This window comes from Adiantum capillus-veneris, chromosome 14 (genome assembly GCF_014529385.1).
Source record: "Adiantum capillus-veneris isolate H3 chromosome 14, ASM1452938v2, whole genome shotgun sequence".
In the NCBI taxonomy this organism is placed as follows: domain Eukaryota; kingdom Viridiplantae; phylum Streptophyta; class Polypodiopsida; order Polypodiales; family Pteridaceae; genus Adiantum; species Adiantum capillus-veneris.
The window spans coordinates 69897322-70041500 of NC_140944.1; the positions used below are offsets into that span (position 1 = coordinate 69897322).

General features: G+C 44.4%; 2 protein-coding genes and 1 pseudogene across 3 annotated transcripts; 2 read left to right on the forward strand and 1 right to left on the reverse strand.

Annotated features, from left to right (window-relative positions):
* Positions 1–3050: 3050 nt before the first annotated feature.
* Positions 3051–82362, reverse strand: LOC147442581 (Tetratricopeptide repeat (TPR)-like superfamily protein). 2 transcript variants are annotated; one of them, XM_086528721.1, is made up of 8 exons: positions 81960–82362; positions 81774–81840; positions 81646–81685; positions 81446–81578; positions 29351–29422; positions 29182–29262; positions 29046–29107; positions 3051–3469 (listed from the first exon to the last, which is right to left on the reverse strand). In XM_086528721.1, the coding sequence occupies exons 1-8, from the start codon at positions 82284–82286 to the stop codon at positions 3406–3408; spliced, it is 846 nt and encodes a 281-aa protein (XP_086384847.1). In that variant the 5' UTR covers positions 82287–82362; the 3' UTR covers positions 3051–3405. The 2 variants fall into 2 exon arrangements, with proteins under 2 accessions (XP_086384847.1, XP_086384848.1); XM_086528722.1 differs by lacking the exon at positions 29046–29107 and having other exon boundaries at positions 81960–82286.
* On the forward strand, positions 82351–101100 carry LOC147442582 (uncharacterized). Its single transcript, XM_086528723.1, has 2 exons — positions 82351–82697; positions 100523–101100. The coding sequence occupies exons 1-2, from the start codon at positions 82401–82403 to the stop codon at positions 100880–100882; spliced, it is 657 nt and encodes a 218-aa protein (XP_086384849.1). The 5' UTR covers positions 82351–82400; the 3' UTR covers positions 100883–101100.
* Positions 101101–138516: 37416 nt separating this feature from the next.
* On the forward strand, positions 138517–139638 carry LOC147442583 (uncharacterized; annotated as a pseudogene).
* The last annotated feature ends 4541 nt before the right edge of the window (positions 139639–144179 follow it).

Below are 144179 nucleotides of genomic sequence, written 5' to 3' on the forward strand. Positions count from 1 at the left end.
CCTGCACCTCCTCTGACAAACCTGTGAACTCTAGCCAGTCAGCTAGAGAGCGCGCTGGACCTGCTGCCATGGGACCCCATGAAACATGAGGCCTACTCCCAACCAAGTGGCCTCTCTGAGTGCTAACCATGGGGTTCCAGACGAGGGGCTGTCGTAGGCGCTCCTCCGTGCATGTCGGTTGTCTCTGCTCTAGGCCACGCCGTAAGAGCTCCCAAGAGCGAAGCAAACTCACAGCGAATCGGTCCTCCAGTCTCCCGCTCAAACCAACTCGGCGTAACTCTGTAAAGATCCATATGGTCGAAGGTTGCCAAGGGCCTCCTAACTGAGGCACCCTGGCACGAAGCCTCTGCAGCAAGAACTCTTTCCAAGGCTCCTCGCCTGGAAGAAGTCCTCTGACGACGAACTTCCCAAGAAGGGCTCTGCTCTGCTGTGCTGGATCAATGATCCCAAGCCCTCCCTGAGAACAAGGAAGTGTGATGACCGACCAAGCCACCTTGGCTCGGGCAACCTGAGTGTCGCGACCTGACCAAAGGAAGTTCCTGATCAGCCTCTCTACCTGGCTGATACAAGAACTCGAGAAGATCCAGCAAGAAGTGATGTACCACATAGTTGCCAACAACACCTGGTTGGCAACTACTACTCTACCAGCCAGCGAAAGTCGTGCTGAACTCCAGTGTAACAGCTTTCTCCTGATGGACAGGAGAAGAGGAGCAATCTGCTACTCGGGGGACAAATCCAAACCAACCTGACAACCCAAGTATCGAACTGCAGTCCCTGGGGGGATCCACCTGAACCCTCTCCTGGCATCCACTCTGGCACAGGAGCACTGCCAACCGAGAAAGCCACTGTCTTTCTCCAGTTGATCAATGCGCTCGATGCACAGCAGAAGGTCTCAAGAGCCTGCCCACACCTGTGTAAATTGGCCTCCTGGCCCTCTAGGTACAAGGCTGAGTCGTCGGCAAACTCAGCGTCCAGAAGCTCATCTCCCCGTATCGGGAGTGCTAAGCCCCTCAAACCAACCTGCTGTGACACCAAAAATCTGCTCATCGCCTCCGCATAGAACAAAAAGAGAAAGGGGGCAAGAGGACAACCCTGTCTGACCGATCGTGTGGGCATGAAGCGCTCACCTCTACCTCTTGCCAAAAGCATCTGACTGTGAGCCTGTCTGTACAAAGCTGACACCCCTCTGATCCAAGCATCTGAAAAGCCCATCCTGCAAAGCGTGCCCTCTAGAAAGTCCCAGTCAACTCTGTCGTATGCCTTCTCAAAATCGAGAAGAAGAATCACAAGGTCCTCCCCACGGAGACGTGCCAGGGCAGAAGCCTCCCAGAAAGTGAAGATGTTGTCAAGGATACTACGTTCCTTGACAAACCTTGTCTGAGTCCCATGTATAAGGCTCTCCAAAAGTGGCTGAATCCTCAAACTCAGAGCCTTGGCAAGAATTTTGTAGGCTGAGTTGAGGATGGTGATGGGGCGCCACTGTCGAATCTCATCCAAGGAGCCACCCTCCTTTGGAATGAGGTAAATCAGGCCCTCACTCATGCTATCCGGCATCACTCCTGTGTGCAGAATGTACTGAAAGGCACTACAAAGATCTGGGCCAAGCAAGTCCCAATACTCCAAGAAGAAGCTGGGTTGTTCTTTAGTCTTTTTCACCATGCCAAAAGAAATGACAGCAGCTTTGGGGAATAGCATTTGTAAGGAAAAGCTTTCTTTCTTTTCAATTTTTAGAGAGACACATGTCAAGCAAACAAATTTGAACGACTTTCACCCATATGGCCTTTAGCAGGCAAAAAATGGAACATCAAGCTACCATTAAAAGAAAGGGTCTTCCTATGGAGAGGTCTTTTCCTTTGGGCTTAGTATTCTCTAAACCAAGTATAGCTTTAGCTTCTTCTCATCGTTGTCGAGCAACAGATGAGACCTCTTCGCATATCCTCTCGTTTTGTCCATCTGCAAAGCGATTGATTCATCGGGTGCCATCTTCTGTTTGACTCAAATTTCTGTCTTCTAGCTTTCGGAAAAAGTTATGGATGTTTGGCTGACCGATTCATCGCATGCCATCTTCTCTTTGGCTCAAAGTTTTGCCTTCTCCATTTGAGGTCTTCCTCAGCTGGACCAGATTTTGGGTTAAGTGGACATATGGAACCAAATGCAACTCTCGGATGTTTCATGCCCTGGAAATTGACCCTTTTCCTTGCTTCAAATTTTCACTTGGACAAGCACTACACTTTGCTCATGTGGGGACCATCCCTCTTGAAGCCTACAAGATTTTCTTTGATTGTTTCTAGTTGTCGGAGCCTTACGGAGCTTCATCTACCTCCTATTTATTGTGAGTTTTCCTCGGTTTAAGGTTTCCCCCTTGTGAATTCAATCAAGATTTACAAAAAAAGAGTGTGGGGACCTAGAGGAATCCAAGATAAGCCTAGATTCATGTTTATAAGGAAGGTGCTAGGTGTATACACTCATGGTAGTCATCCACATGTTTTGACAATGGAAAGTGCGGAATACCTTCATCTTTCAATCTAGAGACATTTCTGTTAAGAACTACACACATGTTAGCTTTTCAGACCTTTTAGACCGACAAAGCTAGTGAAAGAGAACTGGACAGGTGCAGGGCAAACCAAAAGGCGTGCTAAAACATGCAAATAGAAAGGAAAATATCTCTCCTGAAGCTCTTTGACATTATTTGGATCTAATATCTCACATGCCTAACTCAAACCTTCTCTTGTCATTCAAAATATAGTGAAACTAAAAGAGATTTTAATGCTTTTTCATAGTTTTCAATCAAAGATAATAACATCATGCTGTAGAAAGCCCATCTTTGTGCCTTGAAAGACTGTGTGATAGTTACAACAAAAAAAAATCTTAAAAAGTCAAAAAGGAAAAAAAAAACACATCCTCAGCAAAAGCTGCCAAGAAGAGTTCTGAAGGCTGTGATCATACACATACAAGCTCAAAGTTCATAAATCTAACCTTATTGCAATGAGTGAACAAAAACACATCCTCAGCAAAAGCTGCCAAGAAGAGTTCTGAAGGCAGTGATCATAAGACATAAAAGCTCAAAGTTCATAAATCTAAGCTTATTGCAATGAGTGCTAAATTATCATCATTTTATGGAAAGTATGAGATGAGATAGAACCACTTTGTTTCACGTGGTTAACTCGCCCTACATGTCAATCTGCAGGATTTGATGACTTGCCCTTTAGTTTTTCAAGGAATCTTAAGCACAATCATTCTCTGCTGTGAACTGCTGCATGGAATGAGATGATTGAAGTTGTTTTGTCTTTCTAGATTGTAATACCTTTCAGCCATGCTTGTGAGAATCTGAATGAAGTATATATACCAAGAGAAGCTTGCCCAATTGTCAGTGAACCTCAGCCCATGTCCCAAATCCTGAGTCTCTCATAGGTCCCAGTCCCGACACTTGCAGTGGACCTTTGCTAGTGATGCCATGTAGTCTCCAGATCTGTCAAAGAATCATACATCACAAACTGCAAAACACAATGCTACTCTCGTATAATACCTAATGGCTCCACTTGAAAACAAATCATAAATTAACTAGATGCCCATAATAGTGGATGGAAGGAAGAGATTAAAGCAAAGAAAATTTGCAACGCAAGAAGACACCTAGGGACTCTAAACTTTTCATTGCCCATACACTTGTTAGGGCTTTCACCTTTGAGATGCTTTCACTCCTACTTACCACTTTTCTCACATGCACTCAAGCCTTGGCCACCCTTTCACCCTCCAGTAGGGATTCTAAGCACATATAGGGTTTGCACCAAGCATTTTACCCATTTTCTAAATTTTCCCTAGTTTTGTGGATTTTTTGAGTTGGGTATTTTTAGTTTTGTGGATTTTTTGAGTTGGGTATTTTTAGAGGTTTTGCTTGACCCAGAGTTGGCTCACTATAACAATGCAACCCTTGTCCACTCTCTGGTCTGCCATCTTGTATCATTCTACCTTTGGGACTTGTTGAGTTGCCGAATTCACCTCTCTCTCTCTCTCTCTCTCTCTCTCTCTCTCTCTCTCTCTCTCTCTCTGTGCTCGACCGAGGCTCCATCAGAGGATCAAGACTATTCTAGCACGACATGGGAGACGCCCAGTACAACTATTACAGAGGCGGACATTGACAAAGCTCTTCAGCGACCGAAGCAGTACTTTCTTAGACAATGCCCGATGCCGGGCATTCTCGGACACTGATGATGATGATGATTTTATTCTTTCAATTTACTTCACATCGTTTTTATTTTTGTACCTAGATATTGGATTAGATCCACCAAGATTGTATCAGTTTGGTGTCACAAGTCATTTTGGCCTTTTGAAGATGTTTAATATAACATTTCGCTTCAGCCATCCATGATGAAAGAATTGAATACCATGAGAGAAGAAATACGGGTTATCAAGGAAGATGAGGAGAAGTAGTCATGGGCCGCGCTCATCTCCGCAACACAAAAGAAAGTAGCAGAGGCCGAAAAAATGGATTGAGGTCACCAAGAAAGGGAAGCTCCTTGTACACCCACTCTTATTAACATGACCCTCGAAGAGGAACAAAGGAGGAGGATGTTGGGTTAAAGGCCTAAATAACCTCTTTTTGTACATTTTTATACTTTGTCTGGACACATTTTTTAAAGGTCACTTATAATAAAAGTGGGAAAACCCAAAACTCGCTTATTGAATTTTCCCCAAAAACGTAAGCCCTCTCTTCTGCTAGCGCTTCCTCTCCTGCTGGCCTTCGCCTCCCCTCTCTGCATACACACTGCACTTCCTCGCGTGCTCTTTCACTTGCACACACCGCCGCGCGCTCATCAACTGGTATCAGAGCCTCGATTAGGGTTTGCCCCAAACCTGCAAACGCTGAATTTCAGCCAAGAAGGTAAACTTTCACGCGAGATTTTGCAATTTCGTCACCAAAGGACTCATCCCCGAACACTAGAGAGCTCCCGGCAACCCAAAACAGGTTGAAATTAGGTCAAAAACAGGAAATTACAGGTTATGAAAGCAAAATACAGGTTTTGCAAATGATGTATTACGGTGTGGGAATACTTTTGCTAAGTCCCCGCTACACGAAAACATTGAAATTGCCGAAAAACAAGCCCTAAAACAGGTATTTTAAGCAAATTTCAGATTTGCGCAGGTTTTTGCAAGTGTTTTTTATGGTGCGATTACATTGGGGAAAGTGCAAATTGATGCAATCTACGCACATTTGACAAATTTTGTCGATGTATGATTATTTGTGGCTCAATTTCATGCAATTTTGATGCTATAAATTGGGGCTTTTGCGCTTACATGCTTCTAAAGGCTGTATATTAGCTTTATATATGTCTTCTGACGCTAAAAACAACTAAATTTGTTGTTTTCGAGCACAAATTCGCTCGCTGAAATTTCCTGCGCATAAATTTCAGAACTTGAATTTTGTGCCCAATCGACCTATTTTGCCCCAAATTGCTCCTGTGACCATTTGGAGCTGTAGTGCACATCTCTGTGAGGCTATACTCCGATTTTTGCGCATTTTGCCCAAAAAATTCAGCGTATTATCCCTCTTATTTCGTGAAACTATGACCTCATCTTCTTCGGATGTGAAGAACCTCTTAGAGATTAGGAGGTTCGATGGAACAGGTTTTGAAAGACAGGATTCAAGGAATCCTATTTCTTAAAGATTACGAAGGGGCACTTGAATAGGTGAAGCCGCAGAATATGACGCATGAAGCATGGGTTAGCATGAACACAAAGGCCGTTACATACATTAAAATGGCCATGACCGATGAGACCGTCATTGATGTGAAAGGTCTCACGACTGCTTTAGATGTGTGGGAGAAGTTAAAGGGAATGTATGAAAATACAACGCCTGTCAACCAAGTGCACTTGATGCGAAAACTTGTTGGCATGCAACTAGATGAGTCCAAGAGCGCGGCAGAGCAGTTGTCATTATTTGCAGGTACTTTGTCGCAGTTACAGGATTCTGGCTTGCTTCCTTTTGATGATAAGCTGAAAGCTATCTTCTTGCTTATGACCTTACCTGAGTCATGGGAAACTTTGGTGGTTTCGTTGTCCAATAACCCCAATTTGACCTTTGATGATGTTAGGGGTTCTATCTTGAATGAAGAAATCAGGAGGAGAAAGCAAGTGGAGTGGGAGGCAGCTCTGTCAACATGGTTAGTGGCAGGACAGAAAAGAAGAATGCTTATGCACAAAGGAGTAAGAGTAAGAGTAAAGAAAGGGGAAATGCAAGCAAAGGCAAGGGTGATGTGACTTGCTATCAATGTGGCATGAATGGTCACAAGAAACCCGATTGCAGGTACTATAAAGCTGAGTTAGAAAGGAAAAAGAATGGCGGAGACAAAAAGAAAGAGAAGAAGGTAGTCAAGGCAGATACACAGGATAGCTCAAAGGACAAAGAGAAGGCCAATGTGGCTTCTAGTGTCGTGATTGAGGAGCTGTCAGATGTAGACATCTTGTGTGCCACTTTGTCAGATGATGATGCTTATGACTATGATGCCTCTCTTAATGTTCATTCACAGGACATGCAGATCACCAAGAGTGATCTTATTGATGCTTTGTTGACTGTCAATGATGCATTGTCCCAAACTTGGATGTTGATTCCGGTGCTTCATTTCATGTGACTCCTATCAAGGAGTGTTTCTCTACTTTTGATGCAGGCAACGTGGCCATGTATACCTTGGAAACAATCATGCATTGGCACTGTGCATCTCTCCATAGATGGAACAAATGAGCTTGGCTTGCATGATGTTAGATATGTGCCGGGAATCAAGAAGAGTCTGCTTTCTCTTGGTCAGATGGATATGCATGGTTACAACATCTTGTTTGAGAGAGGATCATGGAAAATGACCAAAGGCTCCAGGCTGATTGTAAAGGGCACAAAGAAAGGGACACTTTACTGCATGCATGGAAAGGCCATGTTGGGCAAGTTTATTGCATTGGCTGAAATTAACTCTCACATGGAGTTGTGGCACAAGAGGCTTGGCCATATGAGCTGAAAGGGCCTTTCTAAGCTTTGTACTTTGAACAAGCTTGATGCTAAAGGCACAAAGCTTGACTTTTGTAATGAATGTCAATATGGCAAGCAAGTAAAGCGTTCTTATTACTTTGGTGTCTCTCGTAAATCTTGTGTGCTTGATCTTGTACATTCCGATGTATGTAGCATGCCTACTAAGTCTATGGGTGGTGCATGTTATTTTGTCTCCTTTGTTGATGATCATTCTAGGAAAATTTGGGTTTAGTTGCTTAAGTCTAAGGATAAAGCCTTTGCTGCGTTTAAGAGATTTCATGCATTTGTGACTACCCAAACAGGTAGAAAGCTAAAATGCTTGCGTACAGACAATGGGGGGGAGTACACAAGTACTGAATTTAACAAGTTTTGTGAAAATTTGGGCATTAAGAGGGAGCTTACTATACCATACAGCCCCTCTTCTAATGGTGTGGCTAAAAGATTCAATAGGACACTTTGTGAGAGGGTGAGATGCATGCTGTCCACAGCTAATCTCTCTCATGGATTTTGGGGAGAAGCTTTGAAAACTGCAGTGCAATCAATCCCCTCACATGTCTTTGAAAGGTGACATCCCTGAAGAGGTTTGGTCTGGCAAGCCTGCTTTATATTGTTACCATATACATGTGGTAGTGATGTGTGTGAACACACTAGGACCGCCGGGGCATTTTTTCCCTCTTTAGGAGGTTTTTTCCCCCGTGCATTGTATATATGCCCATCACTCTAGGGCTATCTATCTTTCCATTGCACACTAAGTAACACACTCTCTATTGTGTGCCTTGAGCTTCCTTCGTCTTCTCCAAGCTGTGTGCGTTTCTCTGCAACCCTAATTCCAACAATTGGTATCAGAGCAGGTCACGTCCTCCCGGGCTTAGTCGCCAGATGCTCCAGCACACGCCTGCTCACTTTCTTCGATCACACGCAGCTGTTAGAGTTGTTTTGCCTACAGCAGAACAAGCTCGTTGGGATGTTAAGGATGCGCAGGCTCATGCATTGATTGCGTTGTCTGTGAAGCGCACCATTGTTCCTCACATCCGTTCAACAAAATCTGCAAAACAGGCTTGGGATATTCTAGCAGGTCTTTATGCAAGCCGCAATGAGGCTGCATGAGGAAGATGATATGGACACTTTCCTTGCTAGTGTCAAGGATATCAATGAGCAACTTATTTCTGCAGGTGAAGTCATTTCAGACAGTTCCCTTGTGCAGACTGTTCTTGATGCCTTACCAGATTCCTACCAGACTTTTGCTAGTACTTGGAGACTAATGACCCAAGGAAATCCTGAAGTTGTCAAGTTTCATACATTATGCACATTGCTGTTGCAGGTCACTTTCTAGAAAAAACAGGACTAGGCAGTGTGCAGTTGAACAGGCTTTTATTGCTTCTCAAAGAAAGGGTGGTAACAGTAATGCAGCCACTTCTTATGGTTCTGCTGCGAGTAGCAAAAATTATATTCCTAATGCTTCTGCTGGCAGCAATTCGTCTGGAAATTCTGGTGATAAGGGCAAAAAGAAGGTGCGTTGCCATTATTGTAAAGCCAATGATCACTTGATCAAGTCGTGTCCTAAGTTGAAGGCCAAAGAGGCTAAGAAGAAAGAGGGTGGTTCCACTGCAAATGTTGGTTCCACTACAAATGCAGCCATTGTTGAGTCTTCTGTGAAAGGAGATTGTGTTGCTGATGTTGATGCAGAATGGGCTTTTAGCGCAGAGTGCACTTACAATCCTGTTGTCCATGATGCATGCTTGTCAGTTGCTGCAGATTCACATGTGTGGTATTTCGACAGTGGTGCTACAAAGCACATTACCTCACATCGTGAATTGTTTACCTCTCTCGAGTCTGTCCCTCATGGGAATTCAATCACTTGTGCCAACCACGCCTCTTATCCAGTTCAGGGAGTTGGAAAGATTGTGTTTACTGCTGCTAATGGCAGTTCTTTCACACTTGTTGATGCACTTTATGTACCTGGGATCAAGAAGAATCTCTTGTCTGTATCCGCACTTGCTCGTATCCTCATTTGCTTGGTATGAGAAAGCTGACACTCATTTGGTCAAACAAGGCTTTCGTAACAGTCCAACAGAAAGCACATTGTATGTAAAGCGTGAGGGTGATGTACTTCTCATTGTGGTTCTTTATGTTGATGATTTGCTGATCACTGGACCAAATGAGAGACATATTGCTGAATTTAAGGCTGATTTGAATGCTACTTTCAAGATGAAAGATTTGGGGCTGTTGCATCATTACTTGGGTATACAGTTTAAGCAGTGTGATGGTGGTATTGCCTTGTGTCAGAAAAGTTACATAGAGACATTGCTATGTAAGTTTGGACTTGAGGATTGCAAACCTATTGCCACTCCCATGGAAACAGGTTTGAAGTTGAGTCTACATGATGCGGGTGATCCTGCTGATGTCACTCTTTACCAAACTGCTGTTGGCTGCCTCATTTATGTATGCAACACGAGGCCAGATATTCAGTTCGCAGTCTCACAGGTCAGCAATTTATGCATAGCCCAGGGTCTAAGCATTGGCAGGCTGTCAAGAGGATTTTCCGCTACCTTAGTGGCACTTTACATCTTGGCTTGTTTTATCCCAAGGGGGGATCATTGCCGCCAGACTTACATGCTTTTTCGGACTCAGATTGGGCTCGTTGTTTTGACACGCGAGTGTCCACAAGTGGTTTTTGTTTCATGCTTGGCAGTTCATGTATATCATGGTTGAGCAAGAAGCAACCTACTGTGGCCACTTCGAGTTGTGAGGCTGAGTACAGGGCAGTCTTCACAGCTACGGTTGAGTGTGTATGGCTCAGACTCCTGATGGCTGATTTGGGTGTTGGACAAGACACTGCCAACACTATCTACACTGACAGTCAGAGCGCATTGGCAGTTGCGAGGAACCCAGTTTTTTATGCTCGCACAAAGCACATTGAGGTGCATTACCACTATTTCAGGGAGAGGCTCTCAGCAGGAGAGATCAACTTGGCTTATGTGCCAACACAGGACAACCTTGCAGATCTTTTCACAAAGGCATTGTCTCGTGAGAAGCTTGAAGCTTTCTGCAAAGCTTTGGGCTTACTCCCCTTTGTGGACCGATCCTGTCCTTAGGGCATGGCACTTTCCTTTACTCACGTGCCAGCTCTCGTTCACTGCATCACTCCAGGGGGGATTTGTTACCATATACATGTGGTAGTGATGTGTGAACACACTAGGACCGCCGGGGCATTTTTTCCCTCTTTAGGAGGTTTTTTCCCCCGTGCATTGTATATACGCCCATCACTCTAGGGCTATCTATCTTTCCATTGCACACTAAGTAACACACTCTCTATTGTGTGCCTTGAGCTTCCTTCGTCTTCTCCAAGCTGTGTGCGTTTCTCTGCAACCCTAATTCCAACACATATGATCACTTACGCATTTTTGGTTGCGAAGCTTTTGTGCATGTTAGACCTGAGTTGAGGAGTAAACTAGATGCGAAGTCCATTCAAGGCCTCTTCATGGGATATGGTGAAGAAGGCGAAATGGGTTACAAGATTTGGTTACCTCAGCTCAAAAGGGTTGTACGCAGTCGGGATGTTGTTTTTAACGAGGCAAGGCTGGTTCAAAACAATTGTGCCTCAAAGCATGACCATAAAAGGGTGAAATTTCAGCATGACCAGCCACCTGTTAGGCCTGTTTTTGACCCTCAGGATGCACCACAAATGGCTGAAAATGTAGATGATCCAGTGGTGTTTGAGCCAGATGATGTTGGACAGCAAATTGAGGCTCCTGAAGGGCATTTTCAGCCAAGAAACAATGCTGAAAATGATATACAGCAGCCCATTGTTGATGATTTTGTAGTGCCACCTAATGTAAACCCATTGCCGGATAATGTGGATCATTGGGTGAGGCAGTCTACTCGTCAAAGACGGCCTGTGAGTAGATATGACCCCTCTTTGCATTACATTATGTTGACAGATGAGGGAGAGCCTCTTACGTATAAAGAGGCAAAGACATGTGAGCACGGCGACAAGTGGGAGCTTGCTATGCAAGAAGAGATTAAAGCTTTGCATGCTAATCATTCTTGGGATTTGGTTGAATTGCCCAAAGGAAGGAAGGGTATTCCTAACAAATGGGTGTATAAAATCAAAACTGTTGATGCCAAACCCAAGTATAAGGCAAGGCTTGTGGCAAAGAGTAGGGTTCAAACCAAGGGCATAGACTTTTAGGAAGTGTTCTCTCCTGTTGTGAAGATGACCACTTTGCGTGTATTGTTTGCCATTGTGGCTGCTCTTGATTTGGAAATGGACCAAATGGATGTACATACCGCTGTCTTGCATGGTGATGTGGAAGAAGAGCTTTACATGAAGCAACCCGAGGGTTTTGTCATCCCTGGCAAGGAACATTTGGTATGTATGCTCAATAGAAGCTTATATGGGCTGAAACAATCATGTAGACAGTGGTACAAGAAGTTTGATCGCTTCATGCTTAAACATGGTCACAAAAGAAGCCATGCAGACCATTGTTTGTATACCAAACGTGATGAGGATGGCAGCCTGATCATTCTTGTGCTCTATGTAGACGATATGTTGATAGCTACAAAGAAAAGAAGCACTGTAGATGCTCTTAAATCGCAGCTGAAATCTACGTTTTCAATGAAAGACCTTGGGACAGTTGAACATATACTTGGAGTGCATGTTACACGGCAAAGAGACAAGCGCCTATTGTATTTGTCGCAAGAAAAGTACATTGAAAAAGTGTTGGACAGATTTAACATGGCTGAAGCAAAGCCTCTTGGCGTGCCATTACAGCCATATGTTAAAATCTCCAAGGATGATTGTCCCAAGTCAAAGGAAGAAGCCAATGACATGCAAAGTGTGCCTTATGCTTCAGCTTGTGGTTCACTTATGTATGCTATGGTTGCTACTAGGCCTGACATAGCCCATGCAGTGGGAGTTGTGAGCCGGTTTATGGCTAATCCAGGCAGGTTGCATTGGGATGCAGTGAAGTCCATTATGAGGTACTTGAAAGGGACTAAAAACAAATGCCTCTGCTATGGTAAAGGACCAATGGAGTTGAAGGGATTTTGTGACTCTGACATGGCTGGTGATGTGGATACACGGAAATCCACAAGTGGCTATGTATTTAGTCTTGCGGGAGGTGCTATTTCATGGTTTTCTAGATTGCAAAAGATTGTTGCATTGTCTACTACAGAGGCTGAATATATTTCAGCCACTGAGGCTTCCAAAGAAGCTATTTGGTTAGCACGCCTATGCAGTGAGTTTGGCTTGCCTGCCAAGGCACCTATGCTTGGTTGTGATAGCCAGAGTGCTATATGTCTGGCAAAGAACGCCATGTTTCATGCACGCACAAAACATATTGATGTGCGGTATCACTTCATACAAGAAGTGCTTGAGGATGGCCTTACTACATTGGTTAAGGTCCATACATCACAAAATCTAGCCGATGCTCTCACTAAGTGCTTACCCAAAGCACAACATCATCTATGCATAGAGATGGTGGGAGTCACGTAGCTTAAAGGCGCCATTTATGCCTTTAAGTGGGAGATTGTTGGGTTAAAGGCCTAAATAACCCCTTTTTGTACATTTTTATACTTTGTCCAGGTTCATATTGAATCTGGACACATTTTTTAAAGGTCACTTATAATAAAAGTGGGAAATCCCAAAACTCACTTATTGAGTTTTCCCCAAAAACGTGTCTACTAGCGCTTCCTCTCCTGCTGGCCTTCGCCTCCCCTCTCTGCACACACGCTGCACTTCCTCGCGTGCTCTTTCACTTGCACACACCGCCGCGCGCTCATCAGAGGATGCGGGCTCTACATGTGAGGGTAACCGGCCTCAAGGACATAAACAATGTGGAAAAAGAGGTCACAATCCTTACATCCATGATGGGGGTGGACAAGCCTTCACACACAAAGGCATGGAGAGTGGACAAGAAGAGCAGTGGCCCGGGAGAATCTTCAAAAGAGAGAGCTCTCATACTACGCTTCCCCTCCTTGGAAGAGAAGAAGAAATTCCTGAAAAAGAGACCTACTCTCAAGAAGAGAGGTAATTTCCTCAGTGATGATCTCACTCTCTCACAGCTTGCGCAAATGAGAGAGGTAATGCATTACGGCAACAAGGGAGAAGGGAAGGACGGCCTTTTACAGAGATGGTCGGGTGTGATTGTAGAGCGGCACTCTACATGACGGTGTGAGACCTGTCACAAACGGAAGCGCATAGCAATATAGAATATACTTGGATAATAGAATTCCCCGGAAGAGATCTCTACATCCAATCCTACACACAAAAGAGGCATGTTCTTGAGACTCAAGAGAGGCATGGCGATTCTTTCATGAGCACTCCCCTCCCCTAGCGATTGCTTCTCTTCATGTGTGGCACCAGTATGCGACATCATTATATACAGTTCCTGGATAGGACCCCCTTCCAGATCCTACAAAGCCATGCCCACCTATCAGCACCTTCTTTACCACTGAGATGGTAAAGAGAGCCATTGACTTATGAGGACCAGTAGGGCATATGATCATGATGATTTAGTATCAGAGCACTCTAAACATGCTAGAGATATACTGGTAGAGGTTCTTGCAATGTTGTTCAATCGTGCCATGTGTGAGGGGTTACCTGAGACTTGGAGGTTGTCTACTATTGTGCCTATCTTCAAGGCAGGCGATCCTACAGAGCCGCACTATTATGGTTGGGCACACATTGGCACGGTTGTATGCATCCATTCTTGAGCAGCAGTTGAGTAATTGGGCAGATGGTGAGGGTGTACGAGCAAACGGCTAGGCCGGTTTTAGGAGGGGTTTCTTCACTCTTGATCATATTCTGACACTTAGAGCCATCATTGAGCCATCATTGAGGAGGGCGGGTCACATGGGAGACGGATTTATTGTAGCTTTGTGGATTTCCGCAAAGCATTTGACATGGTATCGAGAGCTCGATTGATGCGCAGACTGTAGGAGATGGGGGTGCCCATAGAGTTGATTTGGGGCATTATGGCTCTATACAGATCAGTGATGGGACATGTACGCACCTCGAAGGGGATATCTGATTTAGTTCACTCCACCATTGGGGTGAAACAGGGTTGCCCATTGTCTCCTACTCTATTTGGTATGTATGTTGATGAGGTGTCTGATAACATTGACAGAGAGGGTGATAGAAGTGCAGCTGGCAGGGACGTGGATCCCATTGTTGTTATATGCTGATGATATTGTGTTGATCTCTGACTCACCGGAGGGTATGCAGCGACAGTTGGATGCATTACACAGTTTTACAGAGGATAGTGGATTGTCTGTAAACCTTGGTAAAACCAAGGCTATGGTGTTTAATACCACACCACACTGGATCAGGAGATCAGCACCGACTTTCACATATGATCAGGAGATTGTAGAGTATACAGATGCATACACTTACCTTGGGGTTGTCTTCACTGGGCTGAGGTTTTCTTTGGGGAGAGCAACAGAGACTAAGACTAACTAGAGCTTATGCAGCCTTAGGAGGCTTGGAGAGGATGTGTTCGCAGGTTCGGTTCTAGGAACCTCGGACAAAGTTATTTCTCTTTGATACTTTAGTAGCCTTAGCTATGTTGTATGCGGTGCAGATATGGGGACCTTCTATAGGCCAAGATGGTTGGAGACGTATGGAGAGGCCCTTGGTATCTATGATCTCTCGACTGTTCAGGGCCAAGGCCTCCGTACCCCACGCTATCATTCGAGCAGAGGTAGCTGCCCCTCCTATGGAGATTGAGACGCTTACCAGATCAATCTCCTTTGTGCACAGCTTGTGGGATACTACTAGAGACAGATATGCTAGACTCGCCCTTGAGTCTTCCAGACAGTTAGCTCTTCACGGGGACACTTCATGCTAGTATGCACATATGACATCATGGTTTTAGATGCATGGCTTCACCATGGATAGGCTGCCCCCTTTCCAGTACTCTCTTCAGACACCCTCGATGTCTCTTACATGGGTGGAGATTACTAGACTCATTCGTCAGGACCTGATCCAGTTGGATACCAGGAGGACATGGATAGAGCCGCCACAGGAGTTGGGCACGAAGATGGCTTTCTATAGAGAGCATCTTCTCCACCTCGCAGGAGATGGGTTTGTGATTCGACCCAGCTACATGGATACACATATGTCTCATGGTTTGCGGTGTGCCATTGGTCATATACGCACATCCTCACATCAGTTGGAGATTGAGACTGGCAGATTCAAAGGGATACCAGCAGGATATGCCGCTTATGCCAGCTAGAGCCAGAGATAGAGCTACATTACATATGTCATTGCACAATGTACTATAAGATTCGGGGCCGTTTCCACTGCTTATTCAGAGAGGGTTTCAGTCCTTTCTCTGGAGTCATGAGTTATGAGGATCAAAGATGTCTTGGGCTATATCTACTTGAGTTACACAGATAAAGAGACACTTTACTGGGGAGAGCTAGAGAGAGACCGTCCCAGAGATGGATTACAGATTTCTTTTCAATAGATATGGGACAACCAGAGGAGAAGCCATCACTGCAGAGCTTGACCCACACTCATTCGACCACTATCAGCACTCTCATCGACCGAGCACTAGAGCTACGGAAATCCAGACGGCCACGATTGAGGAGAGGGGCTACACAGCATCGACGGAGACAACAGCAAAGGATTCGAGCCATACTCTCTCGACATCCAGAGTGCAGATGAGGATGGATTCTAGTAGTAGTAGTATTTTTGTTCTAGTCTTTTTGTACCCAGAAATGGTATCAGATTCACAATTTTGTAACAGTTTGGTCTCATAGGTCATTTTGGCCTTTTGAAGACGTTAATATAACATTTCATTTCATTTCTCTCTCTCTCTCTCTCTCTCTCTCTCTCTCTCTCTCTCTCTATATATATATATATATATATATATATATATATACTTGGAGCCTATCTACTATTGTACCTATCTTCAAGTCGAGAGACCCTATGGAGCCTGGGAATTATCGCACTATCATGATTGGACACACATTGGCACGCTTGTACGCATCTATTCTTGAGAAGTAGCTGAGTAGATGGGCAAAGAGGGAGGGGATACCTAGGGCTGATTCTGTCGCGATAGATCTGCAAAACGCTGAGGTTGCTGACAGATGCAAAAACGCTAGGGCTGAAAATGGAGTTTTTGTCGCCGGGATTCTGCAGATGCAAAAACGCTAGGCTGATCTGCTGTGGTCTTGTCGCCATGGCTCTGCAAATGCAAAACGCTGGCTGATCGTTGGTGTCTTGTCCAAAAATGCTAGCCAAGCTGCTGTGGAGCAAAAACGCTAGAAGCCTTTGGGGTCCTGCTGAGAAGGTGCCTGTTGAGCGATGCTCTTGCTGCCTCTTCTGCCAGAAAGTGCTAACTTGGGTTTGCTTATATATTAACTTAACAAAATTGCCCTACCTACTTTTGTTGGAAAGTCACTTAAAAATAATAAGTGAAAAATACCAAAAATAGGAAAAATAGGCTAAATGCACTGGAAAATTCCGTTGACTGAATCTGATGGATTCTGAAGGGAATATTGATGATCATGTTGTGTGCAACCAAAGGATATGCATTTATGCTAAGTGACTGGGCATGCACAGTCTACGAATAGACTCACAAAAAGTGCCAGATCACTTCTAATCTAGACTGACTGGACTGACTAAACCCTGGTCATGCTGTAGCTTGTCCACGGACACATAGGGTTGGATGTGTCACGTGACAACTAGTGGTTGAAGCGCTCACCAGATCTGTCTCCTTCATACACCGCATGTGGGAACTTCCCAGAGACAGATATGCACACCTTGCACTTGAGTCCTCTTGACAGTTAGCCATGCAGGGAGATACAGCATGCTGGTATGGGGAGATGACATCATGGTTTCAGGCGCATGGGTTCAACATAGACAGATTGCCTCCCTTCCAGTACTCACTGGATGCGTCCTCTCTGACTCTTACACAGTCCGAGATCACCAGCTCATTCGCCAGGACTTGACTCAGCTAGACACCAAGAGGACATGGATACAGCCAACACAGGAGCTGGACACGAGGATGGCTTTCTACAGAGAGCATCTCCTCCAGCTTACGGAGGATGGTTTTGTGACGAGGCCCAAATACATGGACACCCACTTGTCAATGGGATACGATGTGCTATTGGCCAGATAATCCTCACACAAACTGCGGATCGAGACTGGGAGATACAGCGAAGTACCAGCAGAGGCCAAGACATGCCCCCTGTGTGACATCGAGCCTGAGACAGAGTTGCACTACACATGCTACTACCCATCTACTACGAGATACGAGGCCGCTTCCATTGCTTGTTCTGAGAGGACTTTGGACCATTCTCTAGAGTGATGCGGTACGAGGATCAGAGATACCTGGGTTTGTTTTTGCTCGAGCTACACAGACACAGAGAGAGCCTGATGAGAGGAGAGGTAGATCACAGACTTCTTTAGAGCTGCCATTGGACATCCGGAGGAGTTACTACCACAGCAGAGCTCGTCACCTCACACCAGAGGCACCCACAACTGCAAAGGACTACACAGCATCGACGGAGGCTGCATCAGAGGATTCGGGTCACTTTGGGTCGACATGCACGATGCCCGGTCAGACTACTGACGATGGAGGAGAATGATGAGATCCGCCAACGACCAATGCTGGATCTCCTGTGATCTAGCTATCCCAGCTAGCTGTTTAGCTGCTTAGTTCACACCTAGCAGTTTAAAATTCCATAGTATTTTATTTTGTCATTTTGTCATCTTGTTACTCTGACTTTGTATCAGATCCACCACATTGTAACTTTTTGGTCTCATAGGTCACTTTGGCCTTCTGAAGACGTTAATATAACATTTCATTTCATTTCATCATCTCTCTCTCTCTCTCTCTCTCTCTCTCTCTCTCTCTCTCTCTCTCTCAGGTGAGCAGCCGGCGAGCAGGCAAGCAGGTGGTTACAGCAAGCAGCACGAGCACGTTACGAGCTGGTGAGCAGCCCCATCGCCATCTCTGAACAGCGCGCGCAGGTCATGGAGCAGCACGCACTGGGAGTGAGTAGTAGCATAGCGAGTGAACTGGAGGTCTATGCGCCACTAACGGTAGTTTGTGATGGATGCTTTTCCAACCAGGGGTGCATGTTCTGCTCATCTAAGGTACCCCCCCCCCCCCCCCCCCTCTCTCTATATCTCGCACTGCGTGCAGGTGGTTACAGCAAGCAGACAGGCAGTGCGCGCAGGTCAGCCCCGCCCCGTCCCGCCAGTCCCACATCAGCCCTTCAGCCCTGCCAGTAGCTCTCTCTCCCTCCCGCGCTGCGCGCAGGTGGTTACAGCAGGCAGCCAAGCAGCGCGCGCAGGTCTGGGGAGTGAGCTTCAGAGTTTACGGCAGGCAAAGCGAGTGGACAAAGAAGCCCACAGACTTCGCACCTTGTAGTAGCACACAGCGCGTGCGCAGTCTGCTGCGAGCTTGTACTACAGCGAGCAGCATGATTGTGTAATTGCAGAGGTGGTAGCTCGTGTTCGATGCGCTAAAGCCCCTGCTGCTCGTGCGTGTTGCTGCCCCTTTGCCCGCCAGTGAACACAAAGGGCAGGTTCGCAAGTTGCTTGTGCGTTGCAACAGCAAAGAAACTCTCACCACCAGGTTCAAATAGAGTGCATCGACTAGCAGCAGACCAGCGACTGTGCAGCACACGCTCACAGTAGAAGCAAAGGAAGGAGGACTCGCGTAGATTTAGGGCTTGCAGGAATAGAAAACAGGGGCCGTTATGATGGAGGTCATGAGCGCTTCACCCGTTTGCAAGTCCCGTACGAAGGCAACCTTCATGCTTACATACAAGCGGATAACACAAGTGGAAAGGGAGATGGAGTGGAAAGCAAAGATGGAAGGATGGTGGAAGGAGAAGGCAAACCTTCTTCAAATGTTCCTCAACGAAGGCACGCAATGGAAAAAGGAGAAAGAGGACCTACACGTAGAGATACCAGCACTTAAGGCGGATTCACAAGCACTCAAAGAAGAGGTCTCAGCCCTCAAGCAAGAGCTTGCTGATAGAGCAAGCAACAGACTAGAGGAAGTTGAGTTCTAGCCCTCGGTGATCGAGGAAATCAAGGTCATCAAGGAGCAGGTACAGATGATCAAAGAGGAAGAGAAACAGAATGGGGCAAAGACGTGTTCGTGGGTGGATGTAATCACGAAGACAGAAAAAGGCGGATGAGGTAGAGAAATTGATAGAAGTCGCTAAGAAAGGGAAAGGGAAAGAAACCACATCTATCCCCACTCCTACAATCATCAACGTGACTTTAGAAGAAGAGCAACGAAGGAAGACTAGGGCTCTGCACATACGAATAACCGGTCTAAAAGACCGAGATGATGTGGAAGAGGAAGTCAAAGAACTTCTCCGCATGATGGGTAGTGAGGCTACTCATATAAAGGCATGGAGGGTAGGGAAGAAGACACAAGGAAATGGGGAGACTTCAAAGGAAAGAGCTCTAATCATGCGCTTCCCATCTATGGAGGCAAATAAGGAATTCTTGAAGAAGCGTCCTACACTAAAGAAAAGGGGCATATTTCTTGGAGATGACCTCACACTCACATAGCTTGCTCATATGAAAGAAGTTATGCCCGAGATATTGACAGCTCGAAAGAAGGGGAAAGTGGCCTTCTACAGGGATGGACGAGTGGTTATTATGGAGAAGCGTCCCGCATGAGGGTGCGAGACCTGTGGAACCACACTTAGAGTGGCTACATGGAATTGTAATGGATCTCTGTGCCTTGATGTAGGGGCAGTCCATGCCCCATGTGAGCGGATACAGATGGGAGACAACTTGCAGACAGGAGACTCAACCGGAGCGCAGAGGACGAGGTTCAGGAGGAGTGGCAGTCTTATTCAGGGAGGAGCTACAGTCTCTGATACATATAGCTCGGAGGGATGAGCATGCTAGGTACATGTGGGTGAGACTGAAGGCAGAGACATGCAGATATCTCTACATCGCTATTTGCTATTTCCCTCCTAGTACGTCATTATATGCATCACCTAGAGGACAGTCCCCCTTCTCTATTTTAGATGATGATATATGGGAGTTTTCCAGAGATGGCGACATTATTATCTGGGGGGATTTCAATGCTAGGACTGCCCATCACCAGACAGTATTCTATGATACCTCAGAGGAGTTGATGTTACAGAAATGGGCCTGTCTAGATTATCACAGGATGAGGAGCACACTGAGTATGGCAGATACTTGATTGATATGGGGATTGCACATGGATTGGCCATTTTGAATGGCCTACAGAGATTCCCTGTAGCTGGTGGTTTTACATGCTTTCCACATCGGCAGGGCGCTAGTACAGTGGATTATGTTATGGCTCCGCCAAGACTCATTCCTTCCTTTCAGGATTTCGTAGTGGGAACTAGGCCGGTTGGGGTAGCAGTTGATCATGCTATCTTGTCTTTCATTCTATCGTTCCAGTTCAACACAGCTCCATTGGGAGACGCCTCCACACATACTCGGTATACCTTCACGAGGGAGACGGATCACGTGTACACTGATGAGATATACAGGTAGCTATGCACTCAGGAGCCAGGACGACTACTAGATGAGCTCACCCAGATTCTGACAGAGATGCTACATGATGCAGCATCAGAGGCATATCCCCATAGCCAGCCTACACGCAGACGATCTGGAAGCATGTCTCATAACAGTTGGTATGATGAGGAGTGTAGAGAGACGAGGATCAGATTACAAAGAGAGGTGCTCATGGGTACTACTACACATAGACAGTCACGGATTATCTTTCGCCGCCTAGTGCGACGAAAGAAGAGGGCTTACCTATCTCAATTAGAGCGTGATCTGTATCAGCTATTTATGAGTTGGGACTCTAGTGAGACATGGAGACTTTTCAATGAGCACTCTCCACCGCCAGCCATCACTTCCACAGAGACATGGGGGGAATATGCTACATCTCTCTATAAATTATAGGGGCAGCCACCTTTACCTGACCCTCCAGAGGCATGCCCAGAAACATGTACTTTCTTTACTGCTGAGAGGGTAAGGAAAGCCATTGACAAGATGAAGACAGGAAGAGCACAGGATCATGATGGTCTGGTAGCAGAGCACTTTATCCATGCCCGAGATATGCTTGCAGAGCCTCTTGCTATGATGTTTAATAGAGCCATGTACGAGGGTTTCCCTGAGACTTGGAGTATGTCCACTATTGTGCCTATCTTCAAGTCGGGAGATCCTATGCTTCCGGGGAATTACCGAACCATCATGGTTGGTCACACTCTGGCTAGGCTATATACATCAATTCTTGATCATGAGCTGAGTGGATGGGCAGAGAGAGAGAGGGCATACGGGCAGCAGGACAGGCAAGTTTCAGGAGAGGTTTCTCCACTCTTGACCAGATTTTGACACTCAGAGCCATTATTGAGGAGGGTAGACACCATGGCAGGAGGATATATTGTAGCTTTGTGGATTTCCGCAAAGCCTTTGATACAATGCCACGAGCCAGACATGGGGGTGCCCACAGAGCTGATCTGGGGGATCTTAGCTTTATACTAGACAGTGGTAGGACAGGTACGCACTACTCACGGCATGTCCGACATGGTCCACTCCACCATTGGGGTGAAGCAGGGTTATCCCCTATCTCGGACTCTCTTTGGGGTATATGTAGATGAGTTTTTAGATTATGTACAGGCAAAGGGTGACAGAGGTGCTCAGCTTGCAGGGACATGGATTCCAATGCTATTATATGCTGATGATATTGTGTTGATCTCAGATTCTCCAGAGGGGGTGCAGCGTCATTTGGATGCATTGCATGTATTTGCACGGGACAGTGGATTGTTTGTGAACCTTGGTAAGACCAAGGTAATGGTGTTTAACACCATGGCGCAATGGGTAAGGAGGTCCGCCCCCACTTTTACATATGGTCGAGAGAATGTGGAGTATGCAGATACATACACTTATCTTGGGGCGGTTTTCAGTGGTCCAGTATTTTCCTTGAGGCGTGCAGCAGATACACGATTGACCAGAGTCTATGCAACATTGGGGAGACTTGAGAGGATATGTTCGCAGGTTCAGTTCAAGGAACCTCGAACAAAGCTTTGGCTCTTTGACACTTTGGTAACTTCGGCCATGTTGTACGGAGTGGAGATATGGGGCCCCTCAGTTGATCATCATAGCAGAGCTGGCAATACTGATGGATGGAGATGTATGGAGAAGCCCTTGGTATCTATGATTTCTCAGATGATTAGGGCCAAGGCCTCAGTACCACATGACATTATTAGGGTGGAGCTCGCTGCTCCTCCATTGGTAGTGGAGGCACTCACTCAATCAATTTCATTTATGCATAGCACTTGGGCTCTCCGTAGAGACAAATATGCTCGATTAGCACTAGAGTCTTCGCGACAGCTGGCATTGCAGGGAGATAGATCATGTTGGTATGCAGAGATGGCATCTTGGTTCCGGTTACATGGCTTTAGTATGGATCGGCTACCCCCATTTCAGTACTCTTTGGATGCACCCTCCATCTCCCTCACTAGGGCAGAGATTACCAGGCTCATCAGACAGGACTTGATTCAACTGGATACGAAGAGGATGTGAATACAACCTACACATGAGCTAGGTACGAAGATGACTTTCTATAGAGAGCATCTTCTCCAACTCACGGAGGATGGTTTTGTGATCAGACCCGAATACATGGGCACTCATCTATCCCACGGGATACGATGTGCTATTTGTCAGATACGCACATCCTCACATGAGCTAGAGATCGAGACAGGTAGATTTAGAGAAGTACCCGCTGAGTCCAAGATTTGTCAGGTGTGCCAAATAGAACCAGAGACAGAGCTACATTACATATGTCACTGCCAGCATACTATGAAATACGAGGTCGCTTTCACTATCTATTCAGGAGGGTTTTGGGCCACTTTCTAGAGTCATGAGATACCACGATCAAAGATGCCTCGGATTATACTTACTAGAGATTCACAAACACAGAGAGGACCTCTTGAAGAGGGGCACAACGAGAGAGATCCAGCAACAGCGGAAAATTACAGATTTCTTTCAGTCACAGACAGAGGAGTCCGAGCAGCCCCAACAGCATAACAACACCAAAGGCACCAGAGGCATACTGCTTGATCAGGCGATAGACTTGGGGCAGTCCCGTCGCCCACGGATGAGGGGGCCCTCTCGACATCGACGCAAATTGCGATAGAGGATCCATACCATACTTGCGCGACATAGGAGCCGTCTCAACCGAGTGCCTACCTTGGAGGACATTGAATCTCTATAGCCTTCTGGATACTGATGTATATGTATATGATGCCTCAACTGTCAGAGAGCTCCATTGTATCAACTCAACCTTTGTATTCCCTTTGTATCAGCTTTCACCCCACCCCTACCCACTATTTTCTTTTCAGTTCTTTGTACTTTTTGTACCCAGACTTGGTATTAGATTCACCACATGTAACCTTTTGGTCTCATAGGTCATTTTGGCCTTTTGAAGACGTTAATATTACATTTCATTTCATCTCTCTCTCTCTCTCTCTCTCTCTCTCTCTCTCTCTCTCTCTCTCTCTCCCCCCCCCCCCCCCCCCCCCCCCATTGTATCAGCTCACCCTTCGTATTCCCTTTGTATCAGCTTTCACCCCACCCCTACCCACTATTTTCTTTTCAGTTCTTTGTACTTTTTGTACCCAAACCTGGTATTAGATTCACCACATGTAACGTTTTGGTCTCATAGGTCATTTTGGCCTTTTGTAGACATTAATATCACATTTCATTTCATTTCATATCTCTCTCTCTCTCTCTCTCTCTCTCTCTCTCTCTCTCTCTCTCTCTCTCTCTCTCTCTCTCTCTCTCTCATGTCATCCCCAACCTCACCTATGGCAACAAGCAAACTCAAATATATGCTTCACTCCAAACGAATTTCCATGATTGAATTGGAAATAAAAGCATGGAGAAAAGAGATGGAAGATTGGAGGAACGCGAAGACCATTTTCCTCCGAGAAAATGAAGAAAAGGAGAAGAGGTGGAAGGACGAGAAGGATCATCTTCTCAACAAGATCGCCACGTTGGAGAATAGCATTTTGGACCTCCACAAAGAAGTGTTGGAAACACGGTCAAAAAATGGGCTTGAAGAGGGGGAATTTCAGCCCTCTTTGAGGGAAGAAATTGACAACATCAATGAGGAGAAGAAGTCATGGGCCGCGGTCATATCCGAAACGCAAAAGAAAGTAGAGGAGGCCGAAAAATGGATTGAGGTTGCCAAGAAAGGGAAAGGTAAGGAAGCTCCTTGTACACCCACTCTTATCAACATGACCCTCGAAGAGGAACAAAGAAGGAGGGTGCGGGCTCTACATGTGAGGGTAACCGGCCTCAAGGACATAAACAATGTGGAAAAAGAGGTCACAAGCCTCACATCAATGATGGGGGTGGAGAAGCCTTCACACACAAAGGCATGGAGAGTGGGCAAGAAGAGTGAGGGCCCCGGAGAATCTTCAAAGGAAAGAGCTCTCATACTACGCTTCCCTTCATTGGAAGAGAAGAAGGAATTCTTGAGGAAGAGACCTACTCTCAAGAAGACAGGTATTTTCTTAGGCGATGACCTCACTCTCTCACAACTTGCGCATATGAGAGAAGTAATGCCCGAGATTCAAGCGGCAAGGGAGAAGGGGAAGATGGCCTTTTACAGAGATGGTCGGGTGGTGATTGTAGAGCGGCGCTCTACATGACGGTGCGAGACCTATGGGACCACATTGAGGATGGCGACTTGGAATTGTAATGGGTCTATGAGGTTGGATGTTGGTGCCTTTGAGGACAGTTTCAGAGACAAGGACATTGTTTTCTTTTCAGAGACTCACCAGGCCCCTGGCCAACTGATGCCACATGTGGTGGGATACAAATGGGAGACAGCCCACAGAACAGTCACGAGATCTGAGCATGGGAGTAGAGGTTCAGGAGGAGTAGCGGTGTTGTTTAGGGAGGAGCTACAGCCACTACTACATATTGTACGGAGAGATGATCAGGCTAGATACATGTGGGTGAGGCTGAGAGCTGACACAGGTCGATTTCTATATATTGCTATATGTTACTTCCCCCCCAGTACGTCAGTATATGCTGTATCCAGAGGGCAGTCGCCTTTCTCAATTCTAGATGATGATATATGGGAGTTTTCTAGGGATGGTGATATCATCCTCCTAGGAGACTTCAATGCTCGAACGGGCAACTGTCAGACAGTCTTCTACGACACCTCAGATGAGATGCTTAGAGAGTTGGATGTGGGTGAGCTGGGGTTTGACAGATGCTCACATGACAGAGAGCAGACTGAGTATGGGAGATACCTCACGGAGATGACGACTACACATGGGCTAGCCATACTTAATGGCTTACAGCGGTTTCCTGGAGCAGCAGGCTTCACATGCTTTCCACACAGACATGGGGCCAGTACAGTGGACTATGTTATGACACAGCCGAGCTTTATTCCTTGTATTCAGGATTTCATGGTGGGAGCCAGACCAGTGGGCGTAGCAGTGGATCATGCTCTCTTGACACTGTCCGTATCTTTTCAATTTAGTACAGCCCAGAAATCAGGAGGCAGGTCACACACCCGTTATACATTTACACCAGAGACTGACTCGGTTTATACAGAGGCGATCTGGGATCGTCTATGCACAGTTGCTCCAGGCCTCTCAGTAGAGGAGTGCACTACTTTATTGACTGAGACACTACATGATGCAGCATCAGAGGCATACCCACACACTCAACCGGATCGGAGGCGACATTCTGGGAGCATGCCCCAGAATAGTTGGTATGATGAGGAGTGCAGAGAGATGAGAGCCCAGCTTCAGAGGGATCTTCATTTAGGAGTCATCACCTACAGACAGTCGCGGATTGCTTTCCGGCGCCTTGTGCGAAAGAAGAAACGAGCTTACCTGGCCCAGATGGAGCGAGACTTGTATCAGTTGTTCTTGAGTAGAGACTCAGGCGAGGCATGGCGACTCTTCCATGAGCACTCCCCTCCCCCAGTGATTACTTCTCCTGATGTGTGGGGCCAGTATGCGGCATCGTTATATACGGTTCCTGGGCAGGATCCCCTTCCAGATCCTACAGAGCCATGTCCACCTACGAGCACCTTCTTTACCACTGAGATGGTAAAGAGAGCCATTGACAGGATGAGGACCCGGAGGGCTTACGATCATGACGGTCTAGTAGCGGAGCACTTTATACATGCTAGGGATATGCTGATGGAGGTTCTTGCAGTGTTGTTCAATCGTGCCATGTGTGAGGGATTACCTGAGACTTGGAGGTTGTCTACTATTGTGCCTATATTCAAGGCAGGTGATCCTACAGAGCCTGGAAATTACCGCACTATTATGGTTGGACACACACTGGCACGATTGTATGCATCCATTATTGAGCAGCAGTTGAGTAACTGGGCAGAGGGTGAGGGTGTACGGGCAAAGGGACAGGCAGGTTTCAGGAGGGGTTTCTCCACTCTTGACCATATTCTGACACTCAGAGCTATCATTGAGGAGGGCAGGTCACATGGGAGACGGATTTATTGTAGCTTTGTGGATTTCCGCAAAGCATTTGACATGGTACCGAGAGCTCGACTGATGCGCAGACTGCAGGAGATGGGGGTGCCCACAGTGTTGATTTGGGGGATTATGGCTTTATACAGATCAGTGATGGGACATGTACGCACCCCAGAGGGGATATCTGACTTAGTTCACTCCACTATCGGGGTGAAACAGGGTTGCCCATTGTCTCCTACTCTATTTGGTATGTATGTTGATGAGGTGTCTGATTACATTGACAGAGAGGGTGATAGAGGTGCCCAGCTGGCAGGGACGTGGATCCCATTGTTGTTATATGCTGATGATATTGTCTTGATCTCTGACTCACCGGAGGGTATGCAGCGACAGTTGGATGCATTACACAGTTTTGCAGAGGATAGTGGATTGTCTGTAAACCTTGGTAAAACCAAGGTCATGGTGTTTAACACCACACCGCAGTGGATCAGGAGATCGGCACCGACCTTCACGTATGGTCAAGAGATTGTGGAGTATACAGATGCATACACTTACCTTGGGATAGTCTTCACTGGGCCGAGGTTTTCTTTGGGGAGAGCAGCAAAGACTAGACTGACCAGAGCTTATGCGGCCTTGGGAGGCTTGGAGAGGATGTGTTCGCAGGTTCAGTTCCAGGAACCTCGGACAAAGTTATGGCTCTTTGATACTTTAGTAGCCTCAGCTATGATGTATGGGGTACAGGTATGGGGACCTTCTGTAGGCCAGGATGGTTGGAGACGTATGGAGAGGCCCTTGGTATCTATGATCTCCCGATTGATTAGAGCCAAGGCCTCCGTACCTCACGCGATCATTCGAGCAGAGCTAGCTGCCCCCCCCATGGAGATTGAGGCGCTTACCAGATCAGTGTCCTTTGTGCACAGCCTATGGGATACTACTAGAGACAGATATGCTAGATTGGCCCTTGAGTCTTCCAGACAGTTAGCTCTACAGGGGGACACTTCATGCTGGTATGCACAGATGACTTCATGGTTTCAGACGCATGGCTTCACCATGGACAGGTTGCCCCCTTTCCAGTATTCTCTTCAGGCACCCTCGCTGTCTCTTACACGGGTGGAGATCACTAGACTCATTCGTCAGGACCTGATCCAGCTCGACACCAGGAGGACATGGATAGAGCCGCCTCAGGAGTTGAGCACGAAGATGGCTTTCTATAGAGAGCATCTTCTCCACCTCACAGGAGATGGGTTTGTGATTCGACCCAGCTACATGGACACACATATGTCTCATGGTTTGCGTTGTGCCATTGGTCAGATACGCACATCCTCACATCAGCTCGAGATTGAGACCGGTAGATTCAGAGGGATACCAGCAGACAGCAGGATATGCCGATTATGCCAGAGAGAGCCAGAGACAGAGTTGCACTACATATGTCATTGCACAGTGTTCTATGAGATACGGGGGCGTTTCCACTGCTTATTCAGAGAGGGTTTTGGTCCTCTATCTAGGGTCATGAGTTATGAGGATCAGAGATGTCTTGGACTATATCTACTTGAGTTACACAGGTATAGAGACACTTTACTGGGGAGAGCTAGAGAGAGGCAGTCCCAGAGACACATTACAGATTTCTTTTCACTAGATATGGGACAGCCAGAGGAGCAGCCACCACTGCAGAGCTCGTCCCACACTCATTCGACCACTACTGGCACTCTCATCGACCGAGCATTGGAGCTACAGAGATACAGACGACCGCGACTGAGGAGAGGAGCTACACAGCATCGACGGAGACTACAACAGAAGATTCGAGCCATACTCTCTCGACATCCAGAGTGCAGATGAGGATGGATCCTCACCATTTCTTCCATCTTTGTTTCACACACTGTTACATCCAGCTTACCGGGTACCTATTGTATCAGCTGCTACACCCACGTAGTTTTAGATTGTAGTAGTAGTAGTAGTATTTTGTTCCACTTCTAGTTCTTTTGTACCCAGACATGGTATTAGATTCACTATTTTGTAACTGATTGGTCTCATAGGTCATTTTGGCCTTTTGAAGACGTTAATATAACATTTCATTTCATTTCATTTCTCTCTCTCTCTCTCTCTCTCTCTCTCTCTCTCTCTCTCTCTCTCTCTCTCTCTCTCTCTCTCTCTCTCTCTCTCTCTCTCTCTCTCTCATGTTCTTGCATGTTCCCATGTTCGTGTTTCTCTTCCGCTACACACTCTTAGCATAGACGAGCAAAGTGGCCGTCGGATTTCCAAATCCTTTGCACCTTTCATTTCCCACACTAGCTCCATTCACCCTTCAATTTTCATCTTAAAAGTTTGGGTTCTTGTGATAGCAAGGACATGGTTAAGAAGCAGTGCTTGAGAAAATCAAAACTTGGTAAACCTACATATGAGAAATTTTAGAGGTAAATTGACTATATTTGAAGGTTTTTACACAAGAAATTTAGAGGTAAATTGCAAAATTTGTAGGTGAAATTACATTTTGTCGAGCACTGGTAAAAGCACACTACACAAAATTGCCAAAATTATATAAAACATGTCGTACCGAATACCATAAGGTGTTCTGCAAGCAGCTACCATAGCCGATTTGGCAGCCTCAGAATCTCCCTGTGTCACTTTTTGTTTCACATTGCTGAAGATTGAATTAATAAGATAAATATGTAAGGACAAGAGTAAATTACCTCAGATTCATGGTACAGGCCTGCATATAGATGTGCATAAAAGACCTCATACGGTTGACCATCTTTAAATTCATGTATGAGCTGGAAACCAAATAATAAAATTAAAAAACAAAAATTGTACACTAAATAAAATATTCTGAGTGCTACAATCAACATTACAGCTACTTACATCACCTGGATTACCACCCTTCGTGAAAACTTCATATGCCCTTTGCATCAAAGGCCTCCTATCTTGTCCAACCTTCACAATTTTAAAAAAAAAACTTAGGTTATTCATTGAATGATGTTGGAGGTAAATATATTACACTCATGGACAGGATATCTAACCATAAAATCAAAGACCCAAAATTTGATATTATACTGCAGCAAAAGACATCTAAGCTGCACAAGACCATAAATCGACATATACCAAGGCTTCCAACTTAATGATGGGGAACCATGAGGCTCACGAACGTTCTCACACTTCCACAATTTTGCCTGAACCACAGTAAGTGAAGGGGCTCTGCATAATTGTGATACATACAAATACCTACAATATGTAAACTCTTTGACAAATATTATTAAAGCTTTCAAGCTGCACAAGCGGCTGCACACACTGCCCAGGGTTTTTCTTGCATAGGGCACAGACTCAAATGAATATCAATGCCACATAGGCTACTTGGAACACATTGTTAAAATGCCTTGCATTTTCTCCTTCAGCCAGCCCTTTTGATGGTGTAATTCTTTGAAACCAGAGTGTTGGGCATATAGATAAAAACCAATTTTGAAGGGGACAATTTCCCAAAATATTTACTTCCAAATTATCTTATGCCGCCGCTGCTTTCACGTTACACTTAGTACAATGCAGACACATGGGTATATGGAAAATGTTTCTTCTTACAATTCCTTTGCTTGGGTAGTGAGCATTATTTTGATGAGCCTTGTTGAACTTTGGTTGAAGTGAACCTACTCATTGCCAGTGATGACATGAGTATGGATGTCATCCCTATTGTCAGTACAGTCAGTTCAACTTTCTTGTGGAGTTGGCTCGCAAGCTGCAGGATAACCGGGTTGATCTTCTACTCTTCAAGCTTTCTGAGCGGTTTGATCCATACTTCCAGAATATGCTCACCTCCATATGTATGACTTTTCCTACCGGGGAGGAGATAATCCCCCAGCTCAAGAAGATGGAGGGCCACTCCAAGTATCGAGTTGGAGATTTTGTTGGAGTGGGTGATGCCCTTGTTGCGAAGGCAATGGCAGCAAAGACAAGATGAAGGGAGACTTGGGGGAGTCATCGGAGAAGAAGAACAAGGAGCCACTATTGCAAGAAGAAGGGGCATGTAACAGACTTGGACACTCCAAGTCAAGATTCAATCGCGACAGCACCAAATAACCACCTCAAAACAATTCACAGATCACAATAGATTTGCACTAGCCCGGCGGAGTTCCGTGCCTAGAGATATTGGCCCCAAAGACTAGCGCCCCTTTCGGTATTTCTTTATGTATTAAATCAATGTCAAAGTACAAAGAGCGATTAGGGTTTCACTCTCAGACTCTACGTCCAAATGCTCTGAGAAGTGAGGCCCTCACCGCGTATAAAAAAATTACAAGGGATGCCCAAAAGCTTTCAAAAATCAAAAGCAGTTTCTCTCTCTCTCATGAGAGCAAACTAAATAAAGCAAATCAACCCTTTCTCTCTCTCTCCAATTCTTGCGTAGCAAAAAGCAAGCTGAAATTGCGTCACCAGTGCTTTTTTTCTCAGATTCCGTGATTTCCGGAATCCGTACACTGCTGCCACGTGCCAATAGTGCCAGCTTATGGGGTTTTTCAGTCACTTAGGGTTTCAGCCAGCAGTTGGGATTAGGGTTTCCAGAAATTAGGGTTTGCAGTATTTTTAGGGTTTCTGGCAAAAATTAGGGTTTTTGTTGTCGGTAGCCACGTCATCACTTTGTGACATACCCCCCTCTTGAAAGCATTGTAATCGACCGCAAGAACTCGAGAAGATCCAGCAAGAAATGATGTACCACATAGTCGCCAACAACACCTGGTTGGCAACCACTACTCTACCAGCCAGCGAAAGTCGTGCTGAGCTCCAATGTAACAGCTTTCTCCTGATGGACAGGAGAAGAGGAGCAATCTGCTGCTCGTGGGACAAGTCCAGACCAACCTGACAACCCAAGTACCGAACTGCAGTCCCTGGAGGAATCCACCTGAAACCCTCTCCTGGCATCCAATCTGGCACAGGAGCACTACCAACCGAGAAAGCCACTATCTTTCTCCAGTTGATCAATGCGCCCGATGCACAGCAGAAGGTCTCCAAATCCTGCTCACATCTGTGTAGATTGGCCTGCTGGCCCTCTAAGTACAAGGCTGAGTCGTCGGCAAACTCAGCGTCCAGAAGCTCATCTCCCCGTATAGGGAGTGCTAAGCCTCTCAAACCAACCTGCTGTGACACCAAAAATCTGCTCATCGCCTCCGCATAGAACAGAAAGAGAAAAGGGGCAAGAGGACAACCCTGTCTGACCGATCGTGTGAGCATGAAGCGCTCACCTCTACCTCCTGCCAACAGCACCTGACTATGAGTCTGTCTGTACAAAGCTGACACCCCTCTGATCCAAGCATCTGAGAAGCCCATCCTGCGTAGCGTGCCCTCTAGAAAGTCCCAATCAACTCTGTCGTATGCCTTCTCAAAATCGAGAAGAAGAATCACAAGGTCCTCCCCACAGAGCCGTGCAAGGGCAGAAGCCTCCCAAAAAGTGAAGATGTTGTCAAGGATACTGCGTTCCTTGACAAAAGTGGCTGAATCCTCAAACTCAGAGCCTTGGCAAGAATTTTGTAGGCTGAGTTGAGAATGGTGATGGGGCGCCAAGGAGCCACCCTCCTTTGGAATGAGGTAAATCAGGCCCTCACTCATGCTATCCGGCATCACTCCTGTGTGCAGAATGTACTGAAAGGCACTACAAAGATCTGGGCCAAGCAGGTCCTAGTACTCCAAGAAGAAGCTAGGAGTCAGCCCATCCTCACCTGGACAGCTACCACGAGGGAGGGCCCTAAGAGCCGTGTGCAGCTCCTCAAGCTGAAGAGGTATCTCTAGCCTCTGGCGCATCTCCTCAGTCACAAGACAAGGCATCTGTGCCCAAACCTGCTCCCTGCATGCATCCTGTCTCTCTGACTCGGGCTCAGCCGACAGTAACTCACGGTAAAAGTCAGTAGCAACTGCACGCATATCCTCTGGCTCACAAACAACTGACCCATCGGGTCTCCTCAACTAATTGACCTTGGCATGCGAGTGCCGAGGTCCCACTGTCTCAAAAAAAGCACCTCTCACTCTGTCACCCACCTGAGTCCACTGAGATGACTGTCGGTGAAAGGCAAACTTATGGCGCCTCTCCTCTGTGCAAGCAAGCTCCTGTCGAGCCTACTGTAACTGCTCCTCCAACCATGGACTGTCTGGATGCTGCTCCTGCATCCTCTGTAGTGAAGCACTTCATGGACATTCTTCAAATTGGGCCAATCACGGACGGTCTCTATCTTGGCCGGATCCATTTGCACTCCTGCTGCTGAGACAATGTGTCCCAAAAAGTGTATCTCTGGTAGGAAAAATTCACTTTTCTTTGCATTAATCACTAACTTGTGATCTCGTAATGTTTGAAAGACCTGAAGCAGATGATCTCTGTGTTCTGCCTCATTCTTGGAGAAAACAGAAGCAAACGGACACTGGGCAAAAGCCAGTGTACAAGCGCGCTAAACCACGATCTTATCCAGAGTAGGAGGCTCTCTGCAGTTTTGTAACATTATGAGGGAAATTTGTAAATTGCCTTTCCAATGTTTGTAACTATTCTGACATTCACTTCAGATAGTAATGATCAGATCCTGTACTATTCTTGTTTTGAAGACAATACTATGTGTACTATTGGCGTCTTGAAAACATTGAATTTGTATACATTCTCGTTGGAAATCAGCAAAGGTATGCTAATTAGCATAACGTTTATGCTAGTTAGTAGACCGTTTATGCTAACACAGCCAAAATAGTATGCTAATTAGCCTACTCACAATAGCTAATTAGAATATATTCTAATTAGCATACTGAGCATTTTTGTTTGTGCTAACTTCCACTCAAGCATACCATAGTATGCTAATTAGCATACACGGTATATAGAAACTACCATTTTTCTTCTTGAAACCAGCAATGGTATGCTAATCAGCATACTGTCTATGCCAACTGGCATAAACAATATGCTGATTAGCATGCTTGGTATGCTAATAGCATTCCTCCAATTAGCATACTGTGGATTTTTGTTTTTGCTAACTTCCACTCACAGCATAGTATGCTAATTAGCATACACAGTATATAGAAATCTGTCATCCCTTCTTGAAACCAGCATACAGTATGCTAATTAGCACACATGATATGCTTATTGGTATACACAGTACAAAGAGCTGTTATCTCTTCTCCTTGAAACCAGTGAACATATGCTAATTAGCATATTGTTAATGGTGTAAGCTATGCTAATTAGCATACCCACAGAATGCGAATTCCACTCACAACATAGTATACTAATCAGCATACACAGTATACAGAAAGCTGTCATCTCTTCTCCTTGAAACCAGCAAAGTTATGCTAATTAGCATATTGTTTATGCTAACTAGCATATATAAGTTTATGCTAATCAGCATAAACAGTATGCTAATTAGCATTAGCATACACAATATACAGGAAACTGCCATCTCTTCTCCTTGAAAACCAACAAAAGGTATGCTAATTAGAACATTTTGTATGCTAACTAGGATTAACAATATGCTAATTAGGATACCATTTATGCTAATTAGCATACCCACAGAACACAATGAGACAAGTTGTACAAATGATCTCTCTTAAACTGAGACCCCTCTGTAATAGACACCAAAGCCATGCATACACAAAGCACACAAGAGACAGAAGATACCCAAGTTTTTGATAAAACTGCATTATATCCGAGCAAGAAGTATATTGAAGATGAAGTGATTACAACTTAAAAGCTGAAGGGCATGCTATTATAGATTGCTTCATAGCTTTCTGGGTTGATTGTGTACACCTACCGTCTCCTTGGGATGTGCTCCATGGATATTTTGATACATCGTACCAGATGTGAAAGTACGTGGACGATGGGCTGCTTGTGGTCTAGCTTGAAGGTATATGCATCCAATTGCTCGTAATACAGACCTTGCACAACATATGAGCCTCTATCAATTGCATTGCCCCACTCATCGAGGTGCCCCTTCTCCACCTTCTCCTTTGCCGCAACACACTTGACCAGGTAGAAATCCACATCCTCCACGTTGGTCAAAGCATCTCGATTTACAGCAAATGTGTCGCCAGCACATAGAGCGCTACTCAACACATCAGGATGACCTTCGTATGTGAAGTCATCGTAGGCGGCTGCTTCATCTTCCGAATCTGACACAGCCTCATCAGGTAATGGCAGTAGAGTATGATAATCCCAAGGCTGCACGTGAGCTTTATTGACGCAGAGATTCCATCTTTCGTGCATGCATGCATCACAGAAGCAAGCCAAGGCTCTTGTTGCAAGGGCAGTTGGATCCCCAGGGTTGTGGCCATGAAAAGCATCCAGAGAGCAAGTTTTTGCCACAGTGGCACAATTCCACTTCACCTCCCTGTTCACTTCCCCCTCTTTAACCTCCCAGAACACACGAACACATTCCCTTTCTTTTGAAGGATAGTGTGAAGGTGCTCCCTGCGACGACAGGTTGGCTTGGCAATAAGCAACCACATCAGCTACACACCGCAAAATAGCTCCATTAGGTTTTAGCTGTTCATGGGTCAAGGTTCTTTTCACAATTGCTCCTGCACCATAATGCTCTCCCTTGCCGTCCCTGATCCAAAGAAGAACTAGCTCATCCCCATCTCTGTGAGTCCACCATATCTTGCAACGAAGTAAAAAGGCCTGGCTCCCTTGAACTGTGAGGCCGCACCATCAGGCCACACCCAATGTTGCTTAGGAGTGACACCCTCTTGTTGTAACTAGTCACGGTGTAGCATGAAGTAGTGTTGCACGAACAACGTGTCATGCACCTTGTCATCTGATATAAAGAAGTGGATGGTTTTGACTACCCTCCCTGCCCTACGGTAGTATGTTATGTGTACAAAAATGGTTACTTGACTACAGTGCCAATGCATTGACTGAATCTCATTTTGTTCCTTGAAGGCATAATTCTCTGCAAAATCAACAACTGACACGACGACATTGTCCGAAAACCGAAGAAGGCAATCCTTGAATTGTTGTCCTTGCCATCGAGCCACATAGTTATGAGTGATAAAGAGCTCCAACTTGGTCTTCAAGAGTTGAAGAAACTCCCAGCACTGCATTTCTTTGTACAAAAGATCTTTTCTTTTGTTACTATTTCCATGCTTATCTTGAGCTTGTACATATGCAAATACTTTCACATTAATACTATTACCTGGCTTTGCTGTCTCCAAGCAGCATGATTCCAACATATTCACTCCACATGTCAAACACTCTCCCATCAGGCATTCCCTTCTATGGAAAACTGCATCTGCGGACTTTGGACAGAGAACAGACTCCCACATATGTGTGACACCTTTGAAAGTGTGATGTGAAGCCAAGCAACCCTGGCTAATATTCTCACTTAGATACTACATATACAGTCACAACCTGCTCTATGCAGCCCAAAAGCACGAGAGCGAATGTGGTTCAGTGTGTCCTTCAAAAAAGACATTTGCACATGGTATTCGAAACAGCATGTGTATCTATCCTTCAGCCACCTACAAAAGAATGGCTTCAACATCTCAAACATTCTCATGCCAATCTTGCAATCTGGATGTTTTTCCTTGAATCTACGAAAGAACTCAACCTGCGACATCCAAATGATGATCAGTATTCAGATTGCTAACTAGGACATCCAACAATTTCATGTAAACAAATCATAGTGACAATCAACATCCTAATGTGCATGCAACAGCGTATGTTAACTAGCATAAAGAGTGTTAGCTAGCATATATCTTGTGTTTACCAGGTAACTCTGTATGCTAGGTAGAGCACAAGGCATGCTAACTAGCACAGACCATATGCAAACTAGCATACTCATTAGGACACCCATCATGCTGTTGAGCATAGTAGGTGTTAACTAGCAGAAATTATGTTAATTAGCATACATCTTGTGCTGACTAGCTAGCTCTGTATACTAGGTAGAACACAAGGCATCCTAGCTAGCATACTCTATATGCTAACTAGCATACCCAACCCAGCTACTAGTTCTAACTAGCATACCCCATATTCTAACTAGCATACTAGGTATGTTAACTAGCATACCAGGTATGTTAATTAGCATACATATTGTGTTAACCAACTAGCTCTGTATGTTATTTAGGACCCAAGGCATGCTAGCTAGGAGAGTCCATATGCTAACTAGCAAAGTCCATATGCTAACTAGTATACGCATTAGGACACCCATCATGCTATTGAGCATACTAGGTGCTACTAGCATAAATGATGTTAATTAGCATACATCTTGTGCTCACTAGCTAACTTTATATGCTAGGTAGAACACAAGGCATGCTAACTACCATACTCCTTACGCCAACTAGCATACTCCATATGCTTACTAGCATACCCAGCCCCAGCCCAACTGCTAGTTATACCTAACTAGCATAACCCTTGTCTTAAATAGCATACCTATCATGCTAGTGAGCATACTAGGTGTTAACTAGCATAAGTGGTGTTAACTTGCATACCTTTTGTGTTGACCAACTGACTCTATATGCTATTTAGAACTGATGGCCTGCTAACTAGCATACTCCGTATGCTAACTAGCATAATCACTTTCTATTAGACAACGTACTTATCATGCAATTGAGCATACTAGGTATGTAACTAGCATACTAGGTTTGTTACCTAGCATACCAGGTATGTTAACTAGTATACATATTGTGTTAGCCAACTAGCTCTGTATGCTATTTAGAACCCCAAGACATGCTAACTATCATACTCCATATGCTAACTAGCATAGTCAATATGCTAACCAACACAGTCCATATGCTAACTAGCAAAAGTCTACAGATCAGTATGCTATTGATCAGCATATACAAATTACTAAGCACTAGAGATGCAATGCATAAAATGCATAAGTTATGGTACAAGTATTTGATTGATCACCTGAGGGCTGAGGCTCGTCTAGGAGGTGCACTGGGTGTTCTATGTACCTGTTCCTCCCCATCCTCTTTCCACAAGCATCCTTCTTGTTCGGTGAAACGCGAGTCTCCAGTTTCCAAAATGTGTAGACCAATTCCTTAATTTCATATGGGATAGGGCCATGACAGTGTTGCTTGTGACATGCAACCAATGAAAACAATCGACCATCCACATCGGGCTTCGCCTTGTGCAAGGTGCGACGATTGACATTTAGGACCCTGGCAATTTTTGCAATAGGCATGTTTTCCTTTGAATTCAACATCATCTGCAATGTTGCATTCTTCAAAAAAAACTCCTCATTGGAACCTGGCTGCTTGACGGTAGCCAGTGTGCTGCGGACATTGGAGACATTTGCGGTCTGTACAGCAGCCTCCTCCTAGAAAGACTCATCATGGATCGCCTGAACATGCGGATGCTGAGCAACAAGATTCCAGATTTCCCACTTTGATTCTATACTAAAACCTTCAGTCCTACTCTTGAAAGCTGTCACAATCTCGAAGGAGATTTTCTTTTTCTCCTCATCGTTGAGGGCATGATGTTGTCGCTCAGATTTCATTTGTTTCCTCTTTCTTACTCTCTCATATTCCCTGATTACATAAAGAGCTGGATCTTGGGAGTTGTAATTCATTGCCTGTAGTGGCTCTCTTCTGCTTTTTCCTGAGAACTGTAGACGTGCATAATATGTTACTTACTTACAATCACTTACAATCATTTGTTTCTGCTCCCGTTGTTTCCTCTTTCTTACTCTCTCATATTCCCTGATTACAGAAAGAGCTGGATCTTGGGAGTTGTAATTCATTGCCTGTAGTGGCTCTCTTCTGCTTTTTCCTGAGAACTGTAGACGTGCATAATATGTTACTTACTTACAATCACTTAAATGTATAGTTCTCAACAGTTGATGTTATAATACACACATACTATGAACAAATGCCCTCACAAAACTATAGATGTGACCAACAAAACCAATGACTTCATTTGGAGTGGGTGGACTACACATAAGATTTGCTTACCATCAGATTACAGTACGACTCCATTTCCAGCATTGGAGCTAGTGGCAATAATGTTGACTGTTGGTTCTCCATTTTTGTAGGTCTGTGTCAAAACGAGAGAAATAGCTCAGCTTTGACAACTAATCTCTTAGGCAGGATTCCCGACGCAAGGAACGAAAGAGAGAGAGAGAGAGAGAGAGAGAGAGAGAGAGAGAGAGAGAGAGAGAGAGAGAGAGAGAGAGAGAAATGAAATGAAATGAAATGATATATTAACGTCTACAAGAGGCCAAAATGACCTATGAGACCAACTGATTACAATGATGAGTCTAGTACCAAGTCTGGGTACAAACAAAGAACTGATAGGAGTGCTACCGACTCCTATGGGTGGCTGGTAGGCTGAGCAATGGTATCATGCCATAAAGGTACAAAGTGGGGATAAGTGTCACCATGATACAATATAGCAGTAGCATGAAGCCTATCCCGATCGACATTCTGGGTGTCGTGCTCGAATCCTGTGGATCCTCTGCCGCAATCTCCGCCAGTGCTGCGTGGCTCCCCTCCTCAGTCGCGGTCGTCTCGATCTCCCTAACTCTATAGCTCGATCAATGAGAGTACCGCTGATGTGTGTATGGGTGGGAACCGAGCTCTCTGGTGGTGGTGTCCCCTCTGACTCTGTGGTACTCAGACTGAAGAAATCTGAGATGCGTCTCTGGGACTGTCTCTGTCTTTGCCCATTCAATAGAGCGTCTCTATGTCTCTGAATCTCAAGTAGGAATAATCCGAGACATCTTTGATCCTGATATCTCATGACTCTGTATAACGAGTCAAAACCATCTCTGAATAGACAATGAAAGCGTCCCCGTATCTCATAGTAGACTGTGCAGCGACATATGTAGTGAAACTCTGTCTCTGGCTCTGCATGACATAACTGACATATCCTACTGTCTGTTGGTATGCCTCTGAATCTACCTGTCTCAATCCCAAGCTGATGTGAAGATGTGCGAATCTGGCCAATAGCACATCGTAACCTATGAGATAGATGTGTGTCCATGTAACTGGGCCGTGTGACAAATCCGTCTGTCGTGAGTTGAAGAAGATGTTCTCTATAGAAAACCCTCTTCGTACCCAACTCCCGTGATGGTTCTATCCATGTCCTCTTGCTATCAAGCTGGATAAGATCCTGCCGAATGAGTCTAGTAGTCTCCATCCGTGTAAGAGCCAAGGATGGTGCATCAAGAGAATACTGGAAAGGGGGCAGCCTGTCCATGCTGAAACCATGCCTCTGAAACCATGAGTTCATCTGTGCATACCAACATGATGTATCTCCCTGTAATGTCAGCTGTCTGGATGACTCAAGAGCAAGCCTGGCATACCTGTCCCTGGTGGTGTCCCATAAGCTGTGTACAAATGATACTGATCTGGTGAGTGCCTCAACCTCCATAGGTGGGGCAGCCAGCTCCGCTCGTATGATGTCATGTGGGACTGAGGCCTTGGCTCTAATCAGCCTAGAAATCATAGATATCAGGGGTCTCTCCATATTAGTCCATCCAGCACTGTCAATAGACGGTCCCCAAACCTGAACCGCGTAGTGCATAACTGAAGCGACCAAAGTATTGAAAAGCCAGAGCTTTGTTCGAGGTTCCTGGAACTGAACTTGCGAGCAAATCCTCTCTAAACCACCTAGGGCTGCATAGGCACGAGTCAATCTAGTGTCTGCTGCTACTTTCAGTGTGAACCTCGGTCCACTAAAGACCACCCCAAGATATGTGTATGCATCAGTGTACTCCATATTGTCCTGTCCATATGTGAAAGTAGGTGCTGATCTCCTAACCCACTGTGGCGTGGTATTAAATACCATGACCTTGGTTTTACCAAGGTTGACAGACAATCCACTATCCTCTGCAAAACTATGCAATGCGTCCAAATGTCTCTGCATACCCTCTGGCGATTCTGATATCAACACGATATCGTCAGCATACAATAAAAGAGGGATCCATGTCCCTGCAAGCTGAGCACCTCTATCACCTCCTCTGTCAATATAATCAGAGACCCCATCAACATACATACCAAATAAAGTAGAGGACAGTGGGCATCCCTGTTTCACTCCGATGGTGGAGTGAACTATGTCGGACATCCCCTCTGATGTGCGTACATGACCCATCACTGAACTGTACAATGCCATGATCCCCCACATCAGCTCTGTGGGTACCCCCAATTCCATAAGCCGGTGCATCAATCTGGCCCTCGGCACTGTGTCAAAGGCTTTGCGAAAATCCACAAAGCTGCAGTATATCCGTCTACCATGTGCTCGACCCTCCTCAATGATAGCTCTCAGTGTAAAGACATGATCTAGTGTGGAGAAACCCCTTCTGAAACCAGCCTGCCCAGGTGCTCGTATGCCCATAATCTCTGCCCAAATGCTCAGCCTATGCTCGAGGATGGATGCATATAACCGTGCCAATGTGTGTCCTACCATGATAGTACGGTAATTCCCCGGCACTGTGGGGTCACCTGTCTTGAAGATAGGTACAATAGTAGATAATCTCCAAGACTCAGGGAGACCCTCACACATGACACGGTTGAATATCCGTGCAAGCATCTCTGCCAACAAATCCCCAGCATGTATAATGTGCTCTGCTACCAAACCCTCATGATCCTGTGCCCGTCTGGTCTTCATCCTGTCAATGGCCTCCTTTACCATCTCAGTGGTAAAGAAGGTGCTCGTAGCCGGACATGGTTGTGGTGGGTCTGGTAATGGTGGTTGTCCAGGTACAGTGTATAAAGATGTTGCATACTGCCCCCATATCTCTGTAGAAGTAATCACTGGTGGGGGAGACTTCTCATGGAATAGACGCCAAGCCTCTCCTGAATCTCTACTAAGGAAGAGCTGATATAAATCTTGCTCCATCTGGACCAAGAAAGCTCGCTTCTTCCGCCGCACTAGTCGTCGTGTAGCAATGCGAGACTGTCTATAGGTGATCACTCCCAATGTAAGGTCCCGCTGTATCTGAGCTCTCCTCTGTCGACACTCCTCATCATACCAGTTGTTCTGAGGCATGTGCCCAGAACGACGTCTCTGCCCAGGCTGAGTGTGTGGATATGCCTCTGTCGCTGCCCCATGTAATGTCACTGTCAACATAGATGTGATCTCCTCCACTGTGTATACTGGCTCTGATGTGCATAAAAGCCTACGTATCTCCTCTACATAGACTGAGTCAGTCTCTGGTGTAAAAGTATAGCGTGCATGTCCACCATCCCGTGAGGCCTGAGATGTATTGTACTCAAAGGAGACTGATAATGTTAAAAGTGCATGATCTACTGCTATCCCAACTAGCCTGGGCCCCACTGTGAAATCCTGAATGTGAGAGATAAAGCTCGGATGTGTCAGAACATAGTCTACAGTGCTGGACCCATGTCTATGTGGAAAACAAGTAAAACCTGTAGACAATGGGAAAGTCGTTAAGCCATTCAGTATGGCTAAACTGTGAGTAGTCGTCATCTCTCTCAGGTATCTCCCATACTCTGTATGCTCTCTGTCGTGTGAGCATCTCTCAAGTCCCAACTCCTCTGGCTCTAGCTCTCTAAGCATCTCCTCTGATGTGTCATAGAAGACTGTCTGTGAGCTGCCTGTACGGGCATTGAAATCCCCCAGGAGTATGATGTCTCCATCTCTGGAGAACTCCCAGATATCATCATCAAGTACAGAGTAAGGAGACTGTCCTCTGGGTGAAGCATATACTGAAGTGCTGGGAGGAAAATAGCATATGGCGATGTACAAGAAACGTCCAGTCTCTGCCCTCAGCCTCACCCACAAGTATCTGGCCTGATCATCTCTCTGAACTATGTGCAATAGTGGTTGGAGCTCCTCTCTGAAAAGAACTCCTACACCTCCTGATCCTCTAGTCCCATGTGCAGTTCTGGTGCATGTCCTACAAGCTGTCTCCCATCTGTATCCTGATATGTGCGGCATCAACTGTCCTGGAGCCTGATGAGTCTCTGAGTAGAAAACAATGTCTCTGTCTCTGAAGCTATCCTCAAAGGCCCCCACATCAAGTCTATACGAACCATTACAGTTCCAAACTGCCATCCTGAGAGTGGTCCCGTAGGTCTCGCACCGTCATGTAGAGCGGTGCTCTGTAATCACTACTCGTCCATTTCTGTAGAAAGCTAACTTCCCCTTCTCCCTTGCTGCTATAATCTCTGGCATGACCTCTCTCATATGTGCAAGCTGTGAGAGCGTAAGATCATCTCCTAAAAAGATACCTGTTTTCTTGAGGGTTGGCCTCTTCTTTAAAAAGTCTTTCTTTTCTTCCATGGAGGGAAAGCGCAAAATGAGAGCCCGTCCTTTTGAACTCTCCCCATTACCTTCACTCTTCTTGCCCACTCTCCAAGCTTGTGTGTGCGAGGGCTTCTCCACCCCCATCATGGACATGAGGCTCTTCACCTCTTGGTCCACCTTATCTGAATCTTTTAGGCCGGTCACTCTCACGTGTAGAGCGTGTACCCTTCTTCGTTGTTCCTCTTCTAGTGTTTTGTTGAAGATGTCGGGTGTAGTCGGAATTTCCTTGCCCTTTCCCTTCTTGACAACTTCAATCCATTTTTCAGCCTCGTCCATTTTCTTTTGTGTTTTGGAGAGAACCTCCACCCATGAGGTCTTCATTTCTCCTTCCTCCTTTATTTCTTTGACTTGTGCTCGTATACTATTCAGCTCGTCAATCATTGATGGCTGAATTTCCCCATCTTCAAGGCGTCTTCCCTCTTTGGTTTCGTCGAGTTCCTCCCGAAGGGCTGAGATGCTACTTTTTAAAGCTTGAATTTCATCCCGGAACTCCTTGCGTTCTAGTTCCCTCGCCTGTTCCTCCCTCTTTTTCCATTCGAGAATTAAATTCTTCTCTTTCTTCCACTCATCCATGTGGGCTTTGCATTCTTTCAACTCCTTTTCAATGGCTGTCATCCTCTTGCTTGTGACCATGTAGTGCGCCGCCATTTGTCTTGCCTTATTTGTTTCACTTTCTGAGAGAGAGGAGAGAGCAACCTATACGCACCGCATTATGCATACATATGTTTCCCCATTCAGCCTACATGGCATATGTTTGCTTTCTGTATGTGTCAATTTGCAATTTCTGTGAGCTCTGCACTTTCCAAATTCCTTGCAAATAAATCCCTGCACGTAAGATACTCGCTGAAAGCTATACTGGGCTCAATACGCACTGAATGAATGCTGATGCTGATGGCAGATGCTACTGAACTGGTGTTGAAGCTACTGGGTGGCTGAGTACTGAATGGGTACTGCAGGATGCTGACTCCAGGAGATGGCGATGAGGGACGGGAGACCTCTGCGATGTCTGGTCTGTTGACACGCCGAAGCCCCTGCTGAAAACGCTAACTCTGGAGCAGCAAACGCTGGTACAAGTTGAGCCTAACGCTGGTACAAGCTGGACCTTACACTCTCAGGCCAAAAGTCTATGTTTGGGGTCAAGGAAGTTTTGATTGTGGGACACTTATGTGGACCATCTGGTAGAAGAGAGAGAGAGAGAGAGAGAGAGAGAGAGAGAGAGACTCCCCACATCGTCTTCAGTAACTGAAAACAGAAGCACATGAGGAGGGAAAATAATTCTTTTATGGAACATTTGAAATTCAAAGGACTTGCCCATCCGTTTTCAGTATATGCTAACAAGCACAAGTAACTAGCACTGTCCGGAATATATTCAGTGACGCGTTAACATGCTTCTACCCTCATACTCTTGCGTCAACCAAGAAGAAATAAAAAGCTTCTTAAAGTTCAGCCATTTAACTCGCACTGTCTTGTTTAAAAGAAGCGTGGACCACCAAGTACGAGCATTCCCCTTTAAGTAAGAGGCAGCTATCCGAATCTTGGAGTTCTCTTAATAGCGTCCTCCCGCAAAAGCGATGTCAAACTGTTGTATAAAAGACAAAGCCTTCGAAGCATCTGAGTATCCTGAAAAAGTATCAAACTTGATCGAGAGGCCACCTTCCTTAAACTCTCGGACTTTCTTGCTTTTATCTTCGAGAAAGTCATACTGGTTGGCTTTGTAAAAATTCTTCTTGTTCGCATAAAAGTTTCCGTCATCGGAAACTGAGCTGTCTGTAGACGAGTCCTCAGTAGGACTGTCAGTCTCTGGGCGAGATTTAGCCTTCTTTGCCTTTTTCTTACCCTTTCCGAAGCTTTGTTTCTTGCTTCGCTTTTTACCTTTTCCGTCTTCTTCGCTCAAATCTGAAGAGCTAGAAGAACTGTCAGAAGAAGAAGAAGAAGAAGAACTGGGTACTCCTTCAAATCGAACACGCTTCCTCTGTTTCTTTGCCTTGTCAAATGTCGACGGACGACCCAAATATCCGGGAAGCCAGTGCCTTTCTTCTGCTTTTTGCCGTGCTTTTTGGATTTCTTTTGCGCGTCAAAAAGCTGAGCAATCCGTGCATCAACCACCTCTTGTAATTTCTTCTCTGAATACTGTTTTTTATCAAAGGTTTCTTGAGAGCAGGTTTCAGGGGTGATGTAGTGGTTTTCTGCCACTGCGCATGCACTTCCTAAAAAGAAGTCTCACTCATATATTTTGCCAATTTCGGATCCTTCGCAAAACTGAGCATCATCTTTGTTGCATCGCCGATCAATTGACGACGCTTCATCTCTCTTTGCTCCGCCTGAGTAGGCCGAGGAGGGCCATACTCTCTGTCGGAATCTTCGTTGTGATCCTTGCCCGCATCTCTGGATGTAGAGGGAGTAGACTGATTCTTGCCTGAAGCCATAGGTGCCGCCGAAAAAAAATTTGGGATCGGATTTCCCATAGAAGAGAAATCGATCGTGCGCAAACTTGGACACTCCAAGTCAAGAATCAATCGCGACAGCACCAAATAACCACTTCAAAACAATTCACAGATCACAATAGATTTGCATTGGCCCGGTGGAGTTCCGTGCCTAGAGATATTGGCCCCAAAGACTGGCGCCCCTTTCGGTATTTCTTTATGTATTAAATCAATGTCAAAGTACAAAGAGCGGTTAGGGTTTCACTCTCAGACTCTGCGTCCAGATGCTCTGAGAAGTGAGGCCCTCACCGCGTATAAAAAGATTACAAGGGATGCCCAAAAGCAGAGCCCCAAAAGCTTTCAAAAATCAAAAGCAGTTTCTCTCTCTCTCAATGAGAGCAAAATAAATAAAGCAAATCAACCCTTTTTGTCTCTCTCCAATTTCTTGCGTAACAAAAAGCAAGCTGAAATTGCGTCGCCAGTGCTTTTTTTCTCAGCTTCCGTGATTTCCGGAATCCGTACACTACTGCCACGTGGCAATAGCGCCAGCTTTTAGGGCTTTTCAGCCACTTAGGGTTTCAGCCAGCAGTTAGGGTTAGGGTTTCCAGAAATTAGGGTTTCTGCAAAATTAGGGTATCTGGCAGAAATTAGGGTTTGCAGGATTTTTAGGGTTTCTGGCAGAAATTAGGGTTTCTGCTGTCGGTAGCCACGTCATCACTTTGTGACAGGGCACAATGTATCCAGGAGGGCACAACGTGCTAACAGAAGGAAAAAACAGCTCGAGCTAACTTCACCACAAACGGAGAAAATCTGCAAACATTTTAAGCAGTTAAACTAAAAGAGCACTGCACACTTGAGGCAAGACACAAAGTGGTGCAGTTCCTCTCCTGGATGCACTGGCCCCTAACTAGGGGCCCCTTGCAGTATCTCTTTATTATTAATCTTCTCAGATACAAATACAAGGAAGCACTCGTACCATAACTGCTAGGGCCTCTTGCAGTATCTCTTTATTATTGATCTTCTCAGATACAAATACAAGGAAGCACTCGTCTCAAAACTGCATGAATAAGGCTCCCTTTCATAGGCCCTTGACTTTGCTTTTACAATGGGCTGAAATCCCCAAAAGGTTATCTGCTTTGAACTTGGTCACCCAAAAGCTCACAAATTCAACTACTTTCATAACTAATGTCCAAAAGACAGCGTCCCATCAGCCACATCATCTCATTATCTGCTTTGAACTTGGCCACCCAAAAGCTCACAGATTCAACTACTTTCATGGTGCCATCAGCCACATCATCTCATCCATACATGCCAGAAAATTATGCTTCACAGCTGCAACACAATGTCAATGACCATGCCACAGATGCATTCACGTAAAACATAAATACATAAACACCGTCCACACAAGGCATATCTACTGACAGAGCCTAGACTCTTGTCCGGCTGTAGGGGACAACACTGGTCAAACTACCAACCGGAGGTCCATGTCAACACTGGTCAAACTGCCAACCGGAGGTTCACGTCCACGTGCTGACTCCTTGTTTCTCTCTTCCAAACCAGTTCTACTTGCAGTTGAAGGATGGAGCTGCAAGAAGATAGGGCGACAGAAGGGGATGAAGAAGAAAAAGGCTTTTGTGCGATTGAAAAGAGGAAAAAGCAACGAAATCAAGAGATTTTTGCAAAAGAATATATTTATTTGATATTTATACGATATCACAGGCTTGGCTAGAAAAGCAAACAGCTGTCACTCTATTACCACTGAAACCGGAAGGGCATTGCGTATCAACGCAAAGAAATAACAAATGGAACTAATGTGATCACAAATGGAGCAAATCTACAAAAACTTTATGCACTAAAATTGAGAGAGCACTCACACTTCAAACGAGACATGGAGTTTCAAAGTTCCACTCTCAGATGCACTGGCCTCTACCTAAGTGCCTATTTCTTTATATTGATCTTCTCAAATATATCTACCGAGAGGAGCACTGGTCTCAAAATGGCATGAATGAGGCTCCGCCAAGGCTCTCTTTTATAGGCCCTTGGCCTTTCTTTTGCAATGATTTGAAAAAACCCCAAAGATTATCTGCCTTAAATTGATCGCCGGAAAGCTCACAAAAGTCAAGCCCTTTCATAACTAATGCCCAATAGCTTCTAGCATCCAATCAGCCACATCAACAGACGGCCGCACAGTCCAGTGAACCAAGTCACAAATTGCGTCGTGATTCCCATCACAAAACAAGGGCATTGCAACTAGAAATGGGTCCACTAATCTAATGTCTATTAGCTAGTGTAGCCAGGCAGGCAACTACATATAGCTGGACAATGAGATGCACTCTCATCCCATGACCATCAGACTACGGATGATAGTGTCCAACTTTTGAAAGACTTCCCTGCAAAAGTGATTGTTGAATCTTCTATCTCTATCTGATACTGTATCTATGGGCATGCCACATAGCTTGTATAGACGTTCAGCAAATGACCTAGCTAGCTTAGGTGTTTTCATGTCCTTTATAGTCAATGAACTTCGGCATTTCAGTCAACATATCCACCACTACCCAAACCAAACCATTTCCCTCCAGCCTTAAGGTTTTCATGTTTATTGTGTCAGATGTGCAAAGTCTACTATCGACACATTGCATACCTGGTGGTTGGGCTTTTGAAGAAATCTGGCTCGATCCCCTCTCCCTTGCTCACAAAATCGGTGTCAACCACAAGGTCAAGTGCAAGGAAAGTGCTTATACTAATTCTGCAAATGCACACCAGACAATAGCTACACACTGCCTGCGACAGAAAAGGAGAAAGGCACTTCACTCTAGCCAGCGTATGACTCCTCAAGTGAACACAGGCCTGGAGGAGACACGAGGGAAGGGGAATGTTGAATGAGAGGAGGGCAGTTAGAGAGAGGCAACTCTCTTGTGTGTATATCATATATGTATGTGTATGTGACTCGTAAGAAGTAAGGTGGATGGTACACAAAAAATTAGGGCTTCGCTCCTTTTGAAGGTCGTGCATCACACTTGTATCAGAGCAGCTGCATTTCAGTAGCCTGATTGTGCATAGCAGGTGCCGTCTGTCTACAACAGCTGAAGTCATCATCAACATTGGAGCTGGTAATTATCATCGGCAAGCAACCATTGCAGTGTGTGCTATTAGAAGCCCAAAACTGCCCGGCTGGCCACTCACTAAGCACAATACAACAGGCAGTTTGCCACCGGAAAGCAGCCATATATAAGGCCATCAGTGGCAGCCTGTGTGACAAATCACGGAAGTAAACTCTAAGCTTTCATGCTTATTAATTGATCCATTTTTCATCAAGGCCAATGTCAGCAAATAGCTTCCACTGATTGCAGCTGCCTAGTTTCATGCCTAGTTCCAATTGTACTTCAACAAGCACTCTTTCCATCAACTAAACAAGCTCAAATGATGACTCTTGTAGTTAGATTATTGGAGTGCTCCAGCTCACCAGCAGCATACCTACAAGTGTGTGCGCGCGCGTGGGCGGGCGCCACGCGAAGTGCTCCCTCTGCTTCCGCGGCTGAGCCAACAGCTGCAGGTCCCTTGCATCTCCTCCCTGCTGCAGCCCCGTCACCTAATCCTCTCTGTAGCTGCTCTGCGCGCGTAGGTATGGTCTGCATTTGTGTGTGTCTACGCGTGTGTTTCCTTGAGTGTGTGTGTAAGTGTGTATGAGGGATCTCTGTCCGTGCGCGGCCTGGAATCCCTGCGCGCCCGGCTCCTGCGTAGCAGATAGCCCACAACCCAGCCAGCCCTCAGTGGCTCTTGTACAGCCTTCGCCACCTTCCTATGTGTGTGAGTGTCACGAGGACGTGGCAGTTATTAACCATGTCACAGAGATGTGGCAACTGCTAACCTTGGTTGTTGGTTTCTTTCCAATGGGGTTTATTTTATTTGTTTAAGACCCTCTTTTTGAAGTAGCAAACGGTCGGACATTGTATGGCCAATGTGAACGGTAGATTCACCCGCAGATGGGAAGTGGTCGGCACTGGAATTCGTATGGTAAGAGGATGTCTAGGCTCAGAGCAAGATCATATAGGTCCCCCCGTCGCACTTAGCAAGTTGGTGGATACTAGGATGTGAGCTCAATTAAGGCGTAAAGTCAAGGTGGGACTACCAACAAAAAGTATCCGACAGTTGGGCCACATTGCACTTTTGGATGCGGTCCCAATGAGGATAGATGGTCAGAAGACTAGTGGGAGCCCAACGGAAGCATCTCCTAAAATTTAGGGAACTGCTATTTTGGGCCGTGAAATGTGTTCGCGTCATTACCTCCGGTATGACTAGGGGAACATTTTATAACTCTGCTGCGAAGTCAACTGGGCAACCGGTCAGGATATTTTTAAGCGGCGAACCCGAAACGGGAAAATGCTTGAAAATGCGCCAACTGTCACATTTTCGTGAACTTTCCTCTTGCAGAAAAATGGGCGCTGATTTTTATGCTGGGAGAGGCCTCATCTCAGCTTTTGTCACAGGTTAAGAGCTATGGAGTGCTTCCTTTCCCTCTCATGTACAGTGTGGTGCTAGGAGTGATACCCTGCACACTACACACTGCTCTCTCTCTCTCCCCTACGTGCAGTTATGTGATGCCCCACAAGAGGGCTACTCATTTGACTGATGTACAGTTGTGTGGGTTCATGCTTTTGTGCTGAGGCAAGAGCCTCCTTGAGTAAGAACAGGGGTAGCTAGCTGCTGCTCCAAAGTAGGCACTGGTGAGGGTCATAACCTCACCGTACAGGTGCAAAATCAGCGCTGTGTATGCGCTGTAAATTCACTGTTTTTCAGTCGTACGGACACCAAGACCATTGGGAATCGTGCCCCACTGGCAAAGGACAGTTAGGGGACTGTTTGGGGCTGAAAACAGGGCAAAAACCAGTAAATACAGCGCGGTGAATTTACTGTTTTTGGACGGGAATCAGAGGGTATATGACAGTGCAAGCGAGTTCCAGCAGGGGAATTGGTTTCGCGCAAGTTTTGTGGCTGTTATGCTGCCGAAATTTGGCCAAATCAAATGGTATCTAGGTGGATACACGTGAAGGATTCCCAGGACCTTACCTTGTAATTTACCCTCCTAAAGAATAAAGAAATACCGAAAGGGGCGCCAATTTTGGGGCCTACAGGTTGTCGGCGTCTGCTCGGAGCATTCTAACTCCGAGCCGTGTGTGTATTCAAGTGTTAACTCCCGTCGCAGGTTCTCTTTGCAAAGTGCTCTGTGTGTGTGTATAAAGTAAAGAATTTCGGGTGAAAGCCAACGCCTACCGCCCTACGGGCCGGTTTCATGGTTCCATTGCCGGGACATCAATCACTTTTTCCTCAACGAGTGAGCCTGGATTGTTCAGGGTAAAGACACACAGTGCAAGAACGCGGGGATTACACTATGGCCGACAAGGGGAAGGGAATTATGGAAGAGGGTTCCTCTCCCAAGGACAGGCAGGAGATTCCTATGGTTTTTGAGATTGGCGAGAGCTCACGGCCACGTCAGTCTATACCTCCTACCAACGTGAATGTCCCTCGAGTAGTACAGGGCTTTATGACAGGGCAACTTGAGGATGATGCGTTTAAGACTCAGTTAGTTACCGCGGTGAATGTCTTTTCGCAGCTGGTGCAGAATCCGAGGTTTATGGAATTCTTGCAAGCGCCACCAGTGCAACAACAAAATAGGCAACCTACGGAGCTTGTTGAAGCTCAAGCCCAGGTACTTCATGGGGCGCTGGAGGAAAGGGAACACTCGCATGTTGCGGAGTCGGGGGCTCCAAAGCAGGTTCCTCCCGTGCTTGAAGAGGTGGCTAGAACGCCTATTCCACAGGTTATGCCAGTTCAGCCCGCCACCTTTCAGAGCCAGCATGCTGTCTTGAATGGGCAGGGAGCTGGATACCAGGCTATGCACTCAGTTTTTCCACCACCCACGGTACATCCTGGGTATTTCGGGGGTGGATCAGTGTTCCAAAGTATGGCTGGTTATGCGTCTGGAAGTCAGCCGTACATGCCAGGAACAGTGTTCGGGGGTATGCAAGGCATCATGCCAAACCCCATGTATGGTACTATCGGCATGCAGCAAGGTTTCCACTGCAACCAGGGTCAGTTTGGGGTGCCACAGGGTCATTTTGGCATGGCTGGTTTTTCTGGACAGCAGCCAGATGTCGCACCTCTGACGCAAAATGTGAATGGCCAACACGTACCGATCATGCCTAGTACAGTGCCCATGTTGCAGACCAGTATGACAACTTGGGGGCACTAGAGAAGCCGAAGGCTTACAAAAAAGGTGGTGCAGCGGTAAAGTTCAGTACCTTCAGTGGTTTCAAGGACAAGACAAAGGCACTCACTTTTCTCCAGCAATTAGATACAGCTTATGCGGGAGGGAATTTAACAGAGGCCTCGAAGGTTAGGAAAGCTGCCACTTTCTTAAAGGACAATGCGCTTACATGGTGGACGACTTTGTTAATGCAAGGACAAGCACCCGCCACTTGGGTTTACTTCAAGCAAATGTTTGCATCTGCTTGGCTATCAAATGAATTTGAAGCCGATGTCTTGACAGATTGGCACCAGCTTACGGCAGCTTCGTGCAAGAGCTTGCTGGAGTACGATAGGAGGTTTTGTAAAGCATTACTCTCAGTGACCTCCTACAGATTTGTGCCATTGACAGAGCAGATAGAGAAGTATTGTTGTGGGCTGCCTAAAGGGCTTCGCGATTACTGTACAAAGAACAGAGTGGCTACCCTTACTCAGCTTATGGAAGTTGCGAACACTGGTCTTGCCTTGTTGAAAGGAGAGGACAGTGGATTTCCGAGCAGTGACAAAGGAGGGCAGCAAAAAAAAAAATCAGCGAAGAAGCCCTTTGTGAAAACGGCTCCTGATGCGTCACAGGGGTCAGAACAGGCCACCAAGGACAAGGATTCAGCTGGGACTTCTGGAGCGCAGGCAAAGAAACAGAAAAGGAAGCCTTTTGTGCGCAAGTCGCTCGAGGAAAAGAAGGTCCTAATGGCTGAGAACAAATGCTTTATATGTGAGCAACCTGGTCATATTACTATCAATTGTCCACAAAGGAAAAGGCCAGCTGACTCAGAGGATAAAGAAGATCAGAAAGGCAAGAAGCCAAAACCCATGGCAGGTTTAGTGCCAGACATGGTGGGTGACAGGCCCAGCACAGATGCCAGTGAGTTATGCAGGGCATGGGGTAAAGTTAGGGATCAGACCGCACTCATCTTCTTCGATCCAGGTGCCAAAGCCAACTTTATCTCACCAGAGTTAGCTATGAAGCTGGGCATCAGAGCTGAAGAGATGGGGTACACCGCAGAGGCAGGGTTGGCATGTCCTGGCCACTCAGAGTGTGTTACTCCCATAATTGGAAAACTGCGTCTACATATTCAGTCGTATGTGGACACTGAAGAGTTTTAGATCATGCCGCTGGCAGGTTGTGACGCCTTGTTGGGGATCCCGTGGATGTTCCGAGTGCATGGAGTCTTGGACGCCTACAACAAAAACATCACTGTACAGCATAGGGGCAAAACTCACATCTTGGATGTAAAGCTTAAAGGAGAGTCAGTCCCTATTGTATCTGCTTCTTCTATCACTTCTGTAATAAAGAATCATCTTTCTGTGTACTTGATTTTTGCACGCGATGTCTTAGATAGTAATCAGTCAAATTTATCTGTGTTAGATAAAGAAAGGTCAGCATTTTTGCAAAAGTTTAGTGACTGTTTTTCTGATTCATTACCGTCGCAATTGCCGCCAGAGAGACCTGAGGACCATCGGATAGATTTGGTGCCAGGGTGTAGCCCACCAAATAGACCTCCCTACAGGGTTAGTGCGGCGCAGCAGAAAGAGATTATGGGCCAGGTTGACGAGTTATTAGAGAAGGGGCTGATTCAGCCTAGTTCTTCACCCTTTTGCTCCCCAGTGCTCCTAGTGCAGAAGAAGGATGGCTCATGGCGCATGTGTATTGATTAGCGTGCGTTGAATAAGAATACCATCAAGAATAGGTTCCCTATTCCTCGAATTGATGATATTCTCGATCGTTTAGAGGGTGCTGCAATTTTCAGCAGGATAGACCTGAAGAGTGGGTACTATCAGATTCGTATAAGCCCAAAGGATGTGCACAAGACTGCGTTTAGAACGACATTTGGTCTTTATGAGTTTCTAGTGATGTCGTTTGGGCTAACAAATGCTCCTGCCACGTTCAACAGAATGATGGACCGGATTTTCCGCTCGCATCAACAGTTTGTTGGAACATTCTTCGATAACATGATTGTGTATTCGAAGAATGAAGAGGAGCATAGGCGTCACTTGACCATTGTGTTCGAAGAGCTGTGCAGTCACAGGTTACTTGTCAATCCCAAGAAAAGTGAATTCTTCCTCGAAGAGTTCCACTTTCTGGGCCACATAGTCTCAAAGGATGGTTTTAGAATGGATCCCGCAAAGGTCGAAGCTATCAAGACATGGCCAAACTTGAAGACTGTGCACGATGTCAGAAGCTTCTTGGGATTGTGTTCCTACTATAGAAGGTTTATTATAAATTTTGCAGAGATAGCATCGCCTCTTCACGCATTGCAAAAGAAAGAGGTCACTTTCAGATGGACCCTAAAAGAGATTTCAGCTTTTAGTCTCTTAAAGGAAAAGTTGACTTCAGATCAAGTTATTGTTTTGCCAGATCTTAGGAAGTCATTTGTGGTCCAGTGTGACGCGTGTGGCAGTAGCATCGGAGCAGTGCTAATGCAAGATGGACGGGTAGTAGCCTATGAAAGCCGAATTTTGCAAGGGCCAGAGAGAACTATGCAAGTCTATGAGAAAGAGCTCTTGGCCGTTATTCATGCGCTTTCTAGCTGGAAGCACTACCTCTTAGGTGCTGATTTTGTTGTCCAAACAGATCATCAGACCTTGCGATACTTCTTGACACAGTCAAAGTTATCCGAAAAGCATATGCGATGGGCAAACATTCTTTCCATGTTCCACTTCCAGATTATGCATGTGGAAGGCAAGAAGAATGTTGTGGCTGATGCGTTATCAAGAAAGCCACAAATTTCAGCTGTGTCAATTCCTTATCATCATGAGTTAGATGACATGAAGGAACAGTATACTGCTGATGAAGATTTTGCAAGGATCTTTGAACAGTTACAAGCGGGGAACCATCACAAGCACTACCTCCTCAGAGATGGTTTTATGATGATGCATGGCAGACTTTGTGTCACTAGGCCACTGCGACATAAGGTCATGGAAGAGAGTCATGTCCCACCGTATGCAGGGCATCGTGGCATTGATGCGACAGTTAAAGCGGTAGAGACGTTCTTCTATTGGCCTACCTTGAGGAGAGATGTGGATGCCTTTGTGCGAGCATGCATAGTTTGCCAAAAGGTCAAGTTTGACAAGCAAAAGGCACCAGGGTTGTTACAACCACTGCCGATTCCGGATAAGCCATGGGAAAGCATTGCTATGGACTTTATCTTTGATCTTCCAAGAACGCCAACAGGGAATGATGGTATATGGACCATTATCTGCAGGTTCAGCAAGTAGGCCCATTTTATCCCCTGTCAGGAAGAAGATAAAATCTGATCAGATGGCACGCTTGTTCATGTACAATGTGTTTAAGTACCATGGTATGCCACAATCGATTATCAGTGATCGTGATCCTCGCATGACCAGTTTGTTCTGGAGAGGATTGTTTGAGAACATGGGTACTACGCTCAAGTTCTCGTCTTCGTTTCATCCACAGACTGATGGACAGTCAGAAGAGGCCAATTCTACTGTCTTAGATCTGCTGAAATGCTATGTGTCAGATAATAAGGGCAAGTGGGAACAGTATTTGCCTATGCTTGAGTATGCGTATAATAATACGGTGCATTCGTCTACTGGCAAAGCACCTTTTGAAATTGTTGAAGGCGGCAAAAAGGTTCCTCCCATTTTGCACACAAAGGACAGGATCTTTGAGACAGATCGATATGTTGAGAACATGGATGAGATGTATAAGAAGATTAAAGTTGCCTTGGAGAAGACTCAGGCAAAACAGAAAAAGACTGCTGATCGTCACCGTCGTGAATTGCTACTATCACCTGGTGATTGGGTTCTCTTAAGGTTCGAAAAGGCAAGGTTAAAGAAGATGAAGGGCAAGGAACGGCTGTTTCCTAAGCTCAGCATGCGTTACTATGGGCCTTTTCAAGTGCTTGACAAGATCAGCGATGTGGCTTACAGGCTGAAATTGCCTGATGCATGGAAGATTCATAATGCGTTTCACGTGAGTCTTCTAAGACCCTTCGTGGGTGATGTGCCAGAAGATATGCCAGTTGAGGATCAGCCAGAAGTTGAGGAACTTGATGAGATCCTGGTACCTGAGCAAGTTTTGGCACATAAGGACAGAAAAGTTAAAGGACAAGTTGCAAGACGTTATTTGGTGAAGTTCAAGAACTATCCACCTATGGATGCAAAGTGGATGGAAGAGCATGAACTGTCAGAGTCACCAAATGTATTGCAGCTCTACCTTGAAGCCTTTGGGTTACAGCCTACTTATGCCCCAACCCAACGTGTGCAAAGGAGGGGTAATGATAGAGCTAGTACATCAAATGTACATATGAATTCAGTGCCATAAATGGAAATGGCAAAAGTATGAAGGCCTCATTAAGTCATTTGTATCTATGTATGTTACGACCTTTCTTGCGGATACATGCGATGATAAAAGAGAGTTAATAGCACAAGATCATCAGTGGCGTGTATTTATGGTATGCAATCGAGGACGTTTGCGATTTCAAGAGGGGGGTATGTCACGAGGACGTGGCAGTTATTAACCATGTCACAGAGATGTGGCAACTGCTAACCTTGGTTGTTGGTTTCTTTCCAATGGGGTTTATTTTATTTGTTTAAGACCCTCTTTTTGAAGTAGCAAACGGTCGGACATTGTATGGCCAATGTGAACGGTAGATTCACCCGCAGATGGGAAGTGGTCGGCACTGGAATTCGTATGGTAAGAGGATGTCTAGGCTCAGAGCAAGATCATATAGGTCCCCCCGTCGCACTTAGCAAGTTGGAGGATACTAGGAAGTGAACGCAATTAAGGCGTAAAGTCAAGGTGGGACTACCAACAAAAAGTATCCAACAGTTGGGCCACATTGCACTTTTGGATGCGGTCCCAATGAGGATAGATGGTCAGAAGACTAGTGGGAGCCCAACGGAAGCATCTCCTAAAATTTAGGGAACTGCTATTTTGGGCCGTGAAATGTGTTCGTGTCATTACCTCCGGTATGACTAGGGGAACATTTTATAACTCTACTGCGAAGTCAACTGGGCAACCGGTCAGGATATTTTTAAGCGGTGAACCCGAAACGGGAAAATGCTTGAAAATGCGCCAAGTGTCACATTTTCGTGAACTTTCCTCTTGCAGAAAAATGGGCGCTGATTTTTATGCTGGGAGAGGCCTCATTTCAACTTTTGTCACAGGTTAAGAGCTATGGAGTGCTTCCTTTCCCTCTCATGTACAGTGTGGTGCTAGGAGTGATGCCCTGCACACTACACACTGCTCTCTCTCTCCCCTACGTGCAGTTATGTGATGCCCCACAAGAGGGCTACTCATTTGACTGATGTACAGTTGTGTGGGTTCATGCTTTTGTGCTGAGGCAAGAGCCTCCTTGAGCAGGAACAGGGGTAGCTAGCTGCTGCTCCAAAGCAGGCACTGGTGAGGGTGCAAAATCAGCGCTGTGTATGCGCTGTAAATTCACTGTTTTTCAGTCGTACGGACACCAGGACCATTGGGAATCGTGCCCCACTGGCAAAGGACAGTTAGGGGACTGTTTGGGGCTGAAAACAGGGCAAAAACCAGTAAATACAGCGTGCTGAATTTACTATTTTTGGACAGGAATCAGAGGGTATACGACAGTGCAAGCGAGTTCCAGCAGGGGAATTGGTTTCGGGCAAGTTTTGGGGCTGTTATGCTGCCGAAATTTGGCCAAATCAAATGGTATCTAGGTGGATACACGTGAAGGATTCCCAGGACCTTACCTTGTAATTTACCCTCCTAAAGAATAAAGAAATGCCGAAAGGGGCGCCAATTTTGGGGCCTACAGGTTGTCGGCGTCTGCTCGGAGCATTCTAACTCCGAGCCGTGTGTGTATTCAAGTGTTAACTCCCGTCGCAGGTTATCTTTGCAAAGTGCTCTATGTGTGTGTATAAAGTAAAGAATTTCGGGTGAAAGCCAACGCCTACCGCCCTACGGGCCGGTTACAGTGAGAGGTGTGTGTGTGTGTGTGTGTATGTGTGTGGAGCGAAAAAACTCCTGCGCGTGAAACCTTCTGCGCTGTTGCGAAGTACTCCTGCGTGATGATGCGCTCTCTGAGCTTGCATCAGCGGGGGTGTGTGGGTGTGTGTGTGCTCTGGAGCAGATTGCTGCGAGCTCCCTCCCTTTGCTGCCGTGAAGGTTGCTGCCTCCCTCTGCCAGCTCGTGTGCCCTCTCCTTCGGTAGTTGTCTTCTGTTCCTACAATCGCCCTCATCAGTATCGACAACGCACGGTAGCCTTTGTCAGCCCAGCCCTCAGGTGTGTGTCTGTGTATGTGTTGTACTGCCCCCCCTGCTGCGAGAGCGGTGGTCTGCCCTGCGCCAGACAGTTTTCAGCGCCTCTGACCTTTTTCGATTTCTGTGCAAGCTGAGGTTCAGGCCTGCCTCGACAGTCAGCCTCCTGCGCAAACTCGGTAAATTTGTCGGGTGATGCTATCAGGGTGAAGGATAGTGTTCAGTTGATGTACTGCTGTTGTGGCTTGGGATGTATTTTGTTGTGAATTCTGTACAGAGCTTGGTTTTTTAGACAGTCGGTTTTGTTTAGCGAGGAATTTTGATTTATGTTCGACTCTTTGTGCGTCTTCAAACGTCAAAAGCAATGGAACCCACATCGGAGGCCGCTTCCAAGATCAAAGCATGCCTATATGAGGACTTTGAGGAGGCTCAATAGGCATGGAATGGTCAGGCACCCGCTCTTGAGGTGCGCATTCCGGTGCAAGACCTCATGGACCCAGTTGCTCAGTACGCTATGAATGCAGTTATTCTCTTTTTTCCAAGTGAAAATGCCTACTGCGCAAGAGGTCAGGCAATGGGTTGATTTTCTCCTTAAAAGACAAGCAGTTCGTGGTGTCTATTTCGGAACGCGTGGATTTTATGAAGTTTTTCTCGCAGATATGGAATCTAGGAATCTTTTGCTTGAGATGACTCCCCTCTCCTTTAATATGCAAATGACACACGTTCTCCCGTGGGCACTCACTAAAGACTATCAGAGTCCTATTCGTCACAAATGCCCGGTGTGGGCGGAAATTGTTGATTACCCTCGCACGTGGAGACATTTTCTGCCTTTGTTGGCCGCGCAGCTTGGTAAAGTCATTTGTCCCCCAAAATTGGATGCGAATACAAACACGTTTTGCATTCTCTGGGACATTGACAAGAGTACCCCTGAAGGAATTATGGTTGATTCAGGAGATCCATGGGTAGGCAAGCGCCCATTTAAACTTAAATGGGGTAAATTTGCGAATTCATGCGTTCGATGCGGCAAATTTGGTCATATGCAATCTGAATGCCCGGAGCCGGTCTTGCAACCCCCTCCTTCTGCTGTTCCTTCGTCCACCTCTATCCCTGCAGGAAATCCCACAGGCGAAGTCAAGCACAGTGGAGCCTAAACTGTTAAGGTTGCTTTGAATGTGGACAAAGGAAAAGGCAAGGCACAGCAATTCACTGATCCTGGGAATGGAGCCACTGCAAAAGGAAAAAATGTTGGACCTGTTGAGGTCAATTCATGGGTGGTGCCAAAAAAATCAGTGAAGATTCGTACACCACTTTCTTCTCGTAATTACGTTCCTTCCGTTAATGCCAACAAGAATGCATCGTTTAAGCAACTTCCATGTAATGACAATCGCACATTGATTGATGCATGGGACAAAGCGATCCACTCTTACAAAGATGTACTTCTCGGTGAGACTTCCTCCTCACCTATGAACCCTGTGGACACGTTTCCTGCTTTGTCTCCGAGGCCGGGTCCTCGTATGGATGTAGTGGATGGAGATGTGCCAATGGGCACCTCCACTTGATCGCCATGTTTCTTGCCTCTTGTACATAGGTTTTTGAATGCAAAGTCAAATTAAATGCATCTCATACAGTGTGCGGGGTTTATGTAACCTGGACAAATGGCGTCTAACTTGGCACTATGTACATACATCTAGAGCAGACTTAGTTGTATTGCAAGAGCATAATCAATACGAGTTCTCTGGTCAATGTTCCTATTTTGCTGGTTATTGGATTGCCTATGCAGGTTTGCACGATTTCTCGGGTTTATTGATGTTGGTTTTCCATGAGCTTCAGCCTGTTCTGCTATACAATGATCCGCATGGCAGGTGGATGGTTGTACAATGGTCGAGTTCATGAATTTGCAAGTACTTATGCATACACAGCCTCTGGGCAAAGAGCTACTTTATGGCGAGACATTTCATCTCACCCTTGGACTTCTAATGCATTTCTTTGTGGAGATTTCAATAATACCCCGGATTTAAATAACAGCACCACATGAAATTCGCATATGTTGCTTGTGGAGAAGGGTGAATGGGATCTTCTTTTTGCCTCTGCACAAATGATTGATATATGGCGTTGTTTGCATCCTGATGCTTCTGGTTTCACCTTCCAGCATGCCGCTCATTCATCTTATAGAGCACGATTGGATCGTTGGTAATTGCTTAATGAACAACAATATGAAGAATGTGTATGTGCTATGAGGATAGATTATGCCCTGCCGCTATCAGACCATTATCCTCTTTTGCTGTCTTTGTCTTTTGGACAGTGTCTTTGTGATCGGCCTCTTTATAGGAAACGCTTGTTGCATGTTAACAATGCCTACCTTACTCATGAAGCTTTTCGACACATGATTGCCACTATAATTCCCCCGCTGTTGGCCCATATGCATATTGACTTCGATGCTGCCTGGTATCGTTTTATCATGAGAGTACAAAGTGCATTTGTGACTATGGTACGCAGTATATACAGCTCGTTTGGGGGAATGTCCTTGATGCAAAACGGGTTAGTCAACACCTACAACAGTTAGCTAATTCGCGGCCCTTGTCTGACTCAGAAATGATGGAGCTATGTGAAGCTAATCTATGTAATCAGCAAAATGATAAGCAGAAGATTGCTAAATGGTAGACGCGTGCACGTCAACAGACTTTTATGGACAAAGGCTGTGCTTCGAAGAAATTTTTTAAGCATCTGCATCATTCAAGGGTCTCGCAATGAATTAAGCGGGTTATGCTTCTCTCAAGGGCTTGGACCTCTTCGAAGCGGGAACTTGCAAAGGTTATGGTTTCACACTATCGTCAGGTGTTTGCAGCCCCACCTCAGCCATCTTCGGTAGCTTGTCGAGCGCGTCAATTGTTGCTTTCTTATGTTCGTCCAATCAGGTCTTCGCGGGAGGCACAATGCCTTGAGGATCCTTTCTCTGCTTCTAAATTGCATTGTGCCTTGCTTGCATTGGGCCGTTGGAGATCTCCCGGTTGGGATGGACTTACTGTGGAATTTTTCCTCTCCTTTTGGGATGCTCTTAAACAGCCCCTACTTTTCATGGTAAATGCGGCATGGGAAAAACAGGATTTGACAGTATCATAGAAAGAGGGTTTACTTAAATTATTGCCCAAGCAAGCACTCTGCGAGAAATTCTCTCATTGGCGGCCCATAACTTTGATGCCGGTGGTTTACAAGTTATTGGCTAAAATGTTGGTCCATCACATTAAGGACTGCTTGATTACAGGACTTCATCAGGCTCAGTATGGTTTTATTCCTCGTCGTCAAATAGTTGACAATTTGGCAAATGTTTTGATTGGCAAGGAGTATGCTAAGTGTTGGAATTAGGGTTGCAGAGAAATGCACACATCTTGGAGAAGACGAAGGAAGCTCAAGGCACACAATAGAGAGTGTGTTACCTAAACCACAATGACAAGTACATCACCCTCACGCTTTACATACAATGTGCTTTCTGTTGGACTGTTACGAAAGCCTCGTTTGACCAAATGAGTGTCAGCTTTCTCATACCAAGCCCGAGGAGATTGCTTCAACCCATACAAAGCCTTCTTACATCTACACACTTTGTCCTCTTGTCCTTTTATGACAAAACCGCGAGGCTACGTTACATAAACTTCCTCAAATATATCACCATTCAAGAAAGCAGTAACAATGTCTGATTGATGTACATCCCGACCAAAATGAGCTGCCAATGCACATAGAAAACGCACAGTAGTCATACAACAAGTGGGAAAAGTCTCTTCATAATCTATGCTTTTTTGTTGTGCATAACCCTTTGCAACAAGTCGAGCCTTATGGCGATCGATCTCACCATCCGGCTTGCGTTTCAACTTGTAAACCCACTTCGTACCAATGGCCTTTTTGCCAGGAGGCAAATCACATAAAGTCCATGTGTCATTTTCTATAAGTGCATCATACTCTGATTGCATGGCAACCATCCAATTTTCTAAATTCTGTGCTTCATCAAAAGACAGAGGCTCCTCAACACCATGTAAGCTAGACATAGCCAAAGCATAACAATTTGATGCATAAGATGCATGGCGAGAGCCTGAACGAGTACGACTAGACAAAGGTGCATCCAATTTACTGTCACGCAAAGTGTGCACCAGCCATTTTGGCATACCTCTAGACTGCTCATTTTCAGCCCTTTCCTCATCAAGTACATCATGTACATCTGCATCAGTAACAGGCTGATCTGTAACATTTTCACAAACCCCCATAGACTATACATTTGCCTCATTGGAACTTACATTCGTATTTCCACCACCGAAAAGAGGCAACAAAGTGTCGTAAATGTCCTGTGAGCTTACATTACTGTCTCTAGTACATGACAGCAAGGGCTGAACAGAATCTTCCACAAACACTACATCTCGTGAAACCAAAATACGTTTTGTTTGCGGATGATACAACCTGTAACCTTTGCTTTCAGCACTATAATCAACAAAAATACATTTGACAGCCTTCTCATCCAATTTTCTGCGTTGTGTTTGTGGCACCAAAGCATATGCCAAACAACCAGAAACACGCATGTGCTGAATAGAAGGCTTTCTATCATGCCACGCTTCATATGGAGTAATAGAGAGCAAACCTTTCGTAGGACACCTGTTTAGTACATAAGTGGCACACATGATGGCCTCAAGCCAAAAAGAATGCGGCAAAGCTTGACTTTTGACCATACATCGTGCCATTTCCGTCAGTGACCTGTTTTTCCTCTCAGCAACACCATTTTGCTGAGGTGTGTAAGGCATTGTACATTGGTGTTTTATCCCACGACTAGCCAGCAATGCATTGAATTCATGAGAGATATACTCCCCCCCTCGATCGGAACGAAGGGTGCCCATAGTACATTTTGAGACATTTTCAGTCATAGCCAGAAATTGTTTGAAGCACATAAAAACTTCGGACTTCGCTTTCAGCAGAAATACCCATGCATGCCTGGAGTAATCATCAATGAAAGTCACGAAGTAAAGGCAATTGCCCAAGGACGGAGTTTGCATGGGCCACAAACATCACTATGCACAAGCTGCAACCTACATGTGGCCCGAACTGAACCATCCTTTGGAAACTTAGAACACTGCATCTTACCCAAAATACAGCCTTCACAAATATGTTTGACAGGTGCTTCAAGAGGCGGCAAAGAAGCAACCATATCAGATTTCTGTAAACGCAGTACACTGGCAAAATTCAGATGACCAAAACATGCATGTCAAAGTTTTGTATCTGAAATAGCCCTTGAAAGTTTTGTAATGTGCTTTGTAGCACCACTGTCAAAATACACCACATGTGAATCTGCAACAACTGACAAGCATGCATCATGGACAGCATGATTGTAACTGCACTCTGCGCTAAAAGCCCATTCTACATCAACATTAACATTACAGTCTGCTTTTACAGAAGACTCAACAATGGCTTCATTTGTAGTGGAACCAGCATTTGCAGTGGAACCACCCTCTTTCTTCTTAGCCTCTTTTGCCTTCAACTTAGGACACTGCTTGATCAAGTGATCATTAGCTTTACAATAATGGCAACGCATCTTCTTTTTGCCCTTATCACTAGAATTTCCAAACGAAGTGCTGCCAGCAGAAGCATTAGGAACAGAGTTTTTGCTACTCGCAGCAGAACCATAAGAAGTGGTTGCATTGCTGTTACCACCCTTTCTTTGAGAAGCAATAAAAGCCTGTTCAACTACACACTATCTAGTCCTGTTTTTTTCTAGAAAGTGACTCTTGCAACAGCAATGTGCATAATGCATCAAACTTGACAACTTCAGGATTTCCTTGGGTCATAAGTCTCCAAGTACTAGCAAAAGTCTGGTAAGAATCTGGTAAGGCATCAAGAACAGTCTGCACAAGAGAACTGTCTGAAATGACTTCACCTGCAAAAATAAGTTGCTCATTGATATCCTTGACACCAGCAAGGAAAGTGTCCATATCATCTTCCTCATGCATAATCTTCAACTCCAGCTCTTTACGCAGCAAAGCAATTTTAGCCTCATTGCGGCTTGCATAAAGACCTGCTAGAATATCCCAAGCTTGTTTTGCAGATTTTGCTCAACGAATGTGAGGAACAATGGTGCGCTTCACAGACAACACAATCAATGCATGAGCCTGTGCATCTTTTACATCCCAACGAGCTTGTTCTGCCGTAGGCAAAACAACTCTAATAGCAGCAATCCTTACAGCAAGACCTGCAATATCCTCAACATCGCCTACATCCTCAGAACCAGGACGTACATCAATGCCCTGCACAATGTTCCAGACGCCCTTTGACACAAGAACATGTTGCATCATATAAGCCCACATAGGGTAGTTGTCCCCATCCAACCTGTCCTCGGCAACAAACATCTTGAACACATCTGTGTTGTTGTCATCCATGGTAAATGTTGCACCTGATGTGAAAACTTCCCGAAAATAGGAGAAACGGAGCGGGAACAAATCTTGCTATATAGCACAAACCGTAGAAGACTATGAGGCACCTGTTATGCAGAAAACGGCACTGACAAAAATTTTGCACAAAATGACGAAATAGCATGTGCAGTACTGCCTGTAGTGGAAACGGAGGCCGAAATGAGGCCGAATCAAAAATCTGAGCACACTAGGCTCTACGAGCACCCCCGAAATTTTTGTCGACCTACGAACACTTGCCAAAGCTCACTGAAATCAGAGAAAGTGAGCAGGCGTGTGCTGGAGCAGTTGGTGACTAAGCCCGGGAGGACGCAACCTGCTATGATACCAATTGTTGGAATTAGGGTTGGAGAGAAACGCACACAGATTGGAGAAGACGAAGGAAGCTCAAGGCACACAATAGAGTGTGTTACTTAGTATGCAATGGAAAGATAGATAGTCCTAGAGTGATGGGTGTATATACAATGCTCGGGGGAAAAAACCTCCTAAAGAGGGAAAAAATGCCCCGGCGGTCCTAGTGTGTACACACATCACTACCACATGTATATGGTAACACTAAGTACATGCAACAGGATGTGCTGGTCATGCAAGTTGACATTGAAAAGGCCTTTGACACTGTGCAATGGGATTTTATTGCTGCCACAATGAGGTGTCTCGGGTTTGGTCCTAAATTGGCCAATGTGGTTTATTTCTTGTATGCTTGCAGCACGTCTTCGGGGATCCTGGAAGGGCAATCGACCGAATCGTGGCCGCTTGGTTGTTCGATTAGGCAAGGTTGCCCCCTTAGCGCTTTGTTGTATGCTATTGCCACTCATCCTATGTTGATGTATCTTGATCACTTGACATCTGCGCAGCGTCTTCATGGTTTGTAGTTGCCATCGGGTCATTCATTTATTGGACAGGCTTATGCGGATGACTCGTTGTTTATGCCCTTCAATCAACAGCGCGATGTTCAAGTGATTATGGAAGCTTTGGAATTGTTTGCGATTGCAGCTGGTCTTAAAGTCAACTTCCGTAAATCCAAGCTTTTACCACTCCGTTCTTGTGATTGGCATGCTCTGCTGTGGCCAGGAGAGATTGTTCCTCCAAATGTGATCACTAGGCATTTGGGTTATCCAATTAGATGGAACGTCACTCACACGCAGAAAGTAGACTGGGTTATGCAACGCTTGAATGTTAAATACATTACTAGAAGCTTTCTACTTGGCCACTGCATGTTCGCCTGAGAATCGTTCAGTGTATCCTCATGGCATATGTTCAGTTCTTTTTGCCACTGTTGTACTGGCCTTGTCACTGTCTTGACTCTCTCATGTCGGCCATATTGTCTCATTTGTGGCGAACTCATGCACACAAAAAAGACCTGCGTCTGATGTCAATGACAAAACTTTGTACACCAAAGCGCTTTGGTGGTCTGAATATTTTGGACCTGCGTAGGCATGTCCTGGCTAGGAAGGCTATGCTATTGCCTACACTTACGCAAGAATTTCAGCCTTGGACTCTTATGTTTGCGCACTTGAGCCAGCATGTGGTTACGTCCTCGTTTGGTCATTGGCAACCATCTATTTGGGAGGTGGTATTTGGTAAGATAGATGACCATATTCCTGGATGCCCGCTTGCTTCCACCTTGCTCTCTGCCTGGAAACAGGTTAAGAATCATCTATCGTGGAATGCTCGAACGCAAGAAAACTCCCTTCGCTTGGAGAAACTTCATTGTAGCCGGGCCTTTTCTCTTACCTTGGTTGACCGCTCGCCTCGTGAAGCGTATTTCCTCTCCTGCCGTGGCATTCGAGTGGTTGAGGATGTGGTGGATGCAGCTAGTTTCACTTTGGAGTTTCCATTTGCCGCTCGCCGTTTTGGATTGGGCATGCATTATTGCCAATTCTGGAGAGAATTGCAGCGAATGTTGGTTGGTTTTTTGCCCGTTTCACCATTGGCTGATGGTGATCGCATGTCTGACTAGAATCTTCGGGAAATGCCATTTCAAGGTATTTCTGTTGGTCGGGCATATGCTCTTCTTTTGCCTCAACCATGGCTTGTTGAACATTGCAACGCTCTTTGGCACATGCATAAATCAGATATTTGGTGGAGAAGGCTTCTATCTGCATTATGGGAAAGCCGTTTGCCGCTGAAGGAGCGTTTGTTTCTTTGGAGTTGTTTACTTGGTGTGCTCCTTGTGGGTACCTTTCTTAGGATGCGCCATATCCGCCCTTCATCGTGTGTCCATTGCTCATCTGCCGAGGAGTATGTTTGTCACCTCTTGTGGGATTGTTGCATTACTCGAGACTTTCTTCGTCGGGTATTTGCGTGTATGCGGCTCCGTTTACCCTCGACGGTCTTCCATAAACGATTTTAGGCTTTTGGTATCTTCTCACCGGCGTTACAGCGCTTTGCAGTCTTCTTCATGTGGGTCAGGTTTTGGGCTTACTGGAGCCTGTGGTGGCAGTGTAATGGCCATATGTTTCATTGAATTCATGCAGATCCCCTTCCTTTCTTCAAACTTTCCCTTAGGCAGTCTTTACCGTTCGCCTTGGAAGTTGGAGATATCACTACAGAGATACATCAGCTTTCTTATGAATGCTTTTAGTTGTTTTGTACAGTCGAACACTTTTGTGTTCCTTCGCTTGTACTTCATCTTTTTGGTGGGTTTTCCTCTCTTTGAGGTTTCCCACAGATAGATAAATCAAATTGATTTACAAAAAAAAGTGTGTGTGTGCTCTACCATTGTCGCGAAAGCCTCCCTGTTCCGCCTGTGGTGTTCTGTGCAAGCGTTAGTGACTCAGCAGCGCCCGCAAGGTCTCCCACTAGCCCTGCATAACTGCTCCGGGCCTTGCCTTTGTTGCCCTCAGCCTGCTCGTCAACTGTCAACCCTGTGCAACTTGCTACAGTAATTGCGCCACATACTCTGCAGCTCGTGACAGTGACAGCTTGTAAATTTCCAGGCAGAGACAGTACACTGTTTCCCAGTCAGTTTTTTAGCCTTGATCCTAAATCCTTAACAATCCTTATCAGTATTCAGTTTTCCAGGGTTTTTTGCGAGATGTATGTCCTCTATGGGAGAGGTACATATTTCTGAGGGCTTTGTAAATAGATACTGCAACTCAAAATACAAAAAAAAAACTCTTTTGTTTTGGTCATCAATCCTGATTAGCTTGTTGTATGTCAGAAATTCAGTGTGTTTTCAAGCGTCGTAAAGCCATGGACAATGTTTAGACACTGCTTCTGAAATCAAAAGCTGCCTGTACGAAAACTTCGAAGAGGCCAGGAAAGCATGGAATGGACAAGCACCTGCCCTTGAGGTGCGAATTCTTGTACAGGACCTGATGGATCCGGTCGCACAATATGCCATGAATGCAATCATTTTGTTTTTCCCGATCAAAATGCCTATTGCGCAGGATGCCGGACAATTAACACAAAGTCTGCCATGAATCATCATAAAACCATCTATGAGGAGGTAGTGCTCGTGATGTTGCCCCTCTTGTAACCGTTCAAAGATCCTTGCAAAATCTTCATCAGCAGTATATTGTTCCTTCATGTCATCTAACTCATGATGATAAGGAATTGACACAGCTGAAATTTGTGGCTTTCTTGATAACGCATCAGCCACAACATTCTTCTTGCCTTCCACATGCATAATCTGGAAGTGGAACATGGAAAGAATGTTTGCCCATCGCATATGCTTTTCGGATAACTTTGACTGTGTCAAGAAGTATCGCAAGGTCTGATGATCTGTTCGGACAACAAAATCAGCACCTAAGAGGTAGTGCTTCCAACTAGAAAGCGCATGAATCACGGCCAAGAGCTCTTTCTCATAGATTTGCATAGTCCTCTCTGGCCCTTGCAAAATTCGGCTTTCATAAGCTACTACCCGTCCATCTTGCATTAGCACTGCTCCGATGCTACTGCCACATGCATCACATTGGACCACAAATGACTTCCTGAGATCTGGCAAAACAATAACTGGATCTGAAGTCAACTTTTCCTTTAAGAGACTAAAAGCTGAAATCTCTTTTTGGGTCCATCTGAAAGTGACCTCTTTCTTTTGCAAAGCGTGAAGAGGCAATGCTATCTCTACAAAATTTCTGATAAACCTTCTATAGTAGGAACACCATCCCAAGAAGCTTCTGACATCGTGTACAGTCTTGAAGTCTGGCCATGTCTTGATAGCTTCGACCTTTGCGGAATCCATTCTAACACCATCCTTTGAGACTATGTAGCCCAGAAAGTGGATCTCTTCGAGGAAGAATTCACTTTTCTTAGGATTGACAAGTAACCTGTGACTGCGCAGCTCTTCGAACACAATGGTCAAGTGACGCCTATGCTCCTCTTCATTCTTCGAATACACTATCATGTCATCGAAGAACGTCCCAACAAACTGTTGATGCGAGCGGAAAATCCGGTCCATCATTCTGTTGAACGTGGCAGGAGCATTTGTTAGCCCAAACGGCATCACTAGAAACTCATAAAGACCAAATGTCGTTCTAAACGCAGTCTTGTGCACATCCTTTGGCCTTATACGAATCTAATGGTACCCACTCTTAAGGTCTGTCCTGCTGAAAATTGCAGCACCCTCTAAACGATCGAGAATATCATCAATTCTAGGAATAGGGAACCTATTCTTGATGGTATTCTTATTCAACGCACGCTAATCAATACACATGCGCCATGAACCATCCTTCTTCTGCACTAGGAGCACTGGAGAGCAAAAGGGTGAAGAACTAGGTTGAATCAGCCCCTTCTCTAATAACTCCTCAACCTGGCCCATAATCTCTTTCTGCTGCACCGCACTAACCCTGTAGGGAGGTCTATTTGGTGGGCTACACCCTGGCACCAAATCTATCCGATGGTCCTCAGGTCTCTCTGGCGGCAATTGCGACGGTAATGAATCAGAAAAATAGTCACTAAACTTTTGCAAAAATGATGACCTTTCTTTATCTAACACAGATAAATTTGACTGATAGTATACTATCTGAGACATCGCGTGCAAAAATCCAGTACACAGAAAGATGATTCTTTATTACAGAAGTGATAGAAGAAGCAAACACAATAGGGACTGACTCTCCTTTAAGCTTTACATCCAAGATGTGAGTTTTGCCCCTATGCTGTACAGTGATCTTTTTGTTGTAGGCATCCAAGACTCCATGCACTCGGAACATCCACGGGATCCCCAACAAGGCGTCACAACCTTCCAACGGCATGATGTAGAACTCTTCTATGTCCACATACAACTGAATATGCAGACGCAGTTTTCCAATGATGGGAGTAAGACACTCTGAGTACCAGGGCATGCCAACCCTGCCTCTGCTGTGTACCCCATCTCTTCAGCTCTAATGCCCAGCTTCATAGCTAACTCTGGTGAGATAAAGTTGGCTTTGGCACCTAGATCAAAGATGAGTGCCGTCTGATCCCTAACTTTATCCCATGCTCTGCATAACTCACTGGCATTTGTGTTGGGCCTGTCACCCACCATGTCTGGCACTAAACATGCCGTGGGTTTAGGCTTCTTGCCTTTCTGGTCTTCTTTATCCTCTGAGTCAGCTGGTCTTTTCCTTTGTGGAAAATTGATAGAAAAATGACCAGGATGCTCGTATATAAAGCATTTGTTCTCAGCCATTAGGACCTTCTATTCCTCGAGCGACTTGCGCACAAAAGGCTTCCTTTTCTGTTTCTTTGCTTGCGCTCCAGAAGTCCCAGCTGAATCCTTGTCTTTGCTGACCTTTTCTGACCCCTGTGACGCATCAGGAGCCGTTTTCACAAAGGGCTTCTTCGCTGAATTTTTCTTTTGCTGCCCTCCTTTGTCGCTGCTTGGAAATCCACTATCCTCTCCATTCAACAAGGCAAGACCAGTGTTTGCAACTTCCATAAGCTGAGTAAGGGTAGCCACTCTGTTCTTTGTACAGTAATCGCAAAGCCCTTTAGGCAACCCACAATAGTACTTCTCTATCTGCTCTGTCAATGGCACAAATCTGTAGGAGGTCACTGAGAGTAACGCTTTACAAAACCTCCTATTGTACTCTAGCAAGCTCTTGCACGAAGCTGAAGTAAGCTGGTGCCAATTTGTCATGACGTTGGCTTCAAATTCATTTGATAGCCAAGGAGATGCAAACATTTGCTTGAAGTAAACCCAAGTAGCGGGTGCCTGTCCTTGCATTAACAATGTCGTCCACCATGTAAGCGCATTGTCCTTTAAGAAAGTGGCAGCTTCCCGACTTTCGAGGCCTCTGTAAAATTCCCTCCTGCATATGCTGTATCTAACTGCTGGAGGAAGGTAAGAGCCTTCATCTTATCCTCGAAACCACTGAAGGTACTCAACTTTACAGCTGCACCACCTTCTTTGTAAGCCTTCGTCTTCTCTAGTGCCCCCAAGTTGTCATAAGGGATGGTCTACAACATGGGCATTGTAGTAGGCATGATCGGCACATCTTGGCCATTCACATTTTGCGTCAGAGGTGAGATATCTTGCTGCTGTCCAGAAAAACCAGCCATGCCAAAATGACCCTGTGGCACCCCAAACTGGCCCTGGTTCCAGTGGAAACCTTGTTGCATGCCGATACTACCATACATGGGGTTTGGCATGATGCCTTGCATACCCCCGAACACTGTTCCTGGCATGTACGGCTGACTTCCAGGCGCATAACCAGCCATACTTTGGAACACTGGTCCACCCTCGAAATACCCAGGATGTAGCGTGGGTGGTGGAAAAACTAAGTGCATAGCCTGGTATCCAGTTCCCTGTCCATTCATGACAGCATGCTGGCTCTGGAAGGTGGCGGGCTGAACTGGCATAACCTATAGAATAGGCGTTCTAGCCAGCTGTTCAAGCACAGGAGGAACCTGTTTTGGAGCCCGTGACTCTGCAACATGCGAGAGTTCCCTATCCTCCTGAGCCGCATGAAGTACCTCGGCTTGAGCATCAACAAGCTTCGTACGCGGCGTAGGTTGCCTATTTTGCTGTTGCACAGGTGGCGCTTGCAAGCACTCCATAAACCTTGGATTCTACACCAGCTGCGAAAAGACATTCACTGCGGCAACTAACTGAGTCTTGAACGCATCATCCTCAAGTTGCCCAGTCATAAAGCCATGTACTACTGGAGAGACATTCACGTTGACAAGAGGTACAGACTGACGTGGCCGTGAGCTCTCGCCAATCTCGAAAACCATAGGGATCTCCTGCCTATCCTTTGAGGAGGAACCCTCTTCCATAATGTCCTTCCCCTTGTCGGCCATAGTGTAATCCCGCGTTCATGCACTCTGTGTCTTTACCCAAAACAATCCAGGCTCACTCTTTAAGGAAAAAGTGATTGATGTCCCAGCAACGGAACCATGAAACCGGCCCGTGGGGCGGTAGGCGTTGGCTTTCACCCGAATTCTTTACTTTAGACACACACAGAGTACTTTGCAAAGGTAACCTGTAACGGGGATTAACACCTAAGTACACACACGGCTCGGAAGCTAGAATGCTCCGAGCAGACGCCGACAACCTGTAGGCCCCAAAATTGGCACCCCTTTCGTTATTTCTTTATTCTTTAACACAAGGAATAAAACCTGTGATCTCCTACAAGCTGCCCCGCACAATCTAGGCTAAGAAACACCTCTTCTGGCCCGATTTCGGCAGCATAACTGTACTAGGACGCTTCACAGTCAATATCCCCATGCAATAGGTGACTTTCCCGACGCATACGGACAGTTTGCAAAACTTGGCGAGAATCTGCAGCACGCTAAATTCTCTATTTTCTGCCCCGAAATGCGCCAGTTCGCCTATACAGCGGTCCCTTCGCATCCCCAAACCTCCTGGGGGTATTAGGGTCTGTTTAGGGCCGTAACCCTAAACCTGCAAAAATACACAGCAAGCTGTAATTCCCTGTTTTGGTCTCAGTTTCGCGTGCCGGTCGCATCTGTAGCAAGACCTCGAGATCCCGCACCTGTCGGGCTACTTTCCCTTTGAATCGGACAAGATTTCTCATGTGAAACCTCTCCGAATTCACCTGTACCTGCGGGGGATTAGCCGGTAGCTAATCCAGTACCTGTGCAAGAGGCTTTTGCCTCGGCAATCGCGCATGAACCCACATAACTGTACATTGGTCAAATGAAAAGCCCACTAGTGGGGCATAACATACTGCTCGTAGGGGAGAGAGAGAGCAGTGCGTAGCGTGCAGGGCATCACTTCTCGCACCGCACTGTACATAAGAGGGAAAGGAAGCACTCCATAGCTCTTAACCTGTGGACAGAGACTAAATGAGGCCTCTCCCAGCATCAAAAATCGGCACCCTTTTTTCTATAGGAGAAAAGTGCATGAAAATTTGACACTTGGCGCATTTACAAGCATTTTCCCGTTTCGGGTTCGCCGCTTAAAAATCTCCTAACCGATTGCTCAGTTGACGTCGCGGCAGAGTTCTCAAGTGTTCCCCTAGTCATACCGGAGGTAATGACGCAAACACATTTCGTGGCCCAAAATAGCAGTTCTCTAAATTTTAGGAGATGCTTCCGTTGGGCTGCCATTGGTCATCTGACCATCTATCCTCATTGGGACCGCATCCAAAAGTGCAATGTGGCCCAACTGTCGGATACTTTTTGTTGGTAGTCCCACCTTGACTTTATGCCTTTATTGAGTTCACTTCCTAGTATCCACCAACTTGCTAAGTGCGACGGGGGGACCTACATGATCTTGCTCTGAGCCTAGACATCCTCTTACTATACGAATTCCAGTGCCGACCACTATCCATCTGCGGGTGAAACTACCGTTCACATTGGCCATACAATGTCCGACCGTTTGCTACCTCAAGAAGAGGGTCTCAAAAATAAAACAAAACCCATTGGAAAGAAACCAGCAACTAAAGTTAGCAGTTGCCACGTCCTCGTGACATAGTTAACAGTTGCCACGTCCCCGTGACACATGGACTACATAATCTTAACCGCACTCGTGGAAAGAAGGCTTGGTGAAACTGTTGCCTATGCAAGCACTCTGTGAATCCTTTTCTCATTGGCGTCCCATTACACTTATGCCAATCATTTACAAATTAATGTCGAGAATAATTGCTACACGCATTAAAGATCATTTGTTTTCCGGCATACATGCCACTCAATATGGGTTCATTCTCCGCAGGCAAATCATGGATAATCTTGCTAAAGCTTTCATCGGCACTGAGTATGCAAAAGTATACTAGACAAGATGTGTTTATCATGCAAGTTGATATAGAGAAAGCATTTGACATTGTTCATTGGGACTTCATTGAAATGATCACGGCGGGCTTGGGTTTTGCTTTGAGAATGGTCTACTTTCTTTATGAACATAGTCAATCTTCGGGTATAATTGATGGTGAGCTTACGCAATTGTGGGATCTTGGTCGTTCTGTCAGGCAAGGATGTCCTTTAAGTGCCATGCATATTGCCACTCATCTTCTATTGATTTATTTGGACTCCTTGACGGCATCTAGTCAATTACATGGATTGAAATTACCATCTCGTAATTATTTTGTGGCACAAGCGTATGTTGACGATTCCATGTTCTCGCCCGGAAATCATCCAAATGTTGTTCGTTGTATCATGGATGCCTGGCACATTTATGTGTTGCTTGCTGGTCTTCATGTTAACTTTCGAAAATCTAAGCTTTTGCCATTGCATTAAATGGATTGGCATTCTATATTATGGTCAGGTGAGATAGTAAAGCCAGATCATATGGATTGGTATTCTATATTATGGCCAGGTGAGATAGTAAAGCCAAATCAGCTTGTGCGGCATCTTGGATACCCTTCGGCTTGGTTGGTGAACATTGCAAAACGTTTGGATTGGTTTGAGCATAAAATTAGATTCAAATTACAATAGTGGAAGTTGTCTACCTGGCCGCTATATGTATGACTCAGAATAGTGCAATCCATCTTGATGGCATATATGCCGTTTTTCCTACCATTGTTGCATTGGCCATCTCGTCATCTTCGTGCTTTCATGTCTCCGATTTTGAACCATTTTTGGTCTACTTGCTCTCACAAAAAAGGGCTATGACTGCTTGCTGTGGATAAACTATGTACTCCAGAACATTGTGGTGGTCTGAATATCTTGCATTTGTGTTCTCATGGTATTGCAAGGAAGGCCACATTGTTATTGGTACTCGTGAAACAAAAACAACCTTGGACACTGATGTTTTCTTTTTTGTGTTCTCATGCGGTTTCTACACCTGCTTTTGGTCATTGGCAGCCTTGAAAACTTGAAGCTACAGTGCCGGGTTGCACCCTCGCTTCCAGTCTGGTAGCTGATTGGAAACAAGTCATGAAGCAGTTGTCGTAGCATGGTCAAGATGACATGAGTGGCAATTCACTCAGACTTGAGAGTTTACATTGGAGTCTAATTTTTTATCACTTCAGCGGTCTTCAAGACAGGCATATTTTCTATGTACTCCAGACCATTGTGGTGGTCTGAATATTTTGCATTTGTGTTCTCATGATGGTATTGCAAGAAAGGCCACATTGTTATTGGTACTGGTGAAACAAAAACAACCTTGGACACTGATGTTTTCTTTTTTGTGTTCTCATGCGGTTTCTACACCTGCTTTTGGTCATTGGCAGCCTTGAAAATTTGAAGCTACAGTTCCGGGTTGCACCCTCACTTCCAGTCTGGTAGCTGATTGGAAACAAGTCATGAAGCAGTTGTCGTGGCATGGTCGAGATGACATGAGTGGCAATTCGCTCAGACTTGAGAGTTTGCATTGGAGTCTAGTTTTTTATCACTTCAGCGGTCTCCAAGACAGGCATATTTTCTATGTACTCCAGACCATTGTCGTGGTCTGAATATCTTGCATTTGTGTTCTCATGGTATTGCAAGGAAGGCCACGTTGTTATTGGTACTGGTGAAACAAAAACAACCTTGGACAATGATGTTTTCTTTTTTGTGTTCTCATGCGGTTTCTACACCTGCTTTTGGTCATTGGCAGCCTTGAAAATTTGAAGCTACAGTTCCGGATTGCACCCTCGCTTCCAGTCTAGTAGCTGATTGGAAACAAGTCATGAAGCGATTGTCGTGGCATGGTCGAGATGATATGAGTAGCAATTCGCTCAGATTTGAGAGTTTGCATTGGAGTCTAGTTTTTTATCACTTCAGCGGTCTCCAAGACAGGCATATTTTCTCTCCCAGAAAGGCATTGATCGAGACTTCACTTAGGCAATCCTTACATTTTGCACTTGATCTTGGGAACATATCCCTAGATATCCTTCAACTCTTCTATGTATGCTTTTAGAGCCTTCACATCACGAAACACTTTTGTGTTCTCCCTTTGCATTTGATCTTTCTAATGGGTTTTCCTTGCTTTGAGGTTTCCCATTTGTAGATTAATCCAAAGATTTACAAAACAAAAAAGTGTGTGTGTAGGTGTAGGTTTTAGCGTGTGTGTGTTTGGGGGAAAATCTGACGCGAGCAAACTAATGTGACCTGCTCTCTGCGCCTGCGCGTCCTTCTGCAAAGTACTCAGACCCTCAACGTGCGCGTGTGTGTGCATGTCAGCACAAATCGCCTGCTTCCTTGCTCGCCCCCTGACTTGCACGGAATTCAGCTCTGCACAGTTCAGTTCCTGCGCACCTCTCAGTCTTGCATGAGCTGCCTAGTCGGAGTGCTCTTCGTGTGAAATTTGCAGAATCCGGCAACCAATGCTGCAGACAACGTGTTGTATCCAACCTTCACGGAGTGTGTTTGGTCGGTCCTTCATAATTGACTCCGCAATGATTTGGATTACCGTGCTGTTAGCCCTCCTAGTGCGCTTGTGATCAGATTTATGTAGCACAGAAACATTTTCATGTACAGTCTTGTGGTTTTGTACAGAGATAATCTAAAAAAACAAAAAAAAGTGAGTAACAGTCTAGGGTGTTTTAAGAACTGCTCTCTAATTAAAGCAGACATTTGTCAGTAGAAAGTGAGGTTTCGCTTGGTCATGGCAGAAGAAGCTGTATATAAGCGTAGGAAACAGCTAGATCTTTCCGCGATGGATGCTGCAAACATCATTAAAGAGCGCTTGTCGGAGGATTTTGCAGATGCTAGATAGGAAATAGGTAGATCTTTCCGCGATGGATGCTGCAAACATCATTAAAGAGCGCTTGTCGGAGGATTTTGCAGATGCTAGAAATGCTTGGGAAGGCCAGCATCCTGAAACTGAAGTGGTTATTCCAGTTCAGCAGTTGATGGATCCGGTTGCATAGTATGCATTGAATGCAATTATTTTGTTTTTCCCAGGCAAGATGCCCCCGGCACAAGATGAAGGTCAATGGATTGATTTTCTGTTGAAAAGACAAGCAGTACGAGGGGTGTATTTTGGAGCCCATGGGTTTTATGAGGTGCTACTGGCAAACATGGATGCTCATTTGCGGTTGTTGGAAATGTCGCCTTTGTTTTTCAACATGCAAATGACACATGTACTGCCATGGGCGCTTACTAAAGATTATCAGAGTGATACGACACAGGTGCCCGGTTTGGGTAAAAATAGTCAGATTTCCGCGGACTTGGAAGCATTTTTTACTCTGCTGGCTGCGCAGTTAGGCAAAGTGATTTGCCCCCCAAACCTGGATACTAATTCCAATAGATTTTGCGCGTTGTGGGATACAGACCAGCCGACGCCATCACGAATTACGATTGACTTTGGTGATCCAATGGTAGGCAAAAGGCCGTTTAAACTCAAATGGGGGAAGTTTGCAGGTGCATGTTTTAGCTGTGGCAAATTTGGCCATATGCAGTCTGAATGCCAAGAGTCTTTGTTTAAATTGCCACCACCTACTATTCCTACGGCTGGAATTCGTCTTGCCTCTCCCTCCTCTTCGTCCATGAGGCCGAAGATAGGGGATTCTAATGAAAGTATGTAGGACAAACAAGGTAAAGACTCGGTTAAGAGCTTGGCTAATGCGCAGCCTGCTGCAAAGGCTGATACCAAAGGAAAAGCCAAATAGGCAGATTCCACTAATGGTTGGCAAACTCCCAAGAAGACTGTAAAACCTCGTGTTTTGCCTGTCTCAAGGAATTATGTACCTACTTTGGATGGGAGAGGTGGTGGAGCTTCTACATCCGCATCTCATGATCATAAGTCGTTAGTTAAAGCGTGGGATAGAGTGGTTCATTCATACAAAGATGCTCCGCATGGGTCGACATCTGCGTCATTGCCGATGTATCAAAATCCCCAGCAAGGAACGCATGTGGAATCCGCGTTATTAAATGTTAGTATGGAGGCGGATATGCCTATGGGCAATCCTACTTGATGATTGTGCCTTGTGATTCTGTTGTAAATATTGTACAGATACATTCTCCTCTTAGATATTTTACGTATAATGTGCGCGGATTGTGCAACCATGACAAGTGGAAGCTAATCTGGTACTATGTGCATACAAGTAAAGCAGATATAGTGGTGTTAGAGGAGCATAATCAACACGACTTCGTTGGTCAGTCATCGTATTATGCGGGATTCTTGATTTCTTATGGTGGTACTGGCTCTTTTTCGGGAGTTCTAATGATGGTGCGTCATGAATTGAAGCCAGTTTTGGCCCATAATGACCCGTCACGGCGTTGGATGGTTGTTCAATGTCTCGTGCAAGGCAATATTTTGGAATTTATGCTTATACTGCCTCAGCACAAAGATCTCAACTCTGGCAAGATTTGGTCAAATATCCCTGGCGTTCACATGCTTTTTGGTGCGGGGATTTTAATAATGTGCCGGCAAACACAGACAACACAACTGGCCATTCACATATGTTGAACTCAGAACTTTTTTCCTGGGATGCTATGGTCAGTGACACGGGTATTTTGGATCTGTGGCCAGTACTCTGTCTTCGGAGTGGGGCTACACTTTTGCTCATAATGCTCGCTCCGAATATAGAGCACGATTGGATCGGTGGTATGTATTGGGCTCTCCGCAATATGATATGTTTGCATGTGATATCAGGATTGATTGCTTCTTTACTCTATGTGATCACTTTCCTCTTTGGCTCTTGATCCATAATGAGGCTTTGGATGCAGATTCCCCGCTTCCCAATAAGCGATTGTTGCATATTAATAATGCATATCTCTCGCATAAGTCATTCCAAAACTTGATTGAAGCGGTGATCCTCCACTTATCTCTCATATGTTTATCGATGTGGATATGGCTTGGTATCGTTTTTTGTCATGCGGATCCAAGCAGTCATAAAGGATTATGGTTTGTGGTACATGCACTGGTTGAGAGATAAAGTACAGAAAGATAAGGTGACTAGTCAAGCTTTAGAAAGTCTTGCAGACACTAGACAGCTTACTCAATCGGAATAAGATGATTTATGTGCAGCTAAAGCAGCTTTGATGCTTAATAATAGGAGAAAACTTGAAAAATGGAAAGTTAGATCAAGACAGAACGCTTTAATGGATAAAGGTTGTTCATCGAAGGAGGTTTTTAAGCATTTGCATCATTCAAGGCAGTCCATATCTATCAAAAGGGTTAAGGTCGATAGTGGGCAATGGACAGCCAGTAAAAGTCAGTTGGCGGATTTCATGGTGGATTATTTTCAACAGGTTTTCGCCAAGCCTGAATAGCCTTCAAGTGAGGTTTTGCAGGCCAGACAGCTATTGTTGTCATGTGTGCATCCTATATTGACAATGAATGATGCAGCTACCCTTGAGGCTAGTTTTACTGAGGCCGTGTTGCATGGCAGCTTGCTTCATCTTTGCCGTTGAAAATCTCCTGGATGGGACGGTCTTATGGTTGAATTTTTCCTTCGCTTTTGGGAGTCCCTTAAACAGCCTCTACTTTTCATGATCAATTATGCATGGACTACACAATCATTGCCGCAATCGTGGAAAGGATTGGTGAAATTGTTGCCCAAGCAAACGTTATGTGATGTGAATACTTCTCGCATTGGCGTCCAATCACGCTTATGCCGGTGGTTTACAAATTGTTGTCAAAAATGATAGCTTCCCGTATTAACGATTATTTGTTCTCGGCCATACATCCTGCTCAATATGGATTCATCCCTCGCCGGCAAATTATGGATAATATTGCTAATGCTTTCGTTGGGATTGAGTATGCAAAATATACTGGACAGGATGTACTCATCATGCAGGTCGATATAGAAAAAGCTTTTGACACTATTCAGTGGGACTTCATTGCTCAGATCATGACGGCTTTGGGCTTCGGTTACAGAATGTGTATATGAGAATAGCCAATCTGCTGGAATTCTTGATGGTGAACTGACTCGGTTATGGGACCTTGGTAGATCGGTTAGGCAAGGTTGTCCTTTGAGTGCTATGTTGTATGCTATTGCTATGCATCCTCTATTGTTGTATCTGGACTCCTTAACCACGTTTGGGCATTTGCATGGATTAGAACTGTCGTCTTGTGATCATTTTGTGGCGCAGGCGTATGCAGATGATTCCATGTTTTTGCCTAAAAATAGACCTGAGGATGTTCAATGCATCATGGACGCTTTACATCTCTATGGGCTGGCTGCAAGTCTGCAAGTGAATTTTCGAAAATATAAATTGTTATCGTTGCGTCAAATGGATTGGCACTCGATATTATGGCCAGGTGAGATAGTGAAGCTTGATCAAATTGTTAGACATCTTAGATATCCGCTGGCTTGGTCAATTAACAATGCGAAATTATTGGATTGGGTTGAGAACAAATTGAGATCTAAATTGCACTATTGGAAATTATCCACTTGGCCGCTACATGTAAGACTCAGAATAGTACAGTCCATATTGGTGGCTTACGTGCAATTCTTCCTGCCTATGCTGCATTGGCCACCCCGTCGTTGTTGGACCTTGATGTCTCGGATACTGGAGCACTTCTGGTCTACTTCCTCTCAGAAAAAGGATATGCGTTTACTTGCGATGGATAAGTTATGTACTCCAAAGCGTTATGGTGGTCTGAATATTCTGCATTTGGGCTCTCATGTTATAGCAAGGAAGGCCACTTTGTTGTTGGTGTTGGTTGAACAAAAGCAGCCTTGGTCTATGCTCTCATCCGGTTTCTACACCAGCTTTTGGCCATTGGCAGCCGTCGTATCGAGATGTGGTTTTTGGTAAGTTTGAGGCCACAATACCTGGATGCCCCTTTGCTTCTAGTCTTGTAGCGGATTGGAAATTGGTCACGGGAATTGTTGTGGCATGGTAGAGATTATGCCTGTGGAAACTCACTTCGATTGGAAAGTTTGCATTGGAGTCGGGTTTTTGATCAAACTCTTGTTCAATGCTCTCCTAGATAGGCTTAATTTCTCTCCCAGAAAGGCATTAATAGCATAATTGATGTGACGGACGCTAATGGACAGGTGCTCTCATTTAGATAGGCTGCTATTACCTTTGGGCTTGGGACGCACTATAGGCGCATGTGGGACAACATTAAAAGTCTCGTTGACTCCATATCTCCTGTTCCACCGCTGGTGATGAAAAACAAAATTCGTGATTGGCGCTACGTTGGTTCTTCGATCTCTTTGATTTCTGCAAAGAAAGTGTACTATCATCTGCAGTCGTCCTCCTGGATCCATGGACACTGTGATAAGGTATGGAATATGAATAAGAGTGGTACATGGTGGTGGAGTAAAGTCATGAAAGTGTGGCATGAGAAATTGCCTTTGAAGGAGCGCCTATTTATCCCGATTGGCAAATTTCTGCAATCCAGAAGATTGGCCTCTTCGAGATGTGTCCGATGTGGTGCAGCGGTTGAGAACATTCCACATTTACTATGGTCTTGTTCTCATACGCTACAGTTTGTGGATTGCATCTCTACAGCTCTTCGCACGCGTTTTCTTGCCATGCATTTCGGTAGATCTTTCTAGATCCTTGGAGTACTTCCGCCATTGCTTCAGCCGTATGCATACTTTTTTGGCAAGGTCAGATTTTGGGCACTTTGGACTGTGTGGAGAGCACGTAATTCCCTCATGTTTCAGCAGGTTCAAGTGGACTATGTTTCCTTCTTCAAGACATCTCTTTTACAATCTCTCCGAGTTGCCTATGACTTGGATGAGCTTCCTATCTGCCATTATGAGCTCTATTTTGATTGTTTCTGATTTCCTGTTTGTAGTATTTCTCATGGGTTTTCCTCGTCTTGAGGTTTCCCATTGGTAATTCAATATGCTATACAAAAAAAAAAAAGTGTAGGTTTTAGCCACTGAATGCTTGCCTGCTAGTCGGTGTCACCAGTGCTTAAATTTTTCGACAAGCTATGATTGGCCTACCAATTACTTCTCTGATTGCTGGCTGTGTAGACGACCCACTAATCTGTGAGCGCATGCAGAGCAGCCGATCACTCAATGTCCTCGAGGTAAAGCCTTCCCCCATTTAGCGAAGCCGGTTAGTAAAAAATGTGCGAACATACATGACCAAACATGAGCATCTAGCGCTAGAGAGGGGAAGAAAAATGGTGGGAGTAAGGAAAATCGAGTCCATCCTTTCACTCACCTCAAGAAACTGCTTTCGAGCTTCTTCCACTCCTTTGGTTTGTGCCTCACATAGAAAACACCAGATTGACTCTTCAGTATCATTTGGGTTCACAGCCACATCTTCCCTAAACTGGTCTGCACCCTCCTCAAACCTGCTAAAAATAGATTGGATTGGTGCTTTGAAGAGCATCAATCTCTGATATTTTCTACACAAATTACCTGTTCAGATAGTATAATGATAGCCCTCTTTGCCAAAGATCTGCATTAACAACGAAGCGTATGAAAATTTGTGAGCACAGTTGACGAGTAATTCAATCTCTGTTGGGCAAACTATTATTGCTACGCACATGGTTTTTGGCGTGGATCAAGCTCTAAAGCGTCATCAAACTTTGCCAGAGACCCTGCAACATCTCCCTACAAGTATAACTGCTAATGTTTCAATTCAAGGGGCACAGAAATATGGAGTTTGGGGGGGGGGGGGGGGGGGGGGGGGGGGGGGGGGGGATGGAGAGAGAGAGAGAGAGAGAGAGGACCTGTACAAATAGCTCCATGCCTCGCTTAACAGAAAGAGAGGCTTGCTGTCCTTTATATTTCCCTGCAACCATGGAAGTGGACATGGCAGTTGCAGCAACAAGCACACCAGTGCCAATGCTAGCCCAGAGAATGCTAACCCCTGCAATAACAACACTACGTCGCTCCAAGGGCAGGCTCTGGGAAGAGGTCGACGATGAAACTCGCGTGTGAGCAGTGGAGAAGTTAAGAGAGCGGGCAGGGGCTGTGCTACAAGCACGAGCCAATGATGGAGATGAGTTGGACAGCAGCAGCGAAGAAGTCGAAATGGGCAGGATCAATCTCGCCATAGCAAGTGTGTCTCGTATTTCATCTGCATGTCGAAAGTGGGCGCCTATTTATTTTGTAGATAATGTTTTGTGTCGTCTTGTGACTCAAAAACATACGCGCACACGCAGCCATCCATGGCTTCCTTAGCAAAACTTTCGAACACGGTCGCCTCTGCTTCTGCTTCGACGTCTTCGTCATTTTCCTACGTTTCTCTCCTTCTCAAAAGACCATGTTTCTCTGCTTCTTTCGCGAGTCAGCCTTTCCTGCAGCAGACCATCCATGGTCGAGCCAGTCGCAGGCGCCCAGCATTGCACAGAGAATTGGGGTTTCAGATTCTGGCGACCGCAGCTGAAGCACCTGCTGCAACAGAGCAAGCTTCCGACACTCAGCGGGTCAAGGATTTCCTGGAAGAGCTCAAGAGTGTTGGGCGGGTCCTCTCTCTCTCTCTCTCTCTTTTGGGCTCTCTCTCTCTCTCTCTCTTCTTAATACTGTTTTCCAACTTTGCATGTTTGAAGTGTTATCTTGGTGGCATGCCTTGCCTGTGAGGATGGGGCCATTCGTTCTAGATATGCCTAGTGTGTTTTGAACGATAAATCTTTGTTGGTTTGAGATTATTAGCTATTCCTGCATGACCATGTAAAATTTGGAAGAGCACTCTTGATTGGGAGAGTGAATTGGGCAGTTAAGACCATAATAGAGATGTGCACAAGTCTACAGAAGGGGCCGTGGTTTAAATATGGGACAGTGAAGAACGGCTGAGCTAGTAGCATACCAACCACAGCTTGACCGCTCAAACTTCTGCATAAACACTCAGGGAGTTTTTAAGAATTTGGGCCAGTTGTCAGTCACGGACTCTCCACCACGTAAGCAGAGAGTTTGATAATTATCTCAAGCCACAGAAGGGTGGTGCATTGGGAAGCCTCTTGGCAGCAATGTAATGTGCATATTTGTGTTAGTCTATCTAACATTTATATAGAGCTGAACAGCCTACAGGTGGGTGGTTTCTGTTTATCTTGAAGTACGTCTCAATTCATAGAAGGTTCTAGGGATTGCTATGCAGTAAATCTGATCGAAGGACAGTGCTTCCTTAGTGTTTCCCAGTAAGACATTCCAAGTCCACATTACGGCATATCGCCCCCACCTCCTAGCAATAGCTTACAGAGGAACAACAGCAGCAGTAATGTAAGTCTCTTAGTGGCCGTGTTCTATAGAAGTCTCTATTTGGAAACACCTTGATAGATTTTCAGAGACCTTTAAACTTTGAGCGTTTTTAAGATAGTGTTAGTACTGCCAACTTTTTCTCTTTCACCAACTTCCACATGCGGCTGTGTGAGTGAAAGGCCTCTAGAGGTCATTTTAAACCCTATGGGTAAGATCACACTTGGCATACCTATGTGTCGTGGGCTGTTTGTACCATAAACCATTGGATGAGCAAGCAAAGGAGAAAGAAAACTGAATTCTCTCCTTCTTGAACAGCCATATAGCACCACTTCCTTGGAGCAGCATCCAAAAGTACATCTCAATGCTCATAGACCATGTACATGTTCCTTTGATATGGATAGAAACAATGTGCAACTCCACTCCACCCCACCCAACCATATATGGCTTCTCAAGCTAGTGTTGCTTATTATATAGAACACTTTTTAGCCGTTGCCAATTGTCCACGGCCATCTTGGAGGGCAAGGGTTGTGCTGGTGCCATCCATGTCCTCTTTTTGTGTCTGTCTGAGCTCGGCTCTTGCTACCTTAATCATCTCACCAGGGGAGAGGGAGATGTGTGAGGCAATCTACCTATGGTGAATTCATAATTTTATACCTGTACGCTATCATGTCACTAAAGCATACCATACCCTCTTGTCTCGTGACTCTGCGAGCAGTCATCAGAGCAATTAGGGAGGCCTCATAAGCAAGCCTTGAAAGCCTGTCTGGTCTCCTCTCCTTGAACTGACGAAGGAAGCATGAGCCCTCGCTATTATAGGTGGCTCATCAAACGCTGCTCTCAATATTTCATGGTGCACTGAGGGTCATTTTGAATCATGCAGCACAGTCTAGGTTCTCTAGCATGCTTCACGAGATTGTTGATAGGCCTAGTGTTCAAACCAGGGCTGCATCTACTAGTGCTGATGCATCAGGGTGTCAAAGCGCAAGCACGTCGTGTGCGGCTCTTGCAACTCTCAAGCAGGGCCAAGGAAGTAAGGTCCTCAGAGGCTTGTAGCATAGATAACCACCCTGCTTTGCTTGAAAGTGATCCCCAAATATACCTACAATTCAAAGCATAGTTTCCCAGGACGGGAACAGGGAACAGGGAACGGGCATGAAATGTCATTCCTTCTTACGGATACTCACGTTTGAAACATAGAACGGCGATTCGGAACGGGAAGTTGGAGTCGGAACAGGGAACGGAGGCCTGAAAATGGCCATTCCCTGTAACTATGATTCAAAGACCTCTCCCTATTGGCCCTTGAGGGGGCAGCCTTTGCCTTTGCCTCTTGGCAATGGTGCTAGCAATGCTATCCCTGATAGTCCTCTAGGCCAGTGCATTCTTCTTATGTCTTTCATACAACGCATATATCCTCAAATGGCTAGCAAGAGATGGACCCCTCCCGGAAGCTTGGAGAGACGGCAAGGATACAACGATAAAGAGGGTTCTCTTTCTATACTTCATAAGTGAGTTGGAGAGGACCACTTTCATGCAAAGGAGTGTCCCTATGCACTCTAAATGGGGAGCCTCTTTTCCTTGATGATGACCTCACACAAATGTAGATAGGGCATAGACGGTCATGTTAAAATAGGCAGTGGAAGATGCAATGAAGACAAGAACTGGCCTCAAATCCGGTGGACACCTCGACTCCGAGTTGTTTGGCTCGACGCGGATAAGATCCTCTGACACTAGAGAACACTTGCAATGCCACATACATGAACAAGGCAACTGTGGAGAAGAGAGACAACTAAGGTAGACAGAGACGGACCATTTGAGAGAGAGAGAGAGAAATGAAATGAAATGAAATGTTATATTAACGTCTTCAAAAGGCCAAAATGACCTATGAGACCAATCAGTTACAAAATAGTGAATCTAATACCATGTCTGGGTACAAAAGAACTAGAACAGAACTAGAAGTGGAACAAAATACTACTACTACTACTACAATCTAAAACTACGTGGGTGTAGCAGCTGATACAATAGGTACCCGGTAAACTGGATGTAACAGTGTGTGAAACAAAGATGGAAGAAATGGTGAGGATCCATCCTCATCTGCACTCTGAATGTCGAGAGAGTATGGCTCGAATCTTCTGTTGTAGTCTCCGAGAGAGAAATGAAATGAAATGTTATATTAACGTCTTCAAAAGGCCAAAATGACCTATGAGACCAATCAGTTACAAAATAGTGAATCTAATACCATGTCTGGGTACAAAAGAACTAGAAAAGAACTAGAAGTGGAACAAAATACTACTACTACTACTACAATCTAAAACTACGTGGGTGTAGCAGCTGATACAATAGGTACCCGGTAAACTGGATGTAACAGTGTGTGAAACAAAGATGGAAGAAATGGTGAGGATCCATCCTCATCTGCACTCTGGATGTCGAGAGAGTATGGCTCGAATCTTCTGTTGTAGTCTCCGTCGATGCTGTGTAGCTCCTCTCCTCAGTCGCGGTCGTCTGTATCTCTGTAGCTCCAATGCTCGGTCGATGAGAGTGCCAGTAGTGGTCGAATGAGTGTGGGACGAGCTCTGCAGTGGTGGCTGCTCCTCTGGCTGTCCCATATCTAGTGAAAAGAAATCTGTAATGTGTCTCTGGGACTGCCTCTGAGAGAGAGAGAGAGAGAGAGAGAGAGAGAGAGAGAGAGAGAGAAATGAAATGAAATGAAATGTTATATTAACAGCTTCAAAAGGCCAGAATGACCTATGAGACCAAACTGATACAAAAGTGGTGAATCTGTTACAATGTCTGGGTACCTTAGTACTAAAGTACTAAGTGTGAAAGTGTGAAAATAAATGTGAAAAACTAAATACAAAGTATTAAATAAACTTCTTAGGAGCATTGTGGGTGTCTAGCTAGAATGCTTCTAATCCTTTGTTGTAGTCTCCTCCGGTGAAGTGTGCTTCTGCATCTCAGTCTTGGTCATCTCGATTTTCTAAGCTCAATTGCCCTGTCAATGAGGGTGCCTTTGGTATGGATGTGGGTACTCCTTTGTGCTGGCTGCTGGCCTCTTGCTTCTCCTTCCACTCCTGCTTCTCTCGATCCGAAGAAATCTGTGATCTGCCTCTGAAGCTGTAGTGCTCTTTGTCTTCTCATTAGATTATCACTGTGCCGAGAGAGAGAGAGAGAGAGAGAGAGAGAGAGAGAGAGAGAGAGAGAGAGAGAGGCTCTCCATGCAGATAACAAATTGCTCAAACAAGTGATCAAGGATGGTCGGGCATCGAACTGACATACCTCAATTGATAGTCTAGACCCAAGGTACACACAATTGGTACTGCCATCTGCTCCTGCATAGAGACCAAATGTCTTGACCTCAACACAGGTAACATCCTCATGGTGAACTGGAATCACACCAGCTGTGTCTCCTCCCTGTAGCAAGATGAATTTGGAGAGAGAGGATAACGACTCAAGGTTGCCATCGTATGGCTGCCCTCCTTGGACAAGGGAATCCTCTGCTCTCCCAGGCCTCCATCAGAGATAGCATGCCTCTACATGTGATTGCCCATGTGTGCGCTGCCTTGAGGAGAGGATGTCGCCATGGTGCTACTTCGTGGCCGTATCTGGGAGAAAACACCAGAGTGCCCAAAACCGTTGGGATGGGCTGCTCCCCTTAAAACGATGGGGGGACTGCCCTCCCAATGGGCTGCCCAGAGACTGGATCTAGAGCTGCCCCAAGAGGGGGCACCCTACAGGCTGAGCACAACACACCTAAAGAGGTTCCCCTGCCCCTTCTATGTACTACCTCTAGGAAGCTGCCTGACCCACACTTTCCTCCCAGCCCCACGACTTGGAAAATAGGGGGAAAAGACGAGAAAGTGGGAAAATAGGGCAGTAGAGGTTACCAAGGCCGGGGGGAAAGATAGGCGAGGCAAGGATAAATTATCTGAGGCCTACAGAAGCCCAGGGTTGTCACAATACAGTCGTACGGTAAAGTATGGTACAGTTTTGCACGGAAAAATATGGTGTGTTTAAATTATATTTTACGGTTTGGATAAATACGGTGTGGTTTATAAAAAGACTCTTTAAAACCATAAAAAACATTTGCAAATTACCTCATGACTTAGGACTATACCCAGGTTTAAGGTTAAAGGGCCTAACAAAGTTATAGAAAATGACCTAGGGAGCGGGCACAAAGACCAAAGACTGAAGGTATAGGCTAATTTTATTTTATTTTTAAGGCTGGATAGTGTTTTTATAAGTATGTCCATACAAATGTGTAACGGTTTTGAGTGTGTATGTGGGTGTTGGCTTTGCTGTATGAACTTGGCCCCATCGGACAGGGTCCCATAAGCTGGTGGGAGTTAGGATTTTTATCAATAGAGACATCAGTGACTTTAGTATCAAAAACTGGGGCAATTTGTTGACAAAGGAGCGGAGTGACTCCCCTCTTGTGCATACCCGTTGCGCCAAATTCCGCCCAAGCTGAGATCGGGGTTCTATCGGAATAGACTATGCTAAACCGAATGCTTCAAGGTAAAGATTCACAATCTGAAGAGTATCTGCTAGGTCCTCCTCCTCCATCCACTTCGCATCCAATGCGGGATAGTTCTTGAATTTAACCAAGAACCGTCTTATCGCTTTACCTTTTATCTTTCTATCTTTGTGTGCCAATATCTTTTCCTCGAACGAGTTTTCCTCCACTTTGGGTTGCTCATCAAGCTCCCCATCATCGGGCACATCGCCTAAGCCTTGTAAAGGCTTCAAGAGACTCGCATGAAAAGCATTGTGAATTATCCAAGTATCGGTCGGCTTCAGTCTAAAGGAGACATCATTTATTTTTTCGGAAATCTGGAAAGGTCCATAGTATCTCATGCTAAGCTTTGGAAAAAGCCGCTCCTTTCCCTTTTTCTTTCACAGGCGTGCCTTCTCAAAACGTAAGAGCACCCAATGGTTCTCCTTTAATTTCAAATCGCGACGATGTCAATCCGCTACCTTCTTATGTCTTTCTTGAATTTCTCTAAAGCCTCCTGGACCAAGTCCAAGTCCCTCGTGAACTGGTCGGCTTCAAAAATCTTATCTTTCGTGCTAAGAAAGGGTAGCAAATTCAATAATCTCAAATGGCGCCTTCCCAATCAAAGAGTGAATCGTATTATTGTAGCAAATTCTACCAAGGGCAAAATACTTTTCCCATGTAGTCTTCTGATCCAAAGAAGAACACTTCAACAAATCCAGTACGACTGAATTTGCAATCTCAAATTGCCTGTCTGTCTGCGGGTGGAAAGATGATGAGAACCGCAAACGTGTGCCAACGTTCTCCCAAATAGCCTTCCAAAACAAACTCGTGAATCTGGGGTCTCTGTCAGAGACAATTGTCTCAGGCATGCCATGTAATCTAAATATCTGGGCAATAAATAGTCTCGCTAAGTAATCTGGCTTGACTATCTTCTTCACTGGAATGAAATGAGCTTGCTTGCTAAATCTGTCAATAATAGTCCAGATACCATCGTGCCCACTCTATGTTTTCGGGAGATCAAAAATGAAATCCATTGCAATACTTTCCTAGGGGCGGGTGGGTATAAGTAAAGGCTATAACAATCCCTTTGCTTTATGGCTGTCAAACTTGACCTTCTGGCATACCAAGCAACTACGTACAAAATCGTTCACGTCCTTCTTGAGTCTCGGCCAAAAGAAGTATCTCTCCACACCTTTCAAGGTGGTAGCAATGCCGCAGTGACCCGTAAATGGTGGACAGTGGCATTAGGTTAGAACCTTTCCCTCAACAGCTGTATAATGCACTACATCGTTTTCTTCATCAAGTAGCCATCCCGAATGGAATATCCCGCTACTACCTCCCCATCCTGTATCCGAGTGAAAATATCTGCAAAATCTGTATCTGTGGCATACTGATTGACCATATCCTCGAAGCTTCTATGGTGTATCGCAGAAATAGCCAAAATCAATGGCTTCCGGGACAAAGCATTTACCACCAAATTCTTATGTCCTTGCACATGGACAATCTGGAAGTGAAACTGTGACAAGATGTTTGCCCACCTTTTCCAATAGCTACTTCTGTGACGAGAAGTAGCGTAAACTCTGATGATCTGTGAAGACCGTAAAATCGGCTCCGAGTAGGTAATGTCACCACTGAGTAACAGCATGTATAACCGCCAAAAGCACTTTCTCATATATCTGTACTGCTAATTCCGGCCTTGAAAACAATCGGCTCTCATTGGCAATGACATGGCCTTCTTGCATTAAGACGGCTCGAGACTACGACCACAAGCATCACAATATACTTCAAACGACTTCTGCAAATCCGGCATGAGGACATCTACGTAATGCCCTTGGGAGGTTGTGACGTCCTCCTTGAAATCCCTTTGTACCAAAAGAACAATGCCGTGGTTGACTATCGGGCTGAGAAAGCGACTTTGACAAATGAAGGGCACAAAGATTGTATTTGATGAAATTCAACTTTTTTCCTTGATTTTCTGGAGAGAACTGAATGATGATTGAAGGACGAATATGTTTGGACAATGTTACCTTTTGAGGAACTTTGCGGAGATGTGCCCATGTTCTTAAAATAAAGCAACTATTCCAAAAGCTGCCAATTTCCCTTGCGTAAAGCAAATCTCCGTTCAGCTGCCTGTAAATCACAAAATTCGGTACGCTCAGTCATGTCAGCCTGTCAGCGGAAATGGCGCCGCAAAATACGGGTCTGCCGTACACTGCCGCGTCAACACTTGCAGCGTGAATTCCGGGTGCTGCCAGTCAGGGAGGGTGTGTGTGTATGCTCTACTGCCCCACTCTAGGGCCATCCATGTCACCATTTGGTAATAGTAACTTCATTTTTTGTGAAAAACACAAGCGAAGAGGTTCCACCCAAAAACGCAACCGCGAGGTGCTGAAAACGCTGTTGTCCAGCGGTTTTCAGCTTGCTCGTACGCTCCCGGCAGGGCCCGGAGCGGTGCAGAGGGTCTGAAGATGGTGGTGAATCAAAGTCACTGCGCGTGATGGGCTGTAAAAAACGAAAGCAGCATGTGAACTTGGCTCTGTAAACAGTGTACTGCAAGGCACCGGATGCCCAGCCTGTGGGGCAAAAGCAGATTTGTAGAGGGTGTGGCCAAGCGCTCCCCTCCTCTGCTGAAAACGCAGCAGCCTGCCAAATACGCAGCTGCTCCCAAGGGAAACGCATGGGCAACAGAAAACGCTGATGGAGGAAGGGGTTTTCCGTTGAGGAAAGAGCCTGAGAAGGCGAGCGCTAGGTGAGAAACCAGCAGATCTGCAAGTTCTTGAAAAAAACGCAGGTTGAGAAGATTTCTCCGCAATAAAAAGCTCCATTTTTCTTCGCTTGCCTGGTTGATACAAAAACGCTGGCAGATTTTTGCAGAAACGTTGGCTGATCCAGCCCTTGGGAGAAAAACCTGATGCGGATGATGCGCCTTGGACTCAACGGGCGACTGATACAATGTGAGTGCACGTGTGCGGAAGCGTGTGTGTGTGTGTGTGTGTGTGTGTGTGTGTGTGTGTGTGTGTGTGAGAGAGAGAGAGAGAGAGAGAGAGAGAGAGAGAGAGAGAGAGAGAGAAATGAAATGAAATGAAATGATATATTAACGTCTACAAAAGGCCAAAATGACCTATGAGACCAACTGATTACAATGATGAGTCTAGTACCAAGTCTGGGTACAAACAAAGAAAACTACAAACAAAGAATTGATCTAGGTGTAGACCGCAAAACGCTAGGTGTAGGGAAGGGAGGGCGATCAGCCCCCCATGACTACCAAAACAAGAAGACCCGTACAATTATCAAATGATAATGAAATGTGTACCCCCTTGGCCCCATATATATGAGTGCCCAAAGAAGTCCATACTAGGCGAACGGCCCCAAACTCAGCCGGCTTGACAAGGTACAACCTAAATTATCGGTGGCTAGCCCGGAGACACTAGCCGTACAAGGAAGTGCCCTAGACCTTTGTGAAGCAGCAGAGTGAAATCTAACAATGACCAGCTTTGACATTTCAGACGATGGGACTTCTTCAATTACAGCTTCACACGCTTCCTAGGTGACTCTTCTCCCGACATGGAGGATGCTTGCTTTCGAGTCCACGTCCTCTTTCTAGTAGCCTGAGGCACTCAGGCTCTAGATCCAGCGGTAGGTTTCTCCTTTCCGTTGTGCAGCAAGGATCCTACAGAGTGGGCCCTGCACATAGTTCTTGACTGGCTCCAGGTCCAGGCCATTAGTTCTCACATCGCACAGGGGACCTCGGGGTGACAAATCTGGTACAGACACTTTGGCCTTTAGCCAAGTTTAGTGTGACGCTGCCAGATGCAACAGGTTGCAGGCACATTGTGGTGCATTTGTTTGTTGACACTCAGAGGCCCCTTGTTATGTATTTGTACATGAGGATTCTTGGTTAGAGGATGTAGCCCTACAGGCTACACGCTCGGCTTGGGCTTGGGTGAGACAGTCACTTCAGACGCGTTTGTCTAGAGGTCGCTCGGATGCGGATTACTCTCTGTCCAAACCAGCCTCAAAGATATCGAGGTTGGCTGCTGCTGCAGCATCTATTTTTTCTCACCAACTCCATGAGGATTGTCTCATATAATGTGCAGGGATTAGGAGGGCCCCTGTTCTAGCGTCAGAGGGGTCGGTTGCGTCAGGAGAATTAGCGATGCCTTGTGGGTGGTGAGATTGATATTTTTATGCTACAGGAGCATTATCTTTGTGAGAGCTGCATTAGACGATGTGATCAGATTCTGCGTGGTCGTTATTAGACATTTTGGTCAGTTGCATTTGGACTTGGAGGTCTCCAGGGAGAGGTATGCATGACTATTGCGGATTCTTGGCAACAGGCTATTGTAGGCAGAGGTATTATTGTGCCAAGCAGAGCTCAATGGATTACTATGCAGGTTCAGGGTTGCATCATGGGTTTCCTGAACATATATGCGCCCAATGTGGCAAGTGCACCAGCAGAGTTTTGGTCTCATGTTGTTGAGGCTTTGCCGCAAGCAGAGCAATGGTGTGTTGGAGGGGACTTCAACATGTTGGAGGACCCCACTAACAAGATTGGAGGTGGCCATGCTACGGTGCAAGGGGCTGAGTTGGCAGCTTGGGAGCGGCTTTGTATCAGTGAATCTATCTCAAATAGATCGCTTCTACGCCAATGACCACATTTGTGACATGGGGACATCTGTTTGCATCTTGGCAGGGACTGCCTTTTCCGACCATGCGCCAATGATTCTCACTGTGACAGAGAGATAGAGCAGGGGGGATGCGATGCTACACATCCCCGAGAGGATCTTGCTAGATTAAGAGCTTAGAGAGTGGGTGCATGCACTTTGAACAGAGAGCCTAGACACGTAGGACACCCCTGCTGGTAGACGCCACCCCCCTGCTGGTAGAGTGGCATCTGGACTGGCAGAGCTTAGTCGTTTCTTCTTTCAAGAGTTTGCAGCTCTCGCTTGGCTGCAGCCCAGGAGGAGGAGAAGCATCTTCCACGGGGCATTGTTTCCTTGCAGAGGATGCAAGAGCAGCATCCAAACAATCCTTGGTTGGAGGAGCAGATGCAGCATGCTAGACAGGAGTTGCCTAGCTTTGAGGAGCGGCGTCATGAGTTTGCCTGCCATCGGCAGTCATCTTAGTGGACCCATGTGGGTGATAGAGTTATTGGGGTGTTTTTTGAGACAGTGGGGCCACGCCATGCGCACACCAGTGTTAGTCAGTTGAGGAGACCCAACGGATCAGTTGCTTCAGAGCCTAAGGATATGCGTGGAGTTTCTATTGACTTTTACCGTGATCTGTTGTCAGCTGAGCCTCAGTCAAAGCACCAAGATGCATGTAGAGAGCAGGTTTGGGCACAGCTGCCTTGCCTTGTTACTGAGGAGATATGATAGAGACTTGAGCTTCCCCTCCAGCTAGAGGAGCTCCATGAGGCCCTTAGAGCACTCCCCCGAGATAGTTGTCCAGGGAAGGATGGGTTGACTCCCAGCTTTTCTTGGAGTACTAGGACTTGCTTGGTTCAAATCTTTGCAACGCATTCCAATACGTTTTGCACACTGACGAGATACCTGACAGCATGAGTGAGGGCTTGATCTACTTGATTCCCAAGGAGGGAGGCTCCTTGGATGAAATTCGACGATGGCGACCCATTACCATCCTCAACTCATCCTACAAAATTCTAGCAAAGGCTCTGAGCTTGAGGATCCAGCCACTCCTAGAGAGCATTATACATGGGACCCAGACATGTTTGGTCAAAGAGCGTAGTATCCCTGACAACATCTTCACTTTTTGGGAGGCGTGTGCCCTCGCGCGTCTCTGAGGAGAGGATCTGGTGATACTCCTCAAGTTTGAGAAGGCCTACGACAGAGTTGACTGGGATTTCCTGGAGGGCACTCTACGCAGAATGGGTTTCTCAAATGCTTGGATCAGAGGTGTGTCAACTCTCTACAGGCGTGCAGACAATCAGGTGCTCTTGGCACGGGGAAGAGGAGAACGCTTCTTGCTCACGCGTTGATCAGACAAGGTTGCCCTCTTGCTCCCTTTCTCTTTCTGTTCTATGTTGAGGCAATGAGCAGATTTTTGACTTCTCAGCAGGTTGGCTTGTGTGGTCTTGAGCTTCCTATTAGGGCAGATGAGCTTCTTGACGCTGAGTTTGCCGACAACTCAGTCTTGTATTTGGAGGGCCAGGAGGCCAATGTGCACAAGTGTGAGCAGGCTCTTGAGGTGTTCTGTTGTGCATCAGGCACACTGATCAACTGGAGGGAGACTGTAGCTTTCTAGGTTGGCAGTGCTCCTACGCCTGATTGGTCACCAGGTGAGGGTTTTAGATGGAATCCCCCCGGGACTGTAGTTCGTTACTTATCAGGTTGGCTTGGACTTGCTCCCCTCCTCCTGTTCATTAGGAGGAAGTTGTTGCATTGGAGTTCGGTACAGCTCTCTCTGGGAGGCAGAGTTGTAGTGGCCAACCATGCGTTGTTGGCTACTATGTGGTACATCACGTCTTGCTGGATCTTCTCGAGCTCCTGTATCAGCCAGCTAGAGAGGCTGATCATGAACTTTCTTTGGTCAAGGCGCGACACCCGTTTAGCCCGGGCCAATGTAACTTGGCAGGTCATCACCCTATTGTGTTCTCAGGGTGGGACTAGGAATCATCGACCCAGCACAGCAGAGCAGAGCAGAGCCCTTCTTGGTAAGTGTGTTGTCTGAGGATTGCTTCCAGGGGAGGAGCCCTGGAAGGAGTTGTTGCTTCAGCAGCTTTGAGCTCGGGCTCCTCATGCAAGAGGCCCTTGGAGCCCTTCCATCAGGTGGATCTTTAGAGAGATGCATAGAGTTGGTCTGAGCAGGAGGCTGGAGGATCAATTTGTTGCGATCCTACTTCGCTCTTGGGAGCAGCTACGGAGTGGTCTAGAGCAACACCAGCCCACTTGCACGAAGGAGCGCTTGAGACAACCCCTTGTTTAGAACCCCATGGTTTGCACTGCAAGAGCATAGAGAGGCTTTCTTGCGACTTTGGCGCCCAAGGCCCTTCTTAGGGTGTGCCCAGATGGCACTACCGGCCACCTGTGTGGCTCTGTCCTTATCCCATTCTGTGATTTAGCCTCATTGTACATATTTTGTTTACTCACTGGTAGAGTCTCCCCATGCTTTTGATGTAGCACTCTCTAGTAGAGGGGTTTGTAGCCCTATGGGCAACTTTTCTTAACTAATGGCAAGCATAGAAGAAATTTGGACTTAACAGTCGGTCAATTGTTCCTACTCAAGTTTGAGAAGGCAAGACTCAAGAAACAAGCGTCTCATAAAGGGAAGGTGGTAAAACTTTCCAATCGTTATTATGGGCCGTTTAAGATAAGTGACCAAATGAACGATCTGACATTCCAATTATAGCTAGCACATAATTGGAGAATCCATAATGCTTTCCATATTAGTTTACTCCGGCCCTATGTGGAACCGCTTCCAAGTCAACCTATAGTTGAGGAACCTCCCGAGGTTGAGGAAACAGAAGAAATACTCCAACTGGAGGAGATCATTCATCATCAGGAGCGACCACTAAGTCCGGAAAGATTACTTGGAAGTGTTTGTTAAAGTTCAAGAATTATTCTACTTTAGACGCTCAGTGGATGATCGACCAAGAATCTTATCCCGAGAGGAAGGATATGTACAAGCACTACAATTGAGGACAACGGTTTAGAAGCCAGAGAGATGTTGCTAAATGAACTATTTTCTTTTTTTTTTTAGTAATTTCTATTCATTAAAATTAGGATATTTAAATGTGTGCACTTCAGCCGTAAAGGTTAGGAACTATGGATCTACTGGAATTGATAAAAGCCATCAGGAACGAACAACTCTGATGTGTCATATGATGGGTGACATTAAACATCGCGAAGGGGTTGTACCGTTAGTTCAGTGGGAAGCTTTTTTCCAAAAGGTGGAATATTTTTAACTGATTTCCGGGAAAAGCAAATGCTTTTCCGCGAGGAATGTGTGTTTGCATTGCATTTGTGTCTGATAATTGTATCCGAGGAGGCCTAGGAAGTGTTGTGTGGCATCAGTTTTCAGCTCACTAAGTTTTTAAACAGGTTCACACATTTTTAAAAATTGACCGGCCGCTCACTTAATAAGTGGGCAGCCAATGCTTAATATAGAAATATCAGCACGCCCTTTGGGTTGAAAATAAAGATAGCAATCTCTCTCTCCTTTGCACATCCAATTTTTTCGCCAGGCTACTCTCTTCTTTAGCGCTCCCCCAATAGCTATTCTCGCCGGTTTCACACCCCCTATTCCCGACGGTCCCAGCGCCTATAAAATCAAACAGCACCTTCTCTCCTGCTCCCAGTTTTTGCCAGCGCTAGCTCTTGGAGACTCTCCCAGCAGAAAGTTGCAGATGATCATGCAAAGCCAGCATGCAAAGGTCGCTTTTCCATACTCGGAGCGATAGGTACAGATTGTAAATACGCTATACGAGTTGTTGTTTTGTGTTTGTGCTTTTGCAGGTACTCCGTCACGGAGAAGGCACGAGAAGGCCTTCAGGGATTTTGGGAACCAAATTAGGAACAGTCTGCGGAGTTCGGTACTCCGTGTGCAGACAGACTTGAGAGCTCATCTCTCGGAATTTCTCGCTTGGGAAAGAATATCTCGCACGAGATTTAGAACGGAGGGGTTACTCCGGTTCTTGTGCTTGTAAAAAGATTCTCCCTAATAAAGATTCTCTCTAGGGGGTGGACCAGCCCATCTTCTAGTCCCCAATACTGTGTTGGTCTTCTCCCTCGTCTCTTTTGGTTGAAAAGTTTTATTTTTAGCTTGTTGATTATTCATTTGCTCTCCCATTTGTGACAGTAAGGATCCTACATTGCTTCAATATTACCTACTGGATGTCTACACCCATCATGTGTATGAAGGCATCTGCAAGCTAGACCGTATGTAAATCATAGGAGAGCCTATTGCAGCATCTACGGGCCTTGAATGCGTTTTGTAATCAGAGGGACATCAGAATGAACCTTAGGAAAACCACTGTCGTAATCTTTCACACCTTTCCACAGTTCACAGTTGTCTTGTCTTCATGCTGGTAGGAGGCTGAGTTGAGGTAGTGCATTCCTATGTATACTTGGGAGTCACTTTCAGTTGTACTACAGGCCGCTTCTCCTTGTCGAGTGCGTCTAGAGATTGACTGACTAGAGGGTATGTAGCATTGTCGATGCTAGAGCACCATTGCCACTGGGGGAAGGGTGGCTGTTTGGCACTTAGGCATGCTGCAGCCAGTTGGGGTCCTGGAGTCATGTCCTGTTGGTGGACATAGATTGAAAGGACCTGGATTATGGGTCATGATGGTATCATGTATCATTTGCAGCGAACCCTCAGCCCCGCATGATATTTCCATAGTAGAGATTGTTGCACCATCCATGTTAGTGGAGGCCCAATTCCAGACAATATGTTGCATTCAACTTATGAGAGAGCTATCACAAATGCAAGCTAGACTCTCATATATTGTGTCCATGCTGGTAGCAAAGGCTCGAGAGAGCAGGTCTTGGTATGCACAAGTAGCACAGTTCCGTGTACATGGCCCTAATATAGAGTAGCTACCGCTCTTCCGATATGATCGCAACTCACCTCATTCAGCAAGAGGAATCAAGTCCTTGGACAAGATCTCGGGCAGCTCTACATTATAGGGACATGGAGTGCACTTAGACAGCATCCATATTAGTGGAGGCCCAATTCCAGACAATATGTTGCATTCAACTGATGAGAGAGCTATCACAAATGCAAGCTAGACTCTCATATATTGTGTCCATGCTGGTAGCAAAGGCTCGAGAGAGCAGATCTTGGTATGCACAAGTAGCACAGTTCCGTGTACATGGCCCTAATATAGAGTAGCTACCGCTCTTCCGATATGATCGCAACTCACCTCATTCAGCAAGAGGAATCAAGTCCTTGGACAAGATCTCGGGCAGCTCTACATTATAGGGACATGGAGTGCACTTAGACAGCATCTCCCACTAAAGATGATGTATTATAGAGATTAGGTCTTGACTATCTTGGAGGACAGCTTTATCTAGAGAGCATGGTACATGGGTACACACATGCTACAAAGTGCCCAAATGGGCGATAGGACACCTCAAAGTGTCATCAGCAGATTAGACATTGAGGCCGGCCAAACTACTGGCACCCCTAGAGTTGAGAGGATTTGCAGATTATGTGCAACAAAGGTGGAGAGTGAGGAGTATTATGTATGCAAACTCACAGCTTATGAGAGCTTATGGAACAGATTCACTACTCTTTTTACAAGATAGCCCACACTTCGAGAGCTGTTGGAGTCCAGAGATGAGATAGCTGGGCTGCTTCTTACTTGAGATACAAAGACACTCCTTTAGTCACTCACTACCCCTAGAGGAGGACGACAGTACCAGCTCACTGACTTTTTCCAGAGAGCAATTCTTGCACCCCCTCACGGCAGAGATCATCCAGTCCAGCAAATGACCACAAGCATCCTAGCATCAAACCGCGAGAGTACAAGAGGGAGATCCGAAAGATCTAGACATGACATCAGCAGGTGAGACAAGACAGTGGAACGGGCTTTGTGAGATTGGGTCATTATCCTATGTGGACTCTTCATTTTATACCCATATGCCCAGTTTGGTACCAGATGGAGCTAGCTAGATACATGCATATTATGATTGTACACTGCAAGCATATAGTTTCATACCCTTAGACTCAGTCTTCAGAGCTCCACCCCTCATCACCCACACACATGCTTGTACCACCCCTAATTTCGATCGGAGTTTTGGAGGTCATTCCTGGGTTTCCTGTCTAGATCTAGTGAGTTGTGTGGCTGTGCCTGACCGTGTGAGGGTTTGCTCAAAGTGGCCACCATTGGGCTATTTTCTGCAACTGACTTTTCTTGTTCCTTCTTTTGTGGGTCATAGTGTTTTAGTGGAGAGTCGGATAATGAGATTCCACCCCTATATAGGGGAAGGGGGCTGGTAGTACTCCCCAAGGATCCATCCTATACGCTTGACATAACACAAGCCAAGCGTGTGCATAAAACAACATAAGGGATAGACATTTGACTCATTTCCCAGCCATCGAACCTAACTTGCTCGTTCTCAAGTCTGGGAGCTTGTTTCTCTGGCCTAGTGCCTCACCTCAAGGACTGGCATTCCATATCACAAACCCATGTCCTAGCTTGGTTGTCCAGGCAAGCAATGTCTAGGGTCCTATTTGTAGGATATCTTAACCTCCCTTCAACTAAGGTGTCTTCACACAGACCAGTTCACACTAATTGGACGTCCCTAGAGGGCGCCTGAGCAAAGAAAGCATACTCCACAGAAACACTCCACAGAAACTGTGGGGTGTTCAAGGTCCATGACCACGCCCAAATAATGAGTAGAGCCGTTGACAAACAAACTGTTACCATTTGAAACCATGGAAACCAAACACAGGCTTGTATCCTGGCAAAATAGAACTCTACATGCATATACATAAGATACATGTCTAAATAAAGAATCACATACCTGGAGGTATACCTGAGGTACTCTTCTTCAAGCTATAATGTCAACTCATGATGTTGCTAAGATGTGAAGCCAAAGGCTAGTTGAAGCAGCAGAAAAGTGCTGGTCTTTCTTATATTTTGTACTCACCTGGAGCGGATTTTCGACTGACATTGAGCTGCAAAAGTAAGGGGTATATGTGGGTTGACACTGAAATTGCCATAGCGAGGTCCCCATTATCTGGCTTTTTCTGCCAAAGGTGCAAACAAAACATGTCTTCAGTCAATGCCATAGTATGTGAGAAACGTACTTTGGCAATAATTAAAAGGGGTTATAATTGATAGGTATTCAAGGTTGTGTGTCCTAGGAAAAGGGCTTTGAATGATTGCGAGTAAGCGTCTAGGTTCTTCGAGCCCATGTTCACCTTGCAAAGCTCCTAAAGCTTGTGAATGTTGACTGGCACAAAATGAAAATGTGCTCAGAAGATAGTATGAAAGATGTCCAAGAGCAGGGCATGGGATGTAACTACTAACGCAGGCCATCACGCAAGTGCATACATCCTAACATTCTGTAAATACGTAGAAGAGGCGAGCGTAAAATGTGTGTCAAGTCCGGCATGTGCATCCACATCTCCTGCAACAATGCTTGAAGTACAGCTAGGAGAGCAAGAGCATGTCCCGGAGGCAAGAGTGAAGAACCCACAAACGAAGCCTATGCATATGTGTGGAGTTAGGCAAAGCAATGCCCTGCCAAGGGGTTGATATCTGCTATCTTCATGCAGAAGAGTAACGTGTGATGTCATGTTGTTGGAGTAAATAATATGAGGGTACATGGAAAAAGAGTTTAGTGTTTTTTTGAAAAAATGGAAAGTTTGTAGAGACTTAGCATGGTAACCTTGGGGTCCTTTTAGTTGGTTTCCTTGAGCAGCCATTGAGATCACTTGTTCCTTTGGAACAGATAAAGCTAAAGTATCACTCAATGAATACCGTTCGATAATTTTTTTGGGGGGGTAACTATTTCTAGCAATCACTAACATCGAATTTGATGTGTTTCTGGAACATTATCAATGCAAGTTGATGTAGTTGCTCTCTTTGCTGGTATTTTTGAAGTTAATGGTATTTTCTCATTCGTCTTGTAGATTCGCATTATTGTGAACACTGGAGTGGGAGTTCTGGAGTCTGTGACCAGCCTGGAGAGGCTGTTCTATCACACCATAGCCGGGAGAGGCGAGTATGCGAATCTCATGAACAAGGAGGAAAATGTTGATTTCCATTTACTTTTAAATAAGGTGAAATCAGCCAAATTTGCAAAGGGCAAATCTATGACTGGTGATATACCAACATATTCCATTCGCTTCCTGGATGACGAAGACAAGGCAGCCGCTCTGTTTCTTGTCATGTGGAAACCTGACACAAAAGGCGAGTACGACGAGGGACAAGTGGAGGCTTTTGAGAGCTTACTGTCACAGCATGGGGACACCTATTACTTCAAACAATGAATGTGCTTTCCGAGAAGCCCAATACACAGCTTCAGGGCGTGCTCACATAATGAAGTTGATTTTTCTGTGTAGAGAAGTCTGATTATGTTGATGTATGTCTTGTAGTCTTGCACGTTTTTCCATATTTCTTGTAGATACGTACCAAAGCCAGCCATTATGTACTTCAATGTGTCAGTGATACCGAGGCTTCAAAAAAAGTTTTATTGTTTTCTTCGTTAGTAGTTCTTCAATTACTCTCTTTTGATGATTGGGTTAATCATTGCTTCCTTGGACAGAAGCTCTACAGACGGTTCTACGGTTATAAGGTGCTTACAGACTTAGGGTGGGTTCAGATTAGGCGGCGGCAGAAAAAAGCAAAGGGGCGTTCTTCCTCCATGGCAAAATTTAATTGGTTGGAGTTGAGGCACTCTTCGCCGGTCCCTCCATTTTTTTCCGACCCCCCCCCTCCCCTCTCGGAAGAGTTGATGGCCTCTCTCATCCCCCTTCACTTTTTCACTTTTCCTCTCCACACTGTTCACACTAGGCGGCAGCACATTTAGGAAACCTTGTTTCTTCCGCCGGTTCAGTTTGAACCCACCCTCAGATACCTCTAATGTTAAAAAGGCATAATGATCCTCAAAGGTGTACAATTCTTGAAAGAAGTGAGCTTATTAAAGCTCCCTTTAACATGCCTTGTCTTGACCACCTAGTGCTCCTTAGATATAGGGAAGAACATTGGGAGTAATGGCCTCCTCCAAGGCTCAATAGAATACTATTCAATGATATCTTAGATGTGCATGCGAATTCCTAGATAGCATGGCACAATGCAAGTCTAGTGTAACATATGGTTCAACCACGCAATATGGTTTGCCTTAAACCACCTAGAGAAATCGTTTCTAGATAGACCACGTGATATTCCCCTCTATTTCTTCTGCACTTGGGTGGACAACCAAACCTAGACTTCCGTGGTAGCACAAATTGCCTTCATGCATTTTAGGAGCATCATGCATTTGATGAAAAATCAGGAACCTTTCTTACTAAGGTTCCTACTACATATGCTAACTTCAAAGGTGTTAAGGTTGGAACCCGTTCTCTAAAAAGACCCAAGACCCAACCCATTCACTACACCTATGAGTTCTTTTATTTCTTTTCTGTCTCATGTTGCTAGTTCTAGCATGGAAAAATCAAAAAAAAATTAAAAGAGAGACACAGGGAGAGGAACCCCAATGACACCTCCTTGACATGTGAAATCTTGTCATGCAAACTTTGTGGACTCCATCTAGAAGAAAAGCCCTCATCAAACACAAGAACCTTGGTAATACTTGTTTCACACATTGCCTACATGTAAACAAAATCCTCAACCTTGGGTCTTTTTTTATGCTTTTGAACAATGTTTTGGTACTCAAAATGTGCTCATTGACCCAATTAAGTACCTCTTTTCTAGGAATGAATTTCTTAGGAATTCTCATCTACCCTCGTGTGAATGTTTGTTGCATAGTAGATCTTTGAAAAATTTTGACACTTTGGGGTTTCATGTATGTGCGCCAATTTTGAATTTGTACAAGCCGTTGATATACATGGCCTAATCATTGTCAGTCTCAACCATATCCCCATAGAACCACTTAATCCTCACTTCGCAATGGCTGCCATAATAGTCTGGCCGACTTGGCCTTAAAACTCTCCAACTGGGGTCAATAGACAAGCAACTCATTGAACATAGTGTATGCAAGATCTTCTCAAGGAAAATCTAGAACTCACCATAGTTCTGTTGGTTGAGTCTTAGCTTTATGTTAAAATTCAAAAATGGACTAATGCTTGGTTTATTATAAGGACAGAAAAAGGCTCTTAAAAAGCAACAAATATCTGTAAGAAACTTGCTTGGTACAATGATCGGTCCACAAAGGGAAGTAAGCCCAAAGCTTTGTGGACATCTCAAGAGACAATGCCTTTGCTTTGCAAGGTTGTCCTCTGTTGGCACACAAGCCAAGTTGATCTCTCCTGCTGAGAGCCTCTCCCTGACATAGTGATAATGCACCTCAATGTGCTTTGTGCGAGCATGAAAAAATGGGTTCCTCGCAACTACAAATGCGCTTTGACTATTAATGTAGATAGTGTTGGCAGTGTCTTGTCCAATACCCAAATCAACAATAAGGCGTCTGAGCCATACACACTCAATCGTAGCTGTGAAGACTGCCCTGTACTCAGTCTCACAACTAGAAGTGGCCACAGTAGGTTGCATCTTGCTCAACCATGATCTACATGAACTACCAAGCATGAAACAAAAACCACTCGTGGATACTCGTATGTCAAAACAACCAGCCCAATCTGAGTCCGAAAAAGTATGTAAGTCTTGCGGCAATGATCCTCTCTTGGGATAAAACAAGCCAAAATCTAAAGTGCCACTCAAGTAGCAAAAATCCTCTTGACAGCCTGCCAATGCTTAGACCCTGGGTTATGCATAAATCTGCTGACCTGTGAGACTGCAAACTAAATATCCGGCCTCATGTTGCATACATAAATGAGACGACCAACAACAGCTTGGTAAAGAGTGACATCAGCAGGATCACCAACATCATGAAGACTCAATTTCAAACCTGTTTCCATGGGAGTGGCAATAGGTTCGCAATCCTCAAGTCCAAACTTACATAGCAATGTCTCTATGTAACTTTTCTGACACAAGGCAATACCACCATCACACTGCTTAAACTGTTTACACAAATAATGATGCAATAGCCCCAAATCTTTCATCTTGAAAGTAGCATTCAAATCAACCTTGAATTTAGCAATATGTCTCTCATTTGGTCCAGTGGTCAGCAAATCATCCACCTAAAGAACCACAATGAGAAGTACATCACCCTCACGCTTTACACACAATGTGCTTTCTGTTGGACTGTTACGAAAGCCTCGTTTGACCAAATGAGTGTCAGCCTTCTCATACCAAGCACGAGGAGATTCCTTCAACCCATACAAAGCTTTCTTACATTTGCATACTTTGTCCTCTTGTCCTTTCTTAACAAAACCGTGAGGCTGCATTATGTCACCATTCGAGAAAGTAGTAACAATATCTGATTGATGTACATCCCAACCAAAATGAGTTGCCAATGCACATCATACAAAAAGTGGGCGCAAAAGTCTCTTCATAATCTATGCCTTTTTTATGTGCATAACCTTTTGCAACAAGTCGAGCTTTATAGCGATCAATCTCACCATCCGGCTTGCGTTTTAACTTGTAAACCCACTTTGTACCAATGGCCATTTTGCCTGGAGACAAATCACATAAAGTCCATGTGTCATTTCTATAAGTGCATTATATTCTGATTGCATGGCCGCCATCCAATTTTTGAATTCTCTGTTTCATCAAAAGACAGAGATTCCTCAACATCATGTAAGGTAGACATAGCCAAAGCATAACAATCTAATGCATAAGATGTATGGTGAGAACCTGAAGGAGTACGACTAGACAAAGGTACATCCAATTTATTGTCAAACAAAGTATGCACCAGCCATTTAGACATACCTCTAGCCTGCTCATTCTTAGCCCTTTCCTCATCAAGTACATCATGTACATCTGCATCAGTATCCACCACTGAAAGAGGCAACAAAGTGTCATAAATGTCCTGAGAGCTTACATTATTGTCTCTAGTACATGACAACAAGGGTTGAACAGAATCTTTTACAACAACATCCCCTGAGACCAAGATACGCTTTGTTTGCGGATGATACAAATTGTAACCTTTGCTTTCAACACTATAACCAAGAAAAATACATTTGACAGCCTTATCATCCAATTTTTTGCGTTGTGTTTGTGGCACCAAAGAATATGTCAAACAGCTCCATACACGCATGTGCTCAATAGAAGGCTTTCTATCATGCCATGCTTCATATGGAGTCATAGACTGCAAAGCTTTCATAGGACACCTGTTTAGTACATAAGTGACACACATGATGGTCTCAAGCCAAAACAAATGTGGCAAAGGTTCACTTTTGACCATACATCGTGCCATTTCCGTAAGTGACTTGTTTTTCCTCTCAGTAACATCATTTTGTTGAGACATATAAGGCACTGTACATTGGTGTTTTATCCCATGACTAGCCATAAATGCATTGAATTCATTAGACATATACTCCCCCCCTCAATCGAAAACAAAAGATAGCCAGAAATGTTTTGAAGTACATAAATACTTCGGACTTCGCTTTAAGCGGAAATACCCATGCATGCTTGGAGTAAACATCAATGAAAGTCACGAAGTAAAGGTAATTACAAAAGATTCTTCTTAATCCCAGGTACATAAAGTGCATCAACAAGTGTGAGACAACTGTCATTTGCAGTAGTACGCACAATCTTTCCAACTCCCTAAACCGGATAAGAGGCATTGTTGGCACAAGTAATTGAATTCCCATCAGGGACAAACTCAAGAGAGGTGAAAAAATCACGATGTGAGGTAATGTGCTTTGTAGCACCGCTGTCAAAATATCACACATGTGAATCTACAGCAACTGACATGCATGCATCATGGACAACAGGATTATAGGTATATTCTACATTTAAAGCACATTCTGCATCAACATCAGCATCACAGTCTCCTTTCACAGAAGACTCAACTATAGTTGCATTTGTAGTGGAACCAGCATTTGCAGTGGAACCACCCTCTTTCTTCTTAGCCTCTTTGGCCTTCAACTTAGGATATTGCTTGATCAAGTGATCATTAGCTTTACAGTAATGGCAATGCATCTTCTTCTTTTTCTTATCACCAGAATTTATAGACGAATTGTTGCCAACAGAAGCATTAGAAACATGTGATTTTCCACTCGCAGAAGAACCATAAGAAGTGGTTGCATTGCTGTTACCACCTTTTCTTTGAGTAGCAATAAAGACATGTTCAACTACACGATGTCTAGTCTTGTTTTTTTTGGAAAGTGACGCTTGCAACAGCAATGTGTATAATGCATCAAACTTGACAAATTCAAGATTTCCTTGGTTCATAAGTTTCCAAATACTAGCAAAAGTCTAGTAAGAATCTGGCAAGGCATCAAGAATAGTCTGCACAAAGGAATTTTCTGAAATGACTTTACCTGCAGAAATAAGTTGCTCATTGATATATTTGACACCAGCAAGGAAAGTGTCCATATCATCTTCCTCATGCATAATCTTTGACTCTAGCTCTTTGCGCAGCAATGCAATTTTTGCCTCATTGCAACTTGCATAAAGACCAGTGAGAATATTGAGCCTATTTTGCAGATTTCATTGAACGAATGTGAGAAGTAATGGTGCGCTTCATAGACAACGTAATCAATGCATGAGCATGCGCATATTTTACATCCAAACGAGCTTGTTCTACCATAGGCAAAACAACTCTAACAGCAACAATCCTTGTAGCAAGAGCTGCAATATCCTCAACATCGCCTACATCCTCAGAACCAGGACGTATAGCAATGCCTTGCACAATATTCCAGACACCCTTTGACACAAGAACATGTTGCATCATACAAACCCACATAGGGTAATTGTCCCCATCCAATCTATCCTCAGCAGCAAACATCTTGAACACATTTGTGTTGTTGTCAGCCATGGAAAATGCCTGCACCTGATGTGAAAACTGCCTGAAAAGAGAAAAAACCGTAGAAGACTGTAAGAGACTTGTTATACAAAAATGGCACTGACAAAAATTTTGCACAAAATGACAAAATAGCATGTGCAGTACTGCTTGTAGTGGAAACGAAGGCCGAAATGAGCCCGAATCGAAAATCTGAGCAGTAGGCGACTAAGTCCAAGAGGACACAAACCTGCTCTGATACCAATTGTTGGAATTAGGGTTACAAAAAAACACACAGAGCTTGGAGAAGATGAAGGAAGCTCAAGGCACGCAACAGAGAGTGTTTTACTTAGTGTGCAATGGAAAGATAGATAGCCCTAGAATGATGGGCATATATACAATGCACGGGGGAAAAGACCTCCTAGAGAGAGGAAAAATGCCTTGACGGTCCTAAGTGTGTCCACACACATCACTACCACATGTATATGGTAACAGGCACTTCCCTATACTCTATGTGTCATTTCTCGTTCACCGCATCACTCCCAAGGGGGATTTGTTACCATATACATGTGGTAGTGATGTGTGTGAACACACTTAGGACCGTCAGGAAATTGTTTTCCCTCACCAGGAGGTTTTTTCCCCGTGCATTGTATATACGCCCATCACTCTAGGGCCAACTTATCTTTCCATTGCACACTAAGTAATATACTCTCTGTTGTGTGCCTTGAGCTTGCTTCATCCTCTTTAAGCTGTGTGTGTTTTCCTACAACCCTAAATCCAACAATAGCTTCTCATCCTTTGTACACATATTTAGAGTGTGTAGCTTCTAAGGGACACATTCAAGGTCTGCAATCAAAACAGAAACAAATGCTTGGGAAAGGGTTTGCAGTTGACACTATCCTATTTTGAAAGGTTAAAAATATCGGCCTAGCTAGGGTAATGAACGATCTGGATCTGTACTCTTTGGTTGTCGGTCTACACGTTAATGTGCTTAAATCTCAATTAATTTGTGTAAGTGCTAGAGACTTTCATGCATTGATTTGGCAAGGTAAGAGGTTACTAGTTAGTCACATCTTCATACATTTGGGTTATCTGTTAGAGGTTATGGTATCCCAGGAACAACTGCAAGATTAGGTTCTGGCTATGATCTATTAAATAGTAGCTACATGGCACTGTGCTGAATGGCCATTTCATGTTAGAGTAAGAACTTTGCAATCCATATTGAATTCCTTTTATTCAATTATTTTTGCTTCTCTTGGACTGGTCAAAGAAGAATCTAACTGCATTTAGGTCTGTTTTGATTAAATTTATATGGGGTAGCAACAAAAGATATGCAGCTATGATGAGTTGGGACTACATTCTACCCCTCTGGATATGAGGGGCTTGGAAATTTTGAACTTGGATATGCATGCTCATGCCAGGAGAGCAACCTTTCTTAAACATATGCTACATATTGATACAATGTGAGCAGACTACATGTGGTTATTGGTGGATGAATTTGTGGTGTACTTTCATGGTCTCTGGAAAATGTCTTCTTGGGATAAACTCTTTTTTGTTGCCCCTATTAAAACTGCATTTTCTACTTCTCAGATGCTTGTTAGTCTTGGAAATTTACATGTTCTAAACTGGTATGGAATGGATGGGTCAAGTACACAGGGAACTCTTTTTCTATTGACAATCTTTTTTGGTCTTTTACTTTTTTTTTTTAACCCGCTTATGTACTAGGAAAAAGGGAACTCTCTCTACACAAGAAGGGTGCCTCCTACATTGGACAAGTTTTGCACTCTCAGAGCCATTTTAAATTTTTCTCTATAGCTAGAAGACAGTTTGGACTTGCATACACATTCCGAGGCACATTCTGCTATAAGAGCCTGTATAAGCAGAATTCGGATCCCGTTGATCACAAATGAGGAGGACAGACATAGAGATTGGGCCATACTAGATTATGAGGTTTGTTGGTGGACCTCTCACAAAAATAAGTTCTATAGGCTCTTGCTTTTGGATTCATTTCAAATTTGTCATTTTCAAAGTTTTGCTAAATGTAATAAAAGTTGCAGTATGCACAAACCAAAGACTGTTGGGATGCATTTATTACATCAAATAGTTCAAGGATAAGGTTCTCCAGTGGGCTCATGTGTAGGGGGTTGCCAACTATTGGAGAAAATGGCCAAAGAAAACATAGGAAAAGGAAAATGTGGGAGATGTGGAAGACTAGAAACACATAAGCATCTTTTTTGGTATTATCTTCTCATTGTAACAGGGTGGTGGAAGTGGGTGCAATGCTGGTGGATGCATACTTGGGGTATCAAGATTACTAGATTTCAAATTACTAAGTTGTTTCTTTTCATGCTCAGCCTGATGGTTCCTTGTCTTTTTGTTTGATGTCATTTGCATATTGGTTTTAATGGTTCATCTGGAATATGAGGAATCATGTTATATTTGAGGGGGGAATCCAATATACATCATAGCTACTAGTACATTCTTTGAAATCTAAGATGATGGAAGATGTTATGATAGGCCCTGATAAAGACATTCAAACTAGAGCCATAATCATTCTTGCTAAGCTATAAATCTTGTGAGATAATGTAACATAGAAAATACTCCTAGAAAAAAAAGAGATAAGGGAGGGAGTAAAGATGCATGGAATGAGCAGACACTCTTAGCATTTCCAGGTTGGTAGGCAGAGTTATTTGAGAGCAGACTAGATCAGACACAAACAAGACTGGAACTAGAAAAGACAGTGAAACTAGAATTGAAACGTGAACTTGGAGACTAGAACTGGGATTGTATATTAAGAACAGTAAAGAATCATTCTTGCTAATCTATAAATCTTGTGAGATAATGTAATATAGAAAATACTTTTAAAAGAGAGAGAGAGAGAGAGAGAGAGAGAGAGACAAGGGAGGGAGTAAAGATGCATGGAATGAGCTGGACACTCTTAGCTATTCCAGGTTGGTAGTCATCCTACATCGCTGAAAGGTTGCTAGAGCATTGCATAGCCCAAATGGCATTACTAGATACATAAAGGCTCCCCATTCAGTGATGAATGTGGTCTTGGATCTATCTTCAAGTGCAATTCTGAGCTAATTGTAGCCAATTTATCCATCTATGAAACTATACATTTTGTGGTGGGTAGTCTCACTAACATCATATCTATAAAGGGCAATGGAAAAGGATCTTTAATTGCATGTGCATTCAGTTTCATATGGTCCATGCATATCCTTTATTTCCCATTCTTCTTAGGTACTACTATGGGAAAGAGCCAGTTGCAACTTATGTGATGAACCCAGCTTTGAGAAGATTATCTATCTCCTCTTTCATTTTCTTAACATAATTGGGATTCATCTTGTACCTCCGTAATCTAGTTGGTCTGGCATTTGGATTTAGTGGTATCCTACGTTGGCACACCTCTAGATCAACTCCTTTCAAATCCGTATGTTCCCAGGAAAATACATCTTTGTACTTCTAAAACAATGCCTTGGCTTTCTCCTTAATGCCTCGCTTCAGATGTTTGTTGATTTTGATCATTCTGAGATTTTCTTTTGAGCCAATATTAAACTCTTCCACTTCTTGATCGCTTGGGAGTAACTAGTTCGGGCCTCCTCCCTTCCGTTGAGCCATGGATTCAACTTCTTTCTCAATTCTGATACATACAGCATAATCATTGAATGGATTGCTTAATTCTAAAAGGCCATTCTAAATCTTTGGTTCTTCAAGTGTTGGCTTTCCTTCATCAAACTTTTATGAACTGGTTTCCCCCTCTTTTTGGTACTGGTTGTTCTGGTGGTCATCCGCCAACTAAATTTTCCTCTCCCTTAGGGTTCATCTCAGTGAACTTGTCTAGGTATTTTTTCTTTTTTCTTTTGGCTTGATTCTTATCCATGAGCATAACACTAAGGTCTATTTCTGTGAGTGAGAAGATATTCATTGAGGTCAACATCTTTTCTATTTTCTTTGTCCCATATTTCTTGCATAATTCCTTAGGCGTGAATGCCTTCTTCCAGCTCCTAGTATTGTCCATTTTTATATGAATCCTTTTGCTTGCCCCTTGGATAGTTAATGTCTGATTTACATAATCATGTATAGCACCAGCAGTTCTGATCCAAGGTCTGCCTAACAGCATCCCATATGCTCCTTGCACATCCAACACTAGAAAGTTGGTCTTAAATTTCTCCTTGCCCTCTAATTCGCATATTTTTCCACAAGTCTAGTAGCTTGAACCACCCTTTGATCAATGATCCTCACTCTGGATGGTGTTGGTTTTAGATCTATGATTCCCAGCTTCTGTTTGAGATGTTCCCATAGGAAATTTACATCAACGCCACAATCCAGCATAACTCCTGACAATGGTTTCTAGTGCTTCCTTAGTTTGTAGTCCACCTAGATAATTGAAACCTTGTCATCTTGGATAGCTACCAGGTCCATTGCTCTGACTTCTGCCTCAGATTTTCTATTCTGTCTAATGAACTTTGCAAGTACTGGTAATATCCACCTGATGTCATCAAGTTTGACCATTAACTTCTGTATCCTTTCACAAACCTTCACATATATCTCATCCTATTCATTACCATAGCTATTGTCTAAACCGGAAGATTTTTCCTCCTGACTATCCTCACATTTCCATTCAATTGGAAAGCTCTGAGATGGATTCTCTGATGGATCCTTTATCAGACTAGTGGCTCTAGCTTCAACCAAGTCTAATTTGACTTGCCTCACCTCATTTGTCACACTTTGTATTGCAGCAATCATGGACTCACTCGGTCCAGATGTTGCCTTCTCATTCTGATCTTTTTGTTCTTGTGAAGATTGGGGCGGTAGCTTCTAAATTGTGCGATCCTCAAAATATTTTGGTTTTTCTGGCAGTTTCTTAGCCAAATTCTCATTGATTTTTGTTGCAAGCTCTCTCTACTCCTACCATTCGTCCATTACGTTTTCCTTGCCCTTAGCATTACAGACTGCATATTGTTGCTTCCACTTTTTGGTTTTTGCAGTTTGCTTTCCCTCATTCTCGTCTGGGATCTCTTCTATGATGGCCCCCTTACTTTTGGTTACCACCCTGACCGACACTGATTCTATTGCTTTCTGGTCAGTAGTCTCTGGCTTCGAACCTTCCAGGCATTGAGTTGCAAAATGTCCATATTTTCCGCATGTATAGCAATTGAGGCTTTGCTCATCCTCTTCCCCTACTAGTGCCTCCTTGGTACGTACTCTGCTAGTACCAGCATCCCTAGTACGTGTATTGGCTTCATTTTCTTTGGCCCCATCTGCCTTGACTGCTTCTGGATTTGTCATTGCTATCATTGACAGCAATGACAGCATTGATAGATCCTTCCCTTTCTTGAAATGATGCATTTTGATTCCACATTTTTTCCACACATGACCATAGGATTTACAATAAGTACATTGTGAATATTCATTGGACCTATGATCTTTGGATCTACACTTGAAGCACCAAATTTCCAGTTTCTTGATTGAAGGTCTTGTTTTTTTGGCATCTCCTCCAGTTTTTTGGTTCATGATCCTTTCTTCTCCCTTTGCCCTTGTTGTCTGATTCACTTTCAGAAAAACTGGAGTTGGTATTGGAAGTGGACTTCTCTTTAGTAGAAGAATCACTATCATTGGATTGTCTCTTTTTGTGACCCTTTTCTTTTTTTTCTTGTTGTTCTAGTTTTAGAGTTCTTTGTACTAAGTCATTGAACTTCTTCACTAGCATTGGAACCCCTTGTTCCCTTAGCTTTTTACTTATAAATCTGTTCAAAATCCAAGCTCTCATTGTCTTCTTAGAAGGGGGTTCTTGTGATTGTCTGGTTTACTCTTTGATCTTCTCAACCTAACTCTTGGCCAACAACTTACTCTACTTGATCTTGTCAATCTCACACTAAATGTCTTCATCTCCCCTATTGTCTGTATACTCCAGTCTAAAAGCTTTAATGTATGATCTGAGTTGACAAGTTGGGTAATGGTAGTACCATTTCTGAGATGCCTCCTTTAAGGTCTATGGAAAGTACTCATTAGGATAAAATATGAACCCTCTAGGGGCCCTTTGGGATTAAGGTTAATTTGAGACCAGCCAATAGGAAGAGGGTGGTGGACACACGTTATGCCCTCAAAATAGTTTGGAAACAAAGTAGTTTAGGACTTATTAATGGCCTCTTACCTAGTGACAAGGGGGGGGGGGGGGGGGGGGGGGGGGGGGGGGGGGGCAGGGGGACACTTGGAACCTCCAAGTTTCCCTCCTTTTTTACCCAGTTTTAAAAAAACCCCAAAATTTTGAAATTTTTAATTTTTTTCAAAAATCAAATCTTATCTTTTTTAAAGTCCCCCTAAACCTATTTTATGGTCATAAAAACATTTTTTGACCTCCAAAAGTCAAAATGTGCACCAAAAACCCTAAATTTCAAAAAAATCAAAAGCTTTTTAAACATCATTTTCTACTCTCCACAGATCCCCCAAAAAAATTTCCATCTATAAAAAGTGATTTTTCCTCTCTAGAACCCCTTTTCCAAGTCCTCCTTGGTTGCAACCATCAGACTCACTCTCTACTCCAACACTATCTCTCTATTGCCATCTCCATTGTAGCAAGAAGGAATCTCCTCTCTCCTCCCCTCCCACCTCCCATGGCCACACAAAGCAAGGGTCATCCGCCTTCTTCTATCTCCATTGCAGCATCAACCACTCTCCTCACCTTCTTTGTCACTCCTACCTCCCATTGGCACACCAAGAAAACTTATTCTCTTTCTCCCACCTCCATTGTAGCAACAAGCAAGTTCCTCCTCCTCCTCCTAATTTCCTTTACTCACACATGGCAAGCTCCACTCTGCAAAGGCGACCAAATAATGAGGTCAAAGCACTTGCCTAGTACTTGCATGCCACAACACAGGAGGTATAGATGGTTAGTGGGTTTCACAAGAGTTCACTTAATAAACTTGGGTATACATGCAGACATCTGTTATTGGCCCTCACCGTGTTTGAAACAGTGCAAACTTGGATCATTATTGGAAAGGAAAGCTCCTTATCTTCAAAAATCGCAAGGACAAGGGGACTCTAGCCATTGTGCAATTTCGATCGAAAACAATGCAGTCTCCAGCAGTTTTAGATTCATAGCGACCACCACCAAGAGGAGCAGTACTTAGGTATAATATTTCGCTTCAGTTTGATGAGTACTAACATGCTTCTATGTGTAGTGCAGTAGTTTCTCTCTCACCACAGAGTTGTCTTGCAGACCATAGGCCACTTTGTGGTGTGCAGCCATATGGATCACTCCAGAAGTGAGTAGAATTTGGTACCTCATCCCGTGGTGTGCAGCCATATGGCCCACTCCAAGGGGAGGCTTCTATTGGGTTTCAGGCCCGTGGCCGCCGGGTTGTGGCCGATCGCCCGCCCATTACCTATTATTTGTTCATAATAGCAAATAAGAAGGAGAGAGATATTACTCTCTCATGCTCCACTAAACCGTGTGTCTACTGTTCTTCTTATTCTCCCCTTCTCTCCTTCCCTCTCTTGCACACTCCGCCTCCTTTCCATCAATTGGTATCAGAGACCAGGAGGCAAACCTGTCGATCCTGTTAAGTATGGAGCCTGATTTACCCTTGTAATTTTCTGTGGTAAAAGCGCACATTTGTAAGGCCCCCATTATGAGGAGAAGCCATCATGCGTGAAGAAAAATCACTCACCGGAAACCAAAATTTTCACGGACAAGAATCAGGGGCAACTTTAAAGGCCTCGGGGGCGGAGGTCCCCGAGACTTTTTTTTCGCCGGAATATTATGGCCGGACGGCGGCCAGAAAGTGGTCGGAAAACAACCGGTCGGTTGGCTGGTGCCGGTAGTCAATGGCCGATGGCCGGTGGTCGGAAGTCAATGGCCAGTGGCCGGTGGCCGAATTCAAAAGCGGACTTGTCTTCTCAAGGGCGGCCACACATGGGCGGATTGGAGGGTCCGATTTGGACTTATTCGCACAAGGGAGGCTACACATGGCTGTCTCTCATAAGAGAGGGCAGCCCTTTTGGCCTATAAAAGGAGGCCATTTCTACACACATTTCATAGTGTGAAGTTGATGCAACAAGGTGAGTGTGAGGTGGTGAGAGTGAAGCAAGGCGGGAGATCCATTAAGGGTATAATCCCTTTGTAAACTACTTCTTGTTTTGAAGTACTAAAGCCATTGAGTGGCTGCTTTCCCGTGGACGTAGCCCACATTGGGTGAACCACGTATATCGTGTGTACTCTCTCTCTCTCTCTCTCTACTCTATAATCTCATGTATATAAATCTGTCTCTCTCCATTAAGTAATCTACTCAATTATCTATTTAGCTACGTCTTATTTCCTAACAGATCTCTGCTCCCATCCCACGCTCACGTGCAGAGATTCCAAATCAGGATTTGTAGGTCGGCACTCGACACAGGAGAACCGAGCTTGGGCATGAGGAGAGCAGAAGCCTTGCACTTTGGAGTAAATCGGTACTTAGCAAGAGGTGGAATCAATGTGCACACACACAGAGTGTGTGTGCACACCCGGCATCGTCCTCAACATCATCTCGGCTTCAGCAAGCCCGACATTGAGGACTCGCCGCTCCGTACCGGCACCAACATCGGCCGGAGGCGGCTTTAACATCAGCGATTTGCCGTTTTTGGACACCGACCTCAGAGTCTTGCATCGATTTGACACCGATTTCGCCAACACTCATTACGTGGAGGATTTTCGACATCCGACCCTAACACCGAGTGTTCCCACGATCAAGCATTTTCCTACGGACGGTTGTGCTTGCTACACGCACGGGTGTGGTTCCTCTACCATAGAGGAGCGACACCCCGCATCCGCACCGAGTGCACCGATCACGCTGTACAACACAGTTTCGACTCGGAGCACCTTTGGTGGTTATTTGACTATCACATTTTCGCCGCCCAACGGCGAAATCGGCACATACCAACACCAACATGTAGGTTACAGGTTATAGGGGCTTTTGAGCCCATTGACACACATATTCTCTAGGTTTTGAGACACAGCGCTTTTTCAGGCAATTTTAGCAGCCATTTCGACAACAGTTTCTCTGCGAACATATGCATTAACATACGCATTTTTTTGTGAGCACACCGAGTGCTACTGAGCTCTTTTGAGAGAAGATATCCCCGCACGGATCACTTTTACTTCATGCAGCATTTCTTGGTGCATGTTTGAGCGTGGTCACTTATGTATGTTGAGTTGCGGACACTGCCTATTGTACTACGTGTGGAGCCATTTTTTGCTATTTTTGTGATTTTTTCACGGTCGTTTCTGGGACTCGGACCAAAAGAGCCCTTTCTAAGACTGTGGCTAGTCCTTTTGTGTCTGCATTAGCCTTTGGAGGGTCAATAGCGTGAGGTTTTCTTTGAGCTGGGGTACTCTTCAATATTGAGATACCTTCAATGAAACAAGTAGCTGGAGTTCCCCTTTACGGTACCCTTACCATAGGACATGTATTTGGACGGTTTTTTGTGCTTTTGACACCAATTTGGCGGTCACACAGCAGTGGTCACACAGCAGTGGTTTTACGCAGTATATGCCCAGTCGTTCTTTTGAGCAGTTTATGCGTTTTTTGAGTTGCGTTTTGACTCCTCATACAAACAAAACTCTGCCGGATTTTTTCCACGAGTCTATTTTATGGGTTCTTGGCACTTCTAGCTTTCCTTACATAGTGATTGTACTACATTTTGGCTTAAGTTTGCGCTCCTATTCTAGAGGAAACTCTACTAAAATTGTCACAGGCAATTCGCCATAAAGTTTTTGGCTACATTCTCTTAATCATGGCTATGAGTAGTGCTTCCGAAAGAGAAGAGTACTACATCAAAAAGTTTGATGGCTCAAACTTTGTCATTTGGCAGCATCATATGCAAGATGTTTTGATCAACAAAGGCTTGATAGCACCCTTGCATGCAAGAAGAGAGAATGCGTACACTGATTATGAGTGGGATGACTTGAATGAGCGTGCTATGGCGACCATTCGCCTACACCACGGTGAATCCATTTACTTTACCATAATGGATAAGACCAATGCCAAAGATTTGTGGTATGCTCTATGTCGGGCTTGGGATGACAACAATGCATCGAACAAGGTTTTCTTGATGAAGAAATTGATGCGCATGCACATGAAAGAAGGAAGTAATGTTAGTTCTCATTTGAACGAGTTCAATAACGTGTTTTCACAACTTATTTCAAAAGGTCTGAATTTTGATGATGAAATGAAGGCCATTTTCTTGCTATGTTCACTACTATCTTCATGGGATACTTTCAACACAGCCATAAGCAATTCTGCACCCAATGGAAACCTAAATTTCAATAGTGATGCTGGTGCGTTTCTCACTGAGGAGATTCGACGTCAATCTCTTCATGTGAGTGGGCATGGTGATGCATATGTGGCTAGTGGCAATCGTGACAAGCAAAAGCAATGTGGTCGTAGACGCGATCGTTCAACAGGATCGCTGGCAAGGTCGTAGCAAGAGTCGTGGCAAAGACTTGCAAAATGTACAGTGTTACTACTGTTATAAACAGGGACACTTGAAGAAAGATTGTCGCACAATGCAGCGTGATAAAGGAAAAGAGAAAGCAAAGTCTGACAAACCTAAAAGCAGCATGAAAATTGAAGAGCTTAATGTAATTGAGTCTCCAACCATTGAAAAATTTTCTCACATGTCAAATGATGTGTTGATTTTCACATTGGATTTGAGTCCTGATGCATTGTTAGCTCATGATGAGTGTTATGTGCAGAATTGGATTGTGGACTCAGGTGCTAGCTTTCACGTGACTCCTCACAAGGAGTGGTTTTCTACGTACACTGCCACACATGGCACAGTGAAGCAAGGAAATTCTTATGAGCTTGATATATGTGGTGTGGGCAGCATCAAGTTTTTTATGCGTAATGGCATTGAGTTTATGCTACATAATGTTTGACATTTACCAAAATTGACAAAGAGTTTGATGTTAGCTGGATGATTTTGGTTACACTACCATATTTGCTCGTGGTTCTTGGATTATCGAGAAGGGAAATATGGTCATGCTTAAAGGCCAGAAGTATGGCTCATTACTACTTCCTTTATGTCTTGAAAGAGAATTCTATTTGTGTATCCGAGTTGTCGTCTTCAGAGTTGTGGCATAGCCGGCTAGGCCATATGAGTCAAAAGGGAATGAAATTCTTGTAGCGTTCTGGTTATATCCCTATGTTAGATTACTCTAACTTCTCTTTATGTGAGCATTGTATCTATGGCAAATAGACTAGGTTGGCATCAGCGCCTTAGGACAAGTAGTTAGGGAGTCCTATAGATCTTGTTCATAGCGACTTGTGTGGACCTATGCCAGTCAAGTCTCTAGGGGGAGCATTATACTTCTCCTAACATTCATAGACGACTCTACTAGAAAGGTGGGTTTATCTCTTGAAGTAGAAAAGTGACGTCTTTAGTGTCTTTCAAAAGTTCTTAGCATTTGTCGAGAAACAATCGGGTAGAAAGCTTAAAGCTTTGCGCAGTGACAATGGAGGTGAGTACATCTCCTCCGAGTTCAAGGACTTTTGTGTAAAAGAGGAATTAGAAGATAGTTTACCATGCCTTACACACCGGCCCAAAATAGTGTCGCTGAGAGTATAAATAGAACCATTCACGAATGGGTCACTTCTATGTTCTCTACAACCAACTTACCTCATGAATGTTAGGGAGAAGCTGTTACAACGATTGCTTACTTGATCAATTGGTCACCTAGTACACCACTAAAGTACAAGGTTCCTTAGGAGATGTGGACGGACAAAAAGCCCAATTATGACAGATTATGTGTATTTGGGTGTGAGGCATTCTCACATGTGGCAAAAACGCTTAGACAAAAGTTGGACCCCCAATCACACAAGTGCATCTTCATTGGATATGGTGTAGACAAAGAGATGGGATATCGTCCTTGGCACCCAAAATCAAAGAAGGTCATATGCAGCTCACAGGTGATATTCAACGAGTTTAAGATGCATAAAAAGCCATTGAAATACATTGAGTATCGTAGAGTACGGTTTGAGAATGTTTTTTGACCGCCAGTTACACAGAATGTTGGACGTGCTAGTGATGCACCTTCCACTAGCGCACACACACACATGTTTCGAGAGAGAGAGCAGAATCCAGCAAACAATCAGGCACTTTGGGGATCTACTCGTACATCTCATGCCATGAGCATTTTGATCCAAGATTAGACTTCTTACTAATCACTAATTGCGGTGAACCCACTTGCTACAAAGAGGCCATTCAAATGGATAATAGCATGAAGTGGGAAGAGGCTATGCAATCTGAGTATGACTCGATTTTAGCCAATGAAAATTGGGGATTGACAGAGTTAGCTGTGAGTAAACAAGAATTGCCATGCAAATGGGTGTCCAAAAAGAACTATATTACAGATGATCATGAGCCTAAGTATAAGGCAAGATTACGGTTCAAGCAAACGAAATGCGTGGATTTTGATGAAATTTTTTCTCCAGTGGTCAAGATGAATACATTACATCTTATGCTTGGTCTAGTAGCCATCAAGGACTTGGAATCGGTCCAAATGGATGTGAAAGCAACGTTTCTTCATGGGGATCTTGAAGAGGATGTTTACATGAAACAGCCAGAGAGTTTTGTGATAAAGCCTAAGAAGCCAACACGGGCAAAACTAGTGTGTAGACTCAAGAAAGCTTTGTATGGATTAAAGCAATCTCAAGGTAGTGGTACATCAAGTTTGATAGGTACATTCAGTCATAGGGTTATATACAAATCCAAGGGGATTACTGCTTGTACACAAAGAGGCTGAACGATGGTTCCCTCATCGTTCTGATTTTCTACGTGGATGAAATGCTAATAGCTAGGAAGTCAAAGGTTGAGATTTCACTTCTCAAGGATGCCTTAAGCAAGTAGTTTGCTATGAAAGATTTGGTGATGCACATCACTTTCTTGGTATGCATATCAAGAGAGATCGCAAACATGGTATACTTGAAATTTTGCAGGAGGAGTATATTTGCAACATTTTAATATGCAAGGGGCGAAAGCATTGAGTACCCCAATGGCAGCATACAAAAAACTTAGCAAGCATGATTGTCCTAAATTGGATGTTGAAAAGGAAAAGATGGAAAAGGTGTTGTATTCTTTGGTAGTTGGCAGTCTTATGTTTTCCATGATTAACACACGGCCAGACATTGCATATGCAGTGGAAGTGGTCAGCAAGTTCATGGCAATATCAGGCAAAAAGCATTGGGAAGCAGTGAAGCACATCTTGAGATACGTCAAGGGCTCAGCTAGAAAGTGCTTACGCTTTGGGGACAGTGATGCATCCATAGTTGGATACACTGATTCAGATTATGTTGGTTGTGTGGACACTAGGCAATCCACATCATCTAGCTATGTTTTCTTGTTCGCTGGAACGTCAGTTTCTTGGAGGTCATGTATCGAGAATTGCACTTCGTCTTCCACCACTAAGGCAGAGTATGTTGCAGTTTCTAGTTCCAATAAGGAAGCTGTGTGGTTATCTTGTCTAGTGGGAGATTTTGGTATACACCAGACTCTAGTGCTACATTGCGACAGCCAGAGTGCGATTGAGTTAGCAAAGAACCCCGTGTTTCACTCCAAGTCAAAGTGTTGTAGTAGTTTATCTCTCACCATAGAGATGAGTTAGAACTTAGTGGTTGACTTGTGGAGTGCAATAGGCATGATGCTACATCTCTCACTTTAGAGTGGCCTATAAGGTTCACATTTTTAGATGGTCACATTATTGTTAGTACTACATAGAAACACAAGGGTTAATACTCATGAACTTGGGGGTGGAGAGATGCATACTCTATGCTCTCCATCCTAGTGTGATGCATTCATTACCCTTGTGCTTTGTAATCCGTAGATACATCATTGGTCATCACTAAAGGGACTTGGTGTTGTCTTGGATATAGATACATGCGATGGTTGGCGTGCATCTAAGATTGTTAATTTGTCCTCACTCGTGGTTGTCCTATGATCCACACACTTCATCAAGATTGATAAACTCTTAATTGACATTACAATAGCATCCAAGACTTGTGTTGAGAGTACCTGACACAAGCTGGGATGTTCACGTGTATGCTCTTTTGGCCCTTTAGGTGTGTTTTCTATCACTCTAAATTCCCCCATATGCACATAATAGGATCCAATTCTTGTGATGAGAGTACCTCACACCCCTAGCCTATTCACCCCTCTCTCTCTCTCTCTCTCTCTCTCTCTCTCTCTCTCTCTCTCTCTCTCTCTCTCTCTCTCTCTCTCTCTCTCTCTCTCTCTCTCTCTCTCTGTCTTTGTGTGGGTGTGTGTGTGTGTGTGTGTGCACGCACGCTTTTTCTATCTTTAGACTTTTAATCATCAATCAAATAGTTTCTATGGTTTGCAATCATGTCATAGTGTTTATGGTTTGCAATCATGGCATAGTTTTTATAGTTTGCATTCATATCATATTTTTTAATGGTTTGCAATTATATCTTACAAATATGGCAGATACTAAGCTGGTGAAACAACAACAAAATTTTGTCTCCAAGGTTATAGTAAGACACTTTCACCACATGTCTAAGACTGAGATTTGTCTTTGTCTAAACTCTGCCGCTCTGGAGCACTATTACTAGTTTATAGAGACTTTGACCAAGTCTTTATTTCAGTAGATCCAAAGCGTGTTTGCACCCGCTTCTTTTGACATATCACTCATGACATCAGGTTCATTATTGAACATGGTCAAGCATACTATTGGGAAAATCGTGAAGACCTTTCAAGAGCTAAAAGATCCCGATATTACTACCTTGCCAAGCATAGCTACTCGCATACAACTGGCAACAATTGTATACAGATTTCAAGAGCAATGAGAATCTTGAAAGATTAGCAAAGCACACGAGAGTGGAAGCCAGCTCTTCCAATGTTGTTGAGGATCCAAGAGTCTTCATTAGAGCAAAGCCTGTTGCGTCAACGATTTTTGCTTTTGACCACTCTCAGCTCCCCCCTGTTTTACATCTTATGCTAGATACCACGATCTTCAGCATATAGGCTCCGCAGCTGGGAGAGGAAAGATGGACACATGTGAATCTGGGTGTCACACATCCTGCCTTTAAAGATCCATTGTATGCCGCAAAAATTTTCAAAGTACATTTGCATGGACCCACGGTGGATCATTTGGCTAAAGACAAAGCTACAATTTTGGACATCGCTCATTGCAAAATTACCTATCCACTTGCCATGGTTCATCACTGGAGTGTCCGATGCTCATTTCACGATTTTGGAATGGTGACCATGTAGAGCAATGGATAAAAGAGTGCAATGCAGATGGCAGTCAACCTGCCATTTGGGATTACGTATCCACTAAAGGAACAATAAAAGCTGTTCCAAAATAAAATTTTGCAGATTATCAATGCTCTTCTCCAAACCCTAAAGTATCTGCATGCGCATGACTACCTTCACAATGATCTCCACCCTCACAAACATGATGCTCCATTTTGGGCAGAAGGGCATATACTCAAGCATTGTGGATTGGGGGCCATGCACGAAGACAAAAACTACATCCCACTTTCCTCCTCTCCGCAATTTGCAGATAGAAACCAAAAAACAAAGCAAGAGATATTTTCCATGGATTGCCCCGAGTGTACATCTACTAACCCTCCCCCTTGACAAAAGCCATGGATGTTTTCTCCATGTTCCATACTTGTAAATGCCTCTTGAAGTTCTCTCCAGTGCCCGATGAGCAAAACAAGGGGGAATTTTTTAGCAATGTGCTTACACATCTTGAAAGTGGCAAGCAAATTAATCCCTCAACCCGGCCTAAGGCCTTTAACCTCTCTCTTTGTTTAAACAGTGCCCATAGAGTGGGTTACAACATTATAATGACTTCTGGTCTATCACCAGCTGCTGCTGACTAATGTGAAATTAAAATCATGATTCACTTTGTGTGACAGTAATTATTTCAAACCAAAGACAATGCAAAAGATACATCTACCAATGAAGCTATCAGATTGCAACACAAAGGTCTTGCACAAGTATTGCTATGAATATTCATACAATCAGAGAGGTGTATGTCAAACAGCAACCAAATGGAAATCTACATCATACAACAATGTTATGTCTACAGCATCCTAGGGAGGTGATGGATTGGTCGGACTGCCCAAGGACTACTAGGATTGGCCACCCATGATTGCATTACAAAAAAACTGGCAGCACGTAATGCAAATAACTCAATGCATCCACATAAGTGCCCTATAGTTCTACCTCTTAAAGAGTCAGAGACACTAATTGAATTAGCCAGTCAAGGAGAGACACTTGACATGCTGCACGGTCAAATCCTTGAGCTTGAGATATAGCTAGTAGAATCCCAAGCAAGACTAGTGAAAAAGAGGCAAAGCTTCAACAATATGCCTCCTTATATGGACCCCTGCCAGACGAGGGTAATAATTCGCAACAAGCACCTTTAGACCAGTCTTCTAAGCTTAGAAGTTCTGATTTTCACATAGACAACCTCCTAGATGAACTGGCACAATTAATAGCTTAAATCTCAAAACTCAAAATTACATTTTACCCCCTCACCTCCTCCTATCTGTTTCTCGAGAAGACAATGTATTTTGCCCTCTCACCTCCCCCTATCTGTATTCTCAAAAAGACATTGTGTTATATCAAACTATAATTGCAAATCTTATTGCAAAAATTTTTGTTAAACTTAAGAGAGAGAGAGAGAGAGAGAGAGAGAGAGAGAGAGAGAGAGAGAGAGAGAGAGAGAGAGATGTGAACATCAACATTGTATCCATCATGCACTATTATCAAAATGAGAAAAATTTACAAAGGTGTGTGATCACAAATCATCATCGTCTTCAAACACACCAACCATATCATCTACTTCATCCATATCTGAGCATTTTGAGGCTATCTCCCATTCCATATCATCATCATCGTCAACTTTTGCAGTGATATCTTCATGGGTTTGAAAAACACCATAGTGCTTTTTTGTTGCTCTTGTTGCAATTCTTTGAGGCTTATGGATAAGTCTCATATTGCAAACAAAATACACCAAATCAACAACCTATTTAGGATGAAGCCGATCTCTTTTTTTGTTATGCATAAAGTTGAATGCTGACACGTTTCTCTCACGGCTTCTACTTGATGTAGCAAGATGTAGCAATTGATAAAACCCTGACTCCAATGTGTTGCAACTCCATCTTCCCTCTACCATACTCTTTCCGCCATAGAGCTGCACTTGTTTTGGCAATGGCATCTATATGGCATGGGTCCTAAAATATTTTGGTCTGTTAGCATAATCAACTCGTTGATGAAAAGCTACTTTCTCATCCTCTAATCCCAAGAGTTGAGAGCACATTGTTTTAAATTCGGTCATGAATTCTTTGTTGGCAGACTATTGATGCATTTGGAATTTAGGATCCAATACAAATGTTGCACCATGCAACGGTGTATGCAATTGCAACCATCGCTTGTTGACAATTGTGATTATGGAATATTTGTCCTTTGCACCAAAGCCAATGTGGTCTCTTACCTCGTGTAAATCCTCTAACATATACCAATAAATACAACCAAAGATAAAAGAGTCTTTATTGATAGTTTGTAAAAGATCTAAAAATGGCTTAGCAAAGTCACAATCCTCTCTACATTCCACCAGAAAGCTGGCAAGTTGACAAACTGCACACATCTTGCATTTGCATCTTGATAGCTGGGATACTTGCTAATCCATGCATCCCATCATCTATCGGCTACAATTTCAATCAATACAAGCTTCACTTGTTGCAAGGTGGCAAGAACATAGTATGCGGTAGCAAACCTTGTCACACAAAAAATGTGTAGAGGTTTATTGGGCAACTTTGTTTGAAAAAGAGCATACAAAAATTGATGCTCTCTGATAAATTTTACCATATGGTTTGCATCCAATAGAATTTTCTTCATGCATGTCATTTTATCAATTTCTTTTAGTAGCAAATTAAGAGTATGTGTTGCACATGGCACCCACATAGTCTCTGAATACTTAGCTTGGATAGCCTTTCCTGCAGGCTTGTAGTTGGATGTATTATCTGTGATGATAGTAGTCACTTTTGGCCCACCTACTTTTTCTATTGCACACTCGTATACCCTTTCTAGATAGTCACCCGTCTTTTTTTCAACAAGGTGTCAATAGCTTCTACATATATGGATCCTCTAGGGTTGATAAGCATCACATTGATTAGCAGGTTCTTCTGAAACTTAGTCCATCCATCTAACGCTATGGTGCAACCATAAGCATGAACAAAGTCTCTCAACGTAAGCTTGAGGATGGATTCAATACTCTCTTTCACTTTATCTAGATACTCAGTGCGCATCTTATTGTAGTCAAGAAGCACAAACCCTTTTTTGGATGTGCTTATCAAGGCATCTTGAAATATTGGGTTGTGTATAGCATTGAATGGTATATCATACACCACAAAATCTTGCATCCATTTCAAGTGAAACTCAAGAAACCACTGCTTATCTAGCGCTTCATACAACGTCTGTACATTGGATGGTGCTCTGCAAAATTTAGTTGTGTTAGGGTCCAATGCTGATGTTTAAGCATGCCCATCAAAAGGAGTGGATGAGGAGCATTTTTGTCGGAGTTTGTGCTAACTTATCAATACCACATATATATATGAATTTCATAACATAATTTAGTTCGTCTAATAGATCCTGGTTCATAAACCATGGTGTTTGATTATTCCTAAAATTTGAAAAAGTCTCATAAAAAAGCTTCAGGACTGAGTGTTTGATAAATTCATGTTGTTCAAGATTACTAGACAAGTGTATGATGGCGCTTATTATATCCCATGCAAGGCATAATTTTTTCAGTCACAGGACTAGGATTAATCGATACATGAGGTATATGGTTAAGACCTTTAAGGACAAATTCCCTAAGAAGAGGGTGTCTAAATTAATTGGGTGAAGTAGACAGCACATGTTTCCCAATATTCTCTAAATCCACTGTGGTCAGCACAAACCTATTATGAGAAAGACATCCACATTCTTATTTTCATCATTAAACTCAACAAAGGTGGATCTTGGCTTATATAGATAGTGAGCTATGCTTCTAGTGTATCTCCAACCAAAAAATATATGATAAGGATTCTAGGATACAAAAATGATTGAGAACCTTATAAAAGAACAAAATAGGATGGGTAAAATCCATGAATTTATTGCAGAACAACAAGTGTACAGATCTACCATGCATTTTATGTTTTCTAATCAATAATTGTAAGCCATTACTTTTTAAGCACAATATGCGTACCTCTTCCTCTCGGATATTGTATTCCAGTGTTTTGGGAGTGTCTCCCAGATCCTCAGAGCCACGAAAAGGCCATGGTCTCTTTGTAGATGAAAAGGCTAAACTGCCAAGAGTATTGCTAATTCTCTTCATTGGTTCTTTGCCTTTCATAGGCTTGAGGATGCTTTTGATGCTTTGGGCAATGGGAATGGTTGAATCTTGAGAAGAAGAGGTGTTCTAGGGGAATAAAGAACTAGCCCTTTGACTGCTGGTTCAATTCGATGCTCGTGGAAAGCATAATATATAATGATTGCATAGATGCTCGTGGAAAGCATAATATATAATGATTGCATAGATGCTCGTGGAAAGCATAATATATAATGATTGCATGGCACAACTCCAACAAAAAAGTAGCGACCTAGGCAATAAAGGCATAGATATGAGATGGTCCTAAAGAAAATTGGAAGAACTTAGGAAGATTTTAAAAAGGGTGGAATTATGTCAACGTGACACGCTTTTTGTGTTGGTTAGCATTTTCAAATTAGCACACCTTACAATAATTGGGCATCCAATAAAATTTTTACAAATAATACCAAAATTTGTCGGAGGTTGCACATTTGGATTCCTTGTTTCAAGAGCTTTCTACTGATATATCATATGTCATATATCTTGGGAGATGTAGCTCATGTTATTGTACTAGTTAGCATATGTCAAAATTTTGCTAGTTAGCATTGTCCGGAACATCAAATTCAATGACGCGTTATCATGCTTTTACTCAAAAACATACCAAAGTAGCTGGTCAAACCATATGATCGAAGCCAAGCAAGATGAATTAGCATCCCATTTCCAACACTGGCATTTGACAAAAGGCCGATATGTATTCCAACAAGAATCTCTTGTGATCCTTGAGTTTTCTAGTTAATGCCAATCCTTGGGTCCTAGCAATGAGCTTCGAGTTGGAGAATTTATTAGAATCTACATCTGAAAGCTTGTCAACTTGAAGGAGATCATAAGGTAAATCAGAAGAGAGGAAGTGTTTGGCTTGACATTGGTCCACCACTTCAAGGGTAAGGCTACACAAGAGAGCTAGAGCAAAGATAGTAAAAGGGGCACTATGGTTAATGAGCTCAAAATCCTAAATTTTTTTATCTAGACGAATGGAATTAAGCTCAACTTGCTAGGAGGGAGAAGAGGGATAGCATCAGAAAAGACCTTAGAGATGGATTTTTTAGCTTTATCAAAGTTCGAGATAGCTAGAGATGATATGGATTCTCTTTCCTCAAGGTCAAGAAGATCGAGCTCAAGTAAGGGGTTAATAAATTTCTCATTATGGTTGATTTCAAGGGTAGCAGACAACAGGAAGATTGTAAATGAGGTAGAGCTTATGAACAATAGTGGGAAGGGAAGTAAAATAGAATTCCAAGTCTGTGCGATCTTGAAAATCAATGAAGCAAAGAGAAAGAAGAAAATTATCTAGAGAAGAGAGAAGCTTAGGAATTTCCTTCCTATCTACAACCAGAAGGGAAATCCAATCATTCATTGAGGCTATGCTAAGAGCAGATAAAGAGTGATTGGAAATGGCCTCTTTTTCGAAGTCCAAAAGCTTTTTATTAAAGTCAGGGCCTTAAAAAAAATATAGTATGCATTGAGTCCCCAAAGGTGGAATCGGAAGGTCCTTAATGTCGACATAACCAAATTTACTTAAGGATGAAATCCATCCAATCTGATATGAAGGACCAGCAGCATGCCGAGGTCCTTAATGTCGACATAACCAAATTTACTTAAGGATGAAATCCATCCAATCTGATATGAAGGACCAGCAGCATGCCGAGGCAAAAAGGAGATAAAGCACAGGCAGCCAGGCCTAGGTAGGGTTCACGAGGGATCACGGGGCAGAGAACGAGCAGTTCAGCAGGTCGAGGGGGAAGGGGGCTTTTGTTTTTTTTAATTTGATGAATCGCCTGAAGTACAGCTTGACATCATGGCTCAGCTGGTTAGGCTAGAAGCTTGTAGGGTCTGGTCTTCGAAAGGGTCACCGATGAGATCCGCATGGAATCTGTGTAGAAGTGAATATATTAACAAGTAACGAGTAATAGCTAAGGGTGAATGTCTTGATTGTTGGTGACTTGCATCTCTTAAAACCCCGTGCATTTTATGCAGAATCGAAAATATGTACCTTGTCTAGTAGTAAGCCTTATATATGGTTTTCCTTGAAGAGGATGATTGTAAGAAGGAAAAGAGGCTTTGCATATTTTCCTTATATCCGAAGGTTGTTAGGATTCATGGAGGGTGCAAGAGTGTGGCATTCATGGTATGTGTGTGTGTGTATGTTTGTGTGTGATGGAAAGATAGCAAGACTCAATGTAAATTCAAACAAACCATTAACTAAAAGTGGAAATATAAGCCTATTATATAGGCACAAAAGAGGATCATATCATGGTTATCATTGTCTACATCACCATTTTAAAGTGGAAATATATACATGCTATTGCATGGAATCTCACATGGGTAATGCCACATAAGCTATGAGTGGACTAGGGGTAGTGCAAACCTTGAGTTGGTGCACATGCAAAATACTATATGCCCATCAAACGTCCCCTTGGGATTTGGACTAATGACCAACTAATGGGTTAGTCGATGCGGAAACGTACTCCCTAACCAATGATTAACGTTAGGCTATGGAGGGTGAAGCCTTAACTTAACCATGGTGTTAGGGTTAGGGTTAGAGAGATGGTGATTAGGGTTATGCTATGCCAAAAGAAAGAGCATAGAGGGAGAGTATAGACACAACGATAGGACTCAAAGTGCAAGTGATTGATTAGAAAATAACCTCTAATATAAGCTTAGTGCTTTACAATCATTGGCTAAAGAGGTTGCATCCTCTTGCTATTGGACCATGTCATCTTTTATCTCTTCCTAGGTGGCTAGAGGGCTTTTCCACATGGTGGCACAAGTTGAGCTTACTCTAACAATCACCCCCTTAAGCCAAACTTGGATTTTTACACAGACTTTATGTATTTCGATTCACATGGCTGACACAGGTTTCACACAGATAAGGGTACTTTTGCACATAACACAAAAAGTATTGCACTCACATAATTGTCTCCCCTCAAACACAAATTTGCCTCCCCTAGACACAAAAGGGTATATGCATACAAACATTAGGATGAGTTCCTATCGTGCAACAAACCCCGCACCTTAACAAGCCTTCCCTGGCACAAAAGGGTAAGCACACAAGTCTCCCAAACACAAGGGTAGACACACAAAGCTTTCCTATCACAAATGAGGATGACATTGTTTGTAGTTTGGAGGAATTTCTCCACCATACAAATCTACAACAGGTTGTTTGTTTGTTGTCATTATCTTTGTCTTCATGTTGTTGTTGTTGTTGTTGTCATCTTCTTTACTTTATTTTGTTGTTTGTCATCATTTGTCGTGTCATTTGTCATTTGGCCAATGGTATAAAGTACACATATATATAATTTTGTGTGCTTGCGTGTGTGTGCTCATGATGGGCAGTCTTACCTTATACGCAATGTATAGGCAATTTCTAAGACCCATGTACATGGTGCTTTTGTACATAAGCATTGCATAATTTTCGCATATTGCATGTGTAGTGTCTTTATAGACATGTGTTGCATACATTTTGTAGTGAGCATCGTGCATATGCGTGTCATTCATGAGAAAGTGTGCAATCATATACATCATTGGTAGGGCAAACTTTTGTGGGAAAGAGTCTTTGGCTTTTGTCGATTTTTCTGTTGCTAACTAGCTGTGGGAGCATTCCCTTTAACAGCTCTAGTCCTTGGGCTTGAACCTCATGCTCACGGGAATGGCTCCTTGCAAAGACGCTGACTTCAAAACGTACAAGACTAAGCTCTTGCGAAGCTAAGGGTCTTGGAGCCTTTGAGCATGGCTATAAATAGAGCCGCAAGAAACAACTCTTGCGGATCCGACCTTGAAATAAAAAATGGTATGCCTTTTGGTCGAAATCCGAGTCACGACTCTCGCAAGGCTGTGCATGGAGTTTGATGACGAGCAGCCGCGTGTAGGCCGCTAAATGGGATTGCTAGTTGCATGAGGCAAGTGGCAAGCCAAATGGGGTTGCTAGCTGCGTGAGGAATCAGCATAGTAGGCAGCTATAAGATTATCTACAACAAGCGTCGAGCAGGAGCAACTGCAGATGCAGGTGACTCGGCAAGCCTGGCTATTAACAGCTTCGCTGCAATGTGCAACAGATCAAAAATGAGTCGTATGTTCAAACTTGGGGGTTGCTCACGTCTGTAGCCTTCAAAAGACTTGGTAAATACCCTATAAAAAAGGTGTTCTCACCACGGTAGGGTCAAGCTTGGCCTTTTTAGGGGGCAATTTGAAAGTGCCCTTTTTGTACAATGTGCATTAAATGCTGTTAGGTGTGTGTGTGTGTGTGCACGCACACACACACACACACACACACACACTTTCTACGGGACATCATTGGGAACCTTTTAATATGTTGACAATTCTTCAATTTTGCAAAGATCAATCGGGCAATTATATACACCTTCGAGAAAGGATAGCAGTGGTGGGCTATCATAAACCTTCAATAGCATGTTTTTAAGATTTTTTTTTTTGGGAATGAATGTATACGTTGATTGAGCATTGGATATCCTAACCATGACATGGTGGGAGAGACTTGCCTACTATTGTACCCATGGGCCTCTATCTATACTATTATAAAAGGGGGAGGGATCCCCCCCCCCCAACGTGTCGCTCCCACCTTAGTCCGGCTAGTGCGCTCTGAATCCAGCGTGCTCAACGAGAGAGAGAGAGAGAGAGAGAGAGAGAGAGAGAGAGAGAGAGAGAGAGAGAGAGAGAGAGAGAGAGAGAGAGAGAGAGAGAGAGAGAGAGAGAGAGAGAGAGAGAAGGCCTGCGGGAAGAGAGAGAAATAGAGGTGGCCGAAGGTCGCCGGCAATACTAGTAGTAATAAATAATTATGTGTTGTACCAAGAAGTAAACTTGTTATAATAAAAAAAATTCTTCATGAAAATATCCATGTGTACATTGGGAATAGCCACGTGGTATTTAAAGAGCCGAGGCATACCTAAACAGGATGAAGCAAATTGGATGCTTCCTCGTCTCGATTAAATATGGGCACACTGCTTAGTGGCCTCACTTAAATGTGGGTATGTTTTTTTTTTTCCATAAAAGGCGATAGGAGGATTGTATTAGAAAAGAAACAACATTACATGTATATGGGGTGATGTAATTTTTGGAAGACTGCTGTAATATTTGGTATCTAATGGCCATTGTAACGGCCCTTAGAAAAGCTGTTGTAATTTTTGGAAGGCTGCTGTAAAATTTGGTATGGCCATTGTAATCCCCCTTAGAAAAACAAGTTTTAGCCTGTCCCCAATGTGGGTATGTTGCTAAAAAAGGGGGTAAGTTCACATTTAAACATTGGGCGAGAGCTATTTCCTGCACAAATCTCTACACTCCTCTTCTGCTCATCGCGCACACACACACTCGACCTCAGCGGCTCTTCACGCACATGCGGTTTGTAACTACGGGTAATCTCTTGACACGCATCCAAACGTACGTGTTGAGAAAAAGCTTCTGTATAGGTAGATTCCCTTTGTGATCTATAGACGATTATTTTCAATCTTGCACTTTAACTCTAATAAAGAACGTGCGTGCGCACACACACACTTTTTACTTCGTTAGCGTAGCAGCCTCTTTTGAAAATCTGCTTCCCCGTTGCTCCACGTGGTAGCCTACGTCACACCCAGCTTATTTTATCGATCACGTGCATTATATTTATATAACGAATCCGGAGATCGTCCAAGTCTCTTGAATAAAGATGTCGTGCTTGGTACTGTCTTGGTTGATATGTATGCCAAATGTGGTGGGGTTGCGAAAGATGTCATGCTTGTCATTGTCTTGGTTGATATGTATGCTAAATGTAGTGTGCTTTAGAAAGAACAAAAAGTGCTTGAGGAGCTTCGTGTCCGGAACCAGAAAGATATTGTGCTTGGCACTGCCTTGGTCGATATGTATACCAAATGTGGTGCACTTGATAAAGCACAAAAACTGCTTGAGGAGCTTCATGTCCAAGATATCACCTCTTAGAATGCACTGAACGTGGGATGTGCATAACAAGAGCAGAGCCAGAAATCTCTAGCTTGTTTTCAGCGGATGCAAAGCATTGGAATGCTCTAGTCGTGGGATATGCACCATAGGAGCAGGGCCAAAAAGCTCTAGGCTATCTTCAGCTTCCTATCCGGAGTGTGGACTCTTGGAATGCACCGACTGCAGGATTTGCCCCACAGGGACAGGGCCAAAAAGCTCTAGTCTATTTTCAGTAGATAAGAAGTGAGGCCCTCTCTCTAGATGCAATCACCTACGCATGCATCTTGAAGGCATGTGGTGCAAGATGCTGATATAGACAAAAATTCACAATTATATTGTTTGTCTGAGTGTGTTGGAAAAAGATGTCGTGCTTGGCATTGTCTTGATTGATATGTATGCAAATGTGGTGCGCTTGAGAAAGATGTCATGCTTGGCATTGTCTTGGTCGATATGTATGCCAAATTTGGTGCGCTTCAGAAAATTCAAAAAGTGCTTGAGGAGCTTCCTGTCCAGAATGTCACCTCTTGGAATACATTGATTGTGGATTTCCTTTTTTGAAGCGTTTCTTGCCATTTTCTTGCTTGCTGACTTGCTAACTCAACTCATCACAATTTGAAGTTTCCTCAAATTTTTTGGTTCTCTCTTTGTGGGTAGCAAAGCTAGGTTTCCTGGTTCTTGCAACATCACCCACTAATTATTTTGACAGAGGTTCGCTGTCTTGAGGAGTTATGAGCTTGCTCTCTGCAGACGTCTCGGATTAGGTCACGGTAGGGATGCCGTTAATTTGTTACCTTTGTTGCCTCTTCTCGAGCAAGATTGCAATACAATTGAGGGTTTATCCTTATCATCTGACTGCATATTGTCAATTCAAAAGAATTTTTTCAGCATTTGGAAACAAAATAAATGAGTGGTATTGGCCTTCGCTTCAATGAGCATACATAATCTCATTTGTTTACCGACTGTTTTCTGATAATCCACACATCCATGTGCTAATCCAACGAGGGCATGGTTCCTCAAATGTCAGACCAACTTCATCTTCCTCATCCACAACTACTCCCCCACCCTCGCCCCCTCCTCCTCTCCCACCGCCACATTCAACTTCACCAACTTCAACCACAGAAGATGACTCAAAGGAATCGGTGCCATCAAATTTTGATGACCCTTCAAATGAACAGATAGAGGTATATCCCTTGGTAGAAGATGAAAAATTGGTGGAGAATGTTGTGGTAAACTATGAAGAAATTAGTGAGACCTTAAATGCTACTAGAAGTGCTTTTTTTATCAGAGTAGAGTGAGAAGGAGTCTCTTGATTATTGCAGGCAATTTGAGGTAGGGCACGAGAATTCACAACTGGAGGCTGTTGTGTTGTCAATAAATGCATGTCGAGAAGACCAAAGCAATGCTGAAGGTTTTCCATTACCTTCATGTAAGCCTGATGGAGGCTCCGTTGTTTTACTGATTCATCCTCACATGCACAGGGTATGTGAATGAATCAACCATCATTTTCTACAACTGAATCTGGATTGCAGTGGTCAAAGGTTAATGCTAGTCTTCCTTTTTTCACTCTCTCATCGTCATCAGCCATAATTCCAAGCTCCCGACATGAAAGCTGGGGCTTATCTCTTGCATCTAGCTCAATCCAAACAGCAAGTGGATCCTCTTGCAACAGTGGAGGAGTGTAAAATCATCAAAGAGCTTCATCTCCAAGGTTGCAATTAGCCCATAAGAAAATGAGAGAGAGAGAGATTTTGAAGTTGAAACTAGACACTCAAAAAGGTGTGGGGGTGCAGCGGATGGCTAAAGATGGGAATTGTCTCTTTGGTGCAGTAGAAGATCAGGTCTATGGAGATTTTGAAATTCAATCACCTATACTTTTGTCTTGAAGGCTATGCTTACATCTTGAAGGGATGTGGCTCTCTACAAGTGCTCGAGGAGCTTCCTATTCGGAGTGTAGACTCTTGGAATGCATTGGTCGTGGGATACGCACAACAGGAGTAGGGCCAAAAAGCTCTAGGATGTTTTCAATTGCCTATCTAGAGTGTGGACCCTTGCAATGCACTGATTGCAAGATTTTCCACAAGAGAAAGCTCTAGTCTATTTCTAGGAAATGAAACCACCTACACATTCATCTTGAAGACATGTGGCTCTACCCAAGATGATATGGACACAAAGCTTCTCTCTCTCTCTCTCTCTCTCTCTCTCTCTCTCTCTCTCTCTCTCTCTCTCTCACACACACACTCACACACACAGAGTTTCCAATGTTTTGTTCAATCTCAATTCAATGCGAACGCAGCTAACAAAGCACTCTAGTTACTTCGTTAGCGCAGAAGGCAAAATCACAACGCTGCGCTCTCGTCAACCCACGTGTCGCGAACGGCGTCCAAGGCAAGAATGTAGGCAATGAAGTAAAAAAGCCATCGTGCTTGGCAATATGTCTGTGAAGCTCGCGAGGGATCAGCGAGGGCCTCTCTTCTGATGGAATTACCTATGCATGCATCGTGAAGGATGCTTATATGGGCACAAGAAAAGCGGCCGTGCTTGGCACTGTCTTGGTCGATATGTATGTGAAGTGAGGGCTCAACAAGGGCTTTTCTTCACATGGAATTACCTATGCATATGCATCTTGAAGGATGCTGATATGGGCACAAAAAAAGACTGTCGTGCTTGGCACTGTCTTGGTCGATATGTATGTGACATGAGGGCTCAACAAGGGCTTTTCTTCATATGGAATTACCTATGCATATGCATCTTGAAGGATGTGGCTCTACGCAAGATGTTGAGATGCAATCACCTAGCATGCATCTTTAAGGCATGTGTCTCTACGCAAGATGCTGATAGGGCACAAAAATTCACAATTATATTGTTAGTCAGAGGCTCTTGAAAAGAGATGTCCTGCTTGGCACTGTCTTGGTTGATATGTATGCGAAGTGAGGGCCTCTCTCCATGCATCTTGAAGGCATGTGGCTCTATGCAAGATGCGTACTTCAAATCTACAAACAGTGATGGTGAAGTTGCACCTGTGACATTCTCTTCTTTGTCAACTAATCTTTTAAAGATCTTCTAGCTGTTGCAAACCCTTGGAGCACCTCGATAGCTTCTTGCACGATGTTTTGAATTCAAGGCATCAAATCATAGTGTTAAGGCTGGAGCTAGAGGTTGAGAGGTTCGTAAGGAATCCAAAGCCAGCCAGCAGCAACTGATTTCGAATCCAATGTCCTCCTTATCGTGTTGCCCAGCACTACCCACGTGAAAGCCATGGCACTAGACAGCAGTGTTCCACCATCCCATCGCCAATTCTTTTGGTGAAAACTCTAAAAAGTAGAGTTCTAAGTGTTAAGCTAGCAGATATACCTGTCGTTCCGGATTTGACGCAAACCCTGCATCATCGCCACCTGGGAAGCTTGCGTTTAGGCAAAGAGCAAGGGAGGGTTCCATTGACAACAACGATTTGATTGCTTCAAGAAGGATGAACCCGATCAGACGATCAGATCCATTGAAGAACGAATGGACAAATACAACAAATCCAGGGCACACATCTTTAGCAATATTGGTGATGTTAGAAAAAGAGATGAGTGCCTTACTGATGCAACAAGTAGTGACAAATCTGAAAGAGATGAATGCGAGGAGTTAAAGCAGCAAGCCAGTGGCAGTCTTTACGGATAGAGATAAGGATATGAAGAAACCTGCGGATTCCAACGCAAAAAATAGTTTTTGAACGAGCTCGAAAGGTAGATCTCAGTGTTGCAGGTCTCTGCGTCAGGTTATAGGACGACCCTTCATGGGCTGGTTCCATCAATGCCCTGTGATGGTTGTTTTACCCTACAAGCTGACCCAGTAAGGGGGTCACAAGCTATGCACTATCAACCAGGTTCAGGGAGCAGATTCAGCAGAGCAGGGCATTAGCCTCTCTCTCTCTCATTTGTTTTGAGCTTCGGTGCCTAGAGTCGGCTGTGGTACCGATCCCTCTCGTTGAGGGTCGTGTTGGCATTGTTGATGGGAGAGTTGTCACGCAGCATGGTTGATTATTGTAGGGTTTAATACATAGTTACCCAGAACGCGAAACGGGAACGGCGATGGGATCCGTGCGGAACGGGGGAACGGCTAGGGGTCCGGAACGGGAACGGCACGGAACGGGAGGTATAAAAAACACCCAAATAGTGCATTTTTAGCTCCTTGTGTTTAAACACAAGGAGTATTAGAGTGCTTTGACTCTAATACTCACAAAAAACTCGTTTTGAAGACCATTCAACCTTGCTATGACTAGATGATGATATGAGAGAGAGAGAGAGAAATGAAATGAAATGTTATATTAACGTCTTCAAAAGGCCAAAATGACCTATGAGACCAATCAGTTACAAAATAGTGAATCTAATACCATGTCTGGGTACAAAAGAACTAGAAGTGGAACAAAATACTACTACTACTACTACAATCTAAAACTACGTGGGTGTAGCAGCTGATACAATAGGTACCCGGTAAACTGGATGTAACAGTGTGAGAAACAAAGATGGAAGAAATGGTGAGGATCCATCCTCATCTGCACTCTGGATGTCGAGAGAGTATGGCTCGAATCTTCTGTTGTAGTCTCCGTCGATGCTGTGTAGCTCCTCTCCTCAGTCGCGGTCGTCTGTATCTCTGTAGCTCCAATGCTCGGTCGATGAGAGTGCCAGTAGTGGTCGAATGAGTGTGGGACGAGCTCTGCAGTGGTGGCTGCTCCTCTGGCTGTCCCATATCTAGTGAAAAGAAATCTGTAATGTGTCTCTGGGACTGCCTCTCTCTAGCTCTCCCCAGTAAAGTGTCTCTATACCTGTGTAACTCAAGTAGATATAGTCCAAGACATCTCTGATCCTCATAACTCATGACCCTAGATAGAGGACCAAACCCTCTCTGAATAAGCAGTGGAAACGCCCCGTATCTCATAGAACACTGTGCAATGACATATGTAGTGCAACTCTGTCTCTGGCTCTCTCTGGCATAATCGGCATATCCTGCTGTCTGCTGGTATCCCTCTGAATCTACCGGTCTCAATCTCGAGCTGATGTGAGGATGTGCGTATCTGACCAATGGCACAACGCAAACCATGAGACATATGTGTGTCCATGTAGCTGGGTCGAATCACAAACCCATCTCCTGTGAGGTGGAGAAGATGCTCTCTATAGAAAGCCATCTTTGTGCTCAACTCCTGAGGCGGCTCTATCCATGTCCTCCTAGAGAGAGAGAGAGGGAGAGACTTGAGAGAGTGAGAGGGAGGGAGAGATTTGAGAGAGTGGGAGGGAGAGGAAGAGAGCTTGAAGGCGTGAAGCCTTGAGCCTTGAGAGAGTGAGTCTTGAGAGGGAGAGATCTTGAGAGTGTGAGAGGGAGAGAGCTTGAGCATTGAGGATTAGCTTGTGGAGAGAAAGGGGGAGGGGGGTGCATTTTATGAGTCCTTGAGGCCTTGCACACTTCAAAACAAAGCCCAAACATTTACTTCAATTTTTTCAATTTTTGCCAAATTTGTTTGTAGCCGTTGGCCGTTCCAGGGGCATTCCGGAACGTTCCGGGGGCGTTCCGGAACGGCCGTTCTGGTTTGCACTGGCCACCCGGAACCCACCCGGAACGTCAAACGTTCCGGGACGTCTCGGAACGTTCGGGAAGGGAACTGCCCCCCGGAACGCCGGAACAGGGGCTAGGGGGCATTCCCCGGTAACTCTGGTTTAATAAGCAGGTTGTTGAGCAAGCTGTGAAGAAAGGCCTTTCCTTCGCACCTGATGGGCATCCTTTCTACAATGTCTCTTCGAGCACGTTGATTGCAGGATATGCCCAACATGGCTGTGGCAAGGACTAGATTCAAAGCAAAGAGCTCCCTTCCTAAGATGTTGACATGGTGAGAGAATTCATGATGAGAGCGCTAGTCAAGGGCTCTTTAGAAAGATGTCATTCTTCGTAGTGAGGGCCTCTCTCTAAATGCAATCTCCTTTGCTTGCACCTTCAAGACCTCTCACCTTTTGCAAGATCTTCACTCCACAAGAAAAAGCTCTAGTATGTTTTCAACAAATGCGAAGCGAGGGCCTCTCTCCAAATGTAATCACCTAGGCCAGCATCTTGAAGGCATGTGGCTCTACACAAGATATTGATATGGGCACAAAAATTAACAATTATATTGTTAGTCGGAGACTATATGTATGCCAAATGTGGTGCGCTTGAGAAAGCACAAAAAGGGCTTGAGGAGGTTTCTGTCCAGAATGTCACCTCTTAGAATACATTAATTGCAGGATGTATGCAACAAGAGCAGGGCTTGAAAGCTCTGGGATGTTTCAGCAGATGCAAAGCAAGTGTATCTCTCCAAATTCAATCACCTATACTCTCATCTTGAAGGCATGTGGCTCTACACAAGTTCTCAAGGAGCTTCCTGTCCAGAGTGTGGACCCTTGGAATGCACTGACTGCAAGATTTTCCCCATAGGGCAGGGCCAGAAAACAAGGGCCTCTCTCTAGAACTAATCATCTACGCATGCTTGAAGGCATGTTGCTCTATGCAAGATGCTGAGTTTTTCAAACAGGAGGATTGATTATGTCGTTCAATATAGCTTTTGTGCTTTTTGATGATGCCACATCATCGTCCTCTGGTTCTGTTTTTAGCCTATGGCTACCTCCACCCTATGTCAGTCTCCCAACTTGGGTTACATTTCTTCATCATGAATCTAGAAGTAACACACCCAACTTTGGTTGTTCCTCCATTAGAGGAAGTTTCGGCAACCTCGTACCTCTATCAGTTGTATACACCTGCTCAATTGATCTTCAATGGAGAACCTGCAAGATTTGTGTCCCATGGTAATTATAGTCAACCCTGAGCTCATACAAAGCCACACCCAAAAGGAACCTTGGAAGTCTCTTTCTTCTAATGTAAATCAGGTTAGTTTTGATTGCCCAGGAACATCAATATATTTGCAAGAGCCCCACCCACCTTGGAATTGGGCGGAAAATCACACAAAAAGGTCAATTTTCTCACATGCATTTGTGATTTGTTGATTTATCGGCTCTAGATCGACATGTATTGTTGCGACTAAAATGATGCATGCTTCCCTTGCACTTCCTTGCCAACAGATGGAAGTGGCTGAGTGTCATTTCCACTCCTTCTTGGCCCTGGTAATAGCTTGGATCAACCAAGGCTCCTGAATGAGCTTTAGAGTCAGTTTCCGAGCTATATAGATGAACGTGACCACTCAGCTAGAGAAGCACTTCAGAAGTTCATATTACAAAATGGTCTGGCAACAAATATCATATTGGCAAATTTTTTGATTTGCATGCATGCATCCTTTGGGAATCTTGCCCAAGCTAATTAATTTTTTGGAATTTTAACCTGTTGCTTCTACCTAGGATGCCATTATTTCAGCCCATGCCAGACTCGGTGAAAAGGACCAAGCTATGCTCTTTATCATGAGATGCTCAACTCAGGAGTATTGGCCGATGGTCTTTATATGTAACAGTTCTTAGTGCATGCTCTGCTGTTGGAATCCCTTTAGAGACTGACATGCAGGTGCATGCTCATACTCTCACGAATGGTGAGTCAAATATTGTTGGCGGTACGTTGTCGACATGTATCTGAAGGCCCAGAAGCTTGATATTGCCCAAGTGTTGTTTGAAAGATTGCCACACAAAGTGTTGTAACATGGACTTACATATCATGATCAAGTAGAGAAAGCACTTTATTGTGCAAAGAAATGGAGTGGGGGGGTCTTCAACCGAACGAAGTCAACTTCACTGCACTTCTCAAAGCATGCTCTAGCATTGCAATTGAAGAGCAGGGCAAATGGGTACATGACCAAGTTATTGAAAGGGCCTAGATATCGACCCATTTATTGGAAAGTGACTACCTCACAAAGCTTAAGCCTGCATCATAGTGTTCATTATGACAATAGATAAATGCATGTTGAAACAAAATGGTACGTAAAATATTATGAATTCTATATTCATTACTAACGACATAGTGAAATGAATGCACTAAAAATTGCACGCTGCCAATGGCATGTTCCCTCGTAATATAAAAATTGGGGATAACTGTGCAAACTCCCCCATGCAAGGAGACTTGCATGTTTTTTTTTTTCGAACATAAAAAAGGAACACCACTTAAAAGTCAATATATTTCAAATGATCCATATCCTCACTTTGTATAAATTCTAACCCTTCTTATGGTTGTTTTGCGAGGTACTAGCTCAAAATTGGGACATCACGATCGTAATACACTAGAGACGGTGCCAATTAAGAAACAAGAAAAGTTGTTTTGATGAAAGGTATCTAGCTCGCTCTCTCTCTCTCTCTCTCTCTCTCTCTCTCTCTCTCTCTCTCTCTCTCTCCCCATTTTCTTCTCTAGAGATATATGCTCTTGTTGAATCTTCAAATGGCACAACCATACTTACACAAATGACAAGAATGCACATAGTAGATAGAGATTGAATCAAAGAATTAATATAATCTAAAAGCTAAAGACATATTTAAACATATCAAAATTGGGACATGAAGATCATGACGTAAACACAAAATTATGTCAATCTCTCTCTCTCTCTCTCTCTTCAAGCTTTTCTCTTCTAGGTTCTTGTTTTCTCTTATCCTTAGACTCACTTCAATTCAAATACAAATGCGGCTGACGAAGCACTCTAGTTTTTTTTTTGGGTAAATATGGAGACCTCAAAGCGAGGAAAACACACGAAAAGAAAGGGATACAAAGCACGGAGCACGATGAGGCTCCGAAAGCTCAAAGTAAATCTTGTAGATATCAAGAGCGATGTCTCCATCGTCATCGGCAAAACGCAACGCTTGACCAAGAGATAATTTGACATAGGGAAAGCGGTCAACAGAAGTGCCTTGGAACATTAAGGAGTTCCTATGGTGCCAGATGGCCCACGTAGTCCAAAATCTAACCCAGGTAAAGAACACGCAAACCGAGATTGCGGTGACTGGAGCACCCCAAAAAGCCAAAAGCGTCTGTGAAAAGAGCCGTAAGAAAAACACAGTCGACACTTGCCGAATGAAGGCTCTAGAGTGACAAACAACGCCACAGCAAGTGTGGTATAGTCTTCTCAGCTTCAAGGCATCTGGGGTAGCGAGAAGGCGCAATATGCTGAGCATACAACACACTGCCAATAGGTAGAGTTCCCACCAAGCAACGCCACAAGAAAACACGTTCCTTTAAAGGCAGATTACTCTGCCAAATGCCAGACAATGTGTGTTGTCACCACAAGGATGACTCAGAAAGCGAGCACAATTGATTACCTTGATGCACAATCCATACATCAGACTGAAGGATGGCATAGACACTGCCAGTGGAGATGCAGTCCAATCTAGTAGTAGCCAGATTCCAATCATACTAGAAGCCAGATTCCAATCAGAGAAGCAAGAGTCCACATCCAAAGGAGGAATAGGTTAAAACCAAAGTCGGGAAGAGTTCATGTCGAACAAGTATAAGCACTCCAGAAAAGCCAGCTGATCCTGCATAAGCTATTCAGTAGCCCACAAAGTAAGAAGTCTATCCTGCAAATTGATGTTGGTTATGCTCTTGAAGAACCACAATGTCTGCTTTACATGTATGTACATAGTGCCAGGTAAGCCGTCACTTGTCGTGATTGCATAACCCACCCACATTATAGGAGATGCAATTCAAAGAACTATGCATTCTATATGGTATATACAGTGGGCGAGGAAACGGAAAAAAGGAGAAAAAACTCAAGTACCAGTGCCCATCGACACATCCTCCCCAGCTGTAGGTGCCTGAGGAGGTGTGTCAAGACTTGGACCCGGATGATTGAAAATAAAAGCACCTTGCGATGAAGAGGCTTCTCCTGTAACAACTTCCTTGTAAGAGCGAACCACCTTGTCCCAAGCTTCAGTTAAAGAAGTGTTGTCATTACAAGGGAGTTTTTTCTGAGTAACATTCTTCAAAGGAGGCACATAATTACGAGAAGATGCCGGAATACGAGCTGTAGCAGCTTTAGCAGGTTTCTTCAGCACTAATTAGGTTTGAGAGGTCGAAACGTGTTCTTTTCCTTTGTCTTTGATATTTGGAGAAGCAGAAAGTGCAGACAATTGTAATTGTCCCCTTTGCTTTTATTCGCCCCAGCTGTCGGGGAGGAGGTTGAAGCTCCTTTGGTTTGAACCTCAGTAGAAGATTTCATAGACGAGCGAGGTTGAGGAGTAGGGACGGCTGAAGGAGGTGGTTGCAGATTTGGCTTCGGACATTCGAACTGCATATGACCAAATTTGCCACAGCGGAAGCAAGAATTTGCAAACTTGCCCCATTTAAGCTTAAATGGACGCTTTCCAACCACTACATCCCTAGAGTCAATCGAAATACCTGCTGGTGTGGGGATATCTGTGTCCCATAGAATACAAAAAACGGTTAGTGTTGGTTAGCTTAGCTTAGGAGGGCAAATGACTTTGCCCAACTGAGCAGCCAACAAAGGAAGAAAGTGACGCCAAGTGCGAGAAAAGTCGATCACCTCAACCCAGACGGGACACTTGTGACAAATGAGACTCTGATAGTCCTTGGTAAGAGCCCGCGCAGCACATGAGTTATCTGCATATTGAAAAAAAGAGGAGACATTTCAAGCAGAGCATCCCGAGCATCCATGACGGCCAGCAAGACTTCATAGAACCCTCGCGCGCCAAAGTAAACCCCTCGGCTACTTGTCGTTTGAGTAGGAAATCAACCCATTGGCCTACATCCTGAGCCGTAGGCATTCTATTTGGGAAAAAAAGAATCACCGCGTTAAGTGCGTATTGAGCAACAGGATCCATAAGCTCTTGTATAAGGATGCGTACTTCCATGACGGGAGCGGATCCTTCCAAGGCTTGACGTGCATCCTCGAAGTCCTCATGCAAACATTTTTTAATAAAACTTAAAGCATCCATATCCGAAGATTCCATGGCTTTCCGACGCTTGTATAAACATTGATCAGTCGAATCCATGTGAAGCTCACACACACACACACACACTCTTTTTTGAAATTTTTGATATTTGACAGCTATCGACACAAACAGACACACACCGGCTGGTTGTGTAGAAACACTCACACCTCTCTCTCTCACACAAAACGATAGAAGGACCGCGTGCAAGCGAAATCAAACTTTAACCACCGGCATGCTGTGAAAGGCCTGCATAGGGTAGATGTTGTGCAAAACAGAGTCGCGTGACAGACCACACACACACACACCAACCAACAGACACATTACACACATTGCTGCATGTGGCCAAAATAGAGATTGTTGATTTGCATTAAGTTAACATATTCTTATGGTATACACTGGGAAGAGTGTGTATGTTTATTGACACAATCATGGCTTGATAATGTTGCATATTGGGAGATTGCATGGCTTGGTAATGTTGGATATTGGGAGATTTCATGTCTTGTCCGTATTGTATACATAAGGGAGGGTTGTGTATATAGATGGACACTATCTTATTGGGCTCTTGATAATATGGCCTAGTGGGAGATTGCAGAGAATACATAACTCGCATCATATTATTTATGACCTTTGATCGGTATTGCATGTACCAGTCAACAATTAATGGTGTTTAGGGGTTGATGCATATTGGGTGATTTACTGCGGGTATATTGAATTTGGAAAGTATCCATGTGCCTAATCCTATAATAGTACTCACAAATGGTGTATATAATCATTGATTGACATAATTATGGCTTGTTCTTGGTAAAGAATCTAGTGGGGGATGGCATGAGTTCATCACAGACATCATAATGGCCTGACGTTTTCTGTAATGCATAGCCAGTAAATGAGGATGAGTGTTTTGAATAAGTGATACTTACGACCTAATTTTCTTAGGCTTAATCTGGGCCAAAAAGAGCAGTATTTTTTTCGATACATTCAATAATCTGGACCAGTTGGCTTGCATTTCTTAGAATACATAACAAATGCGCACAAATGGAACTCGAATGCTTGCTCGCAGATTCCAGACTGCACAATATGTCTATTTTGACACTGTCCAGTAATAACAGACTTAGATATGAGGTGTAATACCTTATTGAAATGTCCTGATTGAAACCAAGGGCTTCAAAGCCCTTTTGAAGTTTAATAGTCCTCACAAAGGATATACATTTGGAAGATGTGGGGTGCATAGGGTAGATGTTGTGGAGAGGTAAGTGACAGACACACACACACCACAACACACACCAACAGACACATTACACATTGCTGCATGTGGCCAAAATAGAGATTTTGATTTGCATTAAGTTAACATATTCTTATGGTATACACTGGGAAGAGTGTGTATGTTTATTGACACAATCATGGCTTGATAATGTTGCATATTGGGAGATTGCATGGCTTGGTAATGTTGGATATTGGGAGATTTCATGTCTTGTCCGTATTGTATACATAAGGGAGGGTTGTGTATATAGATGGACACTATCTTATTGGGCTCTTGATAATATGGCCTAGTGGGAGATTGCAGA

What these genes read in the sequence shown, in the direction of transcription:
- LOC147442581 (XM_086528721.1), bottom strand. Translation starts at nt 82,286, where the DNA reads ATGGCGAGATTGATCCTGCCCATTTCGACTTCTTCGCTGCTGCTGTCC. An exon ending in TGATCCACGCCAAAAACCAT is followed by an intron (nt 81,686 to 81,773) that starts GTGCGTAGCAAT and finishes TTGTTAATGCAG; the next exon opens with ATCTTTGGCAAAGAGGGCTA. An exon ending in TCATTATACTATCTGAACAG is followed by an intron (nt 81,579 to 81,645) that starts GTAATTTGTGTA and finishes TATTTTTAGCAG; the next exon opens with GTTTGAGGAGGGTGCAGACC.
- LOC147442582 (XM_086528723.1), top strand. Translation starts at nt 82,401, where the DNA reads ATGGCTTCCTTAGCAAAACTTTCGAACACGGTCGCCTCTGCTTCTGCT. An exon ending in AGCTCAAGAGTGTTGGGCGG is followed by an intron (nt 82,698 to 100,522) that starts GTCCTCTCTCTC and finishes TTCGTCTTGTAG; the next exon opens with ATTCGCATTATTGTGAACAC.